Here is a 136419-nt window from a genome sequence, read left to right on the forward strand (position 1 = left end):
GCTCTGAAAGAATATATATTCAAAGATTTGCGCCACATTGTCACAATCTTTGAAAAATAGCCGCCGCGCTACGAGCTTGTAGATGAGCTATATTCGACGATAGACTCATCCAAATCACGATTGCCGATAATATCCGTATCGTCACCCAGCCCTACCTAACCACCCAGCCCTACCCCTAACCACCCAGCCCTACCCCTAACCACCCAGCCCTACCCCTAACCACCCAGCCCTACCCCTAACTACTCCTGATGAGCAGCTTGGTGCCTTGCATCATAGAACAGTAGACGTCTCCTGCCGTCGTTAATGGCACTTATTTTTGCCACAATAATCGGTATGTGTAAATGGTAAAATGGTAAATGGTGCATTTATATAGCGCCTTTATCCAAAGCGCTTTACATAGATGGTGCATTACATTCTCCCATCCACACACACATTCATACACCGATTGCGGCGGAAGCCATGCAAGGCACCAACTAGCACATCGGGAGCAATTTGGGGTTCAGTGTCTTTGCCCAAGGACACTTCGACTTGTAGACAAGAGGAGGAGGAGCCGGGATTCGAACCGCCGACCCATGGATCATTGGACGACCTGCTCTACCTCTTGAGCCACAGTCGCTCCTATTTAATCTTCATGTTGGTTCTATCCCTGGTTTTTCCCCCAGAGCACCACAGGGGGAGCTCTTCTACGGTATCTGGAAAGAAGAACATGGCCCCCGAAAGACACCCAACGTTGTCAGAGGAACAGCCAGAGACGGAGGAGGGGCTGCCTGAGGCGACGGTCCAAGCTGTGGTGAAGTTGTACAAGATTGGTATGTAGTGTTTTAACCCATTCTGACCTGAGATCAGATTCATACGAGGTTTCCACCGGACACACACTGGTCTGATGAACCCATTCTGACCTGAGATCAGATTCTAAAAATGTCAGTCGTTCTTCGATTTTTTTCAAAAATAGCAGACCTACAAGCTCGTATCGCGCCACTCGGTGGCGCGATATGAGCTTGTAGATCTGCTATTTTTCAATAGCTAAAGCATGACATGATGCCAACACCAAAATTGGTGCCCGGTCAGAATGGGTTAAGGATTTACTGGTTTAGGGTGTAGATCAGAGGCGTAATAGTAATAATAATAAAACTTTATTTGTATAGCACCTTTCATGACATGAAATGCAGCTCAAAGTGCTTTACAGAACAATGGAGAATAAAAGAAAAGAAAAGCAACGACATTAAAAAACATAATAATAAGATACGACAGTATGTCCTCCCGGTGGGGGCTCCTCACTGACAGGGTTTTTTTTTTCAATAATATTTTTATTGGTTTTTTTATAACATACATTACATACAGTACATCCACTCACTCGCACACACACTTGCACTTGTATACAAAAAAGTATCTAAATAAGAAAAAATAAAATAAAACATTAGTGTAGTTTCAGTTTTCAGTTTCCTTTCCTCTTAAACAATATGTTATGTCTGCATAGTATTCATATATGTCTCCCACAGCTGGGCAAAATCATTCTGTCTGCCCCTAACTATATACGTAAGTCTTTCCAGTCCAATACAGTTCATAATTTCCTTTTGCCACATCCTCAGTGTTGGAGCGTCTGTGTTTGTTCCAGCATAGCGCAACCGCTCTCCTTGCTTGAAGAAGTCCAAAATCCAAGATTTTTGTCTGGTTAGTTGTCTGTAAAAAAGTTCTTTGGATATATTCCAAGTATACAGAGTTTTGCGTTTAGCGGAACTGTAGTTCTAGATATTTCCGACAGACACGTTATTATAACACCATTCCAAAATATTTTCATTTTAGGACACTCCCACATACAATGAAATAGGGTACCTTTCTCTGTTAAACATTTAGTACAAACATCTGGAATACTAGCGGACATATGATGGAGTTTAACAGGAGTTATATACATTCTCATTAACCATTTATATTGAAGTAGTTTAAACCTTGTGTTTATGGTCCGTTTTTGTGCTTTTAAACATGCCTGTTTCCACTCTGTCTCATCTTCTCAGTCTTCTTGAATGTCTAGTTTCCAAGCATTTAATTTGTCTATTGTTGAATCAGTACTGTAGTCAACTAACAGGTTATAGTATACCGATATGCCTCCCTTCTCTTCTGAGATCAATGTTTTCTCAAGTATTGATAGGGGTGGTATATACTAGCCTGGTTAATAAACCAGACCGAATCAGCCGTTGGCAAAAATAAATTGCCTGCCGGCGGATTTCGGTCTGGAGAGGCTCAATTGTACGCCCATAGAGAATGTGGGCGGCCAATCGGGACACGGTATGCAATATGGGCGGGCTTTGGTACAGTGACTTTCAATGCTTGAGACCTTTGACTGACAGTAACTCTGACCAATTGCGTCAAAGAGAAAATGTTTCCCTGGAAATGAAATCCAAGCTGAGCCTCCCCAGACTAATATCCCGCGGTCCGTGCGATATTAGTCTGGTTTATTAACCAGGCTAGGTATATACATTATCCGAACATATTTTGATGAAATGTAGCTTTTTAACTGTAGATATTTAAAATAAAATGTTTATTTGGGATTTGGTATCTTTGACATAAGTGTTCAAATGAGAGCATCACTCCATCAGTATAAAGGTCCATTCTTTTCTTGATACCTTTGTTGTTCCATAGCTTAAAGCCTCCATCATTTTTGGCAGGCACAAACTGGTCATTGCCCCATATGGGAGTGAACTGGGATAGTGTAGGCATACCACCCATGTGTTTATGGGCGGCATACAGAACTGAGATTGTGTTTTTGAGGAAAGGGTTTTTTGTACGTTTCTTTATTGTTTTAACCCATTCTGACCTGAGATCAGATTCTAAAAATGTCTATTACATCCTGACAGTTTCATTATTAACCCATTCTGACCTGAGATCAGATTCTAAAAGTGTCTTCGATTTTTCAAAAACCTACAAGCTCGTATCGCGCCACTCGGTGGCGCGATACGAGCTTGTAGATCTGCTATTTTTAAATAGCTAAAGCATGACACGATGCTAACACCAAAATGGGTGCCCGGTCAGAATGGGTTAACATCTGAGGAGTATAAATATAAGTGTAGTGGTAAATCTGGGATGGATTCTTGTTCGATGTTTACCCACATTGGGGGTGAGGTGTTTTTAAAATAATATGATGCACCCGTCAGCTGAGCTGCCATGTAATACCATCTAAGGTTAGGCATCTGGAGTCCCCCTCTTTCATAAGGCAGATATAGCAAATTGAAGCGAAGTCTAGATTTCCTTCCGTTCCAAACAAATCTGCTAAATAGTTTAGTTAAATTATCAAAAAAATATATTTGGAAGTGGTAATGGGATTGTTTGAAAATAGTATATAAATTTTGGCAGAATTGACATTTTTATTATATTTATTCTTCCAATCATGGATATGGACATATTGGACCAACGGCCCAGGGTCTCTGTTGTTTTCTCCACTAGAGGATTATAATTAGCTGGGACCATATCCCCAATATCATAACACCCAGGTATTTAAACCCCTCAGTGGTTGTCATGAATGGGGTGTTTACTGTGGGACTTTGTCTTTCTTCCTTATTAAGGAGCATTAATACGGACTTTGAATTATTAATTTTATATCCAGAAAACTTTCCAAAGTGTTCGATTAGTCTGCTTAGATTGGGAATACTATTTTCTAATTTGGTCACAAAAAATATTATGTCATCGGCATATAAAGAAATACGGTGATCCACTGACCCAATTTTAATGCCCGATATTTCTGTATGTGCTCTTACAGCCATAGCTAATGGTTCAATGGCTAACGTGAACAGCAAAGGGGACAAAGGACAGCCTTGTCTTGTCGACCGTTGCAAACAAAAAGGTTTAGATATATTGCTATTAGTTAGTTAATTTATAAGAAGAAAAACAAAACAAATAGTCTTGTCTCCTGCCTTTATTTTCTTCTTTCTAATGATTTGATCGGCCCAAAATATTGTGTTCATTGTCATGATTTGTCACGATCCGAGTTGGCTTTGTCCGCGGCGTAACCATCTTTAAATAAATACTTTAAGAAAAGCCTATGAGGAAAATGCATTGCGATTCATTTCCTGGGCCACTCGTTGTTCTGAAAGGGGGAGGGACTGCGCCGCTCTATAGGCTACAACAGCACAGCAGTGACAAAACACAGAAATGTGTGTGGGGAGGTGTAACAAGAGAAAGGCAGATAGATAGATAGATAGATAGATAGATAGATAGATAGATAGGTAGGTAGGTACATAGATGCATAGATAGATAGGTAGGTAGGTACATAGATAGATAGGTAGGTAGGTAGGTAGGTAGGTAGATAGGTAGATAAGATAGATAAGATAGATATGTAGGTAGGTAGGTATAGTAGGTAGGTATAGTAGTAAATATGTATAGTTTATATGTATAGTGTATGTATAGTTTCATTATATAGATATTCCACTGTTACTTTCTTAGCTTACGCATGTTTCATGATATTGATAAATGCTTTTATGTGATGTATTCCCATGCTTTTGTTCTTGCTTAAATGTAAATCGCTCTGGATTAAGAGCGTCTGCTAAATGCCTACATTGTAAATTGTAGGTAGATAGATAGATAGAGTATATATGAATGAAAGTAACATTCCTGTTTCTCTGTCTCTCTCTCTGTGAAGGTGGCGAGAACAGCGGTTGGGATGTTTCTCAGGGAGAGCCCGGTACGAGCATACAGGAACCAACAGGTATGGAACCCAGTCACTGCAGGCTACAGCAGTCAGTGGTGCTCAAGGACAACTTGTATTGTTGTTTTACTTTCTCGTTATTTCTGGGCCTTTTATTGATAGATATACAGTTTACTGACAGGAGATAGAACAAAAAGGCCAGAAGCTAAACCCAGCGAGATATACATCTGTTAGGTCAATGTGTGCATGGCTTCCAGGCTTTCGTAAACAGGTTTGCGCGCCAGAACACCTTGTCTAGGTAGACGGAAGAATTCTCATTGACAAGATCTAATGGTTTTCTCTCGTTGTACTTCATGACCAGACTTCCTTGACCTCCCGGTGTGTGAAGAGGAGTTTTCCGGGAGGAGATCCAGTCCGGTCCAGGAGGAACATCAACCTCCTCCACACATTAAAGAGGAACAGGAGGACGAGCCACTTCACAGCCCAGACCAGGCTGATGGGTCAACGTTCACAGTAACAGTGGAATATGATGATGATGATGATGATGATTATGATTATGATGATGATTATGATCATGATCATGATGATTATGATGATTATGAGCCTGTAGCCGGCACCTCAACTGAACACATGACAACACTCGCTGTCCAGGCCCATGGAACACGGTCCTCTACACGGTTGCGATCTGGAAAACTGCAACCGACGAGTGACGAGCCGCTCAAAGAGTCGTCGTCGTCAGCAGAAACTCGGTCAACGAGGAGCCGCACGCAGAAGAAAAGGTTTGATTGTACAGAGTGTGGAAAAACATTTAGACGAAGCTATCAACTCAAACGACACACGAGTCTCCATAAACGGGCGAAAAAACGCTATGTTTGTCCATTTTGTGGGAAAGATTGTCGTAAAGGTAGTCATCTAAAAGAACACATGTTGATCCATACGAGGGAAAGGCCCTTAAATTGTACAGTTTGTAGCAAAACCTTTCGTCAAGGGAGTAGTCTAAACAAACACATGCTGGTTCATAATCCCTCCAAGTGTACAGCTAAAGCCTTCAATTGTACAGTTTGTAGCAAAGCCTTTAGCCAACGGGGTAATCTAAACAGGCATATGAGGACTCATAGAGGGGAAAGACCCTTTACTTGTGCAGTTTGTAGCAAAGCCTTTGGCCAACGGTGTAATCTAAACAGGCATATGAGGACCCATAGACTGGAAAAACCCTTTACTTGTGCAGTTTGTAGCAAAGGCTGGTATGGACTGTATCAGCTAAAGTTACACATGAGGATCCACACAGGGGGAAAACCCTTTAAATGTACATTGCGTGGCAAAGACTTTAGCGGCCAGAGACGCAGAAAGAGCCGCGCTGGGGGAAAGCCCTTTACTTGTACGGTTTGCAGCAAAGCCTTTGGTGTTAGAAGTTCTCTATCCCTACACATGAGGACTCATGCAGGGGAAAGGCCCTATCGGTGTACCGTTTGTGCCAAAGACTTTGGCGCAATGAGTACTCTGAGATTTCACACGCTGACGCATACTGGGGAAAAACCCTTTACTTGCAAAGTTTGTGGCAAAGCCTTTATTGTGAGAAGTAACCTAAGCAGACACATGATGACACATACCGAGGAAAACCCAGTCACTTCTTCAGTTTGTGGCAAAGGCTTTAAAGGCCGGTCTGCTTTAAAAGTGCTAACCAGACACTTGACGACCCCCGTGGGGGAAAAGCCCTTTACTTGTGCAGTCTGTGGCAAAGTATTCAGACACAAGGAGGCGCTGGCGGTTCACTCAAGATCACATACAGGAGAAAAACCCTTCAAATGTACAGTTTGTGGCAAAAGCTTTAGTGACCCGAGTGTTCTGAGAAGACACGGAAAGAGCCACACAGGGGAAAAGCCTTTTCGTTGCACCGTTTGCAACAAAGCCTTTGGTGAAAGAAGTATTCTAACCGTACACATGAGGACTCATACAGGGGAAAGGCCATTTCTGTGTACACTTTGTGGCAAAAACTTTGGCGCAAGGAGTAGTCTGAGATTTCACTCGATGAGGCATACCGGGGAAAAACCCTTTGCTTGCGCGGTTTGTAGCAAAGCCTTTATTACGAGATGTAAGCTAATCGTACACATGAGGATTCATACAGGAGAAAAAAAGCCTCATACAGGAGAGAAGCCCTTTCCGTGTACAGCTTGTGGCAAAGTCTTTGGCAAAAAGGGTGTTCTGAAAGTGCACATGAAGACACATGGTGGAGGAAAACCCGTTACTTGTTCAGTTTGTGACAAAGGCTATACTAACCAATATGTTTTAAAAGTGCACATGAGGACACACACTGGGGAAAAACCCTTCACTTGTACAGTCTGTGGCAGAGTATACAGGCAGAAAAGCGCGCTAGACATTCACTCACGGACACATACAGGGGAAAAGCCCTTCAAATGTATGGTTTGTTCCAAATGCTTTAAAAGCGGCCGCGAACTAAGAGAACACACAATGATTCATACTGGGGAGAAACCTTATCCTTGTACAGTTTGTGGTAAAGGCTATCGTCAAAGCGCTGAACTTGAAAAACATATGAGGACTCACGAGGAAAAACCTTTTAGTTGCTCAATTTGTAGCAAAGCCTTTGGTTCAAGCAGTAATCTGAAGGAGCACACAAAGACGCATGCAGGGGAAAAGCCCTTTCTGTGTACAGTTTGCGGCAAAGGTTTTTGTCAAAGATGTGCTCTGACCAAACACATGAGGACTCACGGGGATAAGGCCTTTCTGTGTACAGTTTGTGGCAAAGACTTTGGTGCAACCGGTACTCTGAAAATGCACATGATGTCACATACTAAGGAAAAACCATTTACTTGTCCATTTCCATTTTGTGGCCAAGGCTTTACTACCCAGTCTGCTTTAAAAGGGCATGTGAGGATTCACACAGGGGAGAAGCCCTTCAGTTGTGCCGTGTGTGGCAAAGCATTCAGACAAAGGGCTGCGCTAGCGATTCACTCAAGGACACATACAGGAGAAAAACCCTTCAAATGTACACTTTGTTTCAGAGGCTTTAGTAACGGGAGTGATCTACGCAGACACAAAATGACTCACACCGGGGAGAAGCCTTATACTTGTATCATTTGTGGTAAAGGCTCTAGTCGAAGCGTTGACCTCAAAAAACACATGAGGACTCATACAGGGGAAAAACCCTGTACTTGTTCAATTTGTGGCAAAGCCTTTATTTCAACAAGTGCTGTAAACGTGCACATGAAGACTCATACCGGGGAAAAGCCCTTTCTGTGTACAGTTTGTGGCAAAGACTTTTCTCAAAAAGGTTCTCTATCCAGACACATGAGGACTCATACGGGAGAAAAACCCTTTCCTTGTTTAATTTGTAGCAAAGCCTTTGGTGCAAAAGGTACTCTAGAAGATCACGTGAAGACTCACACAGGGGAAAAACCCTTTACTTGTTCAGTTTGTAGCCAAGCCTTTATTCAAAGAAGTGCTCTAGCTAAACACATGAGGACACACACGGCGGGAAAACCCTTTAACTGTTCAGTTTGTGGCAAAGGCTTTGGTCAAAAGGTTGAGCTACAGAAGCACATGAGCGCGCACCCTGAGGGAAAACCCTTCCAATGTGCAGAATGTGACAAAGGCTTTAGTCAAAGATGTGAGCTCAAACGACACATGAGGAGCCACACAGATAAGTTAGCCGGAGGAGAACCCGCCTCAATGTAAATAGACTCTAGAAGAAGAAAGAATGCATTTATCTTTGATTATTTTCACATATTGCGTTTTTGGTTGAAAACCACTGCATTTAGCTTTAACACACAGCCAGAAGGTTTATCATTCTGACAATGTCACTGTGACCGTAATGTTCTTCTTGATTTCTCTGATTATCTTGTGTTGAAGTTATTTCAGTATTTTGTGTATGGAATTTATTTCCACGTGTATTCTCTCTATAATCATCATTTAACACGATGGAGTTCATTACTTCTGTATTATTACTTACTTAATATGTTATTGTCTGCAGCTCGTTACTGATAGAACAATGAGCGTCAGTCCTCCTGTGCACATTTGTGCCGATTAATATAATAACGGATAAATGTATTACAGTAAGATTTTAGTTTGATTTCGGTTTGTTCTAACAGAGCTTTTTCCCTTTGTTCTTGTATGTATTGTTTCTTGAAGGCAAAGACCTCCTAATTCTGTAATTCCAGTTTCTAATAAAGGCTTTCTGCAACATTAAGTAATGGTTTCCATCGTGTCACAAATCGCTGGTAACGAAATGCTTTTCAACGGGAACGGGGCGGTTTGATGGGAACGCTATGTTACTTATACGTTACTGACTCAGAGATTGCCAAAAGCACTTTTTTGACTAGTTGCACTTTATCAAGGGAATGTGTGCAATATCTCTGTTTTGTGTATGTGGGTGTTTCATGGTGTTTTTTCCTTGTCTGTTATTCGTATGACAATTTACAATTTAGGCATTTAGCAGACGCTCTTAATCCAGAGCGACTTACATTTAAGCAAGAACAAAAGCATGGGAATACATCACATAAAAGCATTTATCATGAAACATGCGTAAGCTAAGAAAGTAACAGTGGAATATCTATATGATGAAACTATACATACACTATACATATAAACTATACATATTTACTACTATGCTATACATATGTACTATGGCGTGCTGTGACTATATACAATACAATTATAGTGCTGTCTACATAACATGCTATAAGTCTGTGTCAAATGCTATCTAAGCCAACAGAAATGCTATCTAAGGGGTTAGGGTAAGTGCTATGGGCCATGATGGAGTCTGAAAAGGTGGGTTTTCAGGCTACGGCGGAAGATTGGGAGTGATGCTGCAGTTCTGACTGCAATGGGAAGTGCATTCCACAGTTTTGGAGCCAGAAGGGAGAAGAGTTTGGGACGTGTGGAGCGTTGTTGTCCCGGGGTTTTTAGTGAGGGTACTTCCAGTTTCCCTGCGTTGGCTGATCTGAGTGCGCGGGAGGGTTTGTAGGGTTCAATCATACTTGCAAGATATGGGGGAGCCATACCTTTGCATGCATGCAGCTGTGACTCTGTCTCCAAGACACATTTCTCCCAAGGGAGACAAATAAAGACAACCTTGAACCTTATAGCTCTGGTCCATAGTGTTAATACTATGTTACTATAGATCTGGTCCACAGTGTTAACACTATGTTACTATAGCTCTGGTCCATGGTGTTAACACTATGTTACTATAGATCTGGTCCACAGTGTTAACACTATGTTACTATAGCTCTGGTCCATAGTGTTAACACTATGTTACTATAGCTCTGGTCCATAGTGTTAACACTATGTTACTATAGCTCTGGTCCATATTGTTAACACTATGTTACTATAGCTCTGGTCCATAGTGTTAACACTATGTTACTATAGCTCTGGTCCATAGTGTTAACACTATGTTACTATAGCTCTGGTCCATAGTGTTAACACTATGTTACTATAGATCTGGTCCATAGTGTTAACACTATGTTACTATAGCTCTGGTCCATAGTGTTAACACTATGTTACTATAGCTCTGGTCCATAGTGTTAACACTATGTTACTATAGATCTGGTCCATAGTGTTAACACTATGTTACTATAGATCTGGTCCATAGTGTTAACACTATGTTACTATAGCTCTGGTCCATATTGTTAACACTATGTTACTATAGCTCTGGTCCATAGTGTTAACACTATGTTACTATAGCTCTGGTCCATAGTGTTAACACTATGTTACTATAGCTCTGGTCCATATTGTTAACACTATGTTACTATAGCTCTGGTCCATATTGTTAACACTATGTTACTATAGCTCTGGTCCATAGTGTTAACACTATGTTACTATAGCTCTGGTCCATAGTGTTAACACTATGTTACTATAGCTCTGGTCCATAGTGTTAACACTATGTTACTATAGCTCTGGTCCATAGTGTTAACACTATGTTACTATAGATCTGGTCCATATTGTTAACACTATGTTACTATAGCTCTGGTCCATAGTGTTAACACTATGTTACTATAGCTTTTGATTGATTGATTGAAATATTTATTAACAGTTTGTAGAATTTACAGTACATTTTAAGCACAAACTCAATACAAAGACTGTCAACTGTGAGTGGACGACCCAATTAAGCATTACACTTGTTTACAACAGGGTCCACATTGTTCAATTCATCAAAACATTTAAAGACATACAACCATTTAGAGACATACAAATAGACATTTCTATGTAGCTAAAGAACAGAACAGGAATTCATCATATGGGAAGCAAAAAAGGGAAAATATACAAGCACTGGGAAAATATACAATATACAGTGAGGGAAATGGGGTGGGGGGGTGGGGGGGATTCAGATTTTACAGAGGCCAGTTTCGAATTGCAGCCATCCGTAGGTGCCCTTTGAGAGCGGTTTTGAAGGAGTCAAGGGATTCACATGTCTTAATGACTGTTGGTAGGGCGTTCCACATTTTGGTGGCATAGGAGCGAAAAGAATTTAGTCCCTTGTTTGTGCCGAATCTGGGTTGTACATGGTTAGTTGCACTCCCTCTGGTGTTGTGGGTGTGGACTTCGTTTACATTAAGGAAGTATTTAGACAGGTACATGGGTATCTTGGTGGTGTATCGAATCTTGTGGACCAGACCCATTGCAAGATGCTGTACTCTGTCGACGACCCTAAGCCATCCCAGCCTGTCAAAGTGGGCAGGGGTGAGGTGGGTTCGGGGGGTGAGGCCAAGTAGGAGCCTGACCAGTTTGTTTTGGGAGGTCTGGAGCCTTGTTTTAAGGGCCTTTGAGGTGCTGTGGTACCAAGAGGTGGATGCATAGTCAAAGAAACCTTGTACGAGGGCTCCTGTTAAGGTCTTCAAGGTGTTTTTGCTGACCAGTGAGGAGATCCTGTAAAGGAATCTTGTTCTTTGATTGACTTTTTTGATTACGTTGGTGGCCATTTTATCACCGGAAAGATTAGCCTCCAGGATGGAACCTAGGTAGGTAATTTGATCTTTTCGTGTGATAATATTGTCACCCACTCTAACCAAGAAGCCATCTGCCTTGCTGAGTTTACTATTTGATCCGAAGAGGATGGATTCAGTTTTTCCCAGGTGTAAGGATAGTTTGTTATCAGCGAGCCAGGTGCAGATTCTACCGAGTTCAGAGCTGAGGGTCTTTTCAACCTGCAGTTTGTTCCTGTCCGAGACCAGCAGTGCTGAGTCATCTGCGAACAGGAACAAGTTGCAGTCACAAGCTGAAGTCATGTCGTTAACATAAATTAGGAACAGTAAAGGCCCTAGTATGCTTCCTTGTGGGACACCACAGCTCACTGGGAGGGGAGGGGACAGTGTTCCGTTCACCTCCACCATCTGTTCTCTCCCCTCCAGGTAGGATTGCATCCAGCTCACTGATGTGCTATCAAAACCAATAGCTTTAAGCTTGTTAACCAGTATGGAGTGGTTCACGGTGTCAAAAGCCTTTTGGAGGTCCAGCATGACCATGCCGCAGTATTTTCCAGCATCCACCTCGTGTTTGATGTGATCGCTCAAATAGAGGAGGCATGTGTCAGTGGAGTGGGATGTTCTGAAACCAGATTGGAACTCGTACAGCAATTTATTAGTGGCAAGATACTTTTCAACCTGTTCATAGACTATTTTTTCCATCACTTTCGAGATGGAGCTTAGAATAGAAATAGGGCGGTAGTTGCCGGGTTCTAATTTACTCCCTTTTTTGTACAAGGGGGTTACTTTGGCCAGTTTAAAATCTTGGGGGACCTGTCCCTGTTTGATGGAGAGGTTAACTATGTGGGTGATGACTGGAGCTATGGAAAAGGCTGAGTCTCTGAGAAATTTGGAGGGAATATTGTCATGGCCAGTGGCCTTGTGGGGTTGGAGGGCACTCAGTTTTTTAAGTACCTCCTCGGTTGTTACCATTGCCATTTTAAAATCATCTTTACAAACACCAAGGTTTTTGTAGAAGGCTTTGATGTGCTCTACACCAAAACGCCCAGAGTGGGAGGGCAGTTTGCTAACCAGCTTTGTTGCAATGTTTGTAAAGAAGATGTTCAAGTGGTTGGCTACATCGAGTTTGTCAGTGATGAGGGTGTTATTCGATTTGATGTTTATGTTAGTAAACCTGGTTTTTAGTTTCCGACCACAGCCTAGTTGGTTGTTCAGTAACTTCCATAGCTCCCGAGGATTGTTTTTGATTTCCTCGGCTTTATCATTGATAAAGTTACATTTGGCTGATTTGGTCATGGCAATTACACCGTTTCTTAGCTTGTTACACTGGGCTTTTAGGTTGTGCAGTTTGGTTTGGAGATCACTGTCGAAGCGCTTGCACTTGGCTAGTTTGGACTTGCATTTAAGAAGTTCAGAGCATTTGTTGTCTCTGGCTTTCATTGCAGTCAGTATGTCCGAATTCATCCATGGCTCCGAGCGGGTTTTGACCCTGACGGTTCTCAAAGGAGCCATGATGTTTAGTAGCCTACTGATGTAAATTTGGTTTTAAAGCCAAGCCATGCTTCTTCGACTAGTGAGCTCCTGAGCACATCGGACCAATCCAGATTCTCCAGTTCCAGGTTAAAGGCCTCACTAGAGTAGGTTTTGAGGTCCCTAGATATGACTGTTTTGTGACAGTCAAACTTTAGTTTTTGTATTTTGCGGGTACAGAAAATCATAAAATGATCACTGAGCCCACATACAATAACCCCTTTCTTTGAGATTCTGGATTTGTCCGAGGTCAGAATGAGATCAATGACAGTTTGAGTAGAATCACACACTCTTGTGGGTTGGGTAATTAGCTGACTGACACCATGCAGATCACAAAACCGACTAAATGACTTGAACACAGGAGCTTCCTTACGACGCATATCCGTATTGTAGTCGCCAATCAGGATCTTCTCTACACATTCCTCCCCAGCTAAGCACCCCTCAAGTATATCATAGAACTCATTCTGATCAGGGGGTCTATAGACGGTGCCCACTAATACTGATTTAGCATTTTTGAAAATTAATTCAACCCACACAGTTTCAATTTCATCATGCTGCAAGTCAGTACGAGTAATGTATTCAGTATCTTGGTGAATATACATGCACACGCCACCACCATGTCTGTTTCTGTCATTTCTAATGACTGAGTAATTTTCTATTTCAATCTCTGGGTCTTTAGTAGACTCATCAAGTTTAGTTTCAGAGAAACACAGAATGTTTGCCTTACCGTTTTGGAACAGATGTCTGATCTCAGCTAGTTTGGGACTCAAGCTATTCACATTCAAATGAAACAAGTGAAGGCCGTTGGATGCGACGATTGTGTTAATTTCGTCTGTGTTGAAGTAGTCAGAGGTGTGACTGAGGATGGGAGGTGGAATGTCCGTGGCTGAGGTGTGAGTGGGGAGGGGCGGTGGAATGTGGGTGTCGCCGTTGAACATGTCTGAACATGTCTGAACATGTCTGGACATGTCTGTAGGCCAGGTCAGATTCATCCTGATGTCTGGGTCAGTGGCTGGGGTGGGAATGGGGGAGGGTGGTGGTCTATTATCCTCTGTAGTCCTGGGTTGACTGTGGGTGTTGGGGAGGGGGTGGTGTTCCTCGTTCAGCTCCATGATCACTGCCGCTGGGGTGGCTTCGGCGAACAAGACGCCTGCGGTGTTATGTGGGGGTCCACTGGCGTTGGTTGTCTGCAGTTCATGGGCTGATCTTGAAGTTGCGTCCGTTGTCCGTTCCGTGGGGGAGGCGCTCGAGGCGCTCTGGAAGGCGTGGAAGCCGTGGCGCGTTGCGATGGGAACGTTCGTTGTTTGCGGAAGCACCAGTTGTTGCTGTGAGTGCAGTCTCGCTTGTGATCGGGTAACCGGTCCAGGATTGAAGTGAATATCACCCGATAGTAACAAGAAAAGAATAATCACAGTTCTGCGATCCATCTTGCCAGTCGGGGGCTTGTACTTGCGATTCGGGTTTGCTGTTAACAGGCCATGAATCGCTGCTGACCCAAAAGAAATGTGCTTACTTTCAACGCCAGTTAGGAGGTAAAAATCGCTGTGAAACTCCTCCGCTTCGATTCCGTGACGTTCCATCTCTCCTTGGTGGTGTAAGGTCCATGTTGAATTAAAGTATGCGTCCGTAATCCATAGCATGAAGAGGAGGAAAAAGGAGGAAAAGGTTGAAAACATAGCTAAAAATCGCTGTTGTCTGGGGAGCTCTCTGAAGTGCGACCGATCCGTTCGAGGGTCAGCTCTGGTCCATAGTGTTAACACTATGTTACTATAGATCTGGTCCATATTGTTAACACTATGTTACTATAGATCTGGTCCATAGTGTTAACACTATGTTACTATAGATCTGGTCCATAGTGTTAACACTATGTTACTATAGCTCTGGTCCATAGTGTTAACACTATGTTACTATAGCTCTGGTCCATAGTGTTAACACTATGTTACTATAGCTCTGGTCCATAGTGTTAACACTATGTTACTATAGCTCTGGTCCATAGTGTTAACACTATGTTACTATAGCTCTGGTCCATAGTGTTAACACTATGTTACTATAGCTCTGGTCCATATTGTTAACACTATGTTACTATAGCTCTGGTCCATAGTGTTAACACTATGTTACTATAGATCTGGTCCATAGTGTTAACACTATGTTACTATAGCTCTGGTCCATATTGTTAACACTATGTTACTATAGCTCTGGTCCATAGTGTTAACACTATGTTACTATAGATCTGGTCCATAGTGTTAACACTATGTTACTATAGCTCTGGTCCATAGTGTTAACACTATGTTACTATAGCTCTGGTCCATATTGTTAACACTATGTTACTATAGCTCTGGTCCATAGTGTTAACACTATGTTACTATAGATCTGGTCCATAGTGTTAACACTATGTTACTATAGCTCTGGTCCATAGTGTTAACACTATGTTACTATAGCTCTGGTCCATAGTGTTAACACTATGTTACTATAGCTCTGGTCCATAGTGTTAACACTATGTTACTATAGCTCTGGTCCACAGTGTAAACACTATGTTACTATAGCTCTGGTCCATATTGTTAACACTATGTTACTATAGATCTGGTCCATAGTGTTAACACTATGTTACTATAGCTCTGGTCCATATTGTTAACACTATGTTACTATAGATCTGGTCCATAGTGTTAACACTATGTTACTATAGCTCTGGTCCATATTGTTAACACTATGTTACTATAGCTCTGGTCCATATTGTTAACACTATGTTACTATAGCTCTGGTCCATATTGTTAACACTATGTTACTATAGCTCTGGTCCATATTGTTAACACTATGTTACTATAGCTCTGGTCCATAGTGTTAACACTATGTTACTATAGATCTGGTCCATAGTGTTAACACTATGTTACTATAGCTCTGGTCCATAGTGTTAACACTATGTTACTATAGCTCTGGTCCACAGTGTAAACACTATGTTACTATAGCTCTGGTCCATATAGTGTTAACACTATGTTACTATAGCTCTGGTCCACAGTGTAAACACTATGTTACTATAGCTCTGGTCCATATTGTTAACACTATGTTACTATAGATCTGGTCCATAGTGTTAACACTATGTTACTATAGCTCTGGTCCATATTGTTAACACTATGTTACTATAGCTCTGGTCCATATTGTTAACACTATGTTACTATAGCTCTGGTCCATATTGTTAACACTATGTTACTATAGCTCTGGTCCATATTGTTAACACTATGTTACTATAGCTCTGGTCCATAGTGTTAACACTATGTTACTATAGATCTGGTCCATAGTGTTAACACTATGTTACTATAGCTCTGGTCCATAGTGTTAACACTATGTTACTATATGGCCAGGGGGAGGCAGTTTAGTGACCAGGATTACTGCATGTTTTTTGTGAGGGTACCTACCCTAGGGGACACGGGGAGAACATGCAAACTCCACACAGAAAGGCCCTTTCGCCAACCCCGCCTTCGGGTATGGACACTGATGACGCGGAGGAGGAAACACGCCGCCAGCACCCACAGCGTCCCGAGCGGGAATCGAACCCAGGACCTTCTAGCTGTGAGGCGACAGCACTACCAACTGTGCCACCTCTGGTCCATAGTGTTAACACTATGTTACTATAGCTCTGGTCCATAGTGTGCAATGGAAATTAATGGTCTCACTATTAGTAAGTAAACAACATCAGGAAGAAGCAGGACTCAACCATCAGGATTCAAACTCCATTCTTTTATTGTGTATGTCATCACACCAGAGAGAGACTAGTTTTATTGTGTATGTCATCACACCAGAGAGAGACTAGTTTTATTGTATATGTCATCACACCAGAGAGAGACTAGTTTTATTGTACATGTCATCACACCAGAGAGAGACTAGTTTTATTGTACATGTCATCACACCAGAGAGAGACTAGTTTTATTGTATATGTCATCACACCAGAGAGAGACTAGTTTTATTGTACATGTCATCACACCAGAGAGAGACTAGTTTTATTGTACATGTCATCACACCAGAGAGAGACTAGTTTTATTGTATATGTCATCACACCAGAGAGAGACTAGTTTTATTGCATATGTCATCACACCAGAGAGAGACTAGTTTTATTGTACATGTCATCACACCAGAGAGAGACTAGTTTTATTGTACATGTCATCACACCAGAGAGAGACTAGTTTTATTGTGTATGTCATCACACCAGAGAGAGACTAGTTTTATTGTACATGTCATCACACCAGAGAGAGACTAGTTTTATTGTACATGTCATCACACCAGAGAGAGACTAGTTTTATTGTGTATGTCATCACACCAGAGAGAGACTAGTTTTATTGTACATGTCATCACACCAGAGAGAGACTAGTTTTATTGTACATGTCATCACACCAGAGAGAGACTAGTTTTATTGTGTATGTCATCACACCAGAGAGAGACTAGTTTTATTGTACATGTCATCACACCAGAGAGAGACTAGTTTTATTGTGTATGTCATCACACCAGAGAGAGACTAGTTTTATTGTACATGTCATCACACCAGAGAGAGACTAGTTTTATTGTACATGTCATCACACCAGAGAGAGACTAGTTTTATTGTATATGTCATCACACCAGAGAGAGACTAGTTTTATTGTACATGTCATCACACCAGAGAGAGACTAGTTTTATTGTACATGTCATCACACCAGAGAGAGACTAGTTTTATTGTACATGTCATCACACCAGAGAGAGACTAGTTTTATTGTGTATGTCATCACACCAGAGAGAGACTAGTTTTATTGTACATGTCATCACACCAGAGAGAGACTAGTTTTATTGTACATGTCATCACACCAGAGAGAGACTAGTTTTATTGTACATGTCATCACACCAGAGAGAGACTAGTTTTATTGTACATGTCATCACACCAGAGAGAGACTAGTTTTATTGTATATGTCATCACACCAGAAAGAGACTAGTTTTATTGTATATGTCATCACACCAGAAAGAGACTAGTTTTATTGTATATGTCATCACACCAGAGAGAGACTAGTTTTATTGTACATGTCATCACACCAGAGAGAGACTAGTTTTATTGTACATGTCATCACACCAGAGAGAGACTAGTTTTATTGCATATGTCATCACACCAGAGAGAGACTAGTTTTATTGTACATGTCATCACACCAGAGAGAGACTAGTTTTATTGTACATGTCATCACACCAGAGAGAGACTAGTTTTATTGTACATGTCATCACACCAGAGAGAGACTAGTTTTATTGTATATGTCATCACACCAGAGAGAGACTAGTTTTATTGTACATGTCATCACACCAGAGAGAGACTAGTTTTACTGTATATGTCATCACACCAGAGAGAGACTAGTTTTATTGTACATGTCATCACACCAGAGAGAGACTAGTTTTATTGTATATGTCATCACACCAGAGAGAGACTAGTTTTATTGTACATGTCATCACACCAGAGAGAGACTAGTTTTATTGTACATGTCATCACACCAGAGAGAGACTAGTTTTATTGTACATGTCATCACACCAGAGAGAGACTAGTTTTATTGCATATGTCATCACACCAGAGAGAGACTAGTTTTATTGCATATGTCATCACACCAGAAAGAGACTAGTTTTATTGTATCTGTCATCACACCAGAGAGAGACTAGTTTTATTGTACATGTCATCACACCAGAGAGAGACTAGTTTTATTGTACATGTCATCACACCAGAGAGAGACTAGTTTTATTGTACATGTCATCACACCAGAGAGAGACTAGTTTTATTGTATATGTCATCACACCAGAGAGAGACTAGTTTTATTGTATATGTCATCACACCAGAGAGAGACTAGTTTTATTGTACATGTCATCACACCAGAGAGAGACTAGTTTTATTGTATATGTCATCACACCAGAGAGAGACTAGTTTTATTGTATATGTCATCACACCAGAGAGAGACTAGTTGTATTGTATATGTCATCACACCAGAGAGAGACTAGTTTTATTGTACATGTCATCACACCAGAGAGAGACTAGTTGTATTGTATATGTCATCACACCAGAGAGAGACTAGTTTTATTGTACATGTCATCACACCAGAGAGAGACTAGTTTTATTGTATATGTCATCACACCAGAGAGAGACTAGTTTTATTGTATATGTCATCACACCAGAGAGAGACTAGTTTTATTGTATATGTCATCACACCAGAGAGAGACTAGTTTTATTGTATATGTCATCACACCAGAGAGAGACTAGTTTTATTGTATATGTCATCACACCAGAGAGAGACTAGTTTTATTGTACATGTCATCACACCAGAGAGAGACTAGTTTTATTGCATATGTCATCACACCAGAGAGAGACTAGTTTTATTGTGTATGTCATCACACCAGAGAGAGACTAGTTTTATTGTACATGTCATCACACCAGAGAGAGACTAGTTTTATTGTATATGTCATCACACCAGAGAGAGACTAGTTTTATTGTATATGTCATCACACCAGAGAGAGACTAGTTTTATTGTACATGTCATCACACCAGAGAGAGACTAGTTTTATTGTATATGTCATCACACCAGAGAGAGACTAGTTTTATTGTATATGTCATCACACCAGAGAGAGACTAGTTGTATTGTATATGTCATCACACCAGAGAGAGACTAGTTTTATTGTACATGTCATCACACCAGAGAGAGACTAGTTGTATTGTATATGTCATCACACCAGAGAGAGACTAGTTTTATTGTACATGTCATCACACCAGAGAGAGACTAGTTTTATTGTATATGTCATCACACCAGAGAGAGACTAGTTTTATTGTATATGTCATCACACCAGAGAGAGACTAGTTTTATTGTATATGTCATCACACCAGAGAGAGACTAGTTTTATTGTACATGTCATCACACCAGAGAGAGTGTACAGAGTTTCAGGAGTAACAAGTGATGGTCATTCCTTAAATGGACTCTATTCTACAGTTAACTCACACAGTTTGAAATAGGTTCACATGAGTCGGCAGTCTCTAATGACTTTGTTAGTGAAGAACAGGTGGTAATTAGAGTGTAGAGTATCATCTACTAGTAGGCTACATTCAATGAATCAATACCATAGTGTTTATACACTGTTAACACTATGTTACTATAGCTCTGGTCAATACAGCGTCGCTGTCCCGCCCCCCCTCGAGAGACCCGGAAAAGAAATCGCCGTTCATTTTCCTCATAGGCATTTCTTAAAGTATTTATTTAAAGACGGCGCGGACAAAGCCAACTCGGATCGTGACAAATCATGACAATGAACACAATGTTTTGGGCCGATCAAATCATTAGAAAGAAGAAAATAAAGGCAGGAGACACAACACTATTTGTTTTGTTTTTCTTCTTATAAATTATTTGATCGGCTCAAAACATTGTGTTCATTATCATGATTTGTCACGATCCGAGTTGTCTTTGTCCGCGGCGTAACCGTCTTTAAATAAATACTTTAAGAAATGCCTATGGGAAAAATGCATTGGGATTTATTTCCTGGGCCACTCGTTGTTCTGAAAGGGGGAGGGACTGCCACGCTCAATAGTGTTAACACTATGTTACTATAGCTCTGGTCCATAGTGATAACACTATTTTACTATAGCTCTGGTCCATAGTGTTAACACTATGTTACTATAGCTCTGGTCCATAGTGATAACACTATGTTACTATAGCTCTGGTCCATAGTGTTAACACTATGTTACTATAGCTCTGTAGAATTGAATAGAATTGTAAAAGGACAACCTAAGATAAATCTGCAAAGTTAGTTGTAAACTATATTGAGACTATTCAAATTGGATTTAGTTGCGGTTTGATACACGACAACGGCATAATCAAATAAATAAGTTGTAAAACCAGTCTTTTTCTGACAGAATCAGCAGCAGTTTCTAGAGCGATAGAGTACACCAATGCTGAAATTAGCTTTTCTTATAATGTGATCAATGTGTGACATTTAAATGAGACTTCGGTGTCAAGCCACATGCCCAGATATTTTGTATGTTCAACTCTTTGCAATGGAGTACCATCCAAGCTGGTAATGGAACAGGAGTGATTCATTTTATTCTCTTGTCTTACAGTGCGAGTGGCTTTCTGTGCTGTGAAATAATGAAATGTACCCATTCTACATACTGTGAAATAATGAAATGTACCCATTCTACATACTGTGAAATATAATGAAATGTACCCATTCTACATACTGTGAAATATAATGAAATGTACCCATTCTACATACTGTGAAATATAATGAAATGTACCCATTTTTCATACTGTGAAATATAATGAAATGTACCCATTCTACATACTGTGAAATATAATGAAATGCACCCATTCTACATACTGTGAAATACAATGAAATGTACCCATTCTACATACTGTGAAATACAATTAAATGTACCCATTCGACATACTGTGAAATAGAATGAAATGCACCCATTCTACATACTGTGAAATATAATGAAATGTACCCATTCTACATACTGTGAAATATAATGAAATGTACCCATTCTACATACTGTGAAATATAATGAAATGTACCCATTCTACATGCTGTGAAATACAATGAAATGTACCCATTCTACATACTGTGAAATATAATGAAATGTACCCATTCTACATACTTTGAAATATAATTAAAATGTACCCATTCTACATACTGTGAAATATAATGAAATGTACCCATTCTACATACTGTGAAATATAATGAAATGTACCCATTCTACATACTGTGAAATATAATGAAATGTACCCATTCTACATGCTGTGAAATACAATGAAATGTACCCATTCTACATACTTTGAAATATAATGAAAATGTACCCATTCTACATACTGTGAAATATAATGAAATGTACCCATTCTACATACTGTGAAATATAATGAAATGTACCCATTCTACATACTGTGAAATATAATGAAATGTACCCATTCTACATACTGTGAAATACAATGAAATGTACCGATTTTACATACTGTGAAATATAATGAAATGTACCCATTCTACATACTGTGAAATACAATGAAATGTACCCATTCTACATACTGTGAAATATAATGAAATGTGCCCATTCTACATACTGTGAAATATAATGAAATGTACCCATTCTACATACTGTGAAATATAATGAAATGTACCCATTCTACATACTATGAAATATAATGAAATGTACCCATTCTACATACTGTGAAATATAATGAAATGTACCCATTCTACATACTGTGAAATATAATGAAATGTACCCATTCTACATACTGTGAAATATAATGAAATGTACCCATTCTTCATACTGTGAAATATAATGAAATGTACCCATTCTACATACTGTGAAATATAATGAAATGCACCCATTCTACATACTGTGAAATACAATGAAATGTACCCATTCTACATACTGTGAAATATAATGAAATGTACCCATTCTACATACTTTGAAATATAATGAAAATGTACCCATTCTACATACTGTGAAATATAATAAAATGTACCCATTCTACATACTGTGAAATATAATGAAATGTACCCATTCTACATACTGTGAAATATAATGAAATGTACCCATTCTACATACTGTGAAATACAATGAAATGTACCGATTTTACATACTGTGAAATATAATGAAATGTACCCATTCTACATACTGTGAAATACAATGAAATCTACCCATTCTACATACTGTGAAATAGAATGAAATGTGCCCATTCTACATACTGTGAAATATAATGAAATGTACCCATTCTACATACTGTGAAATATAATGAAATGTACCCATTCTACATACTGTGAAATACAATGAAATGTACCCATTCTACATACAGTGAAATATAATGAAATGTACCCATTCTACATACTTTGAAATATAATGAAAATGTACCCATTCTACATACTGTGAAATATAATGAAATGTACCCCATTCTACATACTGTGAAATATAATACAATGTACCCATTCTACATACTGTGAAATACAATGAAATGTACCGATTTTACATACTGTGAAATATAATGAAATGTACCCATTCTACATACTGTGAAATATAATGAAATGTACCCATTCTACATACTGTGAAATATAATGAACTGTACCCATTCTACATACTGTGAAATATAATGAAATGTACCCATTCTACATACTGTGAAATATAATGAAATGTACCTATTCTACATACTGTGAAATATAATGAAATGTACCCATTCTACATACTGTGAAATATAATGAAATGTACCCATTCTACATGCTGTGAAATATAATGAAATGTACCCATTCTACATACTGTGAAATATAATGAAATGTACCCATTCTACATACTGTGAAATATAATGAAATGTACCCATTCTACATACTGTGAAATACAATGAAATGTACCCATTCTACATACTGTGAAATATAATGAAATGTACCCATTCTACATACTTTGAAATATAATGAAATGCACCCATTCTACATACTGTGAAATACAATGAAATGTACCCATTCTACATACTGTGAAATATAATGAAATGCACCCATTCTACATACTGTGAAATACAATGAAATGTACCCATTCTACATACTGTGAAATACAATGAAATGTACCCATTCTACATACTGTGAAATATAATGAAATGTACCCATTCTACATACTGTGAAATATAATGAAATGTACCCATTCTACATACTGTGAAATATAATGAAATGTACCCATTCTACATGCTGTGAAATACAATGAAATGTACCCATTCTACATACTTTGAAATATAATGAAAATGTACCCATTCTACATGCTGTGAAATATAATGAAATGTACCCATTCTACATACTGTGAAATATAATGAAATGTACCCATTCTACATACTGTGAAATATAATGAACTGTACCCATTCTACATACTGTGAAATATAATGAAATGCACCCATTCTACATACTGTGAAATATAATGAAATGTACCCATTCTACATACTGTGAAATATAATGAAATGTACCTATTCTACATACTGTGAAATATAATGAAATGTACCCATTCTACATGCTGTGAAATACAATGAAATGTACCCATTCTACATGCTGTGAAATATAATGAAATGTACCCATTCTACATACTGTGAAATATAATGAACTGTACCCATTCTACATACTGTGAAATATAATGAAATGCACCCATTCTACATACTGTGAAATACAATGAAATGTACCCATTCTACATACTGTGAAATATAATGAAATGTACCCATTCTACATACTTTGAAATATAATGAAAATGTACCCATTCTACATACTGTGAAATATAATAAAATGTACCCATTCTACATACTGTGAAATATAATGAAATGTACCCATTCTACATACTGTGAAATATAATGAAATGTACCCATTCTACATACTGTGAAATATAATGAAATGTACCTATTCTACATACTGTGAAATATAATGAAATGTACCCATTCTACATGCTGTGAAATACAATGAAATGTACCCATTCTACATGCTGTGAAATATAATGAAATGTACCCATTCTACATACTGTGAAATATAATGAACTGTACCCATTCTACATACTGTGAAATATAATGAAATGCACCCATTCTACATACTGTGAAATACAATGAAATGTACCCATTCTACATACTGTGAAATATAATGAAATGTACCCATTCTACATACTTTGAAATATAATGAAAATGTACCCATTCTACATACTGTGAAATATAATAAAATGTACCCATTCTACATACTGTGAAATATAATGAAATGTACCCATTCTACATACTGTGAAATATAATGAAATGTACCCATTCTACATACTGTGAAATACAATGAAATGTACCGATTTTACATACTGTGAAATATAATGAAATGTACCCATTCTACATACTGTGAAATACAATGAAATCTACCCATTCTACATACTGTGAAATAGAATGAAATGTGCCCATTCTACATACTGTGAAATATAATGAAATGTACCCATTCTACATACTGTGAAATATAATGAAATGTACCCATTCTACATACTGTGAAATACAATGAAATGTACCCATTCTACATACAGTGAAATATAATGAAATGTACCCATTCTACATACTTTGAAATATAATGAAAATGTACCCATTCTACATACTGTGAAATATAATGAAATGTACCCCATTCTACATACTGTGAAATATAATACAATGTACCCATTCTACATACTGTGAAATACAATGAAATGTACCGATTTTACATACTGTGAAATATAATGAAATGTACCCATTCTACATACTGTGAAATATAATGAAATGTACCCATTCTACATACTGTGAAATATAATGAACTGTACCCATTCTACATACTGTGAAATATAATGAAATGTACCCATTCTACATACTGTGAAATATAATGAAATGTACCTATTCTACATACTGTGAAATATAATGAAATGTACCCATTCTACATACTGTGAAATATAATGAAATGTACCCATTCTACATGCTGTGAAATATAATGAAATGTACCCATTCTACATACTGTGAAATATAATGAAATGTACCCATTCTACATACTGTGAAATATAATGAAATGTACCCATTCTACATACTGTGAAATACAATGAAATGTACCCATTCTACATACTGTGAAATATAATGAAATGTACCCATTCTACATACTTTGAAATATAATGAAATGCACCCATTCTACATACTGTGAAATACAATGAAATGTACCCATTCTACATACTGTGAAATATAATGAAATGCACCCATTCTACATACTGTGAAATACAATGAAATGTACCCATTCTACATACTGTGAAATACAATGAAATGTACCCATTCTACATACTGTGAAATATAATGAAATGTACCCATTCTACATACTGTGAAATATAATGAAATGTACCCATTCTACATACTGTGAAATATAATGAAATGTACCCATTCTACATGCTGTGAAATACAATGAAATGTACCCATTCTACATACTTTGAAATATAATGAAAATGTACCCATTCTACATGCTGTGAAATATAATGAAATGTACCCATTCTACATACTGTGAAATATAATGAAATGTACCCATTCTACATACTGTGAAATATAATGAACTGTACCCATTCTACATACTGTGAAATATAATGAAATGCACCCATTCTACATACTGTGAAATATAATGAAATGTACCCATTCTACATACTGTGAAATATAATGAAATGTACCTATTCTACATACTGTGAAATATAATGAAATGTACCCATTCTACATGCTGTGAAATACAATGAAATGTACCCATTCTACATGCTGTGAAATATAATGAAATGTACCCATTCTACATACTGTGAAATATAATGAACTGTACCCATTCTACATACTGTGAAATATAATGAAATGTACCCATTCTACATACTGTGAAATATAATGAAATGTACCCATTCTACATACTGTGAAATACAATGAAATGTACCCATTCTACATACTGTGAAATACAATGAAATGTACCCCTTTCTACATACTGTGAAATAAAAAATGTAATCAATCAAAACAAATGTGAATAAGGTTTCTTTCTTTCTTTTTCAGTGACAGTTACCACCCTCCTCCAGCAGGGGGCGAAAGGCATACGGCGCTTCGGCGTTCGGTTCGGTAATGCCCTGTAGCCTTCACTGCGCATGCGCGTGACACGTGTAGACCCGGAAGTACAGTAAGTGTAGTTTTTATTATTATTTTTCCCATGGTTGGTGTTTTTGGAGCTGAAACAACATGTCACAGAAAGCAGGTAAAACACGTCTCATAACGGAGTTAAACCGGTGGTCCGCGGACCCCCAGGGGTCCCTGAGGGGGGTTCCAGGTGGTCCCCATGCAGCTGAATGATGTCGGTAACCAAATGGACCCTTATTAGATATTTAACTGTTCAGAGTCTTGACTCTTGAGGGTCCATTTGTTATTGTTTTATTATTGTTAAACATCTGCATTAGTTAATTTACTAGAAGTCTACATAATTAGAGAATGTAGAAGAATTGTTATTTTGCCTTTTATCTCTCCTAATGGAACCTACATCAATACAGCATGTTTTGGGTCTGAGAGGCTAAATGTCATCAGATGGTGGTCCGTGGCTCAGATGGGTCTGAGAGGCTAAATGTCATCAAACGGTGGTCCGTGGCTCAGATGGGTCTGAGAGGCTAAATGTCATCAAATGGTGGTCCATGGCTCAGATGGGTCTGAGAGGCTAAATGTCATCAAATGGTGGTCCGTGGCTCAGATGGGTCTGAGAGGCTAAATGTCATCAAACGGTGGTCCGTGGCTCAGATGGGTCTGAGAGGCTAAATGTCATCAAATGGTGGTCCATGGCTCAGATGGGTCTGAGAGGCTAAATGTCATCAAACGGTGGTCCGTGGCTCAGATGGGTCTGAGAGGCTAAATGTCATCAGATGGTGGTTCTGTGGCTCAGATGGGTCTGAGAGGCTAAATGTCATCAGATGGTGGTCCGTGGCTCAGATGGGTCTGAGAGGCTAAATGTCATCAGATGGTGGTCCGTGGCTCAGATGGGTCTGAGAGGCTAAATGTCATCAGATGGTGGTCCGTGGCTCAGATGGGTCTGATAGGACTTTTCTGATTGAATGTATGGGCTGTCAATCAGTAGGCCTACATGGGAGGGGTAGGGGAAGGGGCTAGGGGGGCGCCTCTCAAAAAATAGCTGATCTACAAGCTCACAATGCGTGAGCTCCGTGCGAGGCGTTGAGCTTGTCGATCGGCTTTTTTCAAACAGCCAAAGCTTAAATAGGTTTGAAGTGGTTAATATATGTTTTGTAATAATAAGTAACTAATTAACATCTTACAAGTAATTGTAGTGGAGTGAAAGTCTACAATTTGCCTCTGAGGTATACAGAACACCAGACAGTTTATAATTATCATGTGAACACCCAGACAGTTTATAATTATCATGTGAACACCCAGACAGTTTATAATTATCATGTGAACACCCCAGACAGTTTATAATTATCATGTGAACACCCCAGACAGTTTATAATTATCATGTGAACACCCCAGACAGTTTATAATTATCATGTGAACACCCAGACAGTTTATAATTATCATGTGAACACCCCAGACAGACAGTTTATAATTATCATGTGAACACCCAGACAGTTTATAATTATCATGTGAACACCCCAGACAGTTTATAATTCTCATGTGAACACCCCAGACAGTTTATAATTATCATGTGAAAACCCAGACAGTTTATAATTATCATGTGAAAACCCAGACAGTTTATAATTATTATGTGAACACCCCAGACAGTTTATCATTCTCATGTGAACACCCCAGACAGTTTATAATTCTCATGTGAACACCCCAGACAGTTTATAATTATCATGTGAACACCCAGACAGTTTATAATTATCATGTGAACACCCCAGGCAGTTTATAATTATCATGTGAACACCCCAGACAGTTTATAATTATCATGTGAACACCCCAGACAGTTTATAATTATCATGTGAACACCCAGACAGTTTATAATTATCATGTGAACACCCAGACAGTTTATAATTATCATGTGAACACCCAGACAGTTTATAATTATCATGTGAACACCCCAGACAGTTTATAATTATCATGTGAACACCCCAGACAGTTTATAATTCTCATGTGAACACCCAGACAGTTTATAATTATCATGTGAACACCCCAGACAGTTTATAATTATCATGTGAACACCCCAGACAGTTTATAATTATCATGTGAACACCCCAGACAGTTTATAATTATCATGTGAACACCCAGACAGTTTATAATTATCATGTGAACACCCCAGACAGTTTATAATTATCATGTGAACACCCCAGACAGTTTATAATTATCATGTGAACACCCAGACAGTTTATAATTATCATGTGAACACCCCAGACAGTTTATAATTATCATGTGAACACCCCAGACAGTTTATAATTATCATGTGAACACCCCAGACAGTTATCATGTGAACACCCCAGACAGTTTATAATTATCATGTGAACACCCCAGACAGTTTATAATTATCATGTGAACACGCAGACAGTTTATAATTCTCATGTGAACACCTCAGACAGTTTATAATTCTCATGTGAACACCCCAGACAGTTTATAATTATCATGTGAACACCCCAGACAGTTATCATGTGAACACCTCAGACAGTTTATAATTATCATGTGAACACCCCAGACAGTTATCATGTGAACACCCCAGACAGTTTATAATTATCATGTGAACACCCCAGACAGTTTATAATTATCATGTGAACACGCAGACAGTTTATAATTCTCATGTGAACACCTCAGACAGTTTATAATTCTCATGTGAACACCCCAGACAGACAGTTTATAATTATCATGTGAACACCCCAGACAGTTTATAATTATCATGTGAACACCCAGACAGTTTATAATTATCATGTGAACACCCAGACAGTTTATAATTATCATGTGAACACCCCAGGCAGTTTATAATTATCATGTGAACACCCCAGGCAGTTTATAATTATCATGTGAACACCCCAGACAGTTTATAATTATCATGTGAACACCCCAGACAGTTTATAATTATCATGTGAACACCCCAGACAGTTTATAATTCTCATGTGAACACCCAGACAGTTTATAATTATCATGTGAACACCTCAGACAGTTTATAATTATCATGTGAACACCCAGACAGTTTATAATTCTCATGTGAACACCCAGACATTTTATAATTCTTATGTGAACACCCAGACATTTTATAATTCTTATGTGAACACACCAGACAGTTTATAATTCTCATGTGAACACCCAGACAGTTTATAATTATCATGTGAACACCCCAGACAGTTTATAATTATCATGTGAACACCCCAGACAGTTTATAATTCTCATGTGAACACCCCAGACAGTTTATAATTATCATGTGAACACCCCAGACAGTTTATAATTATCATGTGAACACCCCAGACAGTTTATAATTATCATGTGAACACCCCAGACAGTTTATAATTATCATGTGAACACCCCAGACAGTTTATAATTATCATGTGAACACCCCAGACAGTTTATAATTATCATGTGAACACCCCAGACAGTTTATAATTATCATGTGAACACCTCAGACAGTTTATAATTCTCATGTGAACACCCAGACAGTTTATAATTATCATGTGAACACCCCAGACAGTTTATAATTATCACGTGAACACCCAGACAGTTTATAATTATCATGTGAACACCCCAGACAGTTTATAATTATCATGTGAACACCCCAGACAGTTTATAATTCTCATGTGAACACCCAGACAGTTTATAATTATCATGTGAAAACCCAGACAGTTTATAATTATTATGTGAACACCCCAGACAGTTTATCATTCTCATGTGAACACCCCAGACAGTTTATAATTCTCATGTGAACACCCCAGACAGTTTATAATTATCATGTGAACACCCAGACAGTTTATAATTATCATGTGAACACCTCAGACAGTTTATAATTATCATGTGAACACCCCAGACAGTTTATAATTATCATGTGAACACCCCAGACAGTTTATAATTATCATGTGAACACCTCAGACAGTTTATAATTCTCATGTGAACACCTCAGACAGTTTATAATTCTCATGTGAACACCCCAGACAGTTTGCAGCGTTCAGACTATGATGGCTTATTTTAGAGGCACCCTAGATGTCGCTAATGTAGTCTAGGCAAAACTTGGCAAAACGTGATATTTCTGCTTCCTCCCCTCTGTCTCTAACCTGACGCTGCCAGATGGGGGCGGTATTGGGTAACCATGTTCCCCAACACAGCACTCATCTGGGATCTCTCAGGGAGTTGAGCTGACACAAATCCGTTCCGTACCGAACCAATCAGCGTGAGCTAAGGGCGGGATATGTGCGAAACCGGATGTGAAGCTATCTAGACACGTCAATATGATTGGTTGTGTTTGCACGCCCACACGGTGATAGACAGACGGTCCCATCCAATCATCTACCAAGTATCTTGAAAAAAAGGAACAGCCCCGTCATCGAATTTGCTTCCGCGATCCCAGATCCCAATAAGCTGTGAAACAAATTTGTGTAGCAAGCTTCTTGGATCTGGCAGCGTCAGGTTACTCTGTCTCTGTCTCTGTCTCAACTATCTGTCTCTGTCTCAACTCCCTGTCTCTGTGTGTGTGAAGAGGAGAGGACCTCCAGGCTGGTCCAGGAGGAACCACAGCCTCCACACCGCCACCAGAAGACCTCCAGGCTGGTCCAGGAGGAACCACAGCCTCCACACCGCCACCAGAAGACCTCCAGGCTGGTCCAGGAGGAACCACAGCCTCCACACCGCCACCAGAAGACCTCCAGGCTGGTCCAGGAGGAACCACAGCCTCCACAACACCACCAGAAGACCTCCAGGCTGGTCCAGGAGGAACCACAGCCTCCACACCGCCACCAGAAGACCTCCAGGCTGGAGGAACGTCTGCAGATTAAAGTGGAACCAGAAGATGGTTCAACGGCGACGTCACTCCACAGGAAGACGAGGTCCAGCACCGTCTCGGGTATAAAATAAAATAAAACATTAAAATATAAAAACAATATCTTTATTATTACTCTAGCAAGACCAATACTCTTAACTCACCCACTGCCTAGATCGTCCTTTTGACCAATGCTCTTAAACTAAACGTTACGTTAATTTCAACGGTCTTTCATAGAACTGCCCCGACATTTGACCTTTGCCTTGAACCTTTAACACTCACACACTGCAGTAATGCCAGGTACCACAAGCTGACTTCAGGTCATAAATACCTATTTTTCCTGTGATGTTATTGTTGGCTACTGTGCTCACTCGCTCTCCGGTCTCGGCTCCTCTGAAATCAAACTGCGACAAATCCGTTTCCGGGTTAAGCTTGAGCGCCGAGTGGAGCGAAGAGAGCTTTGGAAGAACGTGGCGTCTGTGCCGGTGGAGGGTGGCGTGACGTCACCCGATGACGGTCCGGTGACGTCAGCTGATGATATCTGTGACCACCAGGCAGGCTTCGCAGGACTTCATCAGTCCGGACACCGACGGGACCCGCCATCTCGGGGACGAGTGCCGAAATAAGATTTCACTCAGTTTTTGAAGCAACCAAGAGGCCCATCGGAACAGCAAGCATCGCGGCAAGAATCGCGGCAGCAGCAGCTACAGTGACGGCCTCTCGGGCTGGCAGAGGCCACGATGGAGGACCAGGAGAGTCCGCCGCAGGCCGCGGAGGACGAGAATCCACCTCCGCAGGCCACGGACCAGAGCCCGGACAACACCGCGAGCCTGGAGGAACTGGAGGAACCACGCTTATGGTCCATGGCTCTGGCCATGGACCAGTCCATGGACCAGAGGCAGTCCACCAGCCTGTGCCCAGAACCGACATGGACAGACATGGACGAGAGGCTGGAACCGTCCGTGGACGAGAACAGCCTGGTGGTACAGGCCATGGATGAGAGGCTGGGACAGGCCATGGATGACCACAGCCTGGTGGTACATGCCATGGACGAGAGGCTGGAGAAGATGGACCGCCACAGCCCGACACCGGGCACCACGAACAACGACAGCCTGGCGCAGGCCATGGACCAGAGGCTGGCGAGCGTCATGGAGGAGAGGATGGAGAGGGTGCTGGACGAGAGGCTGGAGCGCGCCATGGAGGAGAGGCTGGCGAAGGTCCTCGACGAGCAGCTGGTGCAGGTCATCGACGACAGGATGGCGCAGGCCGTGGAGGAGAGGCTGGCGAGGGTCCTGGACGAGCAGCTGGCGCGGGCCATGAACGACGTCCTGGCGCAGGCCATCGACGAGAGGATGGGCCAGGCCATGGACGAAGGGCTGGCGCAGGCCTTCGACGAGAGGATGGCCCAGGCCATAGAGGAGAGGATGGCGAAGACCGTGGAGGAAAGGCTGGAAAGACGCGCCACGGACAGGAGTCCGAGTCCGGCACCGCCGCCCGCGATCGGCAGCCTGGCACCGCTGCCCCCGATCGGCAGCCTGGCACCGCTGCCCGCGATCGGCAGCCTGGCAAAGCTGCCCACGATCGGCGGCAGCGGTGCCAAGCAGCAGCAGCTCGGCACCGACGGCGCCATCCTGGCGGCCGCCCTGGAGGAGCGGGTGTCGCGGCTGCTGGAGGAGCGTCTGGCGCGGGAGCGCGCGCTGCAGGAGAAGCTCCTCCAGGCCATGGAGGACCGGCGCACGGCCATGGCCATGGAGGAGCGGCTGGTCCAGGAGCGCCTCGTCCAGGCCATGGAGGAGGAGCGCGTGGCCTCGGCCGCCGCCGAGCGCAAGGCGGCGCAGTGGCGTCTGGCCACGGCCATCGACCTGCGCCGCCGCGCCACCGAGAGGCTCCACCGCGGCGCCGAGGAGCGCCGCGCCGCCCAGGAGGCGCTGCTGCGCGGCGCCGAGGAGCGCGGCCTGGTGCAGGGCCGCCTGCTCTCCGCCATGGAGGACGAGAGGCTGGCGCTGGAGAGGCTGGGCCGCGCCATGGAGGAGCGGCGGGCCGCCCAGGAGAGGCTGGCCCTGGCCATGGAGGCGCGGCGCCTCTCGCACGACATGCTGGCGCAGGACGGGCTGGTGCGCGTGATGGAGGAGGAGGAGAAGGTGCAGGAGAAGGACCTGCTGGTGGAGCAGCTGGAGATGAGGGTGGTGCGGGCCATGGAGGCGCGCAAGGAGGCGCAGGAGAGGCTGGCGCGTCTCGCCGAGGAGGGGCGCGCCGTCAAGGAGGACGTGCTGGAGAGGCTGGAGCAGCTCAAGGGCCTCATACAGACCTTGGAGTAGAAGCTGTGTTAGTATAGTATAGTATAGTATAGTATAGTAGAAGCAGTGTTATTCTCCACATCAGCCTTTCTCTCCGACCACGTGGATCAAGCTCGGGAGATCCTGGAACAGGCATCGAACTGGCAACCTTGCGGCTACCGTCCTGTCACTCTACCCCTGAGCCAGGGGTAAGTTATCACATGTAACATTCCATCCAATCGGAACATCCACCACTGACGACAACAGGACGCACTGCTCTGAAGGAAGTCAAGGACTTCAAGTACCGTCATGGGCTCATGGGTCAACTCCACTTGCATGGAGGACCCTGAACGGCATGACCAATGTATGGAATATCCAACCTCCCCCGTCAATCCAAAGTCAGCTTCTATACAACGGTAGAGTCTGTTCTATACGGCAGTGCATGCTGGACCCTGAAGCCAACTCTGCAGGAGTCTAGGAGGCTCAACTCATGTAACTTAGATATCATTTTATGTAGACTTAGCACACTATAGTGTATACGCACATATACCATAGTTTCATTGTACAGATATTCTACTGTCAGACAGATGTTATGTTCTCAGCTTACTTATGATCCTAGATGACTGTTTCTATGTATGTGATGTATCACCATGTGTTGTTCTATTGTTCTATTTCTATGTATGTGATGTATCACCAAGTGTTGTTCTATTGTTCTATTTCTATGTATGTGATGTATCACCATGTGTTGTTCTTGCTTACTGTAAAATCGCTCTGGATTAAGGGTGTCTGATAAATCACTACATTGTAAATTGTTATAGACAAGTTTTTAGGTTTTTATTGAATTATGAAAGATCGCCGTATTCACTATCATCTGGTTAGCTCCCGGTTGCTATAGCTAACGTCTTCATTAGCATCTGGTTAACTCCCGGTTGCTATAGCTAACGTCTTCACTAGCATCTGGTTAGCTCCCAGTTGCTATAGCTAACGTCTTCATTAGCATCTGGTTAACTCCCGGTTGCTATAGCTAACGTCTTCACTAGCATCTGGTTAGCTCCCAGTTGCTATAGCTAACGTCTTCATTAGCATCTGGTTAGCTCCCAGTTGCTATAGCTAACGTCTTCATTAGCATCTGGTTAACTCCCGGTTGCTATAGCTAACGTCTTCACTAGCATCTGGTTAGCTCCCAGTTGCTATAGCTAACGTCTTCATTAGCATCTGGTTAACTCCCGGTTGCTATAGCTAACGTCTTCACTATCATCTGGTTAGCTCCCGGTTGCTATAGCTAAAGTCTTCATTAGCATCTGGTTAACTCCCGGTTGCTATAGCTAACGTCTTCACTAGCATCTGGTTAGCTCCCTATCTCTAAGGGAGGTACCAGCCACCCGTCGAAGAAAACTAATTTCGGCAGCTTGTATTCGCAACCTTATTCTTTCGGTCATGACCCACACTTCATGACCATAGGTGAGAGTAGGAACACTTCATGACCATAGGTGAGAGTAGGAACACTTCATGACCATAGGTGAGAGTAGGAACACTTCATGACCATAGGTGAGAGTAGGAACACTTCATGACCATAGGTGAGAGTAGGAACACTTCATGACCATAGGTGAGAGTAGGAACACTTCATGACCATAGTTGAGAGTAGGAACACTTCATGACCATAGGTGAGAGTAGGAACACTTCATGACCATAGGTGAGAGTAGGAACACTTCATGACCATAGGTGAGAGTAGGAACACTTCATGACCATAGGTGAGAGTAGGAACGAAGATTGCTCGGTAGACAGAGAGCTTTGCCTTCTGGCTCAACTCTCTTTTCGTCACAACAGTGCGGTACAGCGACTGCAATACCGCCCCTGCCGCTCCGATCTCTCGGATTGTATTTCCCAGATTGCGTTTTTGATCAAAACAAGTTTTAGAAAAATTCACGCCTCGAGTGGCCATTAGCTAACCTGTTCACGACCTGGGGTCATTTTTGCCCCCGATAAAGACACCTCACTGAAAGCCCTCAGCAGCGAAAGGACTGCAGACCAAAACGATTCTGGCAGTCGATGTTGTAACAAATCCCCTTTTTTGCGATTTGCTAATATTTTTTGACTCAAGAATCAGGTTTTATTGTCATATAAACCTTGTTCAAGCTAACAACGTGCATTGACTCTATATGGTTTTCCTCTTCTCCTTTGTCTAGACTCTGAGTGTGAAGAGGATTTCCCCAGTCTGGTCCAGGAGGAACCACAGCCTCCACAACACCAGGAGAGGAGCTCCAGGCTGGTCCAGGACGAACCACAACCTCCACAGATTAAAGAGGAACAGGAGGAGCTGCTAGAAACACCAGAGGAGGCTGAAGGGTCAACGTGGACGAGTGAAGAAGAAGAAGAAGATGAAAACAGAGAGACGGAGCCTCTAGCCAGCACCTCGACCGAACACATGAGAACAGAAGCGTATATAAAGTACTGGGTCGGCTCGCAGCAGTCGACAAGCAAAGAGGGGCTCCTCTCTTCGACGTCGCGCCGCTCTGAATCAGACACAGAAGACGACAACGGCATGGTGTGGGAGGAGACCATGGAATATCAGTCCGCTCTAGTAAACACTCTTAAATCGCAGAAGAAACCCTTTAGCTGTACGGAGTGCGACAAAACGTTTGACCGAAAGTCTCACCTGGACAGGCACACGATGACCCACACGGGGGAGAAACCCTACACGTGCACGGTGTGCGGCAAAAGCTACGGCCAGAGGGGCAATCTGAAGTCGCACATGATGACGCACACAGGGGAAAAACCCTTTAGCTGTACCATTTGCGGCAAAGGCTGTGGTCACATGAGCAACCTGAGAAAACACATGCGGACCCACACGGGCGAAAAGCCCTACACGTGTGCAATCTGTGGGAAAGGCTGCGGTCGCATCGACGACCTAAAGAACCACATGAGGACTCACACAGGGGAAAAACCCTTTACGTGTACGGTTTGTGGCAAAGGCTTCAGTCAAACGGCCCATGTGACCGCGCACATGACGACGCACACGAAGGAAAAACCCTTCACTTGTTCCGTCTGCGGTAAAGGCTTTGGTCAATTGGGTAATCTGAAAACACACACGAAGAGGGCGCACACGGTGGAGCCCGACTGAACTATAAATGTCTTTATAGTTCCACCACTGCATATAATCTATAATGCCTAAAATGCTACATACCTGTAGACAAGTATGTACCTGTATCGCCTCTGTCGGGTTGTTTGAAATAAACTATTTAGTTTGAAATAAACTATTTCCGCTGCCCCCCCCCCCAGGTTGGCAGAGGAAGTATAGCGCCCAGGATTACATTAGATAATTGGCACTGGGTGAAAAGAAAACTGGGTTACAAAATCGTGGGATAAAAATTTAAATAAATAAACTATTTAAAAACAAATGTAGTGAACTACATAAAGTCCCTCACATCTTTATGTAAATTACATCTTTATGTAAATTACATCCTCCGGCCGTGGCTCAGGAGGTAGAGCGGGTCGTCCAATGATCCGTGGGTCTGCAGTTCAAATCCCGGCTCCTCCTCCTGTCCACATGTGGAAGTGTCCTTGAGCAAGACACTGAACCCCACCCTGCCTCCAATGAGTCGGTCGGTGTGAGCTGAGCTCAGCTCGCCACCATCGGTGTGTGAATGTGGGAAGTGAGGACGCTGGCGTCGACTGTTCGCCGCTTCACCTCCCAATGAATGAATGAATGGACCGTTGTTGAAAAGCGCTATAAAAATGCAATTCATTATTGCCCAAATAATCCTACATTAGTTCAAACTGTGAACTGTGGCATTGAAATATACTTAACAAAGACCCATGAGTCCATTTGGTTCTATGTGTACTCTTAGAGTTACAGGCAACCCTTTAAGGGTCCATTTCAGCCAGTCAGTGATTCATTCTCTATTGAACAATAGTCAGTCAGTGATTCATTCTATTAGTGAACAATAGTCAGTCAGTGATTCATTCTATTAGTGAACAATAATCAGTCAGTGAATCACTGACTATTGTTTAAAGAAATCTTTTGTAAAGTGTGAAAGCTTCCTCTAGCGAGCTGAAGTTCATGTGTGGAGTCACACTGCCCTCTACTGACAACATTGGTGTACTGCTGCTGCAGAATAATGGTTGGCTATGAATCGGTTTTTTTCTGTTCTTATTCGTATCATTTTCATCATAGTTTGTGTTTATTGTTAATGCTGCTAAAATTAAGACTTTCTTGAAGCCTGAAAACCTGACCGTAGATGAAGAATGGTTCATATTATAAACCTGAGCATTGATGAAGAATGGTTCATATTATAAACCTGACCGTAGATGAAGAATGGTTCATATTATAAACCTGACCGTAGATGAAGAATGGTTCATATTATAAACCTGACCGTTGATGAAGAATGGTTCATATTTATAAACCTGACTGTTGATGAAGAATGGTTCATATTATAAACCTGACTGTTGATGAAGAATGGTTCACATTATAAACCTGACCGTAGATGAAGAATGGTTCATATTTATAAACCTGACTGTTGATGAAGAATGGTTCATATTATAAACCTGACCGTAGATGAAGAATGGTTCATATTATAAACCTGACCGTAGATGAAGAATGGTTCATATTATAAACCTGACCGTTGATGAAGAATGGTTCATATTTATAAACCTGACTGTTGATGAAGAATGGTTCATATTATAAACCTGACTGTTGATGAAGAATGGTTCATATTTATAAACCTGACTGTAGATGAAGAATGGTTCATATTTATAAACCTGACTGTTGATGAAGAATGGTTCACATTATAAACCTGACCGTAGATGAAGAATGGTTCATATTTATAAACCTGACTGTTGATGAAGAATGGTTCATATTATAAACCTGACCGTAGATGAAGAATGGTTCATATTATAAACCTGACCGTAGATGAAGAATGGTTCATATTATAAACCTGACCGTTGATGAAGAATGGTTCATATTTATAAACCTGACTGTTGATGAAGAATGGTTCATATGTATAAACCTGACTGTAGATGAAGAATGGTTCATATTTATAAACCTGACTGTTGATGAAGAATGGTTCATATTTATAAACCTGACTGTAGATGAAGAATGGTTCATATTTATAAACCTGACTGTAGATGAAGAATGGTTCATATTTATAAACCTGACTGTAGATGAAGAATGGTTCATATTTATAAACCTGACTGTAGATGAAGAATGGTTCATATTTATAAACCTGACCGTAGATGAAGAATGGTTCATATTATAAACCTGACTGTAGATGAAGAATGGTTCATATTTATAAACCTGACTGTTGATGAAGAATGGTTCATATTATAAACCTGACTGTAGATGAAGGATGGTTCATATTTATAAACCTGACTGTAGATGAAGAATGGTTCATATTATAAACCTGACTGTAGATGAAGAATGGTTCATATTTATAAACCTGACTGTTGATGAAGAATGGTTCATATTATAAACCTGACTGTAGATGAAGAATGGTTCATATTTATAAACCTGACCGTTGATGAAGAATGGTTCATATTATAAACCTGACTGTTGATGAAGAATGGTTCATATTTATAAACCTGACCGTAGATAAAGAATGGTTCATATTTATAAACCTGACCGTTGATGAAGAATGGTTCATATTATAAACCTGACCGTAGATGAAGAATGGTTCATATTTATAAACCTGACCGTAGATGAAGAATGGTTCATATTTATAAACCTGACCGTATATGAAGAATGGTTCATATTTATAAACCTGACTGTAGATAAAGAATGGTTCATATTTATAAACCTGACTGTAGATGAAGAATGGTTCATATTATAAACCTGACCGTTGATGAAGAATGGTTCATATTTAAAACCTGACCGTAGATGAAGAATGGTTCATATTATAAACCTGACCGTTGATGAAGAATGGTTCATATTTAAAACCTGACCGTAGATGAAGAATGGTTCATATTTATAAACCTGACCGTAGATGAAGAATGGTTCATATTTATAAACCTGACTGTTGATGAAGAATGGTTCATATTATAAACCTGACCGTAGATGAAGAATGGTTCATATTTATAAACCTGACTGTTGATGAAGAATGGTTCATATTATAAACCTGACCGTAGATGAAGAATGGTTCATATTTATTGTATTATGTGACATCAGATGAATTGTACAGACACTCCAGAGACATGCATTCTGTAGCTTTATGAAATATATTGTACATTGTACAGGATTATGAAATATCAAGCATTCCGATAGGCCAGCGAGGACACGGAGTGTAACAAGCATTCTGATAGGCCGAGGCCATGGAATGTAGCATTCTGATAGGCTGATGACATAGCCAATAAGGCACAATGAAGAAGCAGGGTAAAGGCCAAACCACACCAAAGGGTCAAGACGGTTTAACGACCGTTTGGACCCAAGGAGTTGCATGGCGACCTCTGGTGGTTATAGGGCGTTAGGGCACATCATATATGCGCCAGAAAGCGTCTAGCCCATTTTGACCCGAGGACAATTCTACAAATGTCTTCTAAATCCTACATAGTTTTCTGGAAAAAAACCCATGTTTCTATGTCATGTTTCTATGTCAGTGGTTTTCACAGGGTTAAAGTTAAACCCCATGTTTCTGTCAGTGGTGCTCAACCTTTTTCATATCAAGGTCCCCCAAAAATATCTGGATTTGGCCGCCGACCCCCCATCTGAAAATATGTTGTTCCAGGGACCCCCATCTGAAAATATGTTGTTCCAGGGACCCCCATCTGAAGATATGTTGTTCCAGGGACCCCCATCTGAAGATATGTTGTTCCAGGGACCCCCCCAGAAGCGAAGATTTGAGCTAAGGTCTGTAGTCAGTCAGGAGGTTAGATGGGGGGTCAGAGGTCAGAGGTTAGATGGGGGGTCAGCTCCTGCAGATCTCTCATTAGGTCAGGAGGTCGTCTCAGCTCGTGTCTTAGAGCCGCTGGAATGTCCAGAAGTCTGAAGTCCTCGTCCTTCACCAGCTCTCTGACCGCCATGAGACAGCTGTCCCTCAGGGAGTACACTGAGACAGACAGACAGGCAGACATAACGGTTGATTTTGCATATTTAATACAGTGATAACGGGTGAATTGGCTGAAGGAAAAGGTTGACACTATGGCAGGTAAATAAAATGTTGGGACATGTGGAGTTTGCTTTGGAGTTGCCCAAACTGCAAGAGCACATTTGAGTGAGGAGTCTGCTATGAACACAACACCAGATATATAGCTAGATAGCTATAAATATGATTCTAGGCATACTTATACCTATTATATCTGCTCTTTTTTGCCCAAATGACCGCCGTCACCCTTTCTCCCCCGCAAGCAGTGAAGTTCACACCTCCCTCCCGGATGGAGGTGTGTTGTTCATGCTAATGGGTCAATTTGCATTCCAACTACTTCCACATGTAGGCAAACTTACATTACGAATGTACTCACAGCATCAACATGTAGACTAAATGTTGTTTTACAATTTACAATTTACAATTTAGGCATTTAGCAGACGCTCTTAATCCAGAGCGACTTACATTTAAGCAAGAACAAAAGCATGGGAATACATCACATAAAAGCATTTATCATGAAACATGCGTAAGCTAAGAAGGTAACCGTGGAATATCTATATAATGAAACTATACATACACTATACATATAAACTATACATATTTACTACTATGCTATACATATGTACTATGGCGTGCTATGACTATATACAATACAATTATAGTGCTGTCTACATAACATGCTATAAGTCTGTGTCAAATGCTATCTAAGTCTACAGAAATGCTATCTAAGGGGTTAGGGTAAGTGCTATGGGCCATGATGGAGTCTGAAAAGGTGGGTTTTCAGGCTACGGCGGAAGACATGGCATCAACATGTAGACTAAATGTTGTTTTAGAGGTTATATTTGTTATATGCCGTTTGCAGAAATAACAATGTCTGGTTGGTGATGATAAAAATAAATAAATTATCCTGATGGTTCGGAACTTCGGAGGGCACGCTAAAACCGGCATTATAGCCTGCTGCTGTGGACTTGTTTGTTCCACAGCCTATTCTGGCATATAAATATCGCCAGCTCTTCGTCAGTCAAAAGATAACAGTTCTGTCCGTCCTTCTTTGTCTGTAAACCTTTCTGCAAGCGACCAGTGGAACTGGTTTCCACGCACGCACGAATTAACGCACGAGTTACTACTACTACTACTGACCTGGTGAGGTGAAGTCCACAGGGAGGTGTACTAGGTGACCTGGTACTGACCTGGTGAGGTGAAGTCCACTGGGAGGTGTTCTAGGTGACCTGGTACTGACCTGGTGAGGTGATGTCCACTGGGAGGTGTTCTGGGTGACCGTGGTCGTTCCAGCGTAGCGTAGCTGTAGGCATGTAGACATCTCTACCGTTCACCAACAGTCTGGCTCCGTTTCGAGACGCTCGGAACACCCATGGATGAGCTGTGAGTAAAAACATGGTTTTTGGACCAAACTAATAATTACAAAAAGTAATTACTTTTCTAATTCTTTGATCGTCTCAAAACATAGAAGGGTTACAACACATTTACAACACATTTTTTGTTGTTTTTCTTCTTTGTAATTATTTGTTTGGTCCAAAATATTGTGTGTGTGTGTTGTCATGATTTGTCACGACAAGAGTTGGCTTCGTACGACGCTTAAAAGGTCTTTAAATAAATAATTTAAGAAATGCCTATGGGGAAAAATGCATTGCGATTAATTTCCTGGGCCGCTCGTTGTTCTGAAAGAGGGAGGGACTGCGACGCTCTATATACTCAGATAGATCATGTGTAGAATAAAACTATCTAGTTTAGTATAAATTAAGGTCACATATATATACTCAGATAGGAGGTCATGTGTAGAATAATAGTTTAGTATAAATTAAGGTCACGTGTATATATACTCAGATAGGAGGTCATGTGTAGAATAATAGTTTAGTATAAATTAAGGTCACATATATATACTCAGATAGGAGGTCATGTGTAGAATAATAGTTTAGTATAAATTAAGGTCACGTGTATATATACTCAGATAGGAGGTCATGTGTAGAATAAAACTATAGTTTAGTATAAATTAAGGTCACATATATATACTCAGATAGGAGGTCATGTGTAGAATAATAGTTTAGTATAAATTAAGGTCACGTGTATATATACTCAGATAGGTGTTCATGTGTAGAATAAAACTATAGTTTAGTATAAATTAAGGTCACGTGTATATATACTCAGATAGGAGGTCATGTGTAGAATAAAACTATAGTTTAGTATAAATTAAAGTAACATACTCAGATAGGTGGTCATGTGGAGAATAAAACTATAGTTTAGTATATATTAAGGTCATGTGTATATATACTCAGATAGGAGGTCATGTGTAGAATAAAACTATAGTTTAGTATAAATTAAAGTAACATACTCAGATAGGTGGTCATGTGGAGAATAAAACTATAGTTTAGTATAAATTAAAGTAACATACTCAGATAGGTGGTCATGTGGAGAATAAAACTATAGTTTAGTATAAATTAAGGTAACATACTCAGATAGGTGGTCATGTGGAGAATAAAACTATAGTTTAGTATAAATTAAGGTAACATACTCAGATAGGTGGTCATGTGGAGAATAAAACTATAGTTTAGTATAAATTAAAGTAACATACTCAGATAGGTGGTCATGTGGAGAATAAAACTATAGTTTAGTATAAATTAAAGTAACATACTCAGATAGGTGGTCATGTGGAGAATAAAACTATAGTTTAGTATAAATTAAAGTAACATACTCAGATAGGTGGTCATGTGTAGAATAAAACTATAGTTTAGTATAAATTAAAGTAACATACTCAGATAGGTGGTCATGTGGAGAATAAAACTATAGTTTAGTATAAATTAAAGTAACATACTCAGATAGGTGGTCATGTGGAGAATAAAACTATAGTTTAGTATAAATTAAAGTAACATACTCAGATAGGTGGTCATGTGGAGAATAAAACTATAGTTTAGTATAAATTAAAGTAACATACTCAGATAGGTGGTCATGTGGAGAATAAAACTATAGTTTAGTATAAATTAAGGTAACATACTCAGATAGGTGGTCATGTGGAGAATAAAACTATAGTTTAGTATAAATTAAGGTAACATACTCAGATAGGTGGTCATGTGGAGAATAAAACTATAGTTTAGTATAAATTAAGGTAACATACTCAGATAGGTGGTCATGTGGAGAATAAAACTATAGTTTAGTATAAATTAAAGTAACATACTCAGATAGGTGGTCATGTGGAGAATAAAACTATAGTTTAGTATAAATTAAAGTAACATACTCAGATAGGTGGTCATGTGGAGAATAAAACTATAGTTTAGTATAAATTAAGGTCACATACTCAGATAGGTGGTCATGTGGAGAATAAAACTATAGTTTAGTATAAATTAAGGTCACATACTCAGATAGGTGGTCATGTGGAGAACGCGTCCAGGTCCGATGTCTCCATAACTGACCGGACGTCCGTTAAAGTCCAGCCACCAGCTGGCGACGTCGGAGCCGGTTCTGTTGAAGAAGTTCACGTGAGTCTGGAGGTCAGAGTTCACTGATCTAAGACGGGCCTCACGTCCTGAATCCTCTCCTTCCTCTTCATCCATAGTTTAGTCTGAACACACACGCACACGTGTACGCACGCACGTGCACACACACACACACACACGTGTACGTGTGCACGCACGTTACGTACATACACGCACACACACACACACACACACACAGGGAGGGAGTTCAACAAACCATGTGCAACCCAGATTCGGCACAAACAAGGGACTACCTTGAGAGCCTACCCAGAGCAGCTTTGATTGTAATAGTCTGCGACATTTCTTAACGGCTGTTGGTAGGGCGTAAGGCGTTCCACATTTTTTTATTCTGGCAGGAGAGAAATTAATTTATAACCCAAATTGTTTGAGCCAAATCTGGGTTGAGTAAAAGTACAATATTTTCCTCTGAGATATATAGTATGGAAGTAAAAGTAGTGGAATAGGAAATACTCGGGTAAAGAAGTACTATACTTACACCACTGAAGAGATGCAGTCACATCCATATGGTAAATATTGTGATCCAATAATACTGAGTATCTTATTCTTTAGCACAGAGCACTGTGTTTACACATGTTTAAATACAATAAACACTACTGTTGTCTACTGACAGTCTAGTAGTTTAAATACAATATATTGTACTGTCTAACGTCATATTATTATAATAATAACAATAACAAACTGTGTGAATAAAGTATCTTCTTTGACACGTCGCTGCTGTTTTCTTTTTTGCTATCTGTGTTGTTGCCAGATGTCGCGAGAGAAACAAGCGGTCATTGGACTGAAATTTGAAAATGAGAGAGTTTATTTATTTTGGTCATTATAACAAATCAATACAGTGCCTGCTTCTTTTTTTGCAAAAGAAACATTGACCAAAAAGGTGTAGGCTGAAGCCTAAGCTTATAGTGTCTACCCTTCTAACAGATAAATGGTAAAATAATACAACAAATAAACAGAAGGGGGGGGGGGAAAACAAGAAAACAAAACAAAAACAAACAAACATAACATAAAACAAAAACAAAGACAGACAGGACAATACAGTTAACAGGAACAAGACAACAAAGAACAAAAACAACAAAACACAAAACGAGAAAACAAAACATCAGTCATCATCATCAGCAGATCTACAAGCTCACAACACGTAGAAAGACACACTTTACTTGTACATCGATGCTATTTGACTTTTAATTAAATACACACATTGTTGTACAGATTCCAGGCGGGGCCGCGGGGGTCCCTGCTAGCCTGGTGAGTGTTTTCAGATGGGGGTCCGAACCCAACCCAACGTATACGAATTCAGGCCAGGGGGAATATTTGAGAACCTAATGTTTAAACAACAATAGGAAACAATTAAGACCAAATACAAACAAGACCCTAAAAAAACTCTACCAATAAATATTTATTTACAAGCAACTCTACAGGAAGAAACAAGCCCAAAGCCGCTTATAATAAGCAGACATGGCAACAGCGGTCGAGAGACGGAAGGGGGCGTCCCCGCCCTGACCTTAAAGAGAAACAACAGCAGGGCGCCCCCTACAGTACGGGAGGAGGAACTCAGATCAGTCTTTTACTTTGATTACATTAAATACTGTATTAGTCAGCAACAGAGGTGGAGCAAGTACTGTTGTGTTTACTAATAAAGTAGTAGGCCTAGTATCGATACTAAAGTACTCAGTGTTGTGTTTACTAATAAAGTAGAAGTATCGATACTAAAGTACTCAGTGTTGTGTTTACTAATAAAGTAGAAGTATCGATACTAAAGTACTCAGTGTTGTGTTAATAATAAAGTAGAAGTATCGATACTAAAGTACTCAGTGTTGCGTTTACTAATAAAGTAGAATCGTATCGATACTGCAACAGAAATACATCCAGGCTGGGCACACTTGAACTTCCATGCCCGACAGAAGAAGCTGTGTTTTGCGTCATTTCCATTTTTTTTAGACAGCTGGTGGATGAAAAAGAAGCTCCGCCCACGCGGCAGGTTGCAGCTGGGGGAAGCTTTTCCGGGAATCTTGACGACGCGGCAGTCTGCCGTGTGGGCGGAGCTTCTTTTCCATCCACCAGCTGTCTAAAAAACCCGGAAAAGACGTTGGGCGTCAGCTTCCTTTGGCCGTGCCTGTCTGCTCAAGTGTGCCCAGACTCATCCCAGTTCCAGTAGGGCTGAGAAGCTCCCTCTACACTGTTTCCACACCTAAGCGCAAAACGACCGACAGCCGCGGACAGAAGAAGCTGTACGCAGCTTCTTTTTCCGGGTTTTTAGACAGCTGGTGGATGGAAATTAAGCTCCACCTCCGCGGACGACTGACGCGGAAGAGAGACAGACAACCCCTTCAGCCAATCAGTGTAACGAAAAAGTGACGTCATTGCTTTAAATTGCTTTCATAGCATGTTTTGGTCTGTCTCAGAAGGGGGATCCTACTTCCATGCATTAAGCAGACCTGAGCTCCTTTTAAGGGAATGTCTACGTCACACTTGAGCTACGTACGTGAGCTGGCGTGATGTAATTTACGTTGCTAATATGTCATACGTCTGACATTATATCTTTAGCCACAGCGAAACACCATCAAGAGATCTTCTTATAGATACAGATCCTCAACCCAGTGCCATATTTTTAAACCAGCCCCTACTCGGTGACATGCGAGGAGATTTGTGCACCGGAGTCATCGCAGAACAAGCCGAACTGCAGAGGCTCGACCTGTCGCCCGGCTCACCCCCGCACCCTGCGAGCCCCCATCGGCAGCCCGACCTCTCGCCCGGCTCACCTCTTCTTGACCTGGACGAGGTCACGAAAGGACACAAAGACACCACAGACGGTGGACCGTTGGCCAACATGGACCCTCGCGACGACTCTGCGAAAGTCTGCGAGCGACGGCTCTGCGATGGCGAGCCAATGGAGACGGACGACTGTGACGTGGACGACTGTGACGCGGACGACCCACCGAGACCCCCGAGCGACCCGCCGTCCTGCGGGGAAGCGGCCGCGGACGTCGGGGAGCTCGACGACACCACCAGCTGCCGGCAGGAGGCGACGTTTGGCTTCACGGTGGAACATTTCAGCCGGCTCACGGAGGTCGTGCTGAGCCCGCCCTGCCTGGTCCGCGGCCTCCTCTGGAGGATGATGGTGACCCCCGCCAGGCAATTCTCGGGATCGCGATCCGTCGGCTTCTACCTGCAGTGCTGCCCAGGCTCGGGCTCCTCCTCCTCTGCTCCGTGGTGGTGCCACGCCACGGCCGCCATGACGGTGGTCAACCGCAGAGACGGCGAGAAGAGCGTCCGCCGCACGCTCAGCTACGTCTTTTATCACAAGGAGAACGACCGCGGATACCCCGACTTCATGCCTTGGGCCAGCGCGCTCGACCCTGGGAGGGGATTCATCGAGGACGACGAGGTCATCTTTGAGGTCTTAATCCGGGCCGACGCCCCGCATGGGGTGGGCTGGGACTCCAAGAAACACACGGGCTACGTGGGCCTGAAGAACCAGGGAGCGACCTGCTACATGAACAGCCTGCTGGAGACGCTGTTCTTCAGCAACCAGCTGAGACGGGCCGTCTACATGATGCCCACGGAGGGCAAGAGCATCCCTCTCGCCCTGCAGAGGGTCTTCTACCAGCTGCAGCACAGCGACAAGCCCGTCAGCACCAAGAAACTCACAGAGTCCTTCGGCTGGGACACGATAGACAGCTTCATGCAACAAGACGTGCAGGAGATGTGCAGAATTCTGCTGGACACCGTCGAGAATAACATGAAAGGCACTTGTGTCGAGGGGACCATCCCCAAGCTCTTCAGAGGGAAGATGGTGTCATACATCCAGTGTAAGCATGTCGACTACGGTTCAGAGAGGATAGAGGACTACTATGATATCCAGCTCAGCATCAAAGGAAAGAAGAACCTCTTTGAGTCTTTCAAAGACTACGTGGCAACAGAACAGTTGGATGCAGACAACAAATATGACGCAGGAGAGCACGGCCTGCAGGAAGCGGAGAAGGGGGTGAAGTTTCTGACCTTCCCTCCCATTCTGCACCTGCATCTGATGAGGTTCATGTACGACCCGCAGACCGACCAAAACCAAAAGATCAACGACAGGTTGGAGTTCCCGGAGCAGCTCTGCCTGGACGAGTTTCTCCAGAAGGCCGACTCGGAGGACCCGGCCGACTACATCCTGCACGCGGTGCTGGTGCACAGCGGGGACAACCACGGAGGACACTACGTGGTTTGCCTCAACCCCAAAGGGGACGGCGACTGGTGCAAGTTTGACGACGACGTCGTGTCTCGGTGCACCAAGGAGGAAGCTGTCGAACACAACTACGGTGGCCACGATGACCTCTCGGTCCGCCACTGCTCCAGCGCCTACATGTTGGTGTACGTCCGCCAGTCCAAGCTCGGCGAGGTCCTCCAGCCGCTGACGGAGTCGGACATCCCCCGGCAGCTGGTGGAACGTCTGCAGAAGGAGACGAGGGCAGAGGAGCAGATGTGGAAGCGGTGGCAGAAGGAGCAACTCAACATGACGGTCAGGATAGTGACAGAGGAGCAGTTCTGTGATCACCAGGGCAACGACCTGTATGACGACGAGAAGGTGCACTACAGCGAGGTCAGGGAGCCAAAGACCTCCACGCTGGAGCAGTTCCTCCAGAACCTTTCCCACACCATGCGTCTCAAACCGGACCAGATGAGGCTGTGGCCCATGCGGTACCGGAGCAACGGCACCAAGCGGCCCACCATGCTCGACTATGAGGCTGACCACGGCAAGTCCATCGACAACTACAAGTCCGTCGACAACGACTGGACCGTATTCCTGGAGACGGTGGATCAAGAGACGGCCACCAGCGGCAACACCTTACCCAAGTACGACAAAGACCACGACGTCATGTTGTTCTTGAAGATGTACGATCCCCAAAGCAGAACGTTGACATACTGTGGATGTGTCCACAAGACCGCTACGTCCTGCACCATGCGAGACCTGCTGCCGCTCATGTGTGAGAGAGCACGGTTCGAGCGGGAGACAAGCCTCGTCGTCTACGAGGAGGTGAAGCCCAACGAATCGAAGCGGATCTACAACTATGACGCTCCTCTGGACAACGTGGTGTACGATCCAAACGACGACGCGCTCATCCTGGTCTTCCAGAAGGACGAGCCTGAGAAGGACGGCGGTCGGCTGCCCACGGCCAAGGACTACTTCCAGGACGTGTACGACCGAGTGAATGTCACGTTCTGGGACAATAACGACCCCAGTGACCCCGGCGTCGCGGTCACGCTCTCAAAACGCATGAGCTACGCCGAGGTGGTGAAGGCAGTGGCTCAGAGGCTGAACATGGACCCCGTGCTGCTGCAGCTGGGCTACGTGGGCGACGGTCCCACGTGGACCGCCATTAGACACAACTACAAGGGAACGCTACGAGAACTGCTGCAGAATCGCAAGCCACGGCTCCACTACCGACGGCTGAAGGTCCAGATCGCGGCGGCGGACTCGGAGAACAGGAGGAGCTTCAGGGTCGTTTGGCTCAACGGCCAGTTCGGGGAGGAGGACATCACCCTCCACCCGCCCAAGCACGGCTGCGTGCGGGACCTGCTGGACGAGTGCAAGAAGACCGTCGACCTCTCCGTCATCAAAAAGGGTTCTGAGACGCTCCGGCTGTTGGAGATCCTCAACCACAACATCGTCCAGGTGCACGGGGAGGACGAGCTGCTGGAGTGTCTGTACGCCCTCGGGACCTTCCGCGTGGAGGAGGTCCCCGTGGACCAGCTGGACGTCAGCGGAGACGACGAGATGCTGGTTCCCGTCGCTCACTACCACAAGGACGTGCGGACCTTCGGCGTGCCCTTCCTGCTCAGGGTCCGACAGGGCGCGGCGTTCCGCGAGGTGAGGCGGAGGATCCAGATCACGCTGGACGTCCGGGACGCAGAGTTCGAGAGGTTCAGGTTCGCCATCGCGACCGACAACAAACCGCATCGCTACATCGACGCGGACGAGTACGAGGTGGACCTGAAGGACTTTAAGGCACAGCCCGGTAACGTGAGCCAGCCCTGGCTGCTGCTGGACCACATCCACAGAGCGCCGGCCGCTCCCAGGAGAGGTCGCTGTGCGTGAATTAACTCGTTTAGTTCAGTTCGAGGGTCAAGGTTGTACTTTATTGTCACATCTCGTGTAGGCCTACATAAGAGTAAAACTTATTTTTGTTTGGCTTCCTTCAGACAATGCGGCAGCATTTATATAATAAAACAGCACACAGAGGGATAGGATATAGAGTGTAAACAAAGAGTAAAAAAAAGAGTATCATGTCCATGTGCATATTCTCCCTGTAGTAACAAAGTTAAATGGTAAATGGTGCATTTCTATAGAGCCTTGGATAAAGGCGCTATATAAATGCACCATTTACCAGCGCCTTACTCATTGTCAGGTGCTTTACATTGATTGTGCATTACATTCACCCATTCACACACACACACACACACACACACACACACACATTCACACACCGATGACAGAGGAAATCATGCAAGGCACCAACCAACCTGCACATCAGGAGCAATCAGGGGTTCAGAGTCTTGCTCAAGGACACTTGGACACTAACTCTGGGGGAGCCCACAGGGATCGAGCCTTGCGGTTCCCCGTTCGAAGTTAGATCAACTTTGTGTGAACAACTTCACAGTAGCCTATACGTTCCATAAATATACAACAAATGTCTTTTTTCATAAAGGTGCAATTCGAGCTTAATAGTGTGAAGGTACGGGGGGGGGGGGGGGGCTATCATTCTCCTTTTCCCTAATTCGCTCTGGTTCTTATCAGTTTGTTGACGTATCTGATTGTTTGGGTAAATAAGTCTACAAGCTTTTTTGCAGTCTACTCTGTGTGGCTTTGAGACTGCGAAAACGTTTCCCATGCGGCAGCATCTCAAACAGTCTGCGGCTGGGATGGCTCTACTGACACAGCGTTCGTCGTACGAGGCTGTCGTCATACCGTACTCTGATACGTCACCGTGGGAAGTATATATGGTGTTTTGGCCCTTTTTGCTCAACATACCAAATACACATGAGCTGCCGACTGGAGTACGGTCTATAACAGGGAACGTTTCTTCACAGACCAGTAGACATGCATCTGGGAACCACAGCACCTCATGCCTATTCCCGTTAGGGTTGCTTTGATGCAAAGACGATTGTATGCCGAGGTAGTGATAGAGCAGGCTAGGCTGACGAGGCTCCACCTGTCGTCCTCTAACCCACCTCTGCGAGCTCCGATCCCCGTCAGCAACCCAGCTAACCTTACCCGTCAGCAACCTAGCTAACCTCACTTGGACGAGGTCAAGAGGAGTAAAGATACCACTACCATGAACCATCCTCCCACGCAGAAAATGAATCAGAAAGCCGGCGGTGATAAGCACATGGAACCTGAGGATTTGGCACTGGATGCTAGGGCCCTAGAGGAGCCCTCTCCCAGGGTGTCGGTCCACCCAGAGATCAATGGGAACATTATGCACATTATACAGAGCAGCAGCGTGACGGACTCTGTGCACGTTGACACCTGGAGGTCCGAGGCCACCTTCCGCTTTGTGGTCGACCGCTTCAGCCGGAGGAACGAGGTGGTGCTGAGCTCGGCCTTCTTCGTCAGGAACCTCCCCTGGAAGATCCTGGTGATTCCGCACTTCAGCAAAGACAGCCGGACCGGCCAGGACCAGATGGGCTTCTTCCTGCAGTGCAACGGCGAGTCCGAGTCCACCACGTGGTCGTGCCACGCCGCGGCCACGCTGAGGATCATCAACCACAGAGACGAGGAGAAGTCGTATAGCCACGGGCTCAGCCACCTGTTCTTCCACAAGATCAACGACAGGGGCAGCACGGTGTCCTGGGGCGACATGACCGACCCAGAGCGGGGCTTCGTCGACGACGACAACATCACCTTCGAGGTCCACGTCCAGGCGGACGCCCCACACGGAGTGGACTGGGACTCCAAGAAACACACGGGCTACGTGGGCCTGAAGAACCAGGGAGCGACCTGCTACATGAACAGCCTGCTGGAGACGCTGTTCTTCAGCAACCAGCTGAGACGGGCCGTCTACATGATGCCCACGGAGGGCGACGATTCATCCAAGAGCATCCCTCTCGCCCTGCAGAGGGTCTTCTACGAGCTGCAGCACAGCGACAAGCCCGTCAGCACCAAGAAACTCACAAAGTCCTTCGGCTGGGAGACGCTAGACAACTTTATGCAACACGACGTTCAGGAGTTGTGCAGAGTGCTTCTGGACAACGTAGAAAACAAAATGAAAGGCACTTGTGTCGAGGGGACCATCCCCAAGCTCTTCAGAGGGAAGATGGTGTCATACATTCAGTGTAAGCATGTCGACTACGGTTCGGAGAGGATAGAGGACTACTATGATATCCAGCTCAGCATCAAAGGAAAGAAGAACCTCTTTGAGTCTTTCAAAGACTACGTGGCAACAGAACAGTTGGACGGAGACAACAAATATGACGCAGGAGAGCACGGCCTGCAGGAAGCGGAGAAGGGGGTGAAGTTTCTGACCTTCCCTCCCATTCTGCACCTGCAGCTGATGAGGTTCATGTACGACCCGCAGACAGACCAAAACCAAAAGATCAACGACAGGTTGGAGTTCCCGGAGCAGCTCTGCCTGGACGAGTTTCTCCAGAATGCCGACTCGGAGGACCCGGCCGACTACATCCTGCACGCGGTGCTGGTGCACAGCGGGGACAACCACGGAGGACACTACGTGGTTTGCCTCAACCCCAAAGGGGACGGCGACTGGTGCAAGTTTGACGACGACGTCGTGTCTCGGTGCAGCAAGGAGGAAGCTGTCGAACACAACTACGGCGGCCACGATGAAGACCTCTCGGTCCGCCACTGCTCCAGCGCCTACATGTTGGTGTACGTCCGCCAGTCCAAGCTCGGCGAGGTCCTACAGCCGCTGACGCAGTCGGACATTCCCCAGCAGCTGGTGGAACGTCTGCAGGAGGAGATGAGGGCAGAGGAGCAGAGGAGGAAGGATTGGCAGGAAGCACATCTCTACATGATGGTCAACATAGTGAGAGAGGAGCAGTTCTGTGGTCACCAGGGCAACGACCTGCATGACGACGAGAAGGCCAAGTACAACTTGTTCAAGGTGCTGAAGACCTGTGTGCTGCAGCAGTTCGTCCAGAACCTTTCCCACACCATGCGTCTAAAGCCGGACCAGATGAGGCTGTGGCCCATGCAGGCCCGGAACAATGGCACCAACCGGCCCACCATGCTCGACTACGAGGCAGACCGCGGCAAGTCCATCGTCAGCATGAGCGACAACGACAACTGCTGGACGATCTTCCTGGAGACGGTGGATCCAGAGATTTCCGCCAGCGGGGTCACTTTACCCAAGTACGACAAAGACCATGACATCATGTTGTTCTTGAAGATGTATGATCCCAAAACCGTAAGCTTAAATTATTGCGGACATACCTACACGTCTTTATCCTGCAGAATACGAGACCTGTTGCCGCTCATGTGTGAGAGAGCCGGGTTTCAGCCGGAGACGAGCCTCCTCGTCTACGAGGAAGTGAAGCCCAACCTGACGGAGCAGATACGCAACTACGACGTTTCTCTGGACGCGGCCGTGGAGAAGCTAATAGACGGGATCATCCTGGTCTTCCAGAAGGACGAGCCAGAGATGGACGGCTGTCGGCTGCCCACGGCCAAGGACTACTTCCAGGACGTGTACAACCGAGTGGACGTCGTCTTCTGCGACAAGAACGACCCCAGTGACCCCGGCGTCGCGATCACGCTCTCCAACCGCATGAGCTACGCCGAGGTGGTGAAGGCTGTGGCTCTGAGGCTAAACGCGGACGCCATGATGCTGCAGTTCTTCAAGTGCTGCAGTTACAGGGACGGACCGGGCTACCCTCTCAGACACACGTACGAGGGAACGCTACGAGAAATGCTGCACTATTGCAAGCCACATCCTCAGAAACTCTACTACCAACAGCTGAAGATGAGCATAGTGGACTTTGAGAACAGGAGGAGTTTCAAGACCGTTTGGCTCAACAGCCAGTTCAGGGAGGAGGAGCTCACCCTGTACCCTCACAAGCAAGGCTACGTGCGTGACCTGCTCGACGAGTGTAGGAAGTCCGTTGATCTCTCTGACAGAGGCTCCGTGAAACTCCGGCTACTGGAGATAGTGAGCTTTAAAATCACGGGAGTGCACCAGGAGGATAAGCTCCTGGTCTTCCTGGAGTGTGGGTACGCCAATCGCGCCAGCCGCATCTTCAGGATAGAGGAGATCCCACAGGACCAGGTGAACTTGGACATGGACGGCGAGATGCTGATTCCCGTCGCTCACTTCCACAAGGACGTCTCCTCCACCTTCGGCGTGCCCTTCCTGCTCCGCGTCCGACAGGGCGAGTCGTTCCGCGAGGTGATGCGGAGAATCCAGAGCACGCTGGACGTCCAGGAGAAAGAGTTCCAGAGGTTCAGGTTTGCCGTCGTGACGATGAATCGTCCTCACTACATCACCGAGGACGAGTACGAGGTCGTCCTGAATAACTTTGCGCCGCAGCCGAGCAACCCGAACCGTCCGTGGCTCGGCCTGGACCACCTCAACAAAGCTCCGAAGAGAGCCCGTTGCTCCTACCTGGAGAAAGCTATCAAGATCCACAACTAGGGCCTGTCTGCTGCTACTGTACACAACTAGAGCAGTCTGCTGCTACTGTACATGGTCTTGTAGCGCTATATCGCTCACATAGCCGTGGTTACCTACGTAACCTTCCTTCTTCAATTATTCCGATTCCAGATTGACGCACCAACAACCAAACGTTTTTTTCTTAACTCGATGCAACTAAACGTGTGTGCAGACATGTTTAGTTGGGGAGGCAACGACCGTTTTTGTTCTGCAAAATGTTGCACAATGAACTCAGCGCCGGTGTGTCCATAATTCCGACACCCCATTGCTCTGACTGCGTGACTTGGCGTGTGGTAATGACACTGCACCGATACTTGTGTTAAGAACTTGGGATCCGAAGTCCCGTTAGTCCGAAGTCCCGTTAGTCCGAACATGCATTAAGGTTGGCGAACATGCACTGCTCCCGTGCTTGCGATTATTTTTAGGTTAGTGTTAGAGATAGGGATAGTAATTTGGGAATTGTGGACCAAAAGGCGATCGAAAGCTCTACCGACTGAGCTACTCGGACAGTGGAGACACGCAGAGGTTGTCTGTTAAGGCCACAGGTTCATATTTGAATTGTTTAATTGTAGTTTTTGTTGTCTCCAACAGGCCGAAGGCATGAGGAGAGAATATGTTTTATTGTCTCCACCAGGCCGAAGGCATGGGGAGAGAGTATGTTTGTCTCCACCAGGCCGAAGGCATGGGGAGAGAGTATGTTTGTCTCCACCAGGCCGAAGGCATGGGTAGAGAGTATGTTTGTCTCCACCAGGCTGAAGGCATGGGGAGAGACTATGTTTGTCTCCACCAGGCCGAAGGCATGGGAGAGAGTATGTTTGTCTCCACCAGGCCGAAGGCATGGGAGAGAGTATGTTCTACACTCCGTCCGTCCGTGTGTCCGTGTGTGTCTGTCCGTCTGTTACCAGCTAATCTCCGGCACCGTTGGCCCGGCCGATGCCAATCTCAGCACCCCCCCCCCCCCTAGGATGCCAACGACGAACCTCTGCCCTAAACTCTTCAGAACGGCGCCACCATGAGGCCCATTTTGGCTAAACACATTTTATTACGTTACTCGTACACATTTTATCCATGCCTCACGCAAATCGGTATACACTATCTCTACAGTCATGTGATCAACACGGACCTATATGTCCGCTTCCCCATATTCCATCCCCATTGGCTAGGATTGCCTTCCAAGGTTTGCAGGATCGGTTCTGTTTGAACAGAATGCCTCAAATCGTGAACACATGGCGTGCAATGTGAATATGCACACACAATCCCACTAGGCCAAGGAGGAAATGCCACTGAAAATAATTCAAATCAGCCTCATGGTGGCGCTATAACAGGCCGATCATGTTCCTACAGTACCTATAACTATAACCAACTGTGTACTTTTTTAAGTATTAATCAGACCAGTGTGTGTGTGTGTGTGTGTGTGTGTGTGTGTGTGTGTGTGTGTGTGTGTGTGTGTGTGTGTGTGTGTGTGTGTGTGTGTGTGTGTGTGTGTGTGTCCAGTGGAAACCTCGTATGAATCTGATCTCAGGTCAGAATGGTATAACTATCTCTGACAGAAAATGCACAACGTTTTTATATAGTTTCACAAGATAGTATACTCAAAGTGTTAATAATGTAACACAGCTCTGTTTACACCGTGACTTTATTCCTATTTATATTCAATATTTATTCGTACATAGGCCTACATTGTTTTATCTTAATTGTTTTGTTCCATTTTTGCTCTGGCAAGGCAATGTCTATGTAAACGTACGTTTAAAAACTCATGTCAAGAATTCCGGTGCGTTACGTTGAAATCTGTGACCTATCGAATCGGTTTCTGCGCCTGCGCCGTGGTCGAAAATATCCGATCGTCCTCGGCTGTTTTCGGAGCGTGACGTCACCGTCGTACAGTTGCATGCAGCCTCTGTTGACTTACCGAGCATGCGCAGTTTGCGTTAGTTTGAGCTATTATTAGCTTCCTTTGTATCTTTATGGATATTATTGGTGTTTTAAGGTGTTTCATTGTTGTTCTAAAGGACAGGAGAATATTAACATAAACATAAAGAAAGTTTTACAACAAATACAGAACCTGTTTTAGTTTTACATCATAATTAACGTAAGAAGCTAGATAGTTTAGCTTAGCTTAGCTTAATTTAGCTATCTGGCTAGCCCCGAAACAGTCACGTGACTCGTGATGTCGATTCGTAGCCGATCTACAAGCTCTCAACGTCGGCTGGTTCACGGCGCATGCGCGTCACTGCGGCACAGTTTATGTTATAGAACAAATAAACGGAGTTTTTACTGTACATTTATTATTACTTCTGCTTCAGTCGGATTAATATTTGTAATATAAACATTAATTATAATAACTGTTTATACATTAATTAGTTCTGCAAGCAAATCCCTGCGTGTTGATACCGTTGTCACCACCTGATGGCAGCAAAGCTTACATTTAGCCTAATATTGCACATTGAGCCGTAATTAATGTTATAATGTAAGAAATCTGTGGTTTGTTAAAACAAACCATATTTACTTGCGCAAGCAGAGCGCGCAAGTAATGTGTTCGCCCTGTCTCCTTCGTCGTGACAGCTGTTCCGCCATTCGAGGCTTACGCAGAAAAACATCACATTTGTGCCTGTTTTGCTGGACCAATGATGACGAAATGACCATATTTCTTACGTCATCATTTAGAGCTCGTCATACGTATACTATATACATAATCAGTAAAAAATAAAATAGCAAATTGTGCCTGATCTACTGGGACCAGAGTACGTGGTGTGTATGTGTATGACTAGCTCTAAATGATGACGTAAGAAATATGGTCATTTCGTCATCATTGGTCCAGCAATACGGGCACAGATTTGATGTTTTTCTGCGTAAGCCTCAAATGGCGGAACAGCTGTCACGGTTTTTGGACCAAAGTGACCACAGAATACCGCTAATCAACTTACAACTACACACTTCTTATTATATCTTATTGTCATCTTGTCGAGATGTGTTTGACATAAAATCAGTAAGCTTTAATACACAAGTGTATATATATACAACTACAAGAAGCACGGATAATATAATACACTACATTTAAAAAAATAAGTACAGCATGCGCATTTACCCTCTATTCATATTCATTCACTTTAAGCATGCGCATTTACCCTCTATTCATATTCATTCACTTTAAGCATGCGCATTTACCCTCTATTCATATTCATTCACTTTAAGCATGCACATTTACCCTCTATTCATATTCATTCACTTTAAGCATGCGCATACCCTCTATTCATATTCATTCACTTTAAGAATGCGCATTTAACCTCTATTCATAATCATTCACTTTAAGCATGCACATTTACCCTCTATTCATATTCATTCACTTTAAGCATGCGCATTTACCCTCTATTCATATTCATTCACTTTAAGCATGCGCATTTACCCTCTATTCATTCACTTTAAGAATGCGCATTTACCCTCTATTCATATTCATTCACTTTAAGCATGCGCATTTACCCTCTATTCATATTCATTCACTTTAAGCATGCGCATTTACCCTCTATTCATATTCATTCACTTTAAGAATGCGCATTTACCCTCTATTCATATTCATTCACTTTAAGCATGCGCATTTAACCTCTATTCATATTCATTCACTTTAAGCATGCGCATTTACCCTCTATTCATATTCATTCACTTTAAGCATGCGCATTTACCCTCTATTCATATTCATTCACTTTAAGCATGCGCATTTACCCTCTATTCATATTCATTCACTTTAAGCATGCACATTTACCCTCTATTCATATTCATTCACTTTAAGCATGCGCATTTACCCTCTATTCATATTCATTCACTTTAAGCATGCGCATTTACGCTCTATTCATATTCATTCACTTTAAGCATGCACATTTACCCTCTATTCATATTCATTCACTTTAAGCATGCACATTTACCCTCTATTCATATTCATTCACTTTAAGCATGCACATTTACCCTCTATTCATATTCATTCACTTTAAGCATGCGCATTTACCCTCTATTCATATTCATTCACTTTAAGCATGCACATTTACCCTCTATTCATATTCATTCACTTTAAGCATGCGCATTTACCCTCTATTCATATTCATTCACTTTAAGCATGCGCATTTACCCTCTATTCATAATCATTCACTTTAAGCATGCACATACCCTCTATTCATATTCATTCACTTTAAGCATGCGCATTTACCCTCTATTCATAATCATTCACTTTAAGCATGCACATACCCTCTATTCATATTCATTCACTTTAAGCATGCACATACCCTCTATTCATATTCATTCACTTTAAGAATGCACATTTACCCTCTATTCATATTCATTCACTTTAAGCATGCGCATTTACCCTCTATTCATATTCATTCACTTTAAGCATGCGCATACCCTCTATTCATATTCATTCACTTTAAGCATGCGCATTTACCCTCTATTCATATTCATTCACTTTAAGCATGCACATACCCTCTATTCATATTCATTCACTTTAAGAATGCACATTTACCCTCTATTCATATTCATTCACTTTAAGCATGCACATTTACCCTCTATTCATATTCATTCACTTTAAGCATGCGCATTTACCCTCTATTCATATTCATTCACTTTAAGCATGCGCATACCCTCTATTCATATTCATTCACTTTAAGCATGCGCATTTACCCTCTATTCATATTCATTCACTTTAAGCATGCGCATTTAGCCTCTATTCATATTCATTCACTTTAAGCATGCGCATTTAGCCTCTATTCATAATCATTCACTTTAAGCATGCGCATTTACCCTCTATTCATATTCATTCACTTTAAGAATGCGCATTTACCCTCTATTCATATTCATTCACTTTAAGAATGCACATTTACCCTCTATTCATATTCATTCACTTTAAGCATGCGCATTTACCCTCTATTCATATTCATTCACTTTAAGAATGCACATTTACCCTCTATTCATATTCATTCACTTTAAGCATGCACATTTACCCTCTATTCATATTCATTCACTTTAAGAATGCACATTTACCCTCTATTCATATTCATTCACTTTAAGCATGCACATTTACCCTCTATTCATATTCATTCACTTTAAGCATGCGCATTTACCCTCTATTCATATTCATTCACTTTAAGCATGCGCATTTACCCTCTATTCATATTCATTCACTTTAAGCATGCACATTTACCCTCTATTCATATTCATTCACTTTAAGCATGCGCATTTACCCTCTATTCATATTCATTCACTTTAAGCATGCACATTTACCCTCTATTCATATTCATTCACTTTAAGCATGCGCATTTACCCTCTATTCATATTCATTCACTTTAAGCATGCACATTTACCCTCTATTCATATTCATTCACTTTAAGCATGCGCATTTACCCTCTATTCATATTCATTCACTTTAAGCATGCGCATACGTACCCTCTATTCATATTCATTCACTTTAAGCATGCACATTTACCCTCTATTCATATTCATTCACTTTAAGCATGCGCATTTACCCTCTATTCATATTCATTGACTTTAAGCATGCGCATACGTACCCTCTATTCATATTCATTCACTTTAAGCATGCGCATTTACACTCTATTCATATTCATTCACTTTAAGCATGCGCATTTACCCTCTATTCATATTCATTCACTTTAAGCATGCGCATTTACCCTCTATTCATATTCATTCACTTTAAGCATGCGCATACGTACCCTCTATTCATATTCATTCACTTTAAGCATGCGCATTTACCCTCTATTCATATTCATTCACTTTAAGAATGCACATTTACCCTCTATTCATATTCATTCACTTTAAGCATGCGCATACCCTCTATTCATATAGGCCTATATATTGTTTTTAAATGGCCAATTTAAAGTGGAAATTCTTCTGGTCTTGTTTCTAAAGTGTAGTTGTTTATTTGGGCTTGTTTCTAAAGTGTAGTTGTTTATTTTGGGCTTGTTTCTAAAGTGTAGTTGTTTATTTGGTCTTGTTTCTAAAGTGTAGTTGTTTATTTTGTCTTGTTTTTAAAAGTGTAGTTGTTTATTTGGGCTTGTTTCTAAAGTGTAGTTGTTTATTTGGGCTTGTTTCTAAAGTGTAGTTGTTTATTTGGTCTTGTTTCTAAAGTGTAGTTGTTTATTTGGTCTTGTTTCTAAAGTGTAGTTGTTTATTTGGTCTCGTTTCTAAAGTGTAGTTGTTTTTTTGGTCTTGTTTCTAAAGTGTAGTTGTTTATTTGGGCTTGTTTCTAAAGTGTAGTTGTTTATTTGGTCTTGTTTCTAAAGTGTAGTTGTTTATTTGGTCTTGTTTCTAAAGTGTAGTTGTTTATTTGGTCTTGTTTCTAAAGTGTAGTTGTTTATTTGGTCTTGTTTCTAAAGTGTAGTTGTTTATTTTGTCTTGTTTTTAAAAGTGTAGTTGTTTATTTGGGCTTGTTTCTAAAGTGTAGTTGTTTATTTTGGGCTTGTTTCTAAAGTGTAGTTGTTTATTTGGTCTTGTTTCTAAAGTGTAGTTGTTTATTTTGTCTTGTTTTTAAAAGTGTAGTTGTTTATTTGGGCTTGTTTCTAAAGTGTAGTTGTTTATTTGGGCTTGTTTCTAAAGTGTAGTTGTTTATTTGGTCTTGTTTCTAAAGTGTAGTTGTTTATTTGGTCTTGTTTCTAAAGTGTAGTTGTTTATTTGGTCTCGTTTCTAAAGTGTAGTTGTTTATTTGGTCTTGTTTCTAAAGTGTAGTTGTTTATTTGGGCTTGTTTCTAAAGTGTAGTTGTTTATTTGGTCTTGTTTCTAAAGTGTAGTTGTTTATTTGGTCTTGTTTCTAAAGTGTAGTTGTTTATTTGGTCTTGTTTCTAAAGTGTAGTTGTTTATTTGGTCTTGTTTCTAAAGTGTAGTTGTTTATTTGGTCTTGTTTCTAAAGTGTAGTTGTTTATTTGGTCTCGTTTCTAAAGTGTAGTTGTTTATTTGGTCTTGTTTCTAAAGTGTAGTTGTTTATTTGGTCTTGTTTCTAAAGTGTAGTTGTTTATTTGGTCTCGTTTCTAAAGTGTAGTTGTTTATTTGGTCTTGTTTCTAAAGTGTAGTTGTTTATTTGGTCTTGTTTCTAAAGTGTAGTTGTTTATTTGGTCTCGTTTCTAAAGTGTAGTTGTTTATTTGGTCTTGTTTCTAAAGTGTAGTTGTTTATTTGGTCTTGTTTCTAAAGTGTAGTTGTTTATTTGGTCTTGTTTCTAAAGTGTAGTTGTTTATTTGGTCTCGTTTCTAAAGTGTAGTTGTTTATTTGGTCTTGTTTTTAAAAGTGTAGTTGTTTATTTGGGCTTGTTTCTAAAGTGTAGTTGTTTATTTGGTCTTGTTTCTAAAGTGTAGTTGTTTATTTTGTCTTGTTTTTAAAAGTGTAGTTGTTTATTTGGGCTTGTTTCTAAAGTGTAGTTGTTTATTTGGGCTTGTTTCTAAAGTGTAGTTGTTTATTTGGTCTTGTTTCTAAAGTGTAGTTGTTTATTTGGTCTTGTTTCTAAAGTGTAGTTGTTTATTTGGTCTTGTTTCTAAAGTGTAGTTGTTTATTTGGTCTTGTTTCTAAAGTGTAGTTGTTTATTTTGGGCTTGTTTCTAAAGTGTAGTTGTTTATTTGGTCTTGTTTCTAAAGTGTAGTTGTTTATTTGGTCTTGTTTCTAAAGTGTAGTTGTTTATTTGGTCTTGTTTCTAAAGTGTAGTTGTTTATTTGGTCTTGTTTCTAAAGTGTAGTTGTTTATTTGGTCTTGTTTCTAAAGTGTAGTTGTTTATTTGGTCTCGTTTCTAAAGTGTAGTTGTTTATTTGGTCTTGTTTCTAAAGTGTAGTTGTTTATTTGGTCTTGTTTCTAAAGTGTAGTTGTTTATTCTGGGCTTGTTTCTTTACATCTGGCAACACTGCGTACAGAACGTACTAGAAACAACTGCCAGGTTCTTCTGAGGACAACAGAAGGTTCTATAAGCCGCAAATTAGTTTGACCACTTCGGCTATTTGGAGATAGCTGATTGATTGATTGATTGATTGATTGATTGATTGATTGATTGATTGATTGATTGATTGATTGATTGATTGATTGATTGATTGATTGATAATATATATTATATCCTCAGTAGCAGTTTTTGTATTTCGTTTGAACTGTACTGGTGTACTGTGAATAACATTTCAATCAATCAATCAATCAATCAATCAATCAATCAATCAATCAATCAATCAATCAATCAATCAATCAATCAATCAATCAATCAATCAATCAATCAGCTATTTCCAAATAGCCGAAGTGGTAAAACTAATTTGCGGCTTATAGAACCTTCTGTTGTCCTCAGAAGAACCTGGCAGTTGTTTCTAGTACGTTCTGTAAGCAGTGTTGCCAGATGTAAAAGAAACAAGCCCAAAATAAACAACTACACTTTTAAAAACAAGCCCAAATAAACAACTACACTTTAGAAACAAGACCAAATAAACAACTACACTTTAGAAACAAGACCAAATAAACAACAACACTTTAGAAACAAGCCCAAATAAACAACTACACTTTAGAAACAAGCCCAAATAAACAACTACACTTTAGAAACAAGACCAAATAAACAACTACACTTTAGAAACAAGACCAAATAAACAACTACACTTTAGAAACAAGACCAAATAAACAACTACACTTTAGAAACAAGACCAAATAAACAACTACACTTTAGAAACAAGACCAAATAAACAACTACACTTTAGAAACAAGCCCAAAATAAACAACTACACTTTAGAAACAAGACCAAATAAACAACTACACTTTAGAAACAAGACCAAATAAACAACTACACTTTAGAAACAAGCCCAAAATAAACAACTACACTTTAGAAACAAGACCAAATAAACAACTACACTTTAGAAACAAGACCAAATAAACAACTACACTTTAGAAACAAGCCCAAAATAAACAACTACACTTTAGAAACAAGACCAAATAAACAACTACACTTTAGAAACAAGACCAAATAAACAACTACACTTTAGAAACAAGACCAAATAAACAACTACACTTTAGAAACAAGACCAAATAAACAACTACACTTTATAAACAAGACCAAATAAACAACTACACTTTAGAAACAAGCCTAAAATAAACAACTACACTTTAGAAACAAGACCAAATAAACAACTACACTTTAGAAACAAGACCAAATAAACAACTACACTTTAGAAACAAGACCAAATAAACAACTACACTTTAGAAACAAGACCAAATAAACAACTACACTTTAGAAACAAGACCAAAATAAACAACTACACTTTAAAAACAAGATCAAATAAACAACTACACTTGCTTACAATAAGCAGACAGACGTGGCAACCTCGGAGCCGTGTCTCTATACGTATATCCCGCGCGGTGCAGCAGGACCTGGCATCCCAGTGAGTGGCAGTAGTTTCTGGAAGGAAGGAAAAGGAAGGAAGGAAACCCTCATGGTGAGTGTCTCTCAGTCTCTAATTCAAACTATTACATTAATTCACGCATAAAGCGACTCTTTTAGCGACACACTTTAACACATTATATATCATACTGTGGTTATATCAGCACCACGAGCCTTTTAACACGCCGTGACGTCACTTGTGTAAGGTTTAATTCAGCTTGTGTATGTATCATGACATCTCGAGCTGTGTTAGCATGTTATGCTAGCAGCACACTGAAGTGTGTTTTAATTTGCACGTCCTGTGTTTTGTCGCTGTGGCTTTTTATTCATAGTTAGTGTGTTAATGTCGTTGTCATTAATATTATTATCATTGTTAATGCAATCATAATAAAGCTTGTCGGCATGCTAGCATGATGCTAGCCGGGCTAACGCTAGCAGCCACACAGTGACACAGAGGAGACGATATGCTACTAGCTGCTAATGCTAATGCTAATGCTAGGGCCCTCCTATGTATGCTGTTGTTATGGAGACCTCATGCTAATTATGATGGTTATCATTATTTAGCACCTGGTGGTGGTTGGTTGATTCATATTATCATCATTTGGGATTGATTAGAAGCTAAACATACAGATATTACACAAGTTAAGTTACCAAACCTAATGTTTTATCTAAGCTAAACATACAGATATTACACAAGTTCAGTTATCAAACCTAATGTTTTATCTACTTCTATAGCCTATCTTTGCTTTTATAGAGCTCTTTTTTGGGTTTTTTTATTTAGTATATACAATACATATATACATATACTGCTTCTCAGACGGGCAGGGCCCAGGGTCCTTGGGGGACTTCCAGGGGGTCCCCTGTGGAACCAAATGTACCAGTGCGTCCATTTGGTTCCATTTGTACACATTGATATATATATTTTTTACAATATAAATTGGGGTTCCCAGAGTCAATGGGGGTCCGTAGCAGCCTAATGCATGTCAAACTGGGGGTCCTTGGAATGAAAATGATTGAGAATCACTGGCCGTGCTAATCTTCTCATGGGGGTCCCTGGCATTATCTCTTCAAATGGGGGTCCCTGGCATTATCTCTTCAAATGGGGGTCCCTGGCATTCTCTCTTAAAATGGGGGTCCCTGGCATTCTCTCTTCAAATAGGGGTCCCTGGCATTCTCTCTTCAAATGGGGGGTCCACAGTGTGGGGGTCCTAGACATGACGTTTGAGAACCACTGTTAGAAAGAATATGCTGATTCTACATATTTGATGATCCTATATCAGATATACTTTACTTACTTTTATGATGTTACTGCAGAGCAAAGACACAAGTTACACACTTTGATGTCCATCACATGTATGGCTTTATTATAGAGGCTGGTTTGGTTGCAGAAAGATGTTTTTTCACAAAATATCTCCATTTGATTAACCCATTCTGGGCGGGAACCCCTTTTGGTGTTTCAAACATTATGTTATGCTTTAGCTATTGAAAAATAGCAGATCTACAAGCTACGAGCATGTAGGTCTGCTATTTTTGAAAAAGCGTGAACCAAATGTTTGAATATATTCTTTCAGAGCGAACGTTTTTAGCTCTGTGAGAACCACTGATAGAGAAACATGAGGTTTAACCCTGTGAGAACCACTGATATAGAAACATAGGGTTTTACCCTGTGAGAACCACTGATAATATAGAAACATATTTTTTTTCAGGTCTGAATGGGTTTTAAATGTCAGAGGTGTTGAGACATGGTGTAAGCTTTCTGCTGTAGGCTGTCCTGAGATGACATGTCTTTGTTTTTCCAGAATATATATATGTTAGTGATGTTTAGAAGGTTTAGAACACTTTCCTGGGGGTCTTCATGGGTGTAATATGTGGTTTTAGATATTTTATAAAATTATTCTATAAGGGAAACTTTGACAGGAAAAGACTCGCTCACCGTATAGAAAAAGAAGTAAAACTCCTTAGACTTAGATTTATTTATTTATTATTATTTCATCATGCTCTCCATTCTTTTCCTGTCAAAGTTTCCCTTATGTTTTTGAGACCACCGCTACCGTAGTCAAGTTTGAAAAAAAAGTACGAAGAAAGGCGCAACAGTTTTCTCAGTGATTCAATAAAATTATTCTATAAAATGTCGTCTAAATCATGACAGTTTTCTGAAAAACCTCATGTTTCTGTATCAGTTGTGATCAAACTATATTTCATGTCAAGAACAAGGATCCCCCCAGAATTATCTTTATCTGGCCTCCGACCCCCCCATCTGAAAATGTGTTGTTCCAAAGCCCCCCCCCCCCCCCCCCAGATTTGAGTTATAAACTTTCGCTGTGAAAGAAAGAATATATAATCAAAGATTTGCGCCAAGTTTTCATGATTTAAAAAAAAATAGCAGATCTACAAGCTCATAGCGCGGCACCGAGTGCCGCGCTATGAGCTTGTAGATCTGCTATTTTTCAATAGCTAAAGCATAGCATAATGCTTAATGGGTTTTAAGCCCAGAATGGTTAAAGTGATCCATTTTGGTCATCTTAATCTAGTTCCAGTTGGATCTTTCTTTGGATCAATTCTACTTCTGGACGGTCGGGAACCCCTGTTGGTGTTTTAAGCATTATGTTATAGTTTAACCATTGAAAAACAGCAGATCTACAAGCTCGTAGCGCGGCACCGAGTGCCGCGCTACGAGCTTGTAGATCCGCTGTTTTTGAAAAATCTTAAAAAATGTGGCGCAAATCTTTGAATGTATATTCTTTCAGAGCAAATTTTTATTTTATTTATTTTTTAAGATATTTATTTTGCGGCTTACGCCTTTTATTGGTTTTTTTGAAGGGACAGACAGTAGGCTGACAGGAAACGGGAGAGAGATTGGGGGGGGAAGACATGCAGTAAAGGCCGTGTCGGGCTCGGGAGTCTAACCCCGCGGCACACTGCGACTGGATCACCAGTCGGGTTGCCCAGACGGTTACGCCACCGCCTGGGCAGAGCGAACATTTTTAACTCAAATCTTTGCTTCTGGGGGTCGGCGGCCAATTTCAGATCATTCTGGGGGTCATTTGAGAACCACTGGAATCGAGTGAGGGTTTTTTTTTCTCCAGAAAACTGTCAGGATTTAGAAGGCATTATTTTGTAGAATCATCGTCGGGTCTAAAAATTTTGTTAACCCATTCTGACCTGAGATCAGATTCATAACGAGGTTTCCACTGGACACACACTGGTCTGATTAACCCATTCTGACCTGAGATCAGATTCATAACGAGGTTTCCACTGGACAACACACTGGTCTGATTAACCCATTCTCACCTGAGATCAGATTCTAAAAATGTCAGTCGTTCTTCGATTTTTCAAAAATAGCAGACCTACAAGCTCGTATGAGCTTGTAGATCTGCTATTTTTCAATAGCTTAAAGCATAACATAATGCTAACACCAAAATGGGTTCCCGTTCAGAATGGGGTTAACAAAATAAGTATCGTCTTTCTCGACCGTGTAATTTAATACCACTCAATGGTTTATTGATTAATATGTAATATAATAATGTCATATTTATTAATTAATTATAATATGTAATACGGTACCTCTCAATGGTTTATTGTTATTTAAAAAAGTGGATTCTGGTGTGACTGTTCTGATCCCTGAGACATTCTGAGACCAGCCCGTTTCCCAGCTGAAATGTTGGGCCAACACGCCACACACACACACACACACACACACACACACACACACACACACACACACACACACACACCACCAACACGCAACACGCATGTTGGGAACCATCCTAAAGATGGTGCTTGCGTGTTTGGTGTTGCACCTGTCTTCACCGTCACATACAGCTGGTGCTAGTGGACATCTGACACACACACGCACGCACAGATGACGCACACACACACATGCCGCACACACCACTTATCGAAGAGCGACTGACATAGAAGAGACATTTCTTTAATCTGATCTCAGGTCAGAATGCGTTAAAGAACCACCATTCTTCTGTGAGTTAGAATCTGATCTCGGGTCAGAATGGTTTATATAATGTGTCCAAACAGACTGAAGGCCTGTTGGTTTTATTCCAACAACCGTTCATATTTTAGGTGTGTACTGTAAGTGATGCACCACCCAATATAATAATATATAATATAATATATCATATTTTAGGTGTGTACTGTCTTAAGTGATGCACCCAATATTCGGACGCAGAAAATATTCAGCAGAAAATGGCTATGAAATGAAATGCATATTCGGTTTTGGCCTCGAACAGGCAGAGAAATATATCACGGACTATAAGTGTATGCAATTAATGCACGGTGTACTGTACTGTCTGTAAAAGGCTCAGAGTACTGTAACCAAATGGACCCCTATAGAAAGGTCAGATCCACCAGGCGTTGAGTGGAGGGAACATGGAGGATGTAAACGGTGCGTTTATAAAGCGCCGTTATCCGAAGCACTTTAGATAGATTGTGTATTTAATATACAGCGGTTCCCAAACTGTGTCTTCTGTCGGTAACACAGCGTTGCATCGAGCACACACACGCACACGCGCGCGCTGCACACGCACGCACACGCACGCGCACACACACACACAGTGCAGCCCCTAGCTGCAACAGGATCGAACAATTAGGGGTTCAGAGTCTTTGTTCAAGGACACTTAAACCCATTCTGACCTGAGGTCAGATTCTAAAAATGTCGTCTACATCCTGACAGTTTTCTGAAAAAGCTATCTTTCTATGTCAGTCGTTCTTCGATTTAACCCCCCCCCCCCCCCCCCCCCCCAGAAGCAAAGATTTGAGTTAAAAACGTTCACTCTGTAAGAATATATATTCAAAGATTTGTGCCACATTTTCACGATTTCTCAAATAGCAGACCTACAAGCGCTACGAGACCTACAAGCTCATAGTGCGGCACTCTGTGCCGCGCTATGAGCTTGTAGGTCTGCTATTTTAATGTATTTACTATTTATAAATGTATTATGTTTTATGTTTTCTAATGTATTCTTTTTTTTAGGCTTCAGCTCTTAATAATGAAACTGTCAGGATGTAATAGACATTTTTAGAATCTGATCTCAGGTCAGAATGGGTGAAGTGTTTATATGTTTTCTAATGTATTTATTAATGTATTACAGGCTTCAGCTCTTAAAGACGCGGGCAACGCGGCGCTCAGCTCGGGGAACATCGACGAGGCGATCCGCTGCTACACGGAGGCCGTGACCCTTGACCCCGCCAACCATGTGCTCTTCAGCAACCGCTCGGACCGCCTACGCCAAGAAGGCCGACTACGACAACGCCCTGAAGGACGCCGAGAAGACCATCAAGATCAAACCGGACTGGGGCAAAGTACCGTACCTTACTGTTTATTATTATTACTGTCTCCACCACGAAGGCATGGGGAGAGAGTATGTTTTATTGTCTCCACCAGGCTGAAGTTATGGGGAGAGAGTATGTTTTATTGTCTCCACCAGGCTGAAGGCATGGGGAGAGAGGATGTTTTATTGTCTCCACCAGGCTGAAGGCATGGGGAGAGAGGATGTTTTATTGTCTCCACCAGGCTGAAGGCATGGGGAGAGAGGATGTTTTATTGTCTCCACCAGGCTGAAGGCATGGGGAGAGAGTATGTTTTATTGTCTCCACCAGGCTGAAGGCATGGGGAGAGAGTATGTTTTATTGTCTCCACCATGAAGGCATGGGGAAAGAGTATGTTTTACTGTCTCCACCAGGCTGAAGGCATGGGGAGAGAGTATGTTTTATTGTCTCCACCAGGCTGAAGGCATGGGGAGAGAGGATGTTTTATTGTCTCCACCAGGCTGAAGGCATGGGGAGAGAGGATGTTTTATTGTCTCCACCAGGCCGAAGGCATGGGGAGAGAGGATGTTTTATTGTCTCCACCAGGCTGAAGGCATGGGGAGAGAGGATGTTTTGCTCCGTCCGTCTGTCTGTCTGTTACCAGCTAATCTCCGGCACAGTAAAATGAACTGTATGTGTAAACCTCTCTCCAGGGTTACTCCAGGAAAGCCACAGCGGAGGAGTTTCTGGGTCGTCTAGACGACGCTAAACACACCTACAGGGAAGGACTGAGACAAGAACCCCAAAACCAGCAGCTGAAAGAAGGCCTTCAGAACATCGAGGCCAGACTAGCAGGTTAGTACCTGAACCCCAAAACCAGGTGGGCAACCCTTAGTGTTTTATTTAGCTGCCAGGGGGCAGGTGGGCAACCCTTAGTGTTTTATTTAGCTGCCAGGGGCAGGTGGGCAACCCTTAGTGTTTTATTTAGCTGCCAGGGGCAGGTGGGCAACCCTTAGTGTTTTATTTAGCTGCCAGGGGCAGGTGGGCAACCCTTAGTGTTTTATTTAGCTACCAGGGGCAGGTGGGCAACCCTTAGTGTTTTATTTAGCTGCCAGGGGCAGGTGGGCGACCCTTAGTGTTTTATTTAGCTGCCAGGGGCAGGTGGGCGACCCTTATGCTGCGTCCGAATTAATTCCCTAAGCCCCATATATTGCACTACTTTGGGGTTCCGCCATTTTGTTAGTGTCTGAATATGTAGTGAGCATTTTTGCACCCTAATGTAATGGACTGAAGTATCCCACAATGCACCGGGAATTGATAGATTAGGAGAGACGAGGCTTTCTTTCTGCAGCGGTAAACTAGGAAGTGACCGGGACCGTGCGAAGAGTATGGTGGCCTTGGAGTCCTACTCAAAAAGAGGAAAAAGTCTGAATATTTTATGCGCTAGGACGTGTGTACGTGCCGTCGGTTGGATTAGTTATGACGTTCCCCCACGTTGTGCGGTCTGAATGGGTTAAATGTAATATTATGTTGTTGTAACACTCCAAAGAAGATGATGAATCCGTTGGCCATGCCCAACCTGTTTGTAACATATTAAATGTAATATTATATGTTACAGAGAAGAAGATGATGAATCCCTTCGCCATGCCCAACCTGTTTGTAACATATTAAATGTAATATTATATGTTATACAGAGAAGATGATAAATCCCTTGGCCATGCCCAACCTGTTTGTAACACATTAAATGTAATATAATATGTTATACAGAGAAGAAGATGATGAATCCGTTGGCCATGCCCAACCTGTTTGTAACACATTAAATGTAATATAATATGTTACAGAGAAGAAGATGATTAATCCCTTCGCCATGCCCAACCTGTTTGTAACATATTAAATGTAATATTATATGTTATACAGAGAAGAAGATGATGAATCCCTTCGCCATGCCCAACCTGTTTGAGAAGCTGGAGACAGACCCTAGAACCAGAGAGCTGATGTCAGACCCCAGTTACAGAGAACTGCTGGAACAGCTGAGGAACACGCCTGCTGAGCTGGGAACGTATGTTTAATCTGTCTATCTGTCTATCTATCTATCTGTCTGTCTGTCTGTCTATCTATCTATCTATCTATCTATCTAGCCTGCTGAGCTGGGAACGTATGTTTAATCTGTATCTGTCTATCTATCTATCTATCTATCTGCTGAGCTGGGAACGTATGTTTAATCTGTCTATCTGTCTATCTATCTATCTATCTATCTATCTATCTGCTGAGCTGGGAACGTATGTTTAATCTGTCTATCTGTCTATCTGTCTATCTATCTATCTATCTATCTATAATTTAAACATTTATCAGACGCTCTTAATCCAGAGCGACTTACATTAAGCAAGAACAAAAAAGCATGGGAATACATCACATAAAAAGCATTTATCATGAAACATGCGTAAGCTAAGAACGTAAGAGTGGAATATCTATATAATTAAACTATACATGTAAACTATACATATATACTATACTATGCTATACATATGTACTATGACGTGCTATGACTATATACAATGCAATTATAGTGCTGTCTACATAACATGCTATAAGTCTGTATCAAATGCTATCTAAGTCTACAGAAATGCTATCTAAGGGGGACTAAACATGGTCCATACAATTAAGAGAACATGTTTCAGTTTCAGTGTTTAAACGAGGTACACAACCATTTCACCAGAGCCAGTATTGCAGATGTGGAGCTCCCTGCTTTGAAAAGTAAAGTGGGCAAAGGCTCGTTCATTTATATAGGAGCCACACAGTGGAACAGATGTGGTGCTCCCTGCTTTGAAAAGTAAAGTGGGCAAAGGCTCGTTCATTTATATAGGAGCCACACAGTGGAATAGCCTGGAATCCAGTGTTAAACTGACCTCCAATCTGAGGACATTTAAACAGAAGACTAAAAAATGGCTACTGGAAAAGGTTCCCCTATAAAGGGTCATCTTAGAGGGATGGATAGGGACGTACCTGTTGTGTTGTGTATGTAATGTATATGTACTGTTATGGATTTGTGATGTATTTTAAAGTATTGTTCCGTTCAGTGTGAGAGGACCCCAGTGGAAATAAGTCTTTGGACTTTACTGTGTAATCCTTGAATCGCTGATTATAATGTATTATGATTGCTTTTCTAACCCATTCTGACCGGGCACCCATTTTGGTGTCGGCATCATGTTATGCTTTAGCTATTGAAAAATAGCAGATCTACAAGCTCATATCGCGCCACCGAGTGGCGCGATACGAGCTTGTAGGTCTGCTATTTTTGAAAGAATCGAAGAACGACTGACATTTCTACAATCTGATCGCAGGTCAGAATGGGTTCATCAGACCAGTGTGTTGTCCGGCGGAAACCTGGTATGAATCTGATCTCAGGTCAGAATGGGCTAAATAAATCAAATCAAATCAGCTTCGCTTCAGAATTACCCCGCGGGCCCCCCTTATTGACAGGAAGTTGTTGTGCTTGTGGACAGGAAGCTCCAGGACCCGCGGGTCATGACCACCCTGTCGGTTCTGTTGGGTCTGGACCTGGCCGGCATGGACGAGGAGGACGACCCGGCCCCTCCCCCTCCCCCCAAGCCCAAACAGAGCGCCCCCCCGCCCCCCAAAGAGGAGGACCTGCCGCCGCACAAGAGACAGGTAAACAAAGATGTGTTATTTCTGTATGTGGAGGAAAGGTTTAATAAGTGTTATTTATCGTTAACTTTAACCCATTCTGACCTGAGATCAGATTCTAAAAATGTCTTCTACATCCTGACAGTTTTCTGGAAAAGCTATGTTTCTGTGTCAGTCGTCTTTAGGTCTGCAAAAAGAGCGGACCTACCTAGCTTGTAGATCTGCTATTTTTCAATAGCTAAAGCATAACATAATGCTAACACCAAAATGGGTTAAAGCATTATGTTATACTTTAGCTATTGAAAAGTAGCAGATCTACAAGCTTCTGGGAGGGGAGGGGGGGGGGGGGTCCCTGAAACAACATATTTTCAGATGGGGGGGGGGGGGGGGGGGGTCTAAAATTACATAATTTTTGGGGTCCTTGACATGAAATATTGTAAGCACCGCCCGGCTCATATGACTGTGAATGTGTGGCTCCAGGCAGCCCCTTAAAGACATCAATGGCTATTCTCCTGTCACATAGCCTACTTGCAGAGCACAGTGATGTGGCTCCCTCTGGTGGAGCAAAGCGTAGCTACTTGTATGTTTGTAACCGTTTTAGAAAAGCAATAAGCCACTCGAGGCCCAGCTTACCGGGTATTTTACACTGGCTGGGAGGCGTAGGCAGACCCGACGCGCTTAATATAAGACACCTCTCGTGGGCTTATTGCTTTATTGACCAGGCTCTGAAGGAGAAGAGCTATTGATTTAATATTGTTTTATTTATCAGGAATTATTGATTTAATAGTGTTTTATTGACCAGGCGCTGAAGGAGAAGAACTATTGATTTAATAGTGTTTTATTGACCAGGCTCCGAAGGAGAAGAACTATTGGTTTAATAGTGCTTTATTGACCAGGCTCCGAAGGAGAAGAACTATTGATTTAAAAGTGTTTTATTGACCAGGCTCTGAAGGAGAAGAACTATTGATTTAAAAGTGTTTTATTGACCAGGCTCTGAAGGAGAAGAACTATTGATTTAATAGTGTTTTATTGACCAGGCTCTGAAGGAGAAGAACTATTGATTTAAAAGTGTTTTATTGACCAGGCTCTGAAGGAGAAGAACTATTGATTTAATAGTGTTTTATTGACCAGGCTCTGAAGGAGAAGAACTATTGATTTAAAAGTGTTTTATTGACCAGGCTCTGAAGGAGAAGAACTATTGATTTAATAGTGTTTTATTGACCAGGCTCCGAAGGAGAAGAACTATTGATTTAATAGTGTTTTATTGACCAGGCTCTGAAGGAGAAGAACTATTGATTTAATAGTGTTTTATTGACCAGGCTCCGAAGGAGAAGAACTATTGATTTAATAGTGTTTTATTGACCAGGCTCTGAAGGAGAAGAACTATTGATTTAATAGTGCTTTATTGACCAGGCTCCGAAGGAGAAGAACTATTGATTTAATAGTGTTTTATTGACCAGGCTCTGAAGGAGAAGAACTATTGATTTAATAGTGTTTTATTGACCAGGCTCTGAAGGAGAAGGAACTATTGATTTAATAGTGCTTTATTGACCAGGCTCTGAAGGAGAAGAACTATTGATTTAATAGTGTTTTATTGACCAGGCTCTGAAGGAGAAGAACTATTGATTTAATAGTGTTTTATTGACCAGGCTCTGAAGGAGAAGGAACTATTGGTTTAATAGTGTTTTATTGACCAGGCTCTGAAGGAGAAGAACTATTGATTTAATAGTGTTTTATTGACCAGGCTCTGAAGGAGAAGGAACTGGGTAACGCTGCGTACAAGAAGAAGGATTTCCCGGCAGCGCTGAAACATTACGAAGCAGCGGTCGGCCACGACGCGACAGACATGACCTACATCAACAACCAAGCAGGTAATTAAACTACAGACATGACCTACATCAACAACCAAGCAGGTAATTAAACTACAGACAGAACTACAGACATGACCTACATCAACAACCAAGCAGGTAATTAAACTACAGACAGAACTACAGACATGACCTACATCAACAACCAAGCAGGTAATTAAACTACAGACATGACCTACATCAACAACCAAGCAGGTAATTAAACTACAGACAGAACTACAGACATGACCTACATCAACAACCAAGCAGGTAATTAAACTACAGACAGAACTACAGACATGACCTACATCAACAACCAAGCAGGTAATTAAACTACAGACAGAACTACAGACATGACCTACATCAACAACCAAGCAGGTAATTAAACTACAGACATGACCTACATCAACAACCAAGCAGGTAATTAAACTACAGACATGACCTACATCAACAACCAAGCATGTAATTAAACTACAGACAAGCAGGGGGGGTTCAGAAGGCCAGTTTCTAATTGCAGCCGTCCGTAGGTGCCCTTTGAGTGGTTTTGAAGGAGTCAAGGGATTTGCATGTCTTAATGACTGTTGGTAGGGCCTTCCACATTTTGGTGGCATGGCAGCGAAATTAATTTAGTCCCTTGTTTGTGCCGAATCTGGTGTTGTACATGGTTTGTTGAACTCCCTCTGGGGTTGTGGGTGTGGACTTTGTTGACATTAAGGAAGTATTTACACAGGTACATGGGTATCTTAGTGAAGTATTTAGACAGGTACATGGGTATCTTAGTGAAGTATTTAGACAGGTACATGGGTATCTTAGTGAAGTATTTAGACAGGTACATGGGTATCTTAGTGAAGTATTTAGACAGGTACATGGGTATCTTAGTGAAGTATTTAGACAGGTACATGGGTATCTTAGTGAAGTATTTAGACAGGTACATGGGTATCTTAGTGAAGTATCTAGACAGGTACATGGGTATCTTAGTGAAGTATTTAGACAGGTACATGGGTATCTTAGTGAAGTATTTAGACAGGTACATGGGTATCTTAGTGAAGTATTTAGACAGGTACATGGGTATCTTAGTGAAGTATTTAGACAGGTACATGGGTATCTTAGTGAAGTATTTAGACAGGTACATGGGTATCTTAGTGAAGTATTTAGACAGGTACATGGGTATCTTAGTGAAGTATCTAGACAGGTACATGGGTATCTTAGTGAAGTATTTAGACAGGTACATGGGTATCTTAGTGAAGTATTTAGACAGGTACATGGGTATCTTAGTGAAGTATCTAGACAGGTACATGGGTATCTTAGTGAAGTATTTAGACAGGTACATGGGTATCTTAGTGAAGTATTTAGACAGGTACATGGGTATCTTAGTGAAGTATTTAGACAGGTACATGGGTATCTTAGTGAAGTATTTAGACAGGTACATGGGTATCTTAGTGAAGTATTTAGACAGGTACATGGGTATCTTAGTGAAGTATTTAGACAGGTACATGGGTATCTTAGTGAAGTATTTAGACAGGTACATGGGTATCTTAGTGAAGTATCTAGACAGGTACATGGGTATCTTAGTGAAGTATTTAGACAGGTACATGGGTATCTTAGTGAAGTATCTAGACAGGTACATGGGTATCTTAGTGAAGTATTTAGACAGGTACATGGGTATCTTAGTGAAGTATTTAGACAGGTACATGGGTATCTTAGTGAAGTATTTAGACAGGTACATGGGTATCTTAGTGAAGTATTTAGACAGGTACATGGGTATCTTAGTGAAGTATCTAGACAGGTACATGGGTATCTTAGTGAAGTATTTAGACAGGTACATGGGTATCTTAGTGAAGTATTTAGACAGGTACATGGGTATCTTAGTGAAGTATTTAGACAGGTACATGGGTATCTTAGTGAAGTATTTAGACAGGTACATGGGTATCTTAGTGAAGTATTTAGACAGGTACATGGGTATCTTAGTGAAGTATTTAGACAGGTACATGGGTATCTTAGTGAAGTATTTAGACAGGTACATGGGTATCTTAGTGAAGTATTTAGACAGGTACAGGGGTATCTTAGTGAAGTATTTAGACAGGTACATGGGTATCTTAGTGGGGTATTTAGACAGGTACATGGGTATCTTAACATGTAACATGTATGGTGTGTGTTTTTAGCGGTGTACTTCGAGCAGGGAGACATGGATAAATGCAGAGAGTTGTGTAACATGGCCATCGACGTCGGCCGGGAGAACCGAGAAGATTACAGACAAATCGCCAAGTGAGTCACAAAACACAAACTCTTCATATCTACATACAGTATACCAGGTTCCCCAATTCATTGTCCTCAAGGGACATGTTTTGACTAGGGTACCAGGCTGGGGGCCGAGTCGGCACGCGCAAGGTCGAGGCCTGAAAAGTCATGATCAGGGCAAGACCCCATTTGAAAAGGACCCCCAGTTTGACATGCAGAGGCTACTGACTCCCAACACTCCCCCCGCAAATGGCCCGCGGGCCTACAAGCAGACCTACAAGCAGACATAGCAGACCTACAAGCAGACATAGCAGACCTACAAGCAGACATAGCAGACCTACAAGCTTGTAGATCTGCTATTTTTCAACAGCTAAAGTATAACATAATGCTTGAAACACCAAAAAGGGTTCCCGCCCAGAATGGGTTAAATAAAGAATCAATCGATCAATCGTATCCCAAATTACAGACGATATTCAGTCTAATGTTCATGATATGGATAATAATAATAATATTGATACTAGGGGAGGATCCCGATCTGTTTCCGATCAATGGCGCGGTCGTCCTGATTTAATATTTATCAGCCACCGAGTGGCGCGCTACGAGCTTGTAGGTCTGCTATTTTTGAAAAATCGAAGAACGACTGACATTTTTTAGAATCTGATCTCAGGTCAGAATGGGTTGATCAGACCAGTGTGTGTCCAGTGGAAACCTCGTATGAATCTGATCTCAGGTCAGAATGGGTTAACCCATTCTGAACGGGCACCCATTTTGGTGTCAGCATCATGTTATGCTTTAGCTATTTAAAAATAGCAGATCTACAAGCTCATATCGCGCCACCGAGTGGCGCGATACGAGCTTGTAGGTCTGCTATTTTTTGAAAAATCGAAGAACGACTGACATTTCTAGAATCTGATCTCAGGTCAGAATGGGTTCATCAGGCCAGTGTGTGTCCAGCGGAAACCTCGTGTGAATCTGATCTCAGGTCAGAATGGGTTAATCAGACCAGTGTGTGTCCAGTGGAAACCTCGTATGAATCTGATCTCAGGTCAGAATGGGTTGATCAGACCAGTGTGTGTCCAGTGGAAACCTCGTATGAATCTGATCTCAGGTCAGAATGGGTTAATGTATATGTGTTTTTATGTAACCCTCGCAGGGCTCTGGCCAGAATCGGTAACTCGTACTTCAAGCAGGAGAAATGGGCCGAGGCCGTTCAGTTCTTCAACAAGAGTCTGACGGAACACCGCACGCCAGACGTCCTGAAACGATGTCAGCAGGTAAAGAGTTAACTCATTCCAGGCTAACCACTTCTTTAAGTGAGAGTGTGTGTGTGTCTCTGTCTCTGTCCCCTTAGATAGCATTTCTGTAGACTTAGATAGCATTTGATATATATACTTATAGCATGTTATGTAGACGGCACTATAATTGCATTGTATGTAGTCATAGCACATCATAGTATAATATATGTATAGTTTCATTATATAGATATTCCACTGTTACGTTCTTAGCTTACGCATGTTTCTTGATGAATGTTTTTATGTGATGTATTCCCATGCTTTTTGTTCTTGCTTAATGTAAGTCGCTCTGGATTAAGAGCGTCTGATAAATGCCTAAATTGTAATTGTGTGTGTGTGTGTGTGTGTGTGTGTGTGTGTGTGTGTGTGTGTGTGTGTGTGTGTGTGTGTGTGTGTGTGTGTGTGTGTGTGTGTGTGTGTAGGCAGAGAAGGTGTTGAAGGAACAGGCCAAACTAGCGTACATCAACCCTGACATGGCTCTGGAGGAGAAGAGCAAGGGCAACGAGGCCTTCCAGAAAGGTGCACGCACACACACACACACACACCACCACACACAGGCACACACACACACACACAGGCACACACACACACACACACAGGCACACACACACACACACACACACAGGCACACACACACACACACACCAGTGTTGTTTTTGGCAGGCATTTTTTAGATTTAGTCAGTCTTAGTCTTTTGGACGAAATGCTTGTCCAAAATGCAGCAGCCAGAGTTTTAACTAGAACTAAGATGAGAGAACATATTACTCCAGTTTTGGCATCACTGCACTGGCTTCCGGTTGTTTTTAGGATTGATTTTAAAATTATTTTACTTGTCTATAAAGCTCTCAATGGTCTCGCACCTTCCTACCTACATGACTGCCTGCCTAAATATGTCCCAAACCGCCCGCTAAGGTCTTCCACTGCTGGCCTGCTCGCTTTGCCAAAAAAATGGCAACTAAAAAATACGGGGAAGCAGCTTTTTGCTTCTACGGGCCATCGGCATGGAACAAGCTCCCTCTGTACCTTCGTCAGGCAGCCTCTGTAGACATTTTTAAAGCTCAGCTCAAGACCCACCTCTACAACATTGCTTTTAATTGATCTTTTAGTTGTTTTTATTTTAGTTTTTGTTATTCATGTCCTCACTGTATTGCATTACTGTCGTTGCCTTGCTTTTCTTTTATTCTCCATTGTTCTGTAAAGCACTTTGAGCTGCATTTCATGTCATGAAAGGTGCTATACAAATAAAGTTTTATTATTTTATTATTAGATTTAGTCACTCTTAGTCATTTGGACGAAATGCTTACCGGTAATTAGTCTTAGTCAGTCTTAGTACAAGGCATTAATAACTATCATATTTATATTAAAGCTGATTATCCCGTGGCATTAATAACTATCATATTTATATTAAAGCTGATTATCCCGTGGCATTAATAACTGTATCATATTTATATTAAAGGTGATTATACCGTGGCATTAATAACTATCATATTTATATTAAAGCTGATTATCCTGTGGCATTAATAACTGTATCATATTTATATTAAAGCTGATTATCCCGTGGCATTAATAACTATCATATTTATATTAAAGCTGATTATCCCGTGGCATTAATAACTATCATATTTATATTAAAGCTGATTATCCCGTGGCATTAATAACTGTATCATATTTATATTAAAGCTGATTATCCCGTGGCATTAATAACTGTATCATATTGATATTAAAGGTGATTATCCCGTGGCATTAATAACTATCATATTGATATTAAAGCTGATTATCCCGTGGCATTAATAACTATCATATTTATATTAAAGCTGATTATCCCGTGGCATTAATAACTGTATCATATTTATATTAAAGCTGATTATCCCGTGGCATTAATAACTGTATCATATTGATATTAAAGGTGATTATCCCGTGGCATTAATAACTATCATATTGATATTAAAGCTGATTATCCCGTGGCATTAATAACTATCATATTTATATTAAAGCTGATTATCCCGTGGCATTAATAACTGTATCATATTGATATTAAAGGTGATTATCCCGTGGCATTAATAACTGTATCATATTTATATTAAAGCTGATTATCCCGTGGCATTAATAACTATCATATTTATATTAAAGCTGATTATCCCGTGGCATTAATAACTGTATCATATTTATATTAAAGGTGATTATCCCGTGGCTACGAGGCATTACTCTGAAGCCATCAAGAGAAACCCGACCGATGCCAAACTGTTCAGCAACAGAGCTGCCTGCTACACCAAGCTGTTGGAGTTCCCCCTGGCCCTAAAGGTAGTAGTATTATTATTATTAATGTTTGTGTTACACCAAGCTGTTGGAATTCCCCCTGGCCCTAAAGGTAGTAGTATTATTATTAATATTAATGTTTGTGTTACACCAAGCTGTTGGAATTCCCCCTGGTGTTGCCAGACTGTTGCCTCTCGCAATGTTCAAATGCTTCCGTCGTACAGTCTGGAGCAACGGAAGCTCTGATCATGAGTAAAATATAAATGCTTCCGTCGTACAGTCTGGAGCAACGGAAGCTCTGATCATGAGTAAAATATAAATGCTTCCGTCTTACAGTCTGGAGCAACGGAAGCTCTGATCATGAGTAAAATATAATTGCTTCCGTCTTACAGTCTGGAGCAACGGAAGCTCTGATCATGAGTAAAATATAAATGCTTCCGTCATACAGTCTGGAGCAACGGAAGCTCTGATCATGAGTAAAATATAAATGCTTCCGTCTTACAGTCTGGAGCAACGGAAGCTCTGATCATGAGTAAAATATAAATGCTTCCGTCGTACAGTCTGGAGCAACGGAAGCTCTGATCATGAGTAAAATATAATTGCTTCCGTCATACAGTCTGGAGCAACGGAAGCTCTGATCATGAGTAAAATATAAATGCTTCCGTCGTACAGTCTGGAGCAACGGAAGCTCTGATCATGAGTAAAATATAAATGCTTCCGTCGTACAGTCTGGAGCAACGGAATCTCTGATCATGAGTAAAATATAAATGCTTCCGTCGTACAGTCTGGAGCAACGGAAGCTCTGATCATGAGTAAAATATAATTGCTTCCGTCTTACAGTCTGGAGCAACGGAAGCTCTGATCATGAGTAAAATATAAATGCTTCCGTCATACAGTCTGGAGCAACGGAAGCTCTGATCATGAGTAAAATATAAATGCTTCCGTCTTACAGTCTGGAGCAACGGAAGCTCTGATCATGAGTAAAATATAAATGCTTCCGTCGTACAGTCTGGAGCAACGGAAGCTCTGATCATGAGTAAAATATAATTGCTTCCGTCATACAGTCTGGAGCAACGGAAGCTCTGATCATGAGTAAAATATAAATGCTTCCGTCGTACAGTCTGGAGCAACGGAAGCTCTGATCATGAGTAAAATATAAATGCTTCCGTCGTACAGTCTGGAGCAACGGAATCTCTGATCATGAGTAAAATATAAATGCTTCCGTCGTACAGTCTGGAGCAACGGAAGCTCTGATCATGAGTAAAATATAATTGCTTCCGTCATACAGTCTGGAGCAACGGAAGCTCTGATCATGAGTAAAATATAAATGCTTCCGTCATACAGTCTGGAGCAACGGAAGCTCTGATCACGAGTAAAATATAAATGCTTCCGTCATACAGTCTGGAGCAACGGAAGCTCTGATCACGAGTAAAATATAAATGCTTCCGTCGTACAGTCTGGAGCAACGGAAGCTCTGATCATGAGTAAAATATAAATGCTTCCGTCTTACAGTCTGGAGCAACGGAAGCTCTGATCATGAGTAAAATATAAATGCTTCCGTCATACAGTCTGGAGCAACGGAAGCTCTGATCATGAGTAAAATATAAATGCTTCCGTCTTACAGTCTGGAGCAACGGAAGCTCTGATCATGAGTAAAATATAAATGCTTCCGTCGTACAGTCTGGAGCAACGGAAGCTCTGATCATGAGTAAAATATAATTGCTTCCGTCATACAGTCTGGAGCAACGGAAGCTCTGATCATGAGTAAAATATAAATGCTTCCGTCGTACAGTCTGGAGCAACGGAAGCTCTGATCATGAGTAAAATATAAATGCTTCCGTCGTACAGTCTGGAGCAACGGAATCTCTGATCATGAGTAAAATATAAATGCTTCCGTCGTACAGTCTGGAGCAACGGAAGCTCTGATCATGAGTAAAATATAATTGCTTCCGTCTTACAGTCTGGAGCAACGGAAGCTCTGATCATGAGTAAAATATAAATGCTTCCGTCATACAGTCTGGAGCAACGGAAGCTCTGATCATGAGTAAAATATAAATGCTTCCGTCTTACAGTCTGGAGCAACGGAAGCTCTGATCATGAGTAAAATATAAATGCTTCCGTCGTACAGTCTGGAGCAACGGAAGCTCTGATCATGAGTAAAATATAATTGCTTCCGTCATACAGTCTGGAGCAACGGAAGCTCTGATCATGAGTAAAATATAAATGCTTCCGTCGTACAGTCTGGAGCAACGGAAGCTCTGATCATGAGTAAAATATAAATGCTTCCGTCGTACAGTCTGGAGCAACGGAATCTCTGATCATGAGTAAAATATAAATGCTTCCGTCGTACAGTCTGGAGCAACGGAAGCTCTGATCATGAGTAAAATATAATTGCTTCCGTCATACAGTCTGGAGCAACGGAAGCTCTGATCATGAGTAAAATATAAATGCTTCCGTCATACAGTCTGGAGCAACGGAAGCTCTGATCATGAGTAAAATATAAATGCTTCCGTCTTACAGTCTGGAGCAACGGAAGCTCTGATCATGAGTAAAATATAAATGCTTCCGTCTTACAGTCTGGAGCAACGGAAGCTCTGATCATGAGTAAAATATAAATGCTTCCGTCTTACAGTCTGGAGCAACGGAAGCTCTGATCATGAGTAAAATATAAATGCTTCCGTCTTACAGTCTGGAGCAACGGAAGCTCTGATCATGAGTAAAATATAAATGCTTCCGTCTTACAGTCTGGAGCAACGGAAGCTCTGATCATGAGTAAAATAGAAATGCTTCCGTCGTACAGTCTGGAGCAACGGAAGCTCTGATCATGAGTAAAATATAAATGCTTCCGTCATACAGTCTGGAGCAACGGAAGCTCTGATCATGAGTAAAATATAAATGCTTCCGTCGTACAGTCTGGAGCAACGGAAGCTCTGATCATGAGTCAAATATAAATGCTTCCGTCGTACAGTCTGGAGCAACGGAAGCTCTGATCATGAGTTATTTTTAACTCTGATTATTGTAATAATCAAAATGTTTTAATGTTCCCTTTAGTCTAAAATTATAATTTTTTCCATCCTTTAGGACTGTGACGACTGCATCGCACTGGAGCCCTCCTTCAGTAAGACACACACACACACACACACACACACACACACACACACACACACACACACACACACTGGAGCCCTCCTTCAGTAAGACACACACACACACACACACACACACACACACACACACTGGAGCCCTCCTTCAGTAAGACACACACACACACACACACACACTGGAGCCCTCCTTCAGTAAGACACACACACACACACACACACACACACACACACACACACACACACTGGAGCCCTCCTTCAGTAAGATACACACACACACACACACAGTATGCTAATCCTTTGAGAAATATGTTGGAGGATTTGGTACAATTCATTGTGCATAAAGTGTAAAGTATTTAAAACCTTTTTTTGTTTTAATATTGCTGATTATGGCGTACAGTTCATGGAAATCCTATCTCAACAAATTAGAATATTTTACGAGATCACAAAATTATTTATTTTTTTAAACGAGAAATGTCGACCATCTGAAAAGTATCTTAATGTATGGTCTGTTTAAATAATCAAGATTACAATTAAAAAAGGTTTTAAATACTTTACACTTTATGCACAATGAATTGAGAATATATGAAAGTTTCACTTTTTGAATTATATTACAGAACAAAATGAAATTTTACACAATATCCTAATTCATAGAGATGGAGCTGTGTTTGATGGAGTGGTCAAAACACAATATCCTAATTCATAGAGATGGAGCTGTGTTTGATGGAGTGGTCAAAACACAATATCCTAATTCATAGAGATGGAGCTGTGTTTGATGGAGTGGTCAAAACACAATATCCTAATTCATAGAGATGGAGCTGTGTTTGATGGAGTGGTCAAAACACAATATCCTAATTCATAGAGATGGAGCTGTGTTTGATGGAGTGGTCAAAACACAATATCCTAATTCATAGAGATGGAGCTGTGTTTGATGGAGTGGTCAAAACACAATATCCTAATTCATAGAGATGGATGTGTTTGATGGAGTGGTCAAAACACAATATCCTAATTCATAGAGATGGATGTGTTTGATGGAGTGGTCAAAACAGTATCCATGTTTTTTCAAGCTGCTAATCCAGATGTTTAATTCCATGGGTCTCCTTCGACGTTCAACGTGCATCGAAATGAGTATATCTACAAGGTGTGTGTGTGTGTGTGTGTGTGTGTGTGTGTGTGTGTGTGTGTGTGTGTGTGTGTGTGTGTGTGTGTGTGTGTGTGTGTGTGTGTGTGTGTGTGTGTGTGTGTGTGTGTGTGTGTGTGTGTGTGTGTGTGTGTGTGTGTGTGTGTGTGTGTGTGTGTGTGTGTGTGTGTGTGTGTGTGTGTGTGTGTGTGTCCACAGTAAAGGGTTACACGCGCAAGGCAGGAGTTCTGGAAGCCATGAAAGACTTTACGAAAGCTATGGACTCGTACCAGAAAGCACTGGATCTGGACTCTAACTCTAAGGTAAGACCTGGACCTGGACTCTAATAATGTGGACCTGGACTCTATAACTCTACTTTTACTTTGTGTGTTTATTTGGACAGGACGATGCATTTCAAATGGACGTCACATGGACGTAAATATACAGGATGTAGCACAGTTGCTAATTTTCATCCGCAGTCCTCACAGGAAACGCAAAACAGAAAACAGACGGGCAAACAGTGGAATACATTGACATAACATTACATACAGTAGAATACATTTACATAACATTACATACAGTAGGGAACACAGCATAAAAAAAAGAAATACACCTAAAATAATCATGAATGGTTGCAGCTTTGGTTTTCAAGCAACCATTATTTCAGATTCAATTTAAAAGAGGGAAATGTAGCACAGTCCCTTATACGCAGAGGAAGGCCATTCCATGATGCTACACAGTCCCTTATACGCAGAGGAAGGCCATTCCATGATGCTACACAGTCCCTTATACGCAGAGGAAGGCCATTCCATGATGCTACACAGTCCCTTATACGCAGAGGAAGGCCATTCCATGATGCTACACAGCCCCTTATACTCAGAGGAAGGCCATTCCATGATGCTACACAGTCCCTTATACGCAGAGGAAGGCCATTCCATGATGCTACACAGTCCCTTATACGCAGAGGAAGGCCATTCCATGCTACACAGCCCCTTATACTCAGAGGAAGGCCATTCCATGATGCTACACAGTCCCTTATACGCAGAGGAAGGCCATTCCATGCTACACAGCCCCTTATACGCAGAGGAAGGCCATTCCATGATGCTACACAGTCCCTTATACGCAGAGGAAGGCCATTCCATGATGCTACACAGCCCCTTATACGCAGAGGAAGACCATTCCATGATGCTACACAGTCCCTTATACGCAGAGGAAGGCCATTCCATGATGCTACACAGTCCCTTATACGCAGAGGAAGGCCATTCCATGATGCTACACAGTCCCTTATACGCAGAGGAAGGCCATTCCATGATGCTACACAGTCCCTTATACGCAGAGGAAGGCCATTCCATGCTACACAGTCCCTTATACGCAGAGGAAGGCAGGCAGGCAGTCATGTAGGTAGGAAGGTGCGAGACCATTGAGAGCTTTATAGCTTTTATAATTTTAAAATCAATCCTAAAAACAACCGGAAGCCAGTGCAGTGATGCCAAAACTGGAGTAATATGTTCTCTCATCTTAGTTCTAGTTAAAACTCTGGCTGCTGCATTTTGGACAAGTTGTAGTCTGTCAGTTGTTTTCTGATGGTTATCAATGGAGTTTAAGATCATGTTGTGTTTAAACTGTATAATAATAATAATGTACAGGAGGCGACCGAGGGCCTCCAGAGGTGCATGATGAGCCAGGCGTTCCGTAACGACTCCCCGGAGGACGTGAAGCGCAGAGCCATGTCTGACCCGGAAGTCCAGCAGATCATGTCTGACCCCGCCATGAGGATGATCCTGGAGCAGATGCAGAAGGACCCCCAGGCTCTGTCTGAGTACGTACCCCCCCCACACACACACACTGACCCCCAGGCTCTGTCTGAGTACGTACCCCCCCACACACACACACACACACACACACACACAATGCTGTTGCATTCAAAACAAGCGAGCGCAAGGCTCCCCCATATCTTCACAGTGTGATCAAACGCTCCACACGTCCCTAAAACACCCTGGACAACAGACTCCATCTCAGCCCATAGCCCCTCCCCTCCCCTAGCCTCCACCACCTTACAGGCAGATATCACTTTATGTATGTATAGTTTCATTATATTTATATAGATATTCTACTGTTAGACAGATGTTAGGGTCTTAGCTTATGATCCTAGACTCATAGTTTCATTATATTTATATAGATATTCTACTGTTAGACAGATGTTAGGGTCTTAGCTTATGATCCTAGACTCATAGTTTCATTATATTTATATAGATATTCTACTGTTAGACAGATGGTAGGGTCTTAGCTTATGATCCTAGACTCATAGTTTCATTATATAGATATTCTACTGTTAGACAGATGTTAGGGTCTTAGCTTATGATCCTAGACTCATAGTTTCATTATATTTATATAGATATTCTACTGTTAGACAGATGTTAGGGTCTTAGCTTATGATCCTAGACTCATAGTTTCATTATATAGATATTCTACTGTTAGACAGATGTTGGGGTCTTAGCTTATGATCCTAGACTCATAGTTTCATTATATAGATATTCTACTGTTAGACAGATGTTAGGGTCTTAGCTTATGATCCTAGACTCATAGTTTCATTATATTTATATAGATATTCTACTGTTAGACAGATGTTGGGGTCTTAGCTTATGATCCTAGACTCATAGTTTCATTGTATAGATATTCTACTGTTAGACAGATGTTAGGGTCTTATGATCCTAGACTCATAGTTTCATTATATTTATATAGATATTCTACTGTTAGACAGATGTTAGGGTCTTAGCTTATGATCCTAGACTCATAGTTTCATTGTATAGATATTCTACTGTTAGACAGATGTTAGGGTCTTATGATCCTAGATGACTATTTCTATGTATGTGAGTTATCACCATGTGCTGTGCTTACTGTAAATCACTCTGGATAAACGCATTCTGGGCAGGAACCCCTTTTGGGGTTTTAAGCATTATGTTATGCTTTTGCTATTGAAAAATAGCAGATCTACAAGCTTGTAGCTATGAGCTTATAGGTCTGCTATTTTTGAAAAACCTTGAAAATAATAACATTTTATTTGTATAGCACCTTTCATGACTTGAAATGCTTTACAGAACAATGGAGAAAAAAGCAAGGCATAAACATTAAAAAAACAAGAGCAGTAATGCAATACAGTGAGGACATGAATAACAAGACATTAAAATATCAATTAAAAGCAAGGGTGTAGAAGTGGGTCTTGAAGCTGTGCACAAGACCCACTGTGGCGCAAATCTTTCAATATATACTTTCAGAGCGAATGCTTTTAACTCATATCTTTGCTTCTGGGGGGTCCCTGGAACAACATATTTTCTGATGGGGGTCGGCGGCCAAATACATATATTTTTTTGTCAGGATTTAGAAGTCATTTGTAGAATCGGTCTTGGTTGAAATTGGTTAAGAGAGTCTGATAAAAGACTACATTATTAATAATAATAATAATAAAGTCTGTGATCCCCTCTCAGCCACCTGAAGAACCCATTATTAATATTAATAATAATAATCTCTCTCTCAGCCACCTGAAGAACCCATTATTAATATTAATAATAATAATCTCTCTCTCAGCCACCTGAAGAACCCATTATTAATATTAATAATAATAATCTCTCTCTCAGCCACCTGAAGAACCCGGTGATCGCCCAGAAGATCCAGAAGCTGATGGACGTCGGCCTGATCGCCATCCGGTGATGAGACCGCGCCCCCCCCCCCGCCTCGCCCAATCAGACGCCAGACCTGGCCACGCCCATTCGCTCCAAAATACCGTCTGGAACGACCCATACTGTACTCTGCTTCTGTTGTTTTTCTTTTCTTTTCTTTTCTCCTAAACATGACATTTTAAGACTTTGAGCTTCTATCTTCGTGTTGGTCGTCTGCGTTTAGCCTCGCTGTCCTCTTCTCTGTCCTCTTCTCTGCAGCGTCTGTCTGTCCTCTTCTCTGTCCTCTTCTCTGAACTGTCTCGCTGTCCTCTTCTCTGTCCTCTTCTCTGAACTGTCTCGCTGTCCTCTTCTCTGCCTTGTCTGCGGTTAGCCTCGCTGTCCTCTTCTCTGCACTGTCTGCGTTTCGCTGTCTTCTTTTTTCTTGAAGGGAAATCTTTAATCTTCTGGACATTGGAATCACTGTCACGCTGTAGGTCGGGTTGTTGTGGCGGCGTTCGTTCGTTTGTTATATCTTCTTCTGCCACGATCTTCCACTCCAAACGTTGGTGAGACAGACGTCTTGGAGCGGTCGCTCGGTTTGATTTAGAGTTTAGAGTTTTATTAGGATCCCCATTAGCTGGTGCGTCTTCCTTTGCGTCCACAACGAGAACGGGACGGCCTCAGAGTTATGTTTGGTATCCATGAGATAATCTGCTCTTTGACCGACGTTGGCCTCAAAGCGTACTCTGTTTCAGTGGTTTCTCCAGAGCAACGTGAAGCCTGGCTGTAGGTGAATATAGAAACAGACGTGTTTTGGCCTTAAATCTCTGAATGAGGAGACGGTTTCTCGAATCAACGAAGCGACTATAGAGCATCCCAGTCCCGCCCCCTTTCATGGCGACGCCAGGCCCAGTCCCGCCCCCTTTCATGACGACGCCAGGCCCAGTCCCGCCCCCTTTCATGACGACGCCAGGCCCAGTCCCGCCCCCTTTCATGACGACGCCCAGGCCCAGTCCCGCCCCCTTTCATGACGACGCCCAGGCCCAGTCCCGCCCCCTTTCATGACGACGCCAGGCCCAGTCCCGCCCCTTTCAAGACTATGCCAGGCCCAGGAAATTATTTCCAATGCATTTTTCCCCCTCATAGACATTTCAAAGCCAACTCGAGTTGGCTTTGTACAAGGCTTAAAACGTCTTTAAATAAATACTTTTTGAAAAGTCTATCAGGAAAATGAACGGGGAATAATTTGGTAGGGGGAGGGACTGGGCCCTGGTAGGGGGCAGGACTGGGCCCTGGTAGGGGGAGGGACTGGGCCCTGGTAGGGGGAGGGACTGGGCCCTGGTAGGGGGGAGGGACTGGGCCCTGGTAGGGGGGGCGGGACTGGGCCCTGGTAGGGGGGGCGGGACTGGGCCCTGCTAGGGGGCGGGACTGGGCCCTGCTAGGGGGCGGGACTGCGACACTATTGTTTTATTGGCTGATCATTTGGAGTTGGCGGTCGTGGCAAAAGAACAAACGTCTTCTCAGCACCAAGCGGCTGCTTCTGCTTCAACATGTAAGATCAAAGTATAAAAGTTACAAACATACAAAATAAAGATGAATTTTCTCCACAAGGCCTTTTTGGAAGTTGAATGAAAACAGAACTGTTACTTGAAACCAAACAGGAGAATGTATGTGAGGTTGTATAATGCATACATATATTCATATGTGTGTATGTAAGGTTGTATACACATACATATATATAAATATATTTATGTATGTAAGGTTGTATACATATATATATTCATATATATGTATGTAAGGTTGCATTTGGGCTTGTGTGTCATCAGGTGATAAATACTGTCACATCCATATATGGCTCTGTGACGCTGTCGCCGTCACACGGTTAAGTTGACGAAGAACTGCGATTTAATTGTCCTTTATTGGTGTTTGGAAATTGGAACATTATGACTAGAAATTGCATTTCTTGTTTCTTTTGCCTTTGATGCTTCGTAATAAAACAAAATGCATAAATATGACTAATAGCATTTTATCTTTTTATTATACATGTATTCCATACTTAACCCATTCTGACCTGAGATCAGATTCATACAAGGTTTCCACTGGACACACACTGGTCTGATTAACCCATTCTGACCTGAGATCAGAATCTAAAAATGTCAGTCGATTTTTCAAAAAATAGCAGACCTACAAGCTCGTATCGCGCCACTCGGTGGCGCGATATGAGCTTGTAGATCTGCTATTTTTCAATAGCTAAAGCATAACATGATGCCGACACCAAAATGGGTGCCCGGTCAGAATGGGTTAAAAAGTGAGGGGCGTTCTATGAGTCTGGTCGGGTTTGGACTGAAAGGCCCAGGTTCTATGCCTCTGGTCGGGTTTGGACTGAAAGGCCCAGGTTCTATGCCTCTGGTCGGGTTTGGACTGAAAGGCCCAGGTTCTATGCCTCTGGTCGGGTTTGAACTGAAAGGCCCAGGTTCTGTGCCTCTGGTCGGGTTTGAACTGAAAGGCCCAGGTTCTATTCCTCTGGTCGGGTTTGGACTGAAAGGCCCAGGTTCTATTCCTCTGGTCGGGTTTGGACTGAAAGGCCCAGGTTCTATTCCTCTGGTCGGGTTTGGACTGAAAGGCCCAGGTTCTGTGCCTCTGGTCGGGTTTGGACTGAAAGGCCCAGGTTCTGTGCCTCTGGTCGGGTTTGGACTGAAAGGCCCAGGTTCTGTGCCTCTGGTCGGGTTTGGACTGAGACGCCCAGGTTCTATGCCTCTGGTCGGGTTTGGACTGAAAGGCCCAGGTTCTATTCCTCTGGTCGGGTTTACAATTTACAATTTAGGCATTTAGCAGACGCTCTTAATCCAGAGCGACTTACATTTAAGCAAGAACAAAAGCATGGGAATACATCACATAAAAGCATTTATCAATATCATGAAACATGCGTAAGCTAAGAAAGTAACAGTGGAATATCTATATAATGAAACTATACATACACTATACATATAAACTATACATATTTACTACTATGCTATACATATGTACTATGGCGTGCTATAACTATATACAATACAATTATAGTGCTGTCTACATAACATGCTATAAGTCTGTGTCAAATGCTATCTTTGACTGAAAGGCCCAGGTTCTGTGCCTCTGGTCGGGTTTGGACTGAAACGCCCACTCAGCACCTTCTTCATTCAACACTTTATTGCCACTTCAACAGAGTTGATTGGAATTTGCTTCAGTTCACTAAAAACAGACACATTTTCACATCACATAATCAGACCGTAGAACACTATACAAAAATACAGACATCATATGAGGGGGACCAATAAATGGGAAGAATGCAAAACGTTACAATTCATGTTAAATAAATAGCAATTTCATCACAGTTCATCGTTTTACAAAACAGCTTCACGCTGTAAAGTGCTAAAGTGCTGTTCTTAAAGTGGGAGGTCTTGCACTTTAGAGACCGAAGACTCTTACCTGAGGATAAGTGCTGTTCTTAAAGTGGGAGGTGTTGCACATAATATTTGTATTGATTTTTACATTTTATGACAAAGACAAGACAGGAAAAACAAAAACAGACAGCTCAGCTCAGGCACGTTGTGGAACAAAGGACACAGTTATACACGTATACCAAAAAATTAAATACAAATATAATATACAAATATGGACACATTCAGTTTGGTGCTTGAAAGTCTAGATGGGTTAACAACTCCAGAGAAAATTAAAGAAAATAAAAGATATGCATATACATACATAACTTTATCCATCAAGGTTAGTGGCATCGCTTCTGTCCAGGAACCCTATGGTCAAGGTGGTAGCTAACTGAGGGCCAACACAAATCTCAAATATGGGTCCCATATTTTATAATAAGTGCTATTCTTAAAGTGGGAGGTGTTGCACTTTAGAGACCGAAGTCCCTTACCTAGATTTGGAGAGATAACATGATGTTGGTACCATTAGGAGATATAACATGGTGTTGGTACCATTAGGAGAGATAACATGGTGTTGGTACCATTAGGAGAGATAACATGGTGTTGGTACCATTAGGAGAGATAACATGATGTTGGTACCATTAGGAGAGATAACATGATGTTGGTACCATTAGGAGATATAACATGGTGTTGGTACCATTAGGAGAGATAACATGGTGTTGGTACCATTAGGAGAGATAACATGGTGTTGGTACCATTAGGAGATATAACATGGTGTTGGTACCATTAGGAGAGATAACATGGTGTTGGTACCATTAGGAGAGATAACATGGTGTTGGTACCATTAGGAGAGATAACATGATGTTGGTACCATTAGGAGATATAACATGGTGTTGGTACCATTAGGAGAGATAACATGGTGTTGGTACCATTAGGAGAGATAACATGGTGTTGGTACCATTAGGAGATATAACATGGTGTTGGTACCATTAGGAGAGATAACATGGTGTTGGTACCATTAGGAGAGATAACATGGTGTTGGTACCATTAGGAGAGATAACATGATGTTGGTACCATTAGGAGAGATAACATGGTGTTGGTACCATTAGGAGAGATAACATGATGTTGGTACCATTAGGAGAGATAACATGATGTTGGTACCATTAGGAGAGATAACATGATGTTGGTACCATTAGGAGAGATAACATGGTGTTGGTACCATTAGGAGAGATAACATGATGTTGGTACCATTAGGAGAGATAACATGATGTTGGTACCATTAGGAGAGATAACATGATGTTGGTACCATTAGGAGATATAACATGGTGTTGGTACCATTAGGAGAGATAACATGATGTTGGTACCATTAGGAGAGATAACATGATGTTGGTACCATTAGGAGAGATAACATGATGTTGGTACCATTAGGAGATATAACATGGTGTTGGTACCATTAGGAGAGATAACATGATGTTTGTACCATTAGGAGAGATAACATGGTGTTGGTACCATTAGGAGAGATAACATGGTGTTGGTACCATTAGGAGAGATAACATGGTGTTGGTACCATTAGGAGAGATAACATGGTGTTGGTACCATTAGGAGAGATAACATGGTGTTGGTACCATTAGGAGAGATAACATGGTGTTGGTACCATTAGGAGAGATAACATGATGTTGGTACCATTAGGAGAGATAACATGGTGTTGGTACCATTAGGAGAGATAACATGGTGTTGGTACCATTAGGAGAGATAACATGGTGTTGGTACCATTAGGAGAGATAACATGGTGTTGGTACCATTAGGAGAGATAACATGGTGTTGGTACCATTAGTAGAGATAACATGATGTTGGTACCATTAGGAGAGATAACATGATGTTGGTACCATTAGGAGAGATAACATGGTGTTGGTACCATTAGGAGAGATAACATGGTGTTGGTACCATTAGGAGAGATAACATGGTGTTGGTACCATTAGGAGAGATAACATGGTGTTGGTACCATTAGGAGAGATAACATGGTGTTGGTACCATTAGGAGAGATAACATGGTGTTGGTACCATTAGGAGAGATAACATGGTGTTGGTACCATTAGGAGAGATAACATGATGTTGGTACCATTAGGAGAGATAACATGGTGTTGGTACCATTAGGAGAGATAACATGGTGTTGGTACCATTAGGAGAGATAACATGATGTTGGTACCATTAGGAGAGATAACATGGTGTTGGTACCATTAGGAGAGATAACATGATGTTGGTACCATTAGGAGAGATAACATGGTGTTGGTACCATTAGGAGAGATAACATGGTGTTGGTACCATTAGGAGAGATAACATGGTGTTGGTACCATTAGGAGATATAACATGGTGTTGGTACCATTAGGAGAGATAACATGATGTTGGTACAATTAGGAGAGATAACATGATGTTGGTACCATTAGGAGAGATAACATGATGTTGGTACCATTAGGAGAGATAACATGGTGTTGGTACCATTAGGAGAGATAACATGATGTTGGTACCATTAGGAGAGATAACATGGTGTTGGTACCATTAGGAGAGATAACATGATGTTGGTACCATTAGGAGAGATAACATGGTGTTGGTACCATTAGGAGAGATAACATGATGTTGGTACAATTAGGAGAGATAACATGGTATTGGTACCATTAGGAGAGATAACATGGTGTTGGTACCATTAGGAGAGATAACATGATGTTGGTACCATTAGGAGAGATAACATGGTGTTGGTACCATTAGGAGAGATAACATGATGTTGGTACCATTAGGAGAGATAACATGATGTTGGTACCATTAGGAGAGATAACATGATGTTGGTACCATTAGGAGAGATAACATGATGTTGGTACCATTAGGAGAGATAACATGGTATTGGTACCATTAGGAGAGATAACATGGTGTTGGTACCATTAGGAGAGATAACATGATGTTGGTACCATTAGGAGAGATAACATGGTGTTGGTACCATTAGGAGAGATAACATGGTGTTGGTACCATTAGGAGAGATAACATGATGTTGGTACCATTAGGAGAGATAACATGGTGTTGGTACCATTAGGAGAGATAACATGATGTTGGTACCATTAGGAGAGATAACATGATGTTGGTACCATTAGGAGAGATAACATGATGTTGGTACCATTAGGAGAGATAACATGATGTTGGTACCATTAGGAGAGATAACATGGTATTGGTACCATTAGGAGAGATAACATGGTGTTGGTACCATTAGGAGAGATAACATGATGTTGGTACCATTAGGAGAGATAACATGATGTTGGTACCATTAGGAGAGATAACATGATGTTGGTACAATTAGGAGAGATAACATGATGTTGGTACCATTAGGAGAGATAACATGATGTTGGTACCATTAGGAGAGATAACATGGTGTTGGTACCATTAGGAGAGATAACATGATGTTGGTACCATTAGGAGAGATAACATGATGTTGGTACCATTAGGAGAGATAACATGATGTTGGTACCATTAGGAGAGATAACATGATGTTGGTACCATTAGGAGAGATAACATGGTATTGGTACCATTAGGAGAGATAACATGGTGTTGGTACCATTAGGAGAGATAACATGATGTTGGTACCATTAGGAGAGATAACATGATGTTGGTACCATTAGGAGAGATAACATGATGTTGGTACAATTAGGAGAGATAACATGATGTTGGTACCATTAGGAGAGATAACATGATGTTGGTACCATTAGGAGAGATAACATGGTGTTGGTACCATTAGGAGAGATAACATGGTGTTGGTACCATTAGGAGAGATAACATGATGTTGGTACCATTAGGAGAGATAACATGGTGTTGGTACCATTAGGAGAGATAACATGATGTTGGTACCATTAGGAGAGATAACATGGTGTTGGTACCATTAGGAGAGATAACATGGTGTTGGTACCATTAGGAGAGATAACATGATGTTGGTACCATTAGGAGAGATAACATGGTGTTGGTACCATTAGGAGAGATAACATGGTATTGGTACCATTAGGAGAGATAACATGGTGTTGGTACCATTAGGAGAGATAACATGATGTTGGTACCATTAGGAGAGATAACATGGTGTTGGTACCATTAGGAGAGATAACATGATGTTGGTACCATTAGGAGAGATAACATGGTGTTGGTACCATTAGGAGAGATAACATGATGTTGGTACCATTAGGAGAGATAACATGATGTTGGTACCATTAGGAGAGATAACATGGTGTTGGTACCATTAGGAGAGATAACATGGTGTTGGTACCATTAGGAGAGATAACATGGTGTTGGTACCATTAGGAGAGATAACATGATGTTGGTACCATTAGGAGAGATAACATGGTGTTGGTACCATTAGGAGAGATAACATGGTGTTGGTACCATTAGGAGAGATAACATGATGTTGGTACCATTAGGAGAGATAACATGATGTTGGTACCATTAGGAGAGATAACATGATGTTGGTACCATTAGGAGAGATAACATGATGTTGGTACCATTAGGAGAGATAACATGGTGTTGGTACCATTAGGAGAGATAACATGATGTTGGTACCATTAGGAGAGATAACATGGTGTTGGTACCATTAGGAGAGATAACATGATGTTGGTACCATTAGGAGAGATAACATGATGTTGGTACCATTAGGAGAGATAACATGATGTTGGTACCATTAGGAGAGATAACATGGTGTTGGTACCATTAGGAGAGATAACATGGTGTTGGTACCATTAGGAGAGATAACATGATGTTGGTACCATTAGGAGATATAACATGGTGTTGGTACCATTAGGAGAGATAACATGGTGTTGGTACCATTAGGAGAGATAACATGGTGTTGGTACCATTAGGAGAGATAACATGATGTTGGTACCATTAGGAGATATAACATGGTGTTGGTACCATTAGGAGAGATAACATGGTGTTGGTACCATTAGGAGAGATAACATGGTGTTGGTACCATTAGGAGAGATAACATGATGTTGGTACCATTAGGAGAGATAACATGGTATTGGTACCATTAGGAGAGATAACATGATGTTGGTACCATTAGGAGATATAACATGGTGTTGGTACCATTAGGAGAGATAACATGGTGTTGGTACCATTAGGAGAGATAACATGATGTTGGTACCATTAGGAGAGATAACATGGTGTTGGTACCATTAGGAGAGATAACATGGTGTTGGTACAATTAGGAGAGATAACATGGTGTTGGTACCATTAGGAGAGATAACATGATGTTGGTACCATTAGGAGAGATAACATGATGTTGGTACCATTAGGAGAGATAACATGGTATTGGTACCATTAGGAGAGATAACATGGTGTTGGTACCATTAGGAGAGATAACATGATGTTGGTACCATTAGGAGAGATAACATGATGTTGGTACCATTAGGAGAGATAACATGATGTTGGTACAATTAGGAGAGATAACATGATGTTGGTACCATTAGGAGAGATAACATGATGTTGGTACCATTAGGAGAGATAACATGGTGTTGGTACCATTAGGAGAGATAACATGGTGTTGGTACCATTAGGAGAGATAACATGATGTTGGTACCATTAGGAGAGATAACATGGTGTTGGTACCATTAGGAGAGATAACATGATGTTGGTACCATTAGGAGAGATAACATGGTGTTGGTACCATTAGGAGAGATAACATGATGTTGGTACCATTAGGAGAGATAACATGGTGTTGGTACCATTAGGAGAGATAACATGATGTTGGTACCATTAGGAGAGATAACATGGTGTTGGTACCATTAGGAGAGATAACATGATGTTGGTACCATTAGGAGAGATAACATGATGTTGGTACCATTAGGAGAGATAACATGGTGTTGGTACCATTAGGAGAGATAACATGATGTTGGTACCATTAGGAGAGATAACATGGTGTTGGTACCATTAGGAGAGATAACATGATGTTGGTACCATTAGGAGAGATAACATGATGTTGGTACCATTAGGAGAGATAACATGATGTTGGTACCATTAGGAGAGATAACATGGTGTTGGTACCATTAGGAGAGATAACATGATGTTGGTACCATTAGGAGAGATAACATGGTGTTGGTACCATTAGGAGAGATAACATGATGTTGGTACCATTAGGAGAGATAACATGGTGTTGGTACCATTAGGAGAGATAACATGATGTTGGTACCATTAGGAGAGATAACACGGTGTTGGTACCATTAGGAGAGATAACATGGTGTTGGTACCATTAGGAGAGATAACACGGTGTTGGTACCATTAGGAGAGATAACATGATGTTGGTACCATTAGGAGAGATAACATGATGTTGGTACCATTAGGAGAGATAACATGGTGTTGGTACCATTAGGAGAGATAACATGATGTTGGTACCATTAGGAGAGATAACATGGTGTTGGTACCATTAGGAGAGATAACATGATGTTGGTACCATTAGGAGAGATAACATGATGTTGGTACCATTAGGAGAGATAACATGGTGTTGGTACCATTAGGAGAGATAACATGGTGTTGGTACCATTAGGAGAGATAACATGGTGTTGGTACCATTAGGAGAGATAACATGATGTTGGTACCATTAGGAGAGATAACATGATGTTGGTACCATTAGGAGAGATAACATGATGTTGGTACCATTAGGAGAGATAACATGATGTTGGTACCATTAGGAGAGATAACATGATGTTGGTACCATTAGGAGAGATAACATGGTGTTGGTACCATTAGGAGAGATAACATGGTGTTGGTACCATTAGGAGAGATAACATGATGTTGGTACCATTAGGAGAGATAACATGGTGTTGGTACCATTAGGAGAGATAACATGATGTTGGTACCATTAGGAGAGATAACATGGTGTTGGTACCATTAGGAGAGATAACATGGTGTTGGTACCATTAGGAGAGATAACATGATGTTGGTACCATTAGGAGAGATAACATGATGTTGGTACCATTAGGAGAGATAACATGGTGTTGGTACCATTAGGAGAGATAACATGGTGTTGGTACCATTAGGAGAGATAACATGATGTTGGTACCATTAGGAGAGATAACATGGTGTTGGTACCATTAGGAGAGATAACATGATGTTTGTACCATTAGGAGAGATAACATGATGTTGGTACCATTAGGAGAGATAACATGGTGTTGGTACCATTAGGAGAGATAACATGGTGTTGGTACCATTAGGAGAGATAACATGATGTTGGTACCATTAGGAGAGATAACATGGTGTTGGTACCATTAGGAGAGATAACATGATGTTGGTACCATTAGGAGAGATAACATGGTGTTGGTACCATTAGGAGAGATAACATGGTGTTGGTACCATTAGGAGAGATAACATGGTGTTGGTACCATTAGGAGAGATAACATGGTGTTGGTACCATTAGGAGAGATAACATGGTGTTGGTACCATTAGGAGAGATAACATGATGTTGGTACCATTAGGAGAGATAACATGATGTTGGTACCATTAGGAGAGATAACATGATGTTGGTACCATTAGGAGAGAGAACATGGTGTTATAGGAGTACAATAACTTGGCATTGTGAATAAAAAGGTATTAGCCACAGTGGGGTTGCAGTGTAATGCTGAAGGTTTAATCACAGGGCTGTCTGCTTTATGTATTATGATTAAATAAACGTGCATTCTGGTATTGTGAATCAATGATTGAGAAAAACATCAGAGGGGTTTGAACCCGTGAAGTTCTATAAAGTTGTATTAAAAAGTCGGGTGTCTCTAGACCGCTAGACCACTGAGGACGCTGCCAGGAAGGGGACTCATGTCTGTATTGACTATTTAAGCCGTGACGTAACCCGCTTCCGGGTCTTAAACAAGGAAGCTCCACGTCATACATTTTCTTTGTCGTGGACACTTTACAGTTTGCATTAATAATAATTATACTCGAGTTGGAAGCATTAAGACACATTTTAACCCTCAATGGCTTCCTTTCTGAAAAATAACGTTATTGTAAAAAAATAAAAAGATTCACGCGTTCAGAATCATAATAATATGTAGCTATAGAAGCGGACGGGACCCGGATGTAACGTAAGAGGACTACAATAATATATGACTACAAAGGACAAAAGACTCGCGGGCGTGGCCTCACGTCACACCCGGAAGGAAGTGACGCCAACCCCTCAAATACGGAAGAGACGCGTGGAGGGGGGTTTTGCTCAGTGTTGTTTTGAGTTTGCCACGTCACCATGTCCGCCGTGGCGTCGTCGAGTCCGCAGCAAGCAGGTACGTTAAATGTTATTTAATACTTAACGTTGTTGTTGTTCAAACATCTGTGATCACTTTAGTTTATATGATGTTAACTTTGTTGTGATGTTTATATATTATGTTCGTGCCACTCTGTAAAACCCTGTTCCAGTAGCCGAACGGTTACTGTCGGCGCCTAGTAGACAACGGCCAGGGCCCGGGTTCGAGTCCCCATCGAGGACTGAGAGTTTAGCTTCATTTCTTACCAAACTAACACAATTGTTTTAGCTTTTCTCGTCGAGGTCCATTATTCATTCAGTATTTGAGCCTAAAAATGGTGGTCCCGTCATGGCTCAGATACCGAATGAATAAAGGACGTCGACTTGATGCAAACAAACAGTTGTGTTTGTTAAGAAGAAAAGAAACTCGGTCATCGACTGGGAAGTGAACCCGGGCCCGACGGTATCCATTGGGCTACTGGATCATGGTTTTATAATGTAGTTAGTAACATATATGAACACAACACAGTAGGGACAGAGCATTCTGGTTCACGACGGCAGCACGCTAGCTAGCTAACGAACTAGCGTGTTCGTTAGCTAGCTAGCGTGCTGCCGTCGTGAACGTGCACAATGATAGTCAACGGACCAGCGCGTTCATGTGTTTGGGGCCAGGCTGCAATACCTTCATTCGGCCACTATGTCCATTTCTCCTCAGGGTTTCCTCTGGGTGCCTTTTCTCTATTCATAATATACTCTATGCTCACAATGGTGGTTTGATTGATTGATTGAAATATTTATTAACAGTTTGTAGAATTTACAGTACATTTTAAGCACAAACTCAATACAAAGACTGTCAACTGTGAGTGGACGACCCAATTAAGCATTACACTTGTTTACAACAGGGTCCACATTGTTCAATTCATCAAAACATTTAAAGACATACAAACATTTAGAGACATACAAATAGACATTTCTATGTAGCTAAATTCATCATATGGGAAGCAAAAAAGGGAAAAGATACAATATACAGTGAGGGAAAATGGGGTGGGGGGGGTTCAGATTTTACAGAGGCCAGTTTTGAATTGCAGCCATCCGTAGGTGCCCTTTGAGAGCGGTTTTGAAGGAGTCATTGGCTCAAATGGGTCTGAGAGGCTAAATGGCCTCAAATGGTGGTCCGTGGCTGAATAAAGTGTTTAGATGGTTCTGTTATGACTGCATGCTGTAGTGTTTAGATGGTTCTGTTATGACTGCATGCTGTAGTGTTTAGATGGTTCTGTTATGACTGCATGCTGTAGTGTTTAGATGGTTCTGTTATGACTGCATGCTGTAGTGTTTAGATGGTTCTGTTATGACTGCATGTTGTAGTATTTAGATGGTTCTGTTATGACTTCTCCTCTGCATGTTGTAGTATTTAGATGGTTCTGTTATGACTTCTCCTCTGCATGTTGTAGTATTTAGATAGTTCTGTTATGACTTCTCCTCTGCATGTTGTAGTGTTTAGATAGTTCTGTTATGACTTCTCCTCTGCATGTTGTAGTGTTTAGATGGTTCTGTTATGACTTCTCCTCTGCATGCTGTAGTGTTTAGATGGTTCTGTTATGACTGCATGCTGTAGTATTTAGATGGTTCTGTTATGACTGCATGCTGTAGTGTTTAGATGGTTCTGTTATGACTGCATGCTGTAGTGTTTAGATGGTTCTGTTATGACTGCATGCTGTAGTGTTTAGATGGTTCTGTTATGACTGCATGCTGTAGTGTTTAGATGGTTCTGTTATGACTGCATGCTGTAGTGTTTAGATGGTTCTGTTATGACTGAATGCTGTAGTGTTTAGATGGTTCTGTTATGACTGCATGTTGTAGTATTTAGATGGTTCTGTTATGACTTCTCCTCTGCATGTTGTAGTGTTTAGATAGTTCTGTTATGACTTCTCCTCTGCATGTTGTAGTGTTTAGATAGTTCTGTTATGACTTCTCCTCTGCATGTTGTAGTGTTTAGATGGTTCTGTTATGACTTCCCCTCTGCATGCTGTAGTGTTTAGGTGGTTCTGTTATGACTTCTCCTCTGCATGCTGTAGTGTTTAGATGGTTCTGTTATGACTTCTCCTCTGCATGCTGTAGTGTTTAGATGGTTCTGTTATGACTTCTCCTCTGCATGGTGTAGTATGTAGATGGTTCTGTTATGACTTCTCCTCTGCATGCTGTAGTGTTTAGATGGTTCTGTTATGACTTCTCCTCTGCATGGTGTAGTATTTAGATGGTTCTGTTATGACTTCTCTTCTGCATGCTGTAGTGTTTAGATGGTTCCGTTATGACTTCTCTGCATTTTGTAGTGTTTAGATGGTTCTGTTATGACTTCTCCTCTGCATGCTGTAGTGTTTAGGTGGTTCTGTTATGACTTCTCCTCTGCATGCTGTAGTGTTTAGATGGTTCTGTTATGACTTCTCCTCTGCATGTTGTAGTGTTTAGATGGTTCTGTTATGACTTCCCCTCTGCATGCTGTAGTGATTAGATGGTTCTGTTATGACTTCTCCTCTGCATGCTGTAGTGTTTAGATGGTTCTGTTATGACTTCTCCTCTGCATGGTGTAGTGTGTAGATGGTTCTGTTATGACTTCTCCTCTGCATGCTGTAGTGTTTAGATGGTTCTGTTATGACTTCTCCTCTGCATGTTGTAGTGTTTAGATGGTTCTGTTATGACTTCTCCTCTGCATGTTGTAGTATTTAGATGGTTCTGTTATGACTTCTCTTCTGCATGCTGTAGTGTTTAGATGGTTCCGTTATGACTTCTCCTCTGCATGTTGTAGTGTTTAGAATGGGGGTGGGCAACTTTGACGATAGAGACTATATTTCCACTATATTTCCACTCTCACTCCAGAGGGCCACGTTGCATATTACTGTTGTAGCAAAAATAGCCGATGTACAAGCTCAAAACGGGTCACAGTGCAACGCGTTTGGGGCTTATTGATCAGCTATTTTTTCCCCAAGACGGTGGATTGTGGCCCATGCCTTCCTGCTGTTATTTGTCATGTTTGTGTTCTCTATATCTTTTCGTCCTGGGCATGACGTTAAACTGTTCCGTTCGAGAGGACCGGCGACCCTCGAATGTAAACAGCCACGAAAGGAAACTATGTGTGTGTGAGGTGTTCTCTATCATTTCATTCCAGTACTACTACTTTGGGTAGTGGCTGGACGTTTGTGTAGATATTGAAAAGGAGGGGGCGAGCAGGCTACCTTGTGGTAGGCCGTTCTTTTGGGCTTTCCATTTACTCCTCTGGTCATTTAACTGGACATAGAAGCGCCTGTTGTTGAGGAGGCTTTTCCTGACCATTGTGCGGTGTTGGACAGTGTCGTAGGCAGCAGAGAGATCTCTGAATGCTGCTCCAGTTATTTGTTTCCCCTCAAACCCATCCTCAATGTGTTGGGTGAGGTTGAGCTCTGTCCAGCACAGGAGTGGCTGGGACGGAAACCAGCTTGGTCTTTAGTCAGCTTGGTGTCTATGAGTGGCAACGAGGCGTTGGAGTAGCAGCTTCTCATATAGCCTTGTAGGTGATGCAGAGGGAAATGGGTCGGTAGCTCTTTGTGGATAATGGGTCTTTGCCAGGTTTAAGGATTGCAACCACTTTGGCCTTTTCCCAGACAGAAGGGATGGTTTTCTGTGCTATGCATGTGTTCAGCATCCCCACAAGCCAGGTCTTTGCGTTGGGTCCCAGGTGCTGTAACATTTCTGCCAGTAGGTCATCAATCCCTGCTGCTTTTCCGGGTTTCAACTTTCCCATTGCAGTTTCAAGTTCTTCTAGGTCGAAGGGTTTGGTTTGAGGGCTGGCTGATTGTGGTTGGTCTGATACCACTGTGCGATGGTATTCTCCTGTGGGTCGGTGTCGGTCTTGGTCACTACTGGTGGCCAACAGTTGTAACCAACACCGCCACCGACTCACATAGAATACCATCGCACAGTGGTATCAGACCAACCACAATCAGCCAGCCCTCAAACCAAACCCTTCGACTTAGAAGAACGTGAAACTGCAATGGGAAAGTTGAAACCCGGAAAAGCAGCAGGGATTGATGGCATACTGGCAGAAATGATACAGCACCTGGGACCTAACGCAAGGACCTGGCTTGTGGGGATGCTGAACACATGCATAGCACAGAAAACCATCCCTTCTGTTTGGAAAAAGGCCGAAGTGGTTTCAATCCCTAAACCTGGCAAAGACCCATTATCCCCGAAGAGCTACCGACCCATTTCCCTCCTGCATCACCTACAAGCTCTATGAGAGGCACTAACATTTCTGAACAGACTATATTTACATCAATATGTCTGGGTCCCCACCTACTCACTCAGGGTTGACGTGTCACACCTGCAGTGATGGGAGGGGCACCAAAATGTGGTGTTTTGATTGGTTGATGGGGGCACTCCCTTAGTATAAAAGTGTATGTTTTGTGTACACATGACCTGATGAAGATCAAATAGATCGAAACGTTGTCAGTATTTCAATATAGAACGTTTTTTTTATACCTGTGATGTGCGGGCTCCATCCAATACCTACACCAGTTGTGATGCAACAGAGTTTGCTGTGACCGTTGTGAATTATGGGTGGTGTGGTCTTTGCCAAGACGGTGGATTGTGGCTCATGCCTTCCTGCTGTTATTTGTCATGTTGGTGTCCTCTATATCTTTTCGTCCTGGGCATGACGTTAAACTGTTCCGTTCGAGAGTACCAGCGACCCTCGAATGTAAACAGCCACGAAAGGAAATTATGTGTGTGTGAGGTGTTCTCTATGGGTTGGGTTTCAGGTGGTTGTATTGTAGTAGCTTGACATTTCTTGGAGGGCACTTTCAAGGACAGACTCAATCTTCTGGAAGTCTGCTTGTTGGGTCGTAATGCAGAGGTTGTCGGCGTAGATGAAATGCTGGCATTAGGCATTGGGTAGTGGCTGGTCGTTTGTGTAGATATTGAAAAGGAGGGGGGCGAGCACGCTACCTTGTGGGAGGCCGTTCTTTTGGGCTTTCCATTTACTCCTCTGGTCATTTAACTGGACATAGAAGCGCCTGTTGTTGAGGAGGCTTTTCCTGACCATTGTGCGGTGTTGGACAGTGTCGTAGGCAGCAGAGAGATCTCTGAATGCTGCTCCAGTTATTTGTTTCCCCTCAAACCCATCCTCAATGTGTTGGGTGAGGTTGAGCTCTGTCCAGCACAGGAGCGGCTGGGACGGAAACCAGCTTGGTCTTTAGTCAGCTTGGTGTCTATGAGTGGCAACGAGGCGTTGGAGTAGCAGCTTCTCATATAGCCTTGTAGGTGATGCAGAGGGAAATGGGTCGGTAGCTCTTTGTGGATAATGGGTCTTTGCCAGGTTTAAGGATTGCAACCACTTTGGCCTTTTCCCAGACAGAAGGGATGGTTTTCTGTGCTATGCATGTGTTCAGCATCCCCACAAGCCAGGTCTTTGCGTTGGGTCCCAGGTGCTGTAACATTTCTGCCAGTAGGTCATCAATCCCTGCTGCTTTTCCGGGTTTCAACTTTCCCATTGCAGTTTCAAGTTCTTCTAGGTCGAAGGGTTTGGTTTGAGGGCTGGCTGATTGTGGTTGGTCTGATACCACTGTGCGATGGTATTCTCCTGTGGGTCGGTGGCGGTCTTGGTCACAACTGGTGGCCAACAGTTGTAACCAACACCGACACCGACTCACATAGAATACCATCGCACAGTGGTATCAGACCAACCACAATCAGCCAGCCCTCAAACCAAACCCTTCGACTTAGAAGAACGTGAAACTGCAATGGGAAAGTTGAAACCCGGAAAAGCAGCAGGGATTGATGGCATACTGGCAGAAATGATACAGCACCTGGGACCTAACGCAAGGACCTGGCTTGTGGGGATGCTGAACACATGCATAGCACAGAAAACCATCCCTTCTGTTTGGAAAAAGGCCGAAGTGGTTGCAATCCCTAAACCTGGCAAAGACCCATTATCCCCGAAGAGCTACCGACACATTTCCCTCCTGCATCACCTACAAGCTCTATGAGAGGCACTAACATTTCTGAACAGACTATATTTACATCAATATGTCTGGGTCCCCACCTACTCACTCAGGGTTGACGTGTCACACCTGCAGTGATGGGAGGGGCACCAAAATGTGGTGTTTTGATTGGTTGATGGGGGCACTCCCTTAGTATAAAAGTGTATGTTTTGTGTACACATGACCTGATGAAGATCAAATAGATCGAAACGTTGTCAGTATTTCAATACAGAACGTTTTTTTTATACCTGTGATGTGCGGGCTCCATCCAATACCTACACCAGTTGTGATGCAACAGAGTTTGCTGTGACCGTTGTGAATTATGGGTGGTGTGGTCTTTGCCAAGACGGTGGATTGTGGCTCATGCCTTCCTGCTGTTATTTGTCATGTTGGTGTTCTCTATATCTTTTCGTCCTGGGCATGACGTTAAACTGTTCCGTTCGAGAGTACCAGCGACCCTCGAATGTAAACAGCCACGAAAGGAAATTATGTGTGTGTGAGGTGTTCTCTATGGGTTGGGTTTCAGGTGGTTGTATTGTAGTAGCTTGACATTTCTTGGAGGGCACTTTCAAGGACAGACTCAATCTTCTGGAAGTCTGCTTGTTGGGTCGTAATGCAGAGGTTGTCGGCGTAGATGAAATGCTGGCATTAGGCATTGGGTAGTGGCTGGTCGTTTGTGTAGATATTGAAAAGGAGGGGGGCGAGCACGCTACCTTGTGGGAGGCCGTTCTTTTGGGCTTTCCATTTACTCCTCTGGTCATTTAACTGGACATAGAAGCGCCTGTTGTTGAGGAGGCTTTTCCTGACCATTGTGCGGTGTTGGACAGTGTCGTAGGCAGCAGAGAGATCTCTGAATGCTGCTCCAGTTATTTGTTTCCCCTCAAACCCATCCTCAATGTGTTGGGTGAGGTTGAGCTCTGTCCAGCACAGGAGCGGCTGGGACGGAAACCAGCTTGGTCTTTAGTCAGCTTGGTGTCTATGAGTGGCAACGAGGCGTTGGAGTAGCAGCTTCTCATATAGCCTTGTAGGTGATGCAGAGGGAAATGGGTCGGTAGCTCTTTGTGGATAATGGGTCTTTGCCAGGTTTAAGGATTGCAACCACTTTGGCCTTTTCCCAGACAGAAGGGATGGTTTTCTGTGCTATGCATGTGTTCAGCATCCCCACAAGCCAGGTCTTTGCGTTGGGTCCCAGGTGCTGTAACATTTCTGCCAGTAGGTCATCAATCCCTGCTGCTTTTCCGGGTTTCAACTTTCCCATTGCAGTTTCAAGTTCTTCTAGGTCGAAGGGTTTGGTTTGAGGGCTGGCTGATTGTGGTTGGTCTGATACCACTGTGCGATGGTATTCTCCTGTGGGTCGGTGTCGGTCTTGGTCACAACTGGTGGCCAACAGTTGTAACCAACACCGCCACCGACTCACATAGAATACCATCGCACAGTGGTATCAGACCAACCACAATCAGCCAGCCCTCAAACCAAACCCTTCGACTTAGAAGAACGTGAAACTGCAATGGGAAAGTTGAAACCAGGAAAAGCAGCAGGGATTGATGGCATACTGGCAGAAATGATACAGCACCTGGGACCTAACGCAAGGACCTGGCTTGTGGGGATGCTGAACACATGCATAGCACAGAAAACCATCCCTTCTGTTTGGAAAAAGGCCGAAGTGGTTGCAATCCCTAAACCTGGCAAAGACCCATTATCCCAGAAGAGCTACCGACCCATTTCCCTCCTGCATCACCTACAAGCTCTATGAGAGGCACTAACATTTCTGAACAGACTATATTTACATCAATATGTCTGGGTCCCCACCTACTCACTCAGGGTTGACGTGTCACACCTGCAGTGATGGGAGGGGCACCAAAATGTGGTGTTTTGATTGGTTGATGGGGGCACTCCCTTAGTATAAAAGTGTATGTTTTGTGTACACATGACCTGATGAAGATCAAATAGATCGAAACGTTGTCAGTATTTCAATACAGAACGTTTTTTTTATACCTGTGATGTGCGGGCTCCATCCAATACCTACACCAGTTGTGATGCAACAGAGTTTGCTGTGACCGTTGTGAATTATGGGTGGTGTGGTCTTTGCCAAGACGGTGGATTGTGGCTCATGCCTTCCTGCTGTTATTTGTCATGTTGGTGTGTTCTCTATATCTTTTCGTCCTGGGCATGACGTTAAACTGTTCCGTTCGAGAGTACCAGCGACCCTCGAATGTAAACAGCCACGAAAGGAAATTATGTGTGTGTGAGGTGTTCTCTATGGGTTGGGTTTCAGGTGGTTGTATTGTAGTAGCTTGACATTTCTTGGAGGGCACTTTCAAGGACAGACTCAATCTTCTGGAAGTCTGCTTTTTGGGTCGTAATGCAGAGGTTGTCGGCGTAGATGAAATGCTGGCATTAGGCATTGGGTAGTGGCTGGTCGTTTGTGTAGATATTGAAAAGGAGGGGGGCGAGCACGCTACCTTGTGGGAGGCCGTTCTTTTGGGCTTTCCATTTACTCCTCTGGTCATTTAACTGGACATAGAAGCGCCTGTTGTTGAGGAGGCTTTTCCTGACCATTGTGCGGTGTTGGACAGTGTCGTAGGCAGCAGAGAGATCTCTGAATGCTGCTCCAGTTATTTGTTTCCCCTCAAACCCATCCTCAATGTGTTGGGTGAGGTTGAGCTCTGTCCAGCACAGGAGCGGCTGGGACGGAAACCAGCTTGGTCTTTAGTCAGCTTGGTGTCTATGAGTGGCAACGAGGCGTTGGAGTAGCAGCTTCTCATATAGCCTTGTAGGTGATGCAGAGGGAAATGGGTCGGTAGCTCTTTGTGGATAATGGGTCTTTGCCAGGTTTAAGGATTGCAACCACTTTGGCCTTTTCCCAGACAGAAGGGATGGTTTTCTGTGCTATGCATGTGTTCAGCATCCCCACAAGCCAGGTCTTTGCGTTGGGTCCCAGGTGCTGTAACATTTCTGCCAGTAGGTCATCAATCCCTGCTGCTTTTCCGGGTTTCAACTTTCCCATTGCAGTTTCAAGTTCTTCTAGGTCGAAGGGTTTGGTTTGAGGGCTGGCTGATTGTGGTTGGTCTGATACCACTGTGCGATGGTATTCTCCTGTGGGTCGGTGTCGGTCTTGGTCACAACTGGTGGCCAACAGTTGTAACCAACACCGCCACCGACTCACATAGAATACCATCGCACAGTGGTATCAGACCAACCACAATCAGCCAGCCCTCAAACCAAACCCTTCGACTTAGAAGAACGTGAAACTGCAATGGGAAAGTTGAAACCAGGAAAAGCAGCAGGGATTGATGGCATACTGGCAGAAATGATACAGCACCTGGGACCTAACGCAAGGACCTGGCTTGTGGGGATGCTGAACACATGCATAGCACAGAAAACCATCCCTTCTGTTTGGAAAAAGGCCGAAGTGGTTGCAATCCCTAAACCTGGCAAAGACCCATTATCCCAGAAGAGCTACCGACCCATTTCCCTCCTGCATCACCTACAAGCTCTATGAGAGGCACTAACATTTCTGAACAGACTATATTTACATCAATATGTCTGGGTCCCCACCTACTCACTCAGGGTTGACGTGTCACACCTGCAGTGATGGGAGGGGCACCAAAATGTGGTGTTTTGATTGGTTGATGGGGGCACTCCCTTAGTATAAAAGTGTATGTTTTGTGTACACATGACCTGATGAAGATCAAATAGATCGAAACGTTGTCAGTATTTCAATACAGAACGTTTTTTTTATACCTGTGATGTGCGGGCTCCATCCAATACCTACACCAGTTGTGATGCAACAGAGTTTGCTGTGACCGTTGTGAATTATGGGTGGTGTGGTCTTTGCCAAGACGGTGGATTGTGGCTCATGCCTTCCTGCTGTTATTTGTCATGTTGGTGTTCTCTATATCTTTTCGTCCTGGGCATGACGTTAAACTGTTCCGTTCGAGAGTACCAGCGACCCTCGAATGTAAACAGCCACGAAAGGAAATTATGTGTGTGTGAGGTGTTCTCTATGGGTTGGGTTTCAGGTGGTTGTATTGTAGTAGCTTGACATTTCTTGGAGGGCACTTTCAAGGACAGACTCAATCTTCTGGAAGTCTGCTTGTTGGGTCGTAATGCAGAGGTTGTCGGCGTAGATGAAATGCTGGCATTAGGCATTGGGTAGTGGCTGGTCGTTTGTGTAGATATTGAAAAGGAGGGGGGCGAGCACGCTACCTTGTGGGAGGCCGTTCTTTTGGGCTTTCCATTTACTCCTCTGGTCATTTAACTGGACATAGAAGCGCCTGTTGTTGAGGAGGCTTTTCCTGACCATTGTGCGGTGTTGGACAGTGTCGTAGGCAGCAGAGAGATCTCTGAATGCTGCTCCAGTTATTTGTTTCCCCTCAAACCCATCCTCAATGTGTTGGGTGAGGTTGAGCTCTGTCCAGCACAGGAGCGGCTGGGACGGAAACCAGCTTGGTCTTTAGTCAGCTTGGTGTCTATGAGTGGCAACGAGGCGTTGGAGTAGCAGCTTCTCATATAGCCTTGTAGGTGATGCAGAGGGAAATGGGTCGGTAGCTCTTTGTGGATAATGGGTCTTTGCCAGGTTTAAGGATTGCAACCACTTTGGCCTTTTCCCAGACAGAAGGGATGGTTTTCTGTGCTATGCATGTGTTCAGCATCCCCACAAGCCAGGTCTTTGCGTTGGGTCCCAGGTGCTGTAACATTTCTGCCAGTAGGTCATCAATCCCTGCTGCTTTTCCGGGTTTCAACTTTCCCATTGCAGTTTCAAGTTCTTCTAGGTCGAAGGGTTTGGTTTGAGGGCTGGCTGATTGTGGTTGGTCTGATACCACTGTGCGATGGTATTCTCCTGTGGGTCGGTGTCGGTCTTGGTCACAACTGGTGGCCAACAGTTGTAACCAACACCGCCACCGACTCACATAGAATACCATCGCACAGTGGTATCAGACGAACCACAATCAGCCAGCCCTCAAACCAAACCCTTCGACTTAGAAGAACGTGAAACTGCAATGGGAAAGTTGAAACCAGGAAAAGCAGCAGGGATTGATGGCATACTGGCAGAAATGATACAGCACCTGGGACCTAACGCAAGGACCTGGCTTGTGGGGATGCTGAACACATGCATAGCACAGAAAACCATCCCTTCTGTTTGGAAAAAGGCCGAAGTGGTTGCAATCCCTAAACCTGGCAAAGACCCATTATCCCAGAAGAGCTACCGACCCATTTCCCTCCTGCATCACCTACAAGCTCTATGAGAGGCACTAACATTTCTGAACAGACTATATTTACATCAGTATGTCTGGGTCCCCACCTACTCACTCAGGGTTGACGTGTCACACCTGCAGTGATGGGAGGGGCACCAAAATGTGGTGTTTTGATTGGTTGATGGGGGCACTCCCTTAGTATAAAAGTGTATGTTTTGTGTACACATGACCTGATGAAGATCAAATAGATCGAAACGTTGTCAGTATTTCAATACAGAACGTTTTTTTTATACCTGTGATGTGCGGGCTCCATCCAATACCTACACCAGTTGTGATGCAACAGAGTTTGCTGTGACCGTTGTGAATTATGGGTGGTGTGGTCTTTGCCAAGACGGTGGATTGTGGCTCATGCCTTCCTGCTGTTATTTGTCATGTTGGTGTTCTCTATATCTTTTCGTCCTGGGCATGACGTTAAACTGTTCCGTTCGAGAGGACCGGCGACCCTCGAATGTAAACAGGAGTAGCAGCCTCTCTTGTAGGTGATGCAGAGGAGGGAAATGGGTCGGTAGCTCTTTGAGGATGATGGGTCTTTGCCAGGTTTGGGGATTGCAACCACTTTGGCCTTTCTCCAGACAGAAGGGATGGTTTTCTGTGCCATGCATGTATTCAGCATCCCCACGAGCCAGGTCTTTGCGTTAGGTTCCAGGTGCTGTATAATTTCTGCCAGTATGTCATCAATCCCTGCTGCTTTTCCGGGTTTCAACTTTCCCATTGCAGTTTCGAGTTCTTCTAGGTCGAAGGGTTTGGTTTGAGGGCTGGCTGATTGTGGTTGGTCTGATACCACTGTGCGATGGTATTCTCCTGTGGGTCGGCGGCGGTGTTGGTTACGACTGTTGGCCACCAGTTGTGATGCAAAAGAGTTCGCTGTGACCGTTGTGAATTATGGGTGGCTCCCTGAGGTCCTTGATCGCCATTGGGTCCAACAGTGGTCATTGAAGCGTGCGCACACATGCACCTACACACGCACAGGCGCACATGCGTATGCACACCTGGACCTTTAAATGAACAACAACACAAAAACTAAGGCACTGTTGTCGGACTTCTGGTTTACCGGAACGGGGTTCAACTCCCTGCAGTGCCCTGCTCAATGTGTTGTATTTCATTCATTGGTCCATGGTCTCAGAGGTCATTGAGCGGCGCGCTATAGTGCGCGATTCTTCATCATTGTTGAGGATTTCAAAAAAAGGTGAAAATCAAGGAAAAGCAAAAGGCTATAGTCCATGGTCACGGACCGCATACTGGTCAAGGTCATTTATACTGGTGAAGATCATTTACTAGTCTTATGAAGGTCATTTATACTGGTCAAGGTCATTTACCAGTCTCATGAAGGTAATTTATAATGCCTTCCTGCTGTTATTTGTCATGTTGGTGTTCTCTATATCTTTTCGTCCTGGGCATGACGTTAAACTGTTCCGTTCGAGAGGACTGGCGACCCTCGAATGTAAACAGCCACGAAAGGAAACTATGTGTGTGTGAGGTGTTCTATCATTTCATTCCAGTACTACTACTTTGGGTAGTGGCTGGACGTTTGTGTAGATATTGAAAAGGAGGGGGCGAGCAGGCTACCTTGTGGTAGGCCGTTCTTTTGGGCTTTCCATTTACTCCTCTGGTCATTTAACTGGACATAGAAGCGCCTGTTGTTGAGGAGGCTTTTCCTGACCATTGTGCGGTGTTGGACAGTGTCGTAGGCAGCAGAGAGATCTCTGAATGCTGCTCCAGTTATTTGTTTTCCCTCAAACCCATCCTCAATGTGTTGGGTGAGGTTGAGCTCTGTCCAGCACAGGAGCGGCCAGGACGGAAACCAGCTTGGTCTTTAGTCAGCTTGGTGTCTATGAGTGGCAACGAGGCGTTGGAGTAGCAGCTTCTCATATAGCCTTGTAGGTGATGCAGAGGGAAATGGGTCGGTAGCTCTTTGTGGATAATGGGTCTTTGCCAGGTTTAAGGATTGCAACCACTTTGGCCTTTTCCCAGACAGAAGGGATGGTTTTCTGTGCTATGCATGTGTTCAGCATCCCCACAAGCCAGGTCTTTGCGTTGGGTCCCAGGTGCTGTAACATTTCTGCCAGTAGGTCATCAATCCCTGCTGCTTTTCCGGGTTTCAACTTTCCCATTGCAGTTTCAAGTTCTTCTAGGTCGAAGGGTTTGGTTTGAGGGCTGGCTGATTGTGGTTGGTCTGATACCACTGTGCGATGGTATTCTCCTGTGGGTCGGTGGCGGTCTTGGTCACAACTGGTGGCCAACAGTTGTAACCAACACCGCCATCCCTTCTGTTTGGAAAAAGGCCGAAGTGGTTGCAATCCCTAAACCTGGCAAAGACCCATTATCCCCGAAGAGCTACCGACCCATTTCCCTCCTGCATCACCTACAAGCTCTATGAGAGGCACTAACAATTCTGAACAGACTATATTTACATCAATATGTCTGGGTCCCCACCTACTCACTCAGGGTTGACGTGTCACACCTGCAGTGATGGGAGGGGCACCAAAATGTGGTGTTTTGATTGGTTGATGGGGGCACTCCCTTAGTATAAAAGTGTATGTTTTGTGTACACATGACCTGATGAAGATCAAATAGATCGAAACGTTGTCAGTATTTCAATACAGAACGTTTTTTTTATACCTGTGATGTGCGGGCTCCATCCAATACCTACACCAGTTGTGATGCAACAGAGTTTGCTGTGACCGTTGTGAATTATGGGTGGTGTGGTCTTTGCCAAGACGGTGGATTGTGGCTCATGCCTTCCTGCTGTTATTTGTCATTTTGGTGTTCTCTATATCTTTTCGTCCTGGGCATGACGTTAAACTGTTCCGTTCGAGAGGACCGGCGACCCTCGAATGTAAACAGGTGCTGGGACAGGGACAGGTGTTGTCTTGACGCATCCCGTGATGATGCGACAGGTGTCATTTAGGGCTGTGTCGACCAATTTGGTGTGACGTGATCGGCTCCAGCTTGAGCATGCATACTCTGCTGTAGAGAAAGACAGGGCCATGGCAGTTGCACGGATTGTTTGTGGGTCTGCACCCCACTTGGAGTTCACTAGTTTTCACAGGATGTTATTGTGGGTGTTGACCGTGGCTTTTGTGTTCTCCAGGTGTTTTTTGAAGAAGAGTGTCCTGTCCAGTGTAACTCCAAGATACATGGGGTGGGTATGGTTGGAGAGTTTGTGACCATCCCAAGTGACGCTCAGTTCTTTTTTCGCGTCTCGGTTCCTCAGGTGGAAGCTGCATAGTTGGGGTTGTGTGTGTCTTTCTTTTTCTGTCTTTCTTTCTTAGGACGGAGATCAAGGTAGACGCCGTTGGAAGGCTCAACACAAGCCGATGCCCCTAGAGATCCATCCCAAAGCTTCCCTCAGGGAGCCCAGCAAGCCAGCTAGCCAGCAAGCCTGCCCAGTCAGCGAACGCAGCCAGTCAGCTCCGCCAGTCAGCCAGTGTAGATAGTCAGGCTGCCAAGCCAGAGCATATCAGCCCTTGCAGTCAGCCACTGCAGCCATGCCAGCCTTGCTCAGTCAGCTCAGCCAGGCCTCTCTCGAGGCCTGGCTCTCTGTCTGCCTGGCCCGGTCTGCCCCGCCCTGCCTTGCAGCAACAGAACCAGCCTTTCTGGCAAGCCAGCCAGCTCAGAATGCGAGCTGAGCAAGCCAGTGCAGCAACAAGCCCAGACTAGGTTACTGCAGCCTTACTGTGCAGCCACAGCCACTCAGCGGAGATCAGCAGGAGCTGGCCAGGCTCCAACCCTTGCAGCGCAGCCTTAGGCCGGATAGTCCCCCTGCCTGCACTTTGTTGCCTTCCTGGCCTGTCTGCCTGCCTAGGCGCCTCGGTCTTCCTGTCTGTCTGCCTTGGCCTGCCTGTCTGAAACTGGTTAAGACTAACTGCGTGCTTGCCAGCTGCGCTGGCTTGCTGAGCTCGTATTCTGAGCTGGCTGGCTTGCTAGCAAGGCTGGTTCTGTTGCTGCAAGGCAGGGCAGGGCAGACCGGGCCAGGCAGACAGAGAGCCAGGCCTCGAGAGAGGCCTGGCTGAGCTGACTGAGCAAGGCTGGTATGGCTGCAATGGCGGACTGCAAGGGCTGATATGCTCTGGCTTGTCAGCCTGACTTTCTACACTGGCTGACTGGCGGAGCTGGCTGGCTGCGTTGGCTGACTGGGCGGGCTTGCTGGCTAGCTGGCTTGCTGGACTCCCTGAGGGAAGCTTTGGGATGGATCTCTAGGGGCATCGGCTTGTGTTGAGCCTTCCAACGGCGTCTACCTTGATCTTCATCCTAAGAAAGACAGACAGAAAAAGAAAGACACACACAAAGTCAACTATGCAGCTTCCACATGAGGAAGGCAGGCAGGAAGGCAGGCACGCAGGCACAAGCTGCCTGCGTGCTTGCTTCGCCCTCCAGTTGCTGCTCCAGTTATTTGTTTTCCCTCAAACCCATCCTCAATGTGTTGGGTGAGGTTGAGCTCTGTCCAGCACAGGACGGGACGGAAACCACCTTGGTCTTTAGTCAGCTTGGTGTCTATGAGTGGTATGAGGCGTCTCTTGTAGGTGATGCAGAGGAGGGAAATGGGTCGGTAGCTCTTTGAGGATGATGGGTCTTTGCCAGGTTTGGGGATTGCAACCACTTTGGCCTTTCTCCAGACAGAAGGGATGGTTTTCTGTGCCATGCATGTGTTCAGCATCCCCACGAACCAGGTCTTTGCGTTAGGTTCCAGGTGCTGTATCATTTCTGCCAGTATGTCATCAATCCCTGCTGCTTTTCCGGGTTTCAACTTTCCCATTGCAGTTTCGAGTTCTTCTAGGTCGAAGGGTTTGGTTTGAGAGCTGGCTGATTGTGGTTGGTCTGATACCACTGTGCGATTGTATTCTCCTTTGGGTCGGCGGCGGTGTTGGTTACGACTGTTGGCCACCAGTTGTGATGCAACAGAGTTCGCTGTGACCGTTGTGAATTATGGGTGGCTCCCTGAGGTCCTTGATCCCCATGGGGTCCAACAGTGGTGAAGCGTGCACACACACATGCACACATGCACCTACACACGCACAGGCGCACATGCGTATGCACACCTGGACCTTTAAATGAACAACAACACAAAAACTAAGGCACTGGTGTCGGACTTCTGGTTTACCGGAACGGGGTTCAACTCCCTGCAGTGCCCTGCTCAAATGTGTTGTATTTCATTCATTGGTCCATGGTCTCAGGTCATTGAGCGGCGCGCTATTGTGCGCGATTCTTCATCATTGTTGAGGATCTTTTAAAGGTGAAAATCAAGGAAAAGCAAAAGGCTATAGTCCATGGTCACGGACCGCATACTGGTCAAGGTAATTTATACTGGTGAAGATAATTTACTAGTCTTATAAAGGTCATTTATACTGGTCAAGGTAATTTACTAGTCTCATGAAGGTAATTTATACTGGTCACAGTCATATACTGGTCACGGTCATTTCTACTGGTGAAGGTCATTTATACTGGTCAAGGTCATTTGTACTTGTCAAGGTCATTTATACTGGTCAAGGTCATTTACTAGTCTTATTGAAGGTAATTTATACTGCTCAAGGTCATTGATATTGGTCAAGGTCATTAAGTGGCATGCTATAGTGCGCGATTCTTCATCATTGTTGAGGATTTGAAAAAAAGGTTAAATCGCAGAAAAGCGAAAGGCTAAAGTCTATGGTGTCGGACTGCATACTGGTCAAGGTCATTTATACTGGTCAAGGTAATTTACACTGATCAAGGTAATTTATACTGATCACGGTCATTTATACTGGTGAAGGTCATTTATACATGTCAAGGTCATTAATCCATGGTCTCGGAGGGCATACAATAGTATGTCGTTTTTTTTTTCGATTTCGGAGGATTTGAAAAAAAAAGTGAAAATCGCGGAAAAGAGAAAGGTCAAGGTCATATATACTGGTGAAGGTCATTTACTAATCTTATGAAGGTCATTTATACTGCTCAAGGTCAGTGATTGATTGATTGTCGAATTACAGTACATTTCAAGCACAAACTCAATACTAACTAGACAAAGTGTCAATCGGCACAGGTCTCCACCAGGGCAGGTCAGGTTGTGGCCTCATGGTGGCGCTATAACAGGCTGTTGAGGAAGATTTGGGCCGGAGGTTCGTGTTGGAGGGATGCAGGTACAATGTTTTTCCATGTGTGCATACATAAGTTGTATACAGATCGATGCAGTTATAGCTAAAAACAGGAATTGGCCTGTTATAGCGCCACCGTGAGGCTGATTTTGAGGAAAAAATTGTGGCATGTCGTCCTCGGCCTAGTGAAAATGTGCGTGTATAATTTAACGGAAATTGCACACTGTGTTTGTGATTTGTGGCCTTTTTTTCGAAATGGACGAATCGTGTGAGCTTTGGAAGCCAATCTTGGCGAATCAGGATGGAAGATGGGAAATGGTGCCGCTCCGTGTTGATCACATGACTATGGAGATAGTGTATACCGATTTGCGTGAAATTTGAATAAAATCTGAAGGAGTAATAATAGAAAATGTGTTTTACATATGTCGGCCTCCTGGTGGCGCTATAAAGAGCAGATGTGAAAAATTCCAGGCAAAGGTTTTTCCTTGGCCTCTAGGGAGTTGGCATACAAAGTTATCCACAGATCCGTGCAGTTAGAGGTAAAAACAATTTTCGGCCAGTTATAGCGCCACCTTGAGTCTGAGTTGAAATTGTTCATGTGGCATTTCGTCCTGGGCCTAGTGGGAATGTGGGTGCAGAATTTCACGGAATTCACGCGATGTGTTCATGATTTGCAGCATTTTGTTTGAAACTGAGCACTCCTGTGAACTTTGGAAGCCAATCTTAACCAATCAGGATGGAGTGTGAGAGATAACATGATGTTGGTACCATTAGGAGAGATAACATGATGTTTGTACCATTAGGAGAGATAACATGATGTTGGTACCATTAGGAGAGATAACATGATGCTGGTACCATTAGGAGAGATAACATGATGTTGGTACCATTAGGAGAGATAACATGGTGTTGGTACCATTAGGAGAGATAACATGATGTTGGTACCATTAAAGAAATAACATGGTGTTGGTACCATTAGGAGAGATAACATGGTGTTGGTACCATTAGGAGAGATAACATGATGTTTGTACCATTAGGAGAGATAACATGATGTTGGTACCATTAGGAGAGATAACATGATGTTGGTACCATTAGGAGAGATAACATGATGCTGGTACCATTAGGAGAGATAACATGATGTTGGTACCATTAGGAGAGATAACATGATGCTGGTACCATTAGGAGAGATAACATGATGTTGGTACCATTAGGAGAGATAACATGATGTTGGTACCATTAGGAGAGATAACATGATGTTGGTACCATTAGGAGAGATAACATGATGCTGGTACCATTAGGAGAGATAACATGATGTTGGTACCATTAGGAGAGATAACATGATGTTGGTACCATTAGGAGAGATAACATGATGCTGGTACCATTAGGAGAGATAACATGATGTTGGTACCATTAGGAGAGATAACATGATGCTGGTACCATTAGGAGAGATAACATGATGTTGGTACCATTAGGAGAGATAACATGGTGTTGGTAGGCCCATTAGGAGAGATAACATGGTGTTGGTACCATTAGGAGAGATAACATGGTGTTGGTACCATTAGGAGAGATAACATGATGTTGGTACCATTAGGAGAGATAACATGGTGTTGGTACCATTAGGAGAGATAACATGATGTTGGTACCATTAGGAGAGATAACATGGTGTTGGTACCATTAGGAGAGATAACATGGTGTTGGTACCATTAGGAGAGATAACATGGTGTTGGTACCATTAGGAGAGATAACATGGTGTTGGTACCATTAGGAGAGATAACATGATGTTGGTACCATTAGGAGAGATAACATGGTGTTGGTACCATTAGGAGAGATAACATGATGTTGGTACCATTAGGAGAGATAACATGATGTTGGTACCATTAGGAGAGATAACATGGTGTTGGTACCATTAGGAGAGATAACATGATGTTGTTACCATTAGGAGGCAAACAATTATTCTACATTAATTGTGTAGACTTATTGTAAATTAAGTAATGTTTAAGTTTAACAAATAATTTAACAATTGAGTGTGAAATGAATTCTGTAAAATGGTTTCATTAATTTCAAACGTTTCAATTAAAGATCTGACCGAAATAATTTCCATCATTTAGCTGGGGACCACCTGGAGCCCCCCCACATCGCGTTGTTATGTTAAACAGGGTATAAAGCTTTTTTTAAGCAAATACCAGCAATCTTTATGCAGTCATTTGGGGACAAATCGCAGCATTTTCCCTCAAAACAAAGAAAGAAAAATACTCAAATATAAAATGTGTAGACCTGCTTTCATGGACCTGGCTGCTTGTTTCTGTCACACCAACCTGGCAACAACGCCTGTCTGCGGCCACTAGGGGCGCCAGAGGGTGCCAGGTCGGTCAAGATGGCAGCTGTAGTGGAGAATGTTGTCAAACTGTGAGTGTTTATTTAATTATTGTTAATTAATTAATTCATGTCTTCACCCTCTTTAATGAGCTTCATATGCGTCTGGTACATGCACAGGACTGTTGCATTGTGGGACTTGTAGTTCTCTGTGGCTGATTGTTAACAGCAACAGCACTGACAGCTAGCCTAGCAACAACAACAGCTAGCATCATCATCATCATGTCGCTTCTTAAATGCCTCATCAGTGTCGCGTGTTGTTTACGTCACGTCAGCTGTTCCATAATACGAGTTCATGGTCTTTATAAATGTTAACGAGTGTGTGTGTGTGTGTGTGTGTGTGTGTGTGTGTGTGTGTGTGTGTGTGTGTGTGTGTGTGTGTGTGTGTGTGCGTGCGTGCGTGCGTGCGTGCGTGCGTGCGTGCGTGCGTGCGTGCGTGCGTGCGTGCGTGCGTGTGTGTGTGTGTGTGTGTGTGAGTGATAGATAGAGAGAGAGAGGGAGGGTTGCCCTCCCGCCCCTGGCAGCTAAATAAAACACTAAGGGTTTATATATATATTTCTAGGTATAATGAGGCCATGGAGCAGTGGTTTATAGATGTGTTGTATATATATGCATATATGTATATATATATTTCTAGGTATAAAGATGCAATGGAACAGTGTTTTATATATATTGTATATTTATTTATATATGTATATACATATATTTCTAGGTATAAGGAGGCCATGGAGCAGTGGTTTATAGATGTGTTGTATATATATGCATATATATGTATATATATATTTCTAGGTATAAAGATGCAATGGAACAGTATTTTATATATATTGTATATTTATTTATATATGTATATACATATATTTCTGGGTATAAGGAGGCCATGGAGCAGAGGTTTATATATATATTGTATATTTATTTATATATGTATATATATATATATTTATATATATATGTATATATATATATTTCCAGGTATAAGGAGGCCATGGAGCAGTTGTTTATAGATGTATTGTATATGTATTTATATATATATGTATATATATACATATATATTTATATATATATATTCTGACTGTTTGTTTAATTTTGCAAACTTTGTTTTGAAATCTAATTACTTTATGTTTGATAATAAGTTCTTTATACAAACCCAGGGTACTGCTATGGGATCTGCATTTGCTCCCAATTATGCTAATTTGTTTATGGGTCATTGGGAATCTCGCTTTATTCACAACAAGGCAACTTCTCTACTCCTAAATAAAGTAATATATTGGAAAAGGTTTATAGATGACATCCTAATGATATTTACTGGTGAAGAAAATGAGTTATTGGTGTTCAAGGACTATATTAACGGTACACACCCTACTTTAAAATTTACAATGGAACACAGTAAAGACCAGATCGACTTCTTAGACCTACGCATTTCAGTAGACCCAGAGGGCCTTCTTAAGACTACAATTTTTCGCAAACCCACAGACCGGAACAGTATCTTACATGCACATAGCCATCATCCCAGAGGCCTAGTGGAAAACATTCCATATGGACAGTTTTTGCGCCTCAAACGGATTTGCAGCGATTCTGCTGACTACAAAATAAAGGCAAATGAAATGCATAACAGGTTCAGAGAGAGGGGTTACAAAACATCGACCATACAAACGGCAGAAAATAAAATTAAAGATGTACAAAGAGAAACCCTCCTGCAACCTGTCAAAAAAGATAATTCAGACAATAATGTCACGTTTGTTTCGGAATTTAGTACATCATCTCATGCAATTAAAAACATTATCCACAAACATTGGAACATATTGAGATGCGATCCCAACCTAAAAAACATTTCAACAGCACCACCCAGGTTTTGTTTTAAGAGAGGCAAAAATATAAAGGATTTTGTTGTCACTAGTATGTACAAATCACCCAAGGCCACTGGGGCTAATTGGCTAAACACTGAACTATGTGGCAACCACCCTTGTGGAAGATGTACTCACTGTTCAAATACGAGTACCACCAAGGTCTTTTATCATCCACAGACTGGTCAGAAACACAAAATAAAGGGCTTCATTAATTGTAACACAACTCATGTTGTATATATGTTAAAATGCCCGTGCGGGATGGTATACGTTGGTCAAACGAAACGCAATTTGAAAATAAGAATAGCTGAACATAAAGCTGCCATCCGACATGGGAATATGGACTATGCTATTGCCCGTCATTACAAAGAAAGGGGACATGGGTCAGCAGCCACACTCAAATTTATTGGGATAGAGAAAGTTGACCTGCCACCTAGAGGTGGTAACATGGTAAAACTGCTCTTACAGAAAGAGGCACATTGGATCTTCACTCTGAACACTATGGAACCCAATGGTTTAAATGAGAGCCCATTTTTATAAACCTGGTCATAAATGTGTAATTACTGTCCTATTTATTTATTAATCCTTTATTACTGATGTGGTTGCCCTAAATTTGGATTATTTGACCTGAATTACTCCATATTTTCCCCTATAGGATGAGGCCCATGATATTTTATCTGTATATTGTGTATTGGCACTGTTGTGGTGGGTTTTTGTTTGTTTTTTATACATCTGCTATATATATTTATTGTCATTTTTATATATGGAAAAAGATGTATTTATTTTTTTATCTGTTTGTTCATGTGTCTAGTCTGCCCCTCCCATATATGAATATTTATTGAATCATTGATGCCACACCCGGGGGGGTGGTTTTTTTTCTCTATATATACTTGACACATTCACACCTCTGTAGAGCACCTGACGAAGCTCACGGCGAAACGCGTCGTGCTAATAAATAAGTTTGATGCAGTAAGTTGTCCGTCTCTGTTCCCTGGAGTGTGCAGTCCCTTCCTTGGAAGGTTTTTCTCTCTTTTTTGATGTCTATGCCTGCTAACTAGACTTGCACCTCCTACGGGTCTTTTTGGATGTGCAGGAGTCCCTTTTTTGTCTCATTTATATATATATGTATATATATATTTCTAGCTATAAGGAGGCCATGGAGCAGTGTTTTATATATATATTGTATATATATGTATATATATATGTATATATATATTTCCAGGTATAAGGAGGCCATGGAGCAGTGGTTTATAGATGTATTGTATATATATTTATATATATATGTATATATATATTTGTATATATATGTATATATATATTTCTAGGTATAAGGAGGCCATGGAGCAGTGGTTTATAGATGTATTGTATATATATTTATATATATATATATATGTATAATATATATTTATATATGTATATATATATTTCCAGGTATAAGGAGGCCATGGAGCAGTGCCAGCGCTATAACTCCCGCCTGGTCTCGGAGCGTCGCGTCCGGCTGCCCTTCCTGGACTCCCAGACGGGCGTGGCTCAGAACAACTGTTACATCTGGATGGAGAAGAGGCACCGAGCACCAGGTCAGAGGTCACACAGAGGTCACACAGAGGTCACACGGGTCAATCCCAGTAGATACTGGTCCTACCGGGAGGGTAAAGGTCACTGGGAGGTTAAAGGTCACCAGGAGGTGCTATATTGAGCCACTAAACACAGTCTCTTTGTTCATCCACCTGTGATCTGAGCGGAACGTTCATTAACCAATCGGCTGCTCCGGGCGGAACGTTCATTAACCAATCGGCTGCTCCGGGCGGAACGTTCATTAACCAATCGGCTGCTCCGGGCGGAACGTTCATTAACCAATCGGCTGCTCCGGGCGGAACGTTCATTAACCAATCGGCTGCTCCGGGCGGAACGTTCATTAAAAGGACATTATATGTTTTTCAATAAACGGAACGCTAAATGACACGTTAAAGGCATCATTAAAACCACGTTAATTAAAGGTATATTCAGTGATTTCACTTAATTCAAATATCACTTATTTTTTTGTTTTGTATTGATAATCCTCCCTACTATAGAGTGTGCTGGCCATATAAGGAGTTCCTCCCTGTCCCCAGTTAACCCCTGGGGGTCAAAAAACCTTAGGTTTCGTTTTTGACTCTCTATCCTGATTGGACGAAAGGCTGGGTCCCACAGCCAAAAACGAAACCTAAGGTTTTTTGAGTGAAATCACTGAATATACCTTTAAGTTCAAATATGACACACACGTTCCACCCCCCCCCCCCCCCACACACACAGGGAGGGCAGTGCCCGGTGTCGTTCCACACCCCCACAGGGAGGGCAGTGCCCGGTGTCGTTCCACACCCCCACAGGGAGGGCAGTGCCCGGTGTCGTTCCACACCCCCCACAGGGAGGGAGGGCAGTGCCCGGTGTCGTTCCACACCCCCACAGGGAGGGAGGGCAGTGCCCGGTGTCGTTCCACACCCCCACAGGGAGGGCAGTGCCCGGTGTCGTTCTACACCCCCACAGGGAGGGCAGTGCCCGGTGTCGTTCCACACCCCCACAGGGAGGGCAGTGCCCGGTGTCGTTCCACACCCCCACAGGGAGGGAGGGCAGTGCCCGGTGTCGTTCTACACCCCCACAGGGAGGGAGGGCAGTGCCCGGTGTCGTTCCACACCCCCACAGGGAGGGAGGGCAGTGCCCGGTGTCGTTCCACACCCCCACAGGGAGGGAGGGCAGTGCCCGGGGTCGGTCTACACCCCCCACAGGGAGGGCAGTGCCCGGTGTCGTTCTACACCCCCACAGGGAGGGAGGGCAGTGCCCGGTGTCGTTCCACACCCCCACAGGGAGGGAGGGCAGTGCCCGGTGTCGTTCCACACCCCCACAGGGAGGGAGGGCAGTGCCCGGTGTCGTTCCACACCCCCACAGGGAGGGAGGGCAGTGCCCGGTGTCGTTCCACACCCCCCACAGGGAGGGCAGTGCCCGGTGTCGTTCCACACCCCCACAGGGAGGGCAGTGCCCGGTGTCGAGTCGGTCGGACCCACGGCCACAAAAAGGCCCGGGCTCCATATATCTCCATATATGGAGCTGGCCTGTTCTGACAACACTCCATATTTAGGCATGCCTGACACAGAACTCCATATATGGGCATAAAAGGGACACAGACAGATGGGTGGGACGGGTTGTGTGGTGATGATGATGATGATGATGATGATGATGATGTCATCATGTAGGCGTGGCTCCGGGGCAGCTGTACACCTACCCGTCCCGCCGGTGGCGTAAGAAACGGCGAGCGCACCGACCTCCAGACGACCCCAGACTCACCTTCCCCCCGCTCAAACCAGGTACGACCTCCTTTAGACAGCTGAACTAGAGATCACATTTAGAAAGGAGATCTCATGAGGTCTGAATCTAGATCTGGAACAATTCTTTCCATTAATTGTGCAGCACTGTCTTAGTTTGTGTTTTTATTGTTGGTAGAAGTGGATCTATCGTTGAACAAGGTGTGTTCTGATTGGTAGAAGGGGATCTATTGTTGAACAAGGTGTTTTCTGATTGGTAGAAGGGGATCTATTGTTGAACAAGGTGTGTTCTGATTGGTAGAAGTGTATCTATTGTTGAACAAGGTGTGTTCTGATTGGTAGAAGTGTATCTATTGTTGAACAAGGTGTGTTCTGATTGGTAGAAGGGGATCTATTGTTGAACAAGGTGTGTTCTGATTGGTAGAAGGGGATCTATTGTTGAACAAGGTGTGTTCTGATTGATAGAAGGGGATCTATTGTTGAACAAGGTGTGTTCTGATTGGTAGAAGGGGATCTATTGTTGAACAAGGTGTTTTCTGATTGGTAGAAGTGTATCTATTGTTGGACAAGGTGTGTTCTGATTGGCAGACGGGGATCTATTGTTGAACAATGTGTGTTCTGATTGGCAGACGGGGACCTGGGGGCGGGGCTGAAGAAAGAGGTGTCGTCGTCTGCGGACGGCAGCAGCCTGGAGGCGTTGCTGAAAGGAGACTCAGTGGAGCTCAGAGCCACCGATGAGGACTCCAACACCAGCACAGACTGCACTGGAGCCGCCGGGAGCACCGCATCACGGATCAGAAAGGTCCTCTGCACTGTAGTTAGTTTATTTTATATCAGTCATTTACAGTACAGTACGTTTCAGAATGAGGGTTTACAGAATTACAGTTTGACTGAAAAGGTTTGGGGCTGAAGCCGAAGCTTATTATGCCCACCTTATTAATGATTCAAATAATAGAAGAAAGGGAAAAAAAGGAACAGAAAAAAACAAAAACAGGAACAATAGCAACGGGAAAACTGATTCTCTGTGTTGTGCTTCTTAAATACCAATGATGAACAGAAAATACATATTTAGCTTATATGCCTTTTACTAGTTACGTTACACCCACATAGATGTAGCTTTTTAGAGTGTACTTTTATATTTTAAGTGGTTGCTTATAGTGTATATTTTTATTATTGTTTACTTTTACTGCATATGTGTTTGTATATTTATGTTTGAAGTGGTTACTTCAAATAATTTATTTTATTTATATATTATTTTTATTCATATAATTTTGTAATATCTACTGCCTGTGCATATTGTATATATTAAAGTGATTTTATATATGTGTCAATTATCTTAGCTTTATATGATCTTTTAAATGTTACTCCCACTCCTCTAGCCCCGCCCCCTCTGCACTGTAGTCACTCCCACTCCTCTAGCCCCGCCCCCTCTGCACTGTAGTCACTCCCACTCCTCTAGCCCCGCCCCCTCTGCACTGTAGTCACTCCCACTCCTCTAGCCCCGCCCCCTCTGCACTGTAGTCACTCCCACTCCTCTAGCCCCGCCCCCTCTGCACTGTAGTCACTCCCACTCCTCTAGCCCCGCCCCCTCTGCACTGTAGTCACTCCCACTCCTCTAGCCCCGCCCCCTCTGCACTGTAGTCACTCCCACTCCTTTTAGCCAAATGCAAACGAAAATAAAAGCCTGGGTACCGAGGCAACATCAAAATAAAAGCCTTGGTGCTGTGTATGCGTGCGTGCGTGCGTGCGTGTGCTCGTGCGTGTGTGTGTGCGTGCGTCCTACAGAAGGTGGTGGAGGACCAGAAGGATGAGGATGATGAAGACTATGATGAAGATCCTCCAAAGAGAAGAGGCAAAGGAAAGGGAAAGGTACACATTTAACCTTTGACCTTTACCCAGATCCATCTTTTAGAAGGGCAGAAACCCAGCGCTGTTCATGCAGCCTCTGAACTGAGACAAGCTGGAGTCTGAAATACAATGTTTTCAACGAAGGCGGCGCAAATAAGAGCTATTTTAGGACTGTGTGCAACATGACAACTGTTTTAAAGACCCTAAAACATGATCATCAGGTCTTATTGTTATATAAGGAGGTGTCTATGAGGTGACAGTACCTCTTTAGACACCAGTACAGTGTCTATGAGGTGACAGTACCTCTTTAGACACCAGTACAGTGTCTATGAGGTGACAGTACCTCTTTAGACACCAGTACAGTGTCTATGAGGTGACAGTACCTCTTTAGACACCAGTACAGTGTCTATGAGGTGACAGTACCCCTTTAGACACCAGTACAGTGTCTATGAGGTGACAGTACTTCTTTAGACACCAGTACAGTGTCTATGAGGTGACAGTACCTCTTTAGACACCAGTACAGTGTCTATGAGGTGACAGTACCCCTTTAGACACCAGTACAGTGTCTATGAGGTGACAGTACTTCTTTAGACACCAGTACAGTGTCTATGAGGTGACAGTACCTCTTTAGACACCAGTACAGTGTCTATGAGGTGACAGACCTCTTTAGACACCAGTACAGTGTCTATGAGGTGACAGTACCTCTTCAGACACCAGTACAGTGTCTATGAGGTGACAGTACCTCTTCAGACACCAGTACAGTGTCTATGAGGTGACAGTACCTCTTCAGACACCAGTACAGTGTCTATGAGGTGACAATACCTCTTCAGACACCAGTACAGTGTCTATGAGGTGACAGTACCTCTTTAGACACCAGTACAGTGTCTATGAGGTGACAGTACCTCTTTAGACACCAGTACAGTGTCTATGAGGTGACAGTACCTCTTTAGACACCAGTACAGTGTCTATGAGGTGACAGTACCTCTTTAGACACCAGTACAGTGTCTATGAGGTGACAGTACTTCATTAGACACCAGTACAGTGTCTATGAGGTGACAGTACCTCTTTAGACACCAGTACAGTGTCTATGAGGTGACAGTACCTCTTTAGACACCAGTACAGTGTCTATGAGGTGACAGTACCTCTTTAGACACCAGTACAGTGTCTATGAGGTGACAGTACCTCTTTAGACACCAGTACAGTGTCTATGAGGTGACAGTACCTCTTTAGACACCAGTACAGTGTCTATGAGGTGACAGTACTTCTTTAGACACCAGTACAGTGTCTATGAGGTGACAGTACCTCTTTAGACACCAGTACAGTGTCTATGAGGTGACAGTACTTCTTTAGACACCAGTACAGTGTCTATGAGGTGACAGTACTTCATTAGACACCAGTACAGTGTCTATGAGGTGACAGTACCTCTTTAGACACCAGTACAGTGTCTATGAGGTGACAGTACTTCTTTAGACACCAGTACAGTGTCTATGAGGTGACAGTACCTCTTTAGACACCAGTACAGTGTCTATGAGGTGACAGTACCTCTTCAGACACCAGTACAGTGTCTATGAGGTGACAGTACCTCTTTAGACACCAGTACAGTGTCTATGAGGTGACAGTACCTCTTTAGACACCAGTACAGTGTCTATGAGGTGACAGTACCTCTTCAGACACCAGTACAGTGTCTATGAGGTGACAGTACCTCTTCAGACACCAGTACAGTGTCTATGAGGTGACAGTACCTCTTTAGACACCAGTACAGTGTCTATGAGGTGACAGTACCTAATTAGACACCAGTACAGTGTCTATGAGGTGACAGTACCTCTTTAGACACCAGTACAGTGTCTATGAGGTGACAGTACCTCTTTAGACACCAGTACAGTGTCTATGAGGTGACAGTACCTCTTTAGACACCAGTACAGTGTCTATGAGGTGACAGTACCTAATTAGACACCAGTACAGTGTCTATGAGGTGACAGTACCTCTTTAGACACCAGTACAGTGTCTATGAGGTGACAGTACCTCTTTAGACACCAGTACAGTGTCTATGAGGTGACAGTACCTCTTTAGACACCAGTACAGTGTCTATGAGGTGACAGTACCTAATTAGACACCAGTACAGTGTCTATGAGGTGACAGTACCTCTTTAGACACCAGTACAGTGTCTATGAGGTGACAGTACCTCTTTAGACACCAGCACAGTGTCTATGAGGTGACAGTACCTCTTTAGACACCAGTACAGTGTCTATGAGGTGACAGTACCTCATTAGACACCAGTACAGTGTCTATGAGGTGACAGTACCTCTTTAGACACCAGTACAGTGTCTATGAGGTGACAGTACCTCTTTAGACACCAGTACAGTGTCTATGAGGTGACAGTACCTCTTTAGACACCAGTACAGTGTCTATGAGGTGACAGTACTTCTTTAGACACCAGTACAGTGTCTATGAGGTGACAGTACCTCTTTAGACACCAGTACAGTGTCTATGAGGTGACAGTACCTCTTTAGACACCAGTACAGTGTCTATGAGGTGACAGTACTTCTTTAGACACCAGTACAGTGTCTATGAGGTGACAGTACCTCTTTAGACACCAGTACAGTGTCTATGAGGTGACAGTACCTCTTTAGACACCAGTACAGTGTCTATGAGGTGACAGTACCTCTTTAGACACCAGTACAGTGTCTATGAGGTGACAGTACCTCTTTAGACACCAGTACAGTGTCTATGAGGTGACAGTACCTCTTTAGACACCAGTACAGTGTCTATGAGGTGACAGTACCTCTTTAGACACCAGTACAGTGTCTATGAGGTGACAGTACCTCTTTAGACACCAGTACAGTGTCTATGAGGTGACATTACTTCTTTAGACACCAGTACAGTGTCTATGAGGTGACAGTACTTCTTTAGACACCAGTACAGTGTCTATGAGGTGACAGTACTTCATTAGACACCAGTACAGTGTCTATGAGGTGACAGTACCTCTTCAGACACCAGTACAGTGTCTATGAGGTGACAGTACTTCTTTAGACACCAGTACAGTGTCTATGAGGTGACAGTACCTCTTCAGACACCAGTACAGTGTCTATGAGGTGACAGTACTTCTTTAGACACCAGTACAGTGTCTATGAGGTGACAGTACCTCTTTAGACACCAGTACAGTGTCTATGAGGTGACAGTACCTCTTTAGACACCAGTACAGTGTCTATGAGGTGACAGTACCTCTTTAGACACCAGTACAGTGTCTATGAGGTGACAGTACCTCTTTAGACACCAGTACAGTGTCTATGAGGTGACAATACCTCATTAGACACCAGTACAGTGTCTATGAGGTGACAGTACCTCATTAGACACCAGTACAGTGTCTATGAGGTGACAGTACCTCTTTAGACACCAGTACAGTGTCTATGAGGTGACAGTACCTCTTTAGACACCAGTACAGTGTCTATGAGGTGACAGTACTTCTTTAGACACCAGTACAGTGTCTATGAGGTGACAGTACTTCTTTAGACACCAGTACAGTGTCTATGAGGTGACAGTACTTCTTTAGACACCAGTACAGTGTCTATGAGGTGACAGTACCTCTTTAGACACCAGTACAGTGTCTATGAGGTGACAGTACCTCTTTAGACACCAGTACAGTGTCTATGAGGTGACAGTACCTCTTTAGACACCAGTACAGTGTCTATGAGGTGACAGTACCTCTTTAGACACCAGTACAGTGTCTATGAGGTGACAGTACTTCTTTAGACACCAGTACAGTGTCTATGAGGTGACAGTACCTCTTTAGACACCAGTACAGTGTCTATGAGGTGACAGTACCTCTTCAGACACCAGTACAGTGTCTATGAGGTGACAGTACCTCTTCAGACACCAGTACAGTGTCTATGAGGTGACAGTACCTCTTTAGACTCCAGTACAGTGTCTATGAGGTGACAGTACCTCTTTAGACACCAGTACAGTGTCTATGAGGTGACAGTACCTCTTTAGACACCAGTACAGTGTCTATGAGGTGACAGTACCTCTTTAGACACCAGTACAGTGTCTATGAGGTGACAGTACCTCTTTAGACACCAGTACAGTGTCTATGAGGTGACAGTACTTCTTTAGACACCAGTACAGTGTCTATGAGGTGACAGTACCTCTTTAGACACCAGTACAGTGTCTATGAGGTGACAGTACCTCTTCAGACACCAGTACAGTGTCTATGAGGTGACAGTACCTCTTTAGACACCAGTACAGTGTCAATGAGGTGACAGTACCTCTTTAGACACCAGTACAGTGTCTATGAGGTGACAGTACCTCTTTAGACACCAGTACAGTGTCTATGAGGTGACAGTACCTCTTTAGACACCAGTACAGTGTCTATGAGGTGACAGTACCTCTTTAGACACCAGTACAGTGTCTATGAGGTGACAGTACCTAATTAGACACCAGTACAGTGTCTATGAGGTGACAGTACCTCTTTAGACACCAGTACAGTGTCTATGAGGTGACAGTACCTCTTTAGACACCAGTACAGTGTCTATGAGGTGACAGTACCTCTTTAGACACCAGTACAGTGTCTATGAGGTGACAGTACCTCTTTAGACACCAGTACAGTGTCTATGAGGTGACAGTACCTAATTAGACACCAGTACAGTGTCTATGAGGTGACAGTACCTCTTTAGACACCAGTACAGTGTCTATGAGGTGACAGTACCTCTTTAGACACCAGTACAGTGTCTATGAGGTGACAGTACCTCTTTAGACACCAGTACAGTGTCTATGAGGTGACAGTACCTAATTAGACACCAGTACAGTGTCTATGAGGTGACAGTACCTCTTTAGACACCAGTACAGTGTCTATGAGGTGACAGTACCTCTTTAGACACCAGCACAGTGTCTATGAGGTGACAGTACCTCTTTAGACACCAGTACAGTGTCTATGAGGTGACAGTACCTCATTAGACACCAGTACAGTGTCTATGAGGTGACAGTACCTCTTTAGACACCAGTACAGTGTCTATGAGGTGACAGTACCTCTTTAGACACCAGTACAGTGTCTATGAGGTGACAGTACCTCTTTAGACACCAGTACAGTGTCTATGAGGTGACAGTACCTCTTTAGACACCAGTACAGTGTCTATGAGGTGACAGTACCTCTTTAGACACCAGTACAGTGTCTATGAGGTGACAGTACTTCTTTAGACACCAGTACAGTGTCTATGAGGTGACAGTACCTCTTTAGACACCAGTACAGTGTCTATGAGGTGACAGTACCTCTTTAGACACCAGTACAGTGTCTATGAGGTGACAGTACCTCTTAGACACCAGTACAGTGTCTATGAGGTGACAGTACCTCTTTAGACACCAGTACAGTGTCTATGAGGTGACAGTACCTCTTTAGACACCAGTACAGTGTCTATGAGGTGACAGTACCTCTTTAGACACCAGTACAGTGTCTATGAGGTGACAGTACCTCTTTAGACACCAGTACAGTGTCTATGAGGTGACATTACTTCTTTAGACACCAGTACAGTGTCTATGAGGTGACAGTACTTCTTTAGACACCAGTACAGTGTCTATGAGGTGACAGTACTTCATTAGACACCAGTACAGTGTCTATGAGGTGACAGTACCTCTTCAGACACCAGTACAGTGTCTATGAGGTGACAGTACTTCTTTAGACACCAGTACAGTGTCTATGAGGTGACAGTACCTCTTCAGACACCAGTACAGTGTCTATGAGGTGACAGTACTTCTTTAGACACCAGTACAGTGTCTATGAGGTGACAGTACCTCTTTAGACACCAGTACAGTGTCTATGAGGTGACAGTACCTCTTTAGACACCAGTACAGTGTCTATGAGGTGACAGTACCTCTTTAGACACCAGTACAGTGTCTATGAGGTGACAGTACCTCTTTAGACACCAGTACAGTGTCTATGAGGTGACAATACCTCATTAGACACCAGTACAGTGTCTATGAGGTGACAGTACCTCATTAGACACCAGTACAGTGTCTATGAGGTGACAGTACCTCTTTAGACACCAGTACAGTGTCTATGAGGTGACAGTACCTCTTTAGACACCAGTACAGTGTCTATGAGGTGACAGTACTTCTTTAGACACCAGTACAGTGTCTATGAGGTGACAGTACTTCTTTAGACACCAGTACAGTGTCTATGAGGTGACAGTACTTCTTTAGACACCAGTACAGTGTCTATGAGGTGACAGTACCTCTTTAGACACCAGTACAGTGTCTATGAGGTGACAGTACCTCTTCAGACACCAGTACAGTGTCTATGAGGTGACAGTACCTCTTTAGACACCAGTACAGTGTCTATGAGGTGACAGTACCTCTTTAGACACCAGTACAGTGTCTATGAGGTGACAGTACTTCTTTAGACACCAGTACAGTGTCTATGAGGTGACAGTACCTCTTTAGACACCAGTACAGTGTCTATGAGGTGACAGTACTTCTTTAGACACCAGTACAGTGTCTATGAGGTGACAGTACTTCTTTAGACACCAGTACAGTGTCTATGAGGTGACAGTACTTCTTTAGACACCAGTACAGTGTCTATGAGGTGACAGTACCTCTTTAGACACCAGTACAGTGTCTATGAGGTGACAGTACCTCTTTAGACACCAGTACAGTGTCTATGAGGTGACAGTACCTCTTTAGACACCAGTACAGTGTCTATGAGGTGACAGTACCTCTTTAGACACCAGTACAGTGTCTATGAGGTGACAGTACCTCTTTAGACACCAGTACAGTGTCTATGAGGTGACAGTACCTCTTTAGACACCAGTACAGTGTCTATGAGGTGACAGTACCTCTTTAGACACCAGTACAGTGTCTATGAGGTGACAGTACTTCTTTAGACACCAGTACAGTGTCTATGAGGTGACAGTACTTCTTTAGACACCAGTACAGTGTCTATGAGGTGACAGTACTTCTTTAGACACCAGTACAGTGTCTATGAGGTGACAGTACCTCTTTAGACACCAGTACAGTGTCTATGAGGTGACAGTACCTCTTTAGACACCAGTACAGTGTCTATGAGGTGACAGTACTTCTTTAGACACCAGTACAGTGTCTATGAGGTGACAGTACCTCTTTAGACACCAGTACAGTGTCTATGAGGTGACAGTACCTCTTCAGACACCAGTACAGTGTCTATGAGGTGACAGTACCTCTTCAGACACCAGTACAGTGTCTATGAGGTGACAGTACCTCTTTAGACACCAGTACAGTGTCTATGAGGTGACAGTACCTCTTCAGACACCAGTACAGTGTCTATGAGGTGACAGTACCTCTTCAGACACCAGTACAGTGTCTATGAGGTGACAGTACCTCTTTAGACTCCAGTACAGTGTCTATGAGGTGACAGTACCTCTTTAGACACCAGTACAGTGTCTATGAGGTGACAGTACCTCTTTAGACACCAGTACAGTGTCTATGAGGTGACAGTACCTCTTTAGACACCAGTACAGTGTCTACGAGGTGACAGTACCTCTTTAGACACCAGTACAGTGTCTATGAGGTGGCAGTACTTCTTTAGACACCAGTACAGTGTCTATGAGGTGACAGTACCTCTTTAGACACCAGTACAGTGTCTATGAGGTGACAGTACCTCTTTAGACACCAGTACAGTGTCTATGAGGTGACAGTACCTCTTCAGACACCAGTACAGTGTCTATGAGGTGACAGTACCTCTTTAGACACCAGTACAGTGTCAATGAGGTGACAGTACCTCTTTAGACACCAGTACAGTGTCTATGAGGTGACAGTACTTCTTTAGACACCAGTACAGTGTCTATGAGGTGACAGTACCTCTTTAGACACCAGTACAGTGTCTATGAGGTGACAGTACTTCTTTAGACACCAGTACAGTGTCTATGAGGTGACAGTACCTCTTTAGACACCAGTACAGTGTCTATGAGGTGACAGTACCTCTTTAGACACCAGTACAGTGTCTATGAGGTGACAGTACCTCTTTAGACACCAGTACAGTGTCTATGAGGTGACAGTACCTCTTTAGACACCAGTACAGTGTCTATGAGGTGACAGTACCTAATTAGACACCAGTACAGTGTCTATGAGGTGACAGTACCTCTTTAGACACCAGTACAGTGTCTATGAGGTGACAGTACCTCTTTAGACACCAGTACAGTGTCTATGAGGTGACAGTACCTCTTTAGACACCAGTACAGTGTCTATGAGGTGACAGTACCTAATTAGACACCAGTACAGTGTCTATGAGGTGACAGTACCTCTTTAGACACCAGTACAGTGTCTATGAGGTGACAGTACCTCTTTAGACACCAGTACAGTGTCTATGAGGTGACAGTACCTAATTAGACACCAGTACAGTGTCTATGAGGTGACAGTACCTCTTTAGACACCAGTACAGTGTCTATGAGGTGACAGTACCTCTTTAGACACCAGTACAGTGTCTATGAGGTGACAGTACCTCTTTAGACACCAGTACAGTGTCTATGAGGTGACAGTACCTAATTAGACACCAGTACAGTGTCTATGAGGTGACAGTACCTCTTTAGACACCAGTACAGTGTCTATGAGGTGACAGTACCTCTTTAGACACCAGTACAGTGTCTATGAGGTGACAGTACCTCTTTAGACACCAGTACAGTGTCTATGAGGTGACAGTACCTCTTTAGACACCAGTACAGTGTCTATGAGGTGACAGTACCTAATTAGACACCAGTACAGTGTCTATGAGGTGACAGTACCTCTTTAGACACCAGTACAGTGTCTATGAGGTGACAGTACCTCTTTAGACACCAGTACAGTGTCTATGAGGTGACAGTACCTCTTTAGACACCAGTACAGTGTCTATGAGGTGACAGTACCTAATTAGACACCAGTACAGTGTCTATGAGGTGACAGTACCTCTTTAGACACCAGTACAGTGTCTATGAGGTGACAGTACCTCTTTAGACACCAGTACAGTGTCTATGAGGTGACAGTACCTCTTTAGACACCAGTACAGTGTCTATGAGGTGACAGTACCTAATTAGACACCAGTACAGTGTCTATGAGGTGACAGTACCTCTTTAGACACCAGTACAGTGTCTATGAGGTGACAGTACCTCTTTAGACACCAGCACAGTGTCTATGAGGTGACAGTACCTCTTTAGACACCAGTACAGTGTCTATGAGGTGACAGTACCTCATTAGACACCAGTACAGTGTCTATGAGGTGACAGTACCTCTTTAGACAC

The 136419-nt window shown here is 42.8% G+C and overlaps 7 protein-coding genes across 11 annotated transcripts in view; 6 read left to right on the top strand and 1 right to left on the bottom strand.

Moving 5' to 3' along the window:
• The window catches only part of LOC310864941 (uncharacterized protein), a 12743-nt gene extending 3955 nt beyond the window's left edge, over nucleotides 1–8788 (top strand). The window contains exons 3-6 of the mRNA XM_083773796.1: nucleotides 663–809; nucleotides 4631–4696; nucleotides 4998–6368; nucleotides 6765–8788. Of these exons, the coding sequence (XP_083629922.1) occupies nucleotides 663–809; nucleotides 4631–4696; nucleotides 4998–6368; nucleotides 6765–6766 (1586 nt within the window). The 3' untranslated portion in view covers nucleotides 6767–8788. The remainder of the gene's footprint in view (nucleotides 1–662; nucleotides 810–4630; nucleotides 4697–4997; nucleotides 6369–6764) is intronic.
• Nucleotides 8789–26816: 18028 nt separating this feature from the next.
• Nucleotides 26817–36955, top strand: LOC310856429 (uncharacterized protein; the record flags this gene model as incomplete). The annotated part of the gene is made up of 3 exons (XM_083761858.1): nucleotides 26817–26832; nucleotides 31243–31605; nucleotides 35984–36955. 3 exons carry the CDS (start codon nucleotides 26817–26819, stop codon nucleotides 36916–36918), a joined length of 1314 nt encoding a protein of 437 aa, XP_083617984.1. The 3' UTR covers nucleotides 36919–36955.
• Nucleotides 36956–39939: 2984 nt separating this feature from the next.
• On the bottom strand, nucleotides 39940–45107 carry vhll (von Hippel-Lindau tumor suppressor like). 2 transcript variants are annotated; one of them, XM_083784809.1, is made up of 4 exons: nucleotides 45059–45107; nucleotides 44241–44444; nucleotides 42111–42251; nucleotides 39940–40834 (listed from the first exon to the last, which is right to left on the bottom strand). In XM_083784809.1, exons 2-4 carry the CDS (start codon nucleotides 44434–44436, stop codon nucleotides 40668–40670), a joined length of 504 nt encoding a protein of 167 aa, XP_083640935.1. In that variant the 5' UTR covers nucleotides 44437–44444; nucleotides 45059–45107; the 3' UTR covers nucleotides 39940–40667. The 2 variants fall into 2 exon arrangements, with proteins under 2 accessions (XP_083640935.1, XP_083640934.1); XM_083784808.1 differs by having other exon boundaries at nucleotides 44855–45099.
• Nucleotides 45108–47737: 2630 nt separating this feature from the next.
• LOC310856438 (ubiquitin carboxyl-terminal hydrolase 7-like) lies at nucleotides 47738–50461 on the top strand (the record flags this gene model as incomplete). Its single annotated transcript, XM_083761870.1, has 1 exon — nucleotides 47738–50461. The coding sequence occupies exon 1, from the start codon at nucleotides 47873–47875 to the stop codon at nucleotides 50459–50461; it is 2589 nt and encodes an 862-aa protein (XP_083617996.1). The 5' UTR covers nucleotides 47738–47872.
• A 1432-nt stretch (nucleotides 50462–51893) lies between these two features.
• Nucleotides 51894–55010, top strand: LOC310863880 (ubiquitin carboxyl-terminal hydrolase 7-like; the record flags this gene model as incomplete). Its single annotated transcript, XM_083772395.1, has 1 exon — nucleotides 51894–55010. The coding sequence occupies exon 1, from the start codon at nucleotides 52047–52049 to the stop codon at nucleotides 55008–55010; it is 2964 nt and encodes a 987-aa protein (XP_083628521.1). The 5' UTR covers nucleotides 51894–52046.
• Nucleotides 55011–68794: 13784 nt separating this feature from the next.
• Nucleotides 68795–90101, top strand: LOC310856446 (stress-induced-phosphoprotein 1-like; the record flags this gene model as incomplete). The annotated part of the gene is given in 15 exon segments (XM_083761892.1): nucleotides 68795–68803; nucleotides 69517–69642; nucleotides 69644–69727; nucleotides 70387–70528; nucleotides 71591–71732; nucleotides 73177–73342; nucleotides 75063–75189; nucleotides 77328–77430; nucleotides 78557–78677; nucleotides 79118–79214; nucleotides 80872–80996; nucleotides 84033–84069; nucleotides 85392–85495; nucleotides 86819–86991; nucleotides 88808–90101. Coding segments are annotated over 15 exon segments (1629 nt in total). The 3' UTR covers nucleotides 88881–90101.
• Nucleotides 90102–120189: 30088 nt separating this feature from the next.
• The window catches only part of LOC310875751 (zinc finger protein ubi-d4-like), a 37762-nt gene continuing 21532 nt past the window's right edge, over nucleotides 120190–136419 (top strand). For 2 of the 4 annotated variants that reach the window (XM_083789091.1, XM_083789094.1), the window contains exons 1-5: nucleotides 120190–120234; nucleotides 123474–123619; nucleotides 125270–125380; nucleotides 125968–126140; nucleotides 127124–127207. In XM_083789091.1, the coding sequence (XP_083645217.1) occupies nucleotides 120203–120234; nucleotides 123474–123619; nucleotides 125270–125380; nucleotides 125968–126140; nucleotides 127124–127207 (546 nt within the window). In that variant the 5' untranslated portion in view covers nucleotides 120190–120202. Of the gene's footprint in view, nucleotides 120235–121133; nucleotides 121171–123473; nucleotides 123620–125269; nucleotides 125381–125967; nucleotides 126141–127123; nucleotides 127208–136419 lie in introns of those variants that run through there. The other 2 variants (XM_083789092.1, XM_083789093.1) reach the window with 2 other exon arrangements.

This window comes from Protomyctophum parallelum, assembly GCF_964188405.1.
Source record: "Protomyctophum parallelum genome assembly, chromosome: 1".
Taxonomy (NCBI): domain Eukaryota; kingdom Metazoa; phylum Chordata; class Actinopteri; order Myctophiformes; family Myctophidae; genus Protomyctophum; species Protomyctophum parallelum.

Excerpts from the sequence above, each read along its gene's own strand:
- vhll (XM_083784809.1), bottom strand. The coding sequence starts at position 44,436 with ATGGATGAAGAGGAAGGAGAGGATTCAGGACGTGAGGCCCGTCTTAGA. Across the intron at positions 42,252-44,240 it reads CCACATGACCACCTATCTGA|CTCATCCATGGGTGTTCCGA; the intron begins GTATGTGACCTT and ends TTTTACTCACAG. Across the intron at positions 40,835-42,110 it reads AGTGGACATCACCTCACCAG|TGTACTCCCTGAGGGACAGC; the intron begins GTCAGTACCAGG and ends TGTCTGTCTCAG.